Raw genomic sequence first — 102818 nt, forward strand, 5'->3', positions numbered from 1 at the left:
CTGGAGTGAGGAGGGAAGTGCACATGGGGAGCATCCTGGGAGTGAGGCTTCACTAGTCTAATAGAAGGGCTGATGGCCAAAAACTAGGCTAAGAACTGCTGAGCTAGTGGCTTCACCTTCCCTAGGGCCTTGTAATCTTCCATCAGTTCCTTTGCATCCCATAGGCTGAGGAGGGAAGAAACAGCGTGAATGATCTTTTGGAATGTGGTAGAGGGCAGCCTAGAAGTGACTTACATCAATCACTTCTCTCCACAGTCCATTGATATGGACCCCGTCAAACTGCAGCAAAGACTGGGAAATACAGTCTCTCTGGGTGCCCGGGAGGAAAAGGAAATGGGTTTGGTGAACACATAGCATTATTTCTGCCACACTGTCAAACACATTATTTATTAGATTGTATCAATACTATTGTTAGTATTATTAGTATTGGATTATACCAATAGTAGTATTAGTATTGGATTGGATTAGTATTGGACTGGGTTAGTATTTATTAGATTGTACCAAATACTAAATGAAACAATGATACTAAATGCTACAAATGCTGTAAATTTGTAAAAATATGAATACTATTAAAAATGACACAAATATTGTATTATATGAACACTACAAATAGAAATGATATAATAGAAATACTAAGTGATACAATGAACCAAATGATACAAATATTAAACGGTATGGTGATAACCAATATTAAATGACTGAGTGATATACAACACTAAATGATACAGTGATGCAAATACTAAATGATACACTGACACTAAACAATACAATGATACAGATACTCAGCATCTGTTCATGTACAAAGCATCTCCTTGGTCTTCAGCCTGAGAGGAAGAACTGCCTGCACTGAGAGAACTGCAGAGATGGCTGGCTGCAGGGTGGCTGCAGGGATCGACTCTCTGCTCCACCCACAAAAAGATGGTTACGGGAGCAACATCACTGGCAAGAAGAGATGAAGAGATAGGATGGAGCCTGTGTTAGAGAAGGTAGTAACTGGTTCTCCCATCATCAGCTAAGAAGAGAAAGGCAACACAGAACTTTTTGAGCTTTTTTTCCTTTTTTAGAGACAGGGTCTCAGTATATTGCCCAGCCTGGAAAACAGTGGCACAATCACAGCTCACTGCAGCCTCAACCTCCTGGGCTCAACGGATCCTCCTGCCTCAGCCTCCCAAGTACCTAGGACTACAGGTGTGCACTACCACGCCTAGCTCATTTTTTTATTCTTCATAGAGATGGGGTCTTACTATGTTGCCCAGGCTGGTCTTAAACTACTGGCTTCAAGCCATCCTCCTGCCTCGGCCTCCCAAAGTGTTGGGATTACAGGCATGAGCCACCACACCTGGCCCGCTTTTTGAACTTTACTGAAGCTTATATACAATTCTGCCAGAGTTGTTTTCCAAAATCATCCAACTCTAAAACATTCTTTTACCTAAAAAAATCAATTGGTTTCCATACCACTCATTAAATAAATTAACATAATTGGTTAACTTAATTGGTAACATAACCCCTCCTCAATTCTGGGGATAAGACTATGCCTCATTTTGAGGAAGGTGAAAGGCTTGACGGTGAAATTAAAATGCAAAGAACAGAGTGCAAGGCTCATGGTTAGGTTGTTATTCCCAGATCCTAATACAAACCAGCAATGGTGCTATTCTGAGCCCTTATCCACAGGAGGTTAGATGCCAAAAAGGACTCTGAGGTCAGCCAAGGTGAGCTTGGTGACAGATTCTCCAGACCCTGATAGAACTTGTTTGGCCAAATCTTTCTTTTTTTCTTGGAGCTGTAAGATCTTTTCTTCTACTGTTCCCTCACAAACAAATCTAAAAAACAAAAACAAAAAGTAAGCAAACTATCAAAAACCCAAAGCAGCACATCTAATAATACATTCAAACTTTTATTATGCTTTCGTTTTTAATGAGATTTCTTCCTTTAAGGCTTCTTAGGTCCAGTTAAGAACCCTGTTTGAGGAATCCAAACAACCTTGACTAGATGTATGTCCCTTTGAAAGGATGTGACCCACATTGACATTTTAATACTTCTGAAGCTAAGGTAATTGAAAAAAATTCAAAATAAGCAAAAGATATCCCAATCCAAGAAAGTATAGAGATCCAGCTTCTACCCAAAAAGTTCTACCTTGGTAAGTCCATAAGGCCTCAAAGATTATCAAATTTCTGCTAGTTTAAGTAGAGTATCTATTTCTTAGTGAATTCACACTAAAAACAGGGTTTTCAAACCAAGTAAATGGCACTGTTGTCATTCACTCACTCATTCAAAAGTATTGATTAAGCACTCACTACACTATGCTAGGTGTGGGGATGGAGAGATGAATATGGTCTTGCTCTGAAGCAGAACAAAAGCGAGACAAATATGAAAATAACAATAATAATATGACCCGGTAAGTGCTATAATGGAAGTATGTGCCGTGTGCAAAAGGAGGAAAAGGAAATGTGTCCAGAGTAGTCAGGGAGGGCTCTATTAAACAGTTAACTCTTAATATGAGACTTGTATGTTAGGCAAGGGTTTGCCAGAGACAGCAGTGAGGAGAGCACCCCCAGGAATGGGAACACGTGCAAAACCACGGCTGAGTTTCAGAGCATGGTGTATTGGAGGAAGTTCACATTGACCACGTTGTCCGCAATGGCAAAAGCTCAAGAGGCTGGCAGGGCCAGATCACGGGTGGTGGTGCATGTCATGCTAAGACATTTTGATTTGATCCTGCAGGAGGTGAGAGCTACTGAAGAATATGAGAAGTGGATGACATAATCAGACCGATTAGCTAGGAAGAGCCCTTCGGTGGTGATGGAGAGAACAGGATTCAGCAGAGTGGGAAGGGGGGACTTGGCAGTGGGCGTGGGAAGGAAGAAATGGTTATCAGAAGCATTTAGAAAATATAACTAAAGGACTTGGTACGTGGAAAAGTGAGAAAGGTAGGAGTCTAGTTCTGGCTAGATAATTAGATAAAGAGTGATACTATTCACAAAGACAATGACTACAGAAGAATAGCAGATTTGAGGTAATAGGAAGAGAAAATCAATTTCAATTTGTAACATTTGAGTACCTGAAACATGTAATTATACTTGCTACATAGTGGGTGCTCAAAAGTATGTTTTATGGGCTGAATGCCCAAATGAACAATGAATAAAAGAAGGAATAACAGATGAGTATGTGGACACTCGGATTCAGATATTTAGCAGGGACTGCGATAGTCAGGTCTGAAGTTGAGGAGACCTTGGAACTAAAGATACAGATTTTGGACTCAATGGAGTGCACAGAATTTGTAAAGGAAGGAATGTACAGAATGAGCGAGAAGAGAGCATAGGAAAACTATCATAATCACTATATTTAGCAAAGTCTGGAAGTCATTGGTGCCCCTTAACAAGAGCAATTTCAGTGCAGCAACAGGAGTAAAAGCCAGTTTGTAAAGGCTGAGGAATGAATGGGAAGTAATCAAGTAAAGATAGGCAGTGATTCCTAATTCTTCAGGAAACCTGGTCATGAAAAGGAAGGCGAAAAACAGGGCCATCGTGAGAGGGGATTGGCAGCATTAAGGCAGGTTTTGTTGTTTTTAAAGACAAGGGGGTCCAAAACAGAGGACATTTTGCAAAATAACTGGCTCATGCTCATCAAAATGTCAATGTCATAAAACACAAAGACTGGGTACTGTTCCAGATCAAAGGAGACAAACTTAATGAAAACTGCGTGCTACCAGGATCTGGGATTCTTTTTTACTGTGAAGGACGTCACTGGGACAAGTGAGATTGAAAAGACCTGTAGATCAGATAATAGTGTTTTATTAATTTTAATAACCTGATTTTGATAATTTTATTGGGGTTATGTAAGAGAATTCCCTTAATTTTAAGAAATGTACACTTAAGTACTTAGGGACAAAGGAGCATCAGGTCTACAACTTGTTCTCACGTGGTCCAGAAAAATGTTTCTACCCACATGCACACACAATATATGGCAACTTTTTGGTACTATTCTTGTACCTTTTCTGTGTGTCTGAAATTATGTCAAAATAAAAGTTAAAAAGAAAAATAAAAGAGAGGAGCGTCCTTTCATGGACTGCCCTCACCATATACACAAATTTGCTCTTCTTTTGCAGTGACCAACTTCAAGCTTACCCCAAATTGCTCGTTTTTTTCCTGACTGTGGTTTGCCTGAGGGTATGCCTCAGGGGCATCATCAGTAAAGTCATCACCAAATACTTTAAATTCTACGAAAACACTACCTAAGAAAGAAAGACTTTCACAAAGTACAAGTTGAGAAGGGTCCTGGGTCCTGGGGACCATTACTTACCTGTGTATGACAACATCTTTCTGCTGCCCTACTCGGTAAATTCGGTCACAAGCTTGATCTTCAAGTGATGGATTCCTGTTAGAAGACAGCTAAAGCTCAAAGGAACTGACACACTAGATCAGAAGTGGCAAACTATGGACCATGGGCCGAATCCAGCCCACAGCTTGTTTTTGTAACTAAAAATTATTGTTACAGTTTTAAAGGGATTTAAGAAAAGAAAGCAAAGCAAAACAAAACACACACATCATGTGACAGAGAACTATGTGGCCTGAAAAGCCTCAAAGAAAAAAAATCTGTCGACCCCTGTCCTAGGCTATACTGGCCTAAGACAAGCTGGTGCCAGATACCTTCTTGCCTAGTTTCTAGTGAGAAACTAGGGTCAGAGTGTTAATAATAGCTCTTAGCACTATCATCAGTTGACAACTCTAAGTAACAGAGGTGAAACCAAAACTCAGGTCTGGTCTCTAGGTAACTAGATGTCCTTGGGCAGGTTATTTAACCTCAGTCCTCTAGGCTTCAGATTGCTACTTGGAAATTGAAGGGCCAGCTAATGATCTTGACTAGCTACCTTTTTCAACTTTAATATTCTGTGATTCGATTAAGCAGACTTAATTTGTTTGCTTCTTTACTGATTCCCATTGTAACTCCAAATTAGTTTCTCATCTTACCTCTTTAAAATCTTGGATAACATTTCTCTATCTCAGAAAAAAAAAAAAAAGCATGATTCCTAGTATGCTTTCCTCACTCATGTGTATAGAGGAGTCCCAAGTAAGAACTAAACCCATTCTCCTGGAAGATGATAACAGGTTGACCTATTTGTACCAATCTGGGCTGTCTGGAGAATTGGACCAACGACAATCCCCAGCAACAGTGCCTGGTGCAGCAATCCTTGATTGGCATAACTGGAAAACCAGAAACTGGTACTGATTATGATATTTTCTGTTAGCAATACACTAACTCATTCATTTTGTAGCCACGAAAGGTGTGGTTGTACTCCTGGTATTAACACTACCTACAATGAATCCAAGGGTGAGGTATTAAGTGTATTTCTAACATAATTAGAAAATCCCTATTCCTTTTCTTTTTGGAGTAATGCTTCTGCCTCTTTTCAAAGGTTGAAATTTCCGTGGACCCCAACAAGTATGTCTGGAATACAGTATTCTGGAGAAGAGGTAAAACTGAGCAAGGTTAACTCTTAGCCATGAGGAAAAGCTATGCTCCCCGTTTCCATGGAAACAGATGTTAGATTAACAATAACGTGAATGAACTATTTTCAGTAGTCATTTGAAGGCTTGCTAGCTCAGGAATTCAGGGGAGTTAGCTAGCCCTATATCCTGCTTAGATCTGTATCTATAGACATATACAAAGCAAGGCATCTCCGCAATATGAACACAGCAGTCAACATAAGAAGTCAGTTCTTGCTGCCCCTGTAGCCCACTGGCCTCCTTGCTGTGCTGTGACAACCCAGGACAAATCCAGAATCATTACCAGTGCATGTCCAAAAGAAAGAGGTGATTTCCTCCAGTCAGGTTTAGACCAACACCTCCGGCCAAGAGAGAGATGAGCATTACCTTCAAAAGGAAACACGACATTAACTTTAAACAGACTTGGTCTCGTAACACATCTCGGTCTCAGGTTTAAGTCCACGATCAATATAGATAAGCACTGTGTTCCTATCAAATTTCCTTCTGCTGTTATAAACTGTTTTTTTTTTTAACATTATAATGCTATCTCCCATGTCTCACTTTTGAGAAAATTCTCACATCACATTTTGTGTGTGTGTGAGTCAACCTCAAAAAATTAACTGAGTGCTTGCCAAAATATATAAATACTGTAATTTACAACCCTGGGGATGGTCAGCTCAATAAACTTTCAATTATCCAGATTATGTTTATTTCATCAGTCCCTACCCCTCCATTGCTACAATAATTCTCCTGCCTATCATTCTACTAATGCTTTCCAAATCCTTATTATCTATAATTAGATGCCTGTGTTCTTTCATTTCCTTCCATATTTCTTCATACCAAAACCCCACCTATCCTTCAAAGCTTGCCTCCTCTACAAAGATTCCCCTTAACCTAACCAGATCTTCTCTTAATCTCCTTTTAGTCCTCATATTTTATTCTTTTTAGAATATTTGCGCTCTTTAAAAGTATCCCAATACATGTCTAATAAATTCTAAACACTTGGAGGAATCAAGGCTATAAATATTTTTAAGTTGCCGTATCAGAATTCTCTTTGTATGGCTAGGCACGGTGGCTCACGCCTGTAATCCCAGCACTTTGGGAGGCCAAGGCAGGTGGATCACCTGAGGTCAGGAGTTCAAGACCAGCCTGGCCAACATGGTGAAACCTCGTCTCTACTAAAAATACAAAAATTAGCCAGGCTTGGTGGCAGGAGCCTGTAATCCCAGCTACTTGAGAGACTGAGGCAGGAGAATCTCTTGAACCCGGGAGGCGGCGGTTGCGGTGAGCCGAGATAGCACTATTGCAGTCCATCCTGGGCAACAAGAGCAAAACTCCATCTCAAAAAAACAAAAACAAAAACCAAACCAACAAAAAGAATTCTCTTTGTATAACTCGGAACAGTTAATTATGCAGCTCTGATGTGACCAGCTTGTACCTGAGGGCCTCTGGAGTGGTTAAATGCCTCTACCAAGTCCATTCTCTGCTTGGGGTTGACAGAGCCATCGATGGTGGCATAAGTCAGTCCATGCTTCTTCAGGTGCAATGCTACAACTTTCAGCATGTTGGTCCACTGAGAGACAATGACACTGGAAAGAAGAATAAAATAAAAAATACCCTAACATAGATTAAACAGACTCATCTGCAGGACTTTAATGCCCCCATCATTCTTAAGATTAGCTATCAAATGTTGACAAGGAAAGGCCTTCTGCTACCTAAGGGAGAAGGTACACATTTAGGTCATGTCTGAAGATTATAATGCTTCCAGTTATTTCTAGATCCTTTCTACAATTTATTTAGTGCCAAATGAAGTCAGAAAAAAGTGGTAGCTAGAGTAAAGTGATGACTCCAGCCTTCTTTTATTTGGGGGCCTAGTGCTCATCCAGAAATCTGTGGTCCTGCACAAAAGGGACACTGGCCACCCTTCCTGTGGCAGCCAGAACAACAGGCTCCTCCCTGCCCCCACGCTGTCTTAGAGTTCTAAATTTTTATATTGAATTATTTAATATATACAAATGCAGGTGTATAGCACATATGTCAGGTATAACAAATGAGTCCTTGTATCCAAGTACTCAGCTTAAGAAGAACATTATCAGCACTGCTGGAGCCTCCTCACTCCCTTGCTTTTCTTTATATGCTTCTCGACTTTTAAACACTTTTTCAGATGCTTAGCTTATCCTGATCCCCTAGGGATGTCCTTTTCAATTTGTACCACAAATATTTTAATTAGAAATCACAGGGAATGTGTGCTATAACCTCAGTGCTTTCTGCTGAGCATGACTCACAGTCCTTGATTTATAACTCTTGGCAATATCAAATTTTCTCACATAATTATGACCAATACTTGGATAATGAGAAAATGCAGTTACCTCTTTTGGGATGCTGAATTTCTTTGAATTGCCTCCAATTCTGCCAGCAGAGATGAAATCTGGGAAAAGATTACATCAACATTGTATGTTTAAGCAATTCACTTTTCTCCATCTCCTCTCACCTGCCATGCGAAGCAGTCTCCTAGATGGCGTCTGTGCTCTGGCCTCACCTGTCTCTGTTCCACCCTCCTCTCTGCAGCCAGAAAGCTCTTTCTAAAATGTGAGTTTGTCACTTCACTCCTCTGGCTAAAGCCCTTCCATAGCTTCCCACTGAGGATAAAGGCCAAGCTCCTTAAGGCAGCTTGCCAGATCCTTGCTGTTCCAGCCTCTGCTTCTCTGGGTTCGTTTCTCACTATGCCCTCCTCAAACGACACAGCATCACCCCAAAATTCTTCCCATAAATCACACTTTGGCTATCTTGTCCATTTTCTGTTCCCTCTGCCTAGAACACCCTTTTGTGTCAGCTTAATGTCACTTCTTCTTGGAGGTCCTCCCAACCCCCAAAGTACGAGTTAGGTGCCTACTGCTCACATACTATCATAGCACCTTTTGTTTCTATTATCATGGTCCTTGTCATACTATATATTAATTGCTTATTATCTCTTGCTTCCAGGACTTGAGACACTCCAAGGAGGCAAATATTAGGAAAGTAGCTTCTCTGTTTCGGCCATGTGTGAGGGACCGTGAGTACACACATGGCCAATACAGAGAAGGTACTCTCCTAATGTTTGCTGAAGAAGAAAGTGAAAGAACTTTACCCACTTTATGGCCTGCTCCAAATGTTGTTGAAAAGGACCTGTCCAGATGGAGGAACAATTGTTAAAGCTTCCGACCAGGATCCCTGGGTATTCCCCAAGAACCCTTAGGGTGCACTTGAGTCCACAGGGAAGCTGTCAGTAAGAACACGTGGGGCATGACTTTGGAGTGCAGCTGGGCTCATTCTTCCCAGCTGCTCATGTGAAAAACCTTTCAAGAGCCTCTAAGGGTCCCAGAGTTCACCCCCAGAATGCTGGAGAAGGAAGAAAACTGGGCTGTAAGTCAATTGGGAGACAAATATACAGAAGTTCTTCCTCTGTCCTCATATGGCTGAACCACTTTGGGACTCAGATTCCTCATCAGTGAAAAGAAGGACTTAGGCCAGATAAATTCTGAGGTACCCTGAGCTCCCACATTCTAGGATGTCGTTACAGTGGTCACCACATGGGGCTGCTTTCCAGTCTTAACAAACATTCTGGTGCCTAGGCAGGAAGTGAGTCACAGAACTGTACCATTCAAATTAGCAGACAGAAAAGCAGGTACATCTGTTATTTAGTTAACAATAGAACAGAGACACTGATGTGCCTGGTGTCTTGGCAACTTGAGATTGTGGAAGGCGCTGTAACTCCCACATGAAAAAGCTGGCCATGGTGCTTTGAGAAAACTGCAGCAGGAGGGCTGGATTTATGGCCCATGAGCCGGGGTCAAATTCCAGTAAGAAGCCTCCTTCCCTACTTGAAACAACCTTACGTGGTTTGAACTATTTATGGACATATGTTAACAAAACTTGTGAATAAATATTACCTGCATTTAATTAAACAAGGAACACAAATGATTAGGAATTTAAGTTTTAGCCCAATAGCTCACTCTGAAGGCGCTAGCATGTGTGTTCTGGCCACATGGGATGCTCTTCTTATGTTTCTCTCAGCTATCAGTGGTAAAGACCCAGGTAAATGTTTTAAAATTTTAATTAAAAGGCAGCATTCCTTTTAAAAAATAATGCCATTCCCCTGGAAGTGACCTCCTTTCTAGTTATTAATATACTTTTTCAAAAAAAGCCTTTGAAGAGAGGTTGAGCCCAAGAATAGCAGCTTGAGATGCTAAGAGAGAAACAAGCCCCACTTTCAAGACAGGCAGGATGATGAAGCAGATTCCGAGCCAGCAGACAGGCAGGACTCAGGTTACGGCATATCTCAGCCTTCCTCCAGCAGAATGTTTCTGCCTTAAAAAGCTCTGACGAAAACAGAGCAGAATGACTAATGAAAACAGAAGGCTATGTAGGAAACACTACTCACATGTGGAAGCCTTTCAAAGTCAGAGCAACTGGCGCTCACATGTATGACACAGTCTCTAGAGTCAAGCCCTTGTTTTCCTTTTAAGCTTTCTCTAAACAAATTGCTCACTTGCATAGGCCCCGTCCCTAGCACAAACCTGGCAAGCTCCCCAGTGACCCATGACAGAAAACCCGCTTCAGTGCAATGCTGGGGCTGTCCCTGATTACTCTCTGAAAAGCCCCCTATGTAGTAAGGCTTTAGTGTTATCTGTGAAATAAATGAAGCTTTAAGACTGGAGGGAGAATCTGATCAGCTAGAATTTAATGGCTCTAGCTCTGCTGGCAAATAGCTGTTCCCACTTGGACAAATGAGGTGCTGTCACACAGGAAAATGTGTGAGGAATCGAAGTCTCTCTACTACTACAGAGGAGACAAAAAAGTACCTTGGTGCTCTCTCGTGTGTCTTCAAAAAGCTCCATCTTGAAGAAGGTGCCGTTAAGGGAAACAGTGGAAGATGGCTCTGAGTCACGGAGTTCTGACAAGGTCAAAGCACTGAGCTGTTCTTCCAGGGAAAGGATGAGACCTTCACCCTTCAGTTCCATTGGATCCAGGGCCTGAACAGATAAAAAAGGACAAGAGCAGCTGGGAGTCATGGCAGCAAACCTTGTTACTTATTGATGATGTTTTGATTGTTTAACACTTCACAGAGCAAAATGTCTTGTAATTTGTCATCAGTAACTCCTCAAGACACCTTGATTAAAGTGTGATCTTGCAAGATTTTTCACCAGATTAAAGATAAACCAAATGATGGAACTTTTTAAAGACTTGCCAGGCAGATGACATAATCATTCTATTTTTCTAAGCTAGAATATAATTGAGATGTTGATAATCAGAATATATTATTACAGCTCCTGAAATGAATAAAATACTCCTCTGAATTTTGGATGTGCCTCTATCCAATGTAGAGGCAACTTTTCAGTCTGTATAACTATCTGAGTTTTTGTACCTGGAACCCAAAACCCCAATACTGCCTGAAAGCAGAAAACCCCAAGACTTAAATTAGCTTTACGACATTCTGAAGTACCAGAGCATTCAGAAATGGCTTCTTTTTAAACAAAATATCATTTCTTTTCTTAAACAGTTAATCTAAAACAAAATAAACAATAGAAATACACTATTCTTGATGCCATAGGAATGATCAAGATTAATATGAAATAAAGCAAAATAAATAAGCCCCCTTTTCTCCAACCCACCGAAAAACAAAAATTGAAAAACCAAAACAGCATTTCCTTTGATCAAGCAGACTGGATCCCAGTCAGAGGAGAGTGAAATTGACTTCTCGGGTGGCCCCTCTGGAGCACTATATGACAGCAGGCAGAGGGCTTTTCTTACCGACTTCAGTAAAGAAAGATGACAGCAACACTGGCGGAGTCTCAGCAACTGGGACAATATGTGGACGGTACTGGATCTCGGCGAGTCTGCTGCCTCCGAGTGTCTAGGCTCCTCAGACCCAAACTCCAGTGCCACTTCCAAGAGGGAAGACAAGCCAAGGATGGTACAGGATTTAAAAGAGAAATATGGAGACAGCCAGGAACTACATGGGGCTACTTTAACCATGTTTGATCTCAGACTCAATAATATAGTTATAACTCACTTCTGTGCCAATTAGGCCAAATGAAATATCGGTTTTTCCTTATAGAACTACCTGCATTTTAATAAAGCAGATTCAGGAAACAATTAAAAAGAAGTTAAATAAACACCAGATCTCGTGTTCACAGATCAGTAGATTTTACTCTGGTTGGAGGGTCTTAGTTAGGTCAAATCTCTGATACCAAGGATTCATAACCTCACATGTCTGTGTTTTACTGAATCCAAATCCCCATTTTCATCAGTCATATGTATTTATGAGAGTCCTACAGCTTACCTCTACTGAATGGATTATTAGGGCTTCTTCCAGACTGGTTGCCTCTACTTTCATGTCTTTTTAGATAGGATTGCAGAGCTGACCTGCCTCAGATTAAAAAGAAAAAAAAATGCATGTATAATGGTCACTGAGACCTGCTTAACTGTGCCTGGAGTGGGATCTTGACAAATTATAGAAGTGGACTTCTTAAATGATACCAAGCTCATAAGAAGCAATGGCCAAAGGTAATGCAAGAGAAATAGTTATTTTAAAAAAAAATCTTTTTAAAAATAAGCTAATAAATATAAGGTGTAAAAGAAGAAAAAATATATTTACAGTAGAAATGTAAATGAGAGGTACCAAATAGGAGACAGTAAATCTGGAATTCAGGGAAAGATAAGAGTTCAAGAGACAGTGCAAAGAACAGATGACAAAAGGATTACAAAGTCATCCTTTTAAAGTTCCAGTGAGATGCTGGATGACAGGTCAAATGTCAAAGAGATATCATTATTCAGTACAGCCCCATGAGAACCAGACAGATTCAGTATATGGTGACCAAATCCTATGACTTCTATGCAAGGAAGCCAATGAAGAGTAGGTTCAAAATTTTGCCTTCCATGTGTGTATGAGACAGAGGTAAGCTGGGGAGGGGAGGAGAAAAACGGAGTAAAAAAAGGGAATACAGACATCCAACTAATCAATAATGCCATAAAGTTTGTGGAAATTTGACCTTCACCTCACTCCCAAGAAAAGACAGGAATAAAACAATGTGTGTGAGAAGGTGCTTCTTTAATACACACACCTTGATCTTGCAAAAGACACATTGTAAACAGTCTCTTCATCTTCAGAAAGCTTTAAATGATGCAACTGAAATTTACGCTGGGGCAGTATCACCTGGAAGAATAAAAAAAAAAGCTGGCATGAAGCTATACAAATTAACTGCCTATTACAGAACAAATTCCCCACACTGACACTGCAGATCTAGTCAACCCCTGGAATGCAGCTTCCACCCTTTCTTAAACACAGGACTGCTTCGACATATAGTACAACTGGATTGCTATGACACTAGGCATGGAACTGCAACCCTGGGGCCTCCTCACAGGAGGATGGGAGACTCAGAGGCTCCTGAAGCAAGGCAGATGGCTGTTCAACCCAAGACAAGGACACAGTCATGTTCCTTCCCTGGCCTACCCCAAGGACAGGTACAAACTTGATTACCAAAGGTCTGCCAGTAGAGTCCAGCTGGTCTTTTGTTCTCCTCAGCAAAAGGCTCTTGGTTAAAATACTTAACCGTTCTCCTCCTTTCTTTGAGCCATTGTCAACCTGACTCCTCCACAGATTGAACTCATCAAATGGAGAGCAACGGAGAAACCTTTTTTGTTGAGGAAGAAGGGCACAGAGTAGGGAAGGAAAAGTCAGGGAGAATGGAATAAAGGTTCAAAGTATGATATAAGATGAAAAACAAATCAGATTTTCTGTTACACCTGTCATCCAATCACTTTTAAAAGTGAATTTCATAGCAAACCTTTACTGGACAGATCAAAAGGACGTAAGTCAATAACAAAACCACATTATAAAAATCTGAGTTTTCCTATTAACAATGCCTACGCTGTCACAACAAGACATATAACCAACAGCTAGAATTTGTTCCTAAAGCTATAGGAGCTAAGAAAGAAATTTCACATCCTCTTATGGCTGACTCGAATAAAAATAAGTATTTTATTTTTAATTTTTTTCTATAGAGACTGAGATCTCGCTCTGTCACCCAGGCTGGAGTGCAGTGGCATAATGATAGCTCACTGCAGCCTTGAACTCCTGGGCTCAAGCGATCCTCCTGCCTCAGCCTCTTGAGCAGCTGGGACCACAGGTGCACACCCCTGTGCCTGGCTAATTTTTAAATTTTTTGTAGAGGTGGGGTCTCACTTTACTCCCCTGGCTAATCTTGAACTCCTGGCTTCAAGCAATCCTCCCACATCAGCCTTCCAAAGTGTGGAGATTACAGGTATGACCCACTGCACTTAGCCAAATAGAAATATTTTAAAATCAGCATTCTTTTTTGTTTGCTTCAAATAAATTGTAGTGCTAGCCCTAGACAATATGTTTTAAAGCAGAAGTAGCCGAAAACATTCACTGGACTTAAGAATAATTTAATTCAAGCTGTCTATATTTTTGCATATATATAAGGGCTGAATGTAATCAAAGTCCTATATCAACCAATCAACAGCTATTTTCTCATAAATATTTATTTTGTCCTTTAAAGGTTGATAGGCTTGCCATCTCCTAAACAAGATAATTTGGCATATACTAAGGCCTTATTATGAGACATGAAATAATGATGAAGGGATACAGACAGGGTTCATATTTACACAGTTACAAGAAGTTACTCACTTCAGCAGTGAATACATATCCAATAAGTTGTTTTGAATGGGGGTTCCAGTGACAGCCCAACGGGCACAGGCTTGTAGCTTACACACAGCTATGGACGTCTGCACACGGGGATTCTTAACATTGTGAGCTTCATCCAATATGATTCGAGCCCAGGCTATTCGAAGCAAAGGTGTTGAGGTGCCCTGGAAGAATCACAAGTGAAATCCAGCCACAGTATGGGAAAATGTACATGTCCTCAAGGACACAAGGGGAAATAGCAGGCAAGTATGGAGGACCCACCTTTACCTTTAAATATGCTTAGCTAAGGTACACTGAAATAAGAATTAAACCCAAGAGTAAAACGTCTCAACTGGTTCAAATAAATAAGTTATTTGAGAGTCTCAGTCTTTGAACATAAGATGTCTAAGGTAAAATGTTTTCAAATTTGAGTTGTCTTTTTTTTTTTTGAGACAGAGTCTCGCTCTGTGGCCCAGGCTGGAGTGCAGTGGTGTGATCTCGGCTCACTGCAAGCTCCGCCTCCCGGGTTCACGCCATTCTCCTGCTTCAGCCTCCCGAGCAGCCGGGACCACAGGCGTCCGCCACCACGCCTGGCTAATTTTTTGTATTTTTAGTAGAGACGGGGTTTCACCGTGTTAGCCAGGATGGTCTCCATCTCTTGACCTCGTGATCCGCCCGCCTTGGCCTCCCAAAGTGCTGGGATTACAGGCGTGAGCCACCGTGCCCGGCCAAGTTTTCTTTTACTCTTTAAATCCACACAAGCAATGGCTGTAGATCATGACTACACCAGGCACTGAACCTGCAAATTCACTCACTCAATAAAACATTTACTAAATTTTACTAAATTTACTAACAATTTTTCAAAAGTCTACTTTTAGATGTGAGATGTTAAACCAGATATAAAAAAGAGTTCCTACCCTGAAGAGCTCAAAATCTAGCAGGGGAGAAAAACAAATGTAAAGATAATTACAATACGATATAGATATAGTAAGTCCCACTGGCTAATTCAATACCTGAAGTGGGAATCTGGCTGCTCTTGACGAAACAGCACCTGACCCATAGCGGATACTCAATGTCTGCTGAAGAAACGAAGTGCTACAACTTATGTAAGCACAAGGTGCTGGCAGAGGCATTCAACCACACCGGGGGAAGGTGGGAAGGGAGTGGTCCAGAAAAGATTCTTGAAGCAGGTTTAAAAAAATTAACCTGGGAGAAGGAGTGGAGGCAAAGCGTTTCATTCGGAAGGAGAACAGACACAACACTGTGACAGAGCATGGCGGGAACTACAGATCCATTGGTATGACTGAGCACGAGGTGCCCCAGGGAGGGGCAGGGTGTCATCAAGAGATGAGCGACATATAGGTAGGGCAAGATCATAAAGAGCCTAATATGGCCGGGCATGGTGGCTCATGCCTATAATCCCAGCACTTTGGGAGGCCGAGGCGGGTGGATCACTTGAGGTCAGAAGTTCGAGACCAGCCTGGCCAACATGGCGAAACCCCATCTCTACTAAAAATACAAAAAATTAGCCGAGCATAGTGGCGGGCACCTGTTATCCCAGCTACTTGGGAAGCTGTGGCAGGAGAATCGCTTGAACCTGGGATGCAGAGGTTGCAGTGAGCCAAGATTGCACCATGCACTCCATCCTGGGCGACAGAGTGAGACTCTGCCTCAAATAAATAAATAAATAAAGCCTAATACCTCATGAAAAGAAATTTAGGGTTTATCCCAAAAGCAATGGAAAACCAGGGAGGAATCTGAAAAGTTCATCATCTGTAAGTCAGAGTTGGTTATAAGCTGGAGAAATGTTCTAGAGATCTCTCCAAATACAGAAACCTGTGAATATCCTGTTGGGCGAAAAGGATAACATATGGAAAAATGAGTTCTTGGGATGATACTGTATTTTCAGAGTATAATTACATGATAAAGCCTCTACATCCCATAACTGAGGCTGCCCTGGACCCCCTAGAAGGCCATCAAGTATTCACAATTGTCACTTAGCCTCTGGCCTTATTATTTGCAACCCTTTTTTTCCGGGAAATAAAGGGAGGCAGGGAATGATGGCTTAAAATCAAAATACTAGTAGTAAAATAGTAGTCTGCACAATAAATATTAAAAATATCATGAGTATATACCCCAAATACTCTAAAATAAAAATAGCAACAAGTAAGGCTTTTATATATTCAGGTGATTATTACCCCCACAAATACAATGTAGTCATCTTTCGTTCTAAAAGGCAGCTGAATCCTGTGGCATAGTTTGATCTTTATCACTGAGGTGGTTGTCTGGAATAAGGGTGATGGGATAGAGGAAAGAACAATTCCTTTCCACATGTGGATCATTTACAGCATTCCTGACCTCCAGGGAGGTCCTCTTGCTATCGTGGAGGCTGAGAAAGACTCCCATTAAACCATCTGTGGCTCCAACTCCACTTCCCTGGCTGCCCCCCAGCCTCACCTCCACACTGAGGTTTGCACCTGGGATCTCTGCCTCTTGCTTGTTTGTGGGAATCTCCTTGGCCACGAGGCTATAGGTAGTGATCACAATGTCGTATGTAGAGAGGCTGCATAGACATAACAAAGAAATCAATAAATGGTCCCACTATAGAGGGACAATGAGAGAGGTAGAGTTGATCTTTCAATAAAAATGCCTACAAATGGAAGGACAAACAGCAGAACTCATTAACTTGTGTTCTTACACACATGCACACACACACACACACACACACACACACTTTTGGAGGTAAATTTTACCCACTTGGTTTCCCTATCTCTTACCTCTGATCATTTACTGTCTGCTCACTATAGCTACCACAGCCTCCCTCTTACCATCCAGTGAGTCAGAAAGAAAATTCTCTGGCTGGGATAATATAATACTTGATATGATCTGGCCAGAACAGAAAGTAGGACAGAGTTGGGAATTAACATTTAATAATGATTTGAGATGGATGACACCAAAGTCCCAGGGAAGAAAGATACCCTCAAAACACTCTTCAGCTTGTATCAGTGGTGCTTTCTTCCCACCACTCTACAATGGATTTGTGAAAATTCACTGATCTAGTTTGACATTAGGATATAAAAATACATGCTGTAAGCGTTCAGTGTATCTTGCTTATACTCGTTACATATAAAGATTCTTAATGAGAAACACAAATCTTTCTCCAGTAAAGCTTAATATTGTGAGAACTTCAATAAAAACTTTATTTTTTGCGACAAAGTAGGGTCTCACTCTATCCTGTCTCAAAAGTAAATAAAATAATAAAATAAAATATTTATTGAAATAAAGTAAAATTCTGCTAATCATAGATCAAGCCAAGTTTATATTAAAAGGGAAAAATTATCACTTATAATTAGCATACTCAGCATCAGAAATGATATAATAGGTGAGTAACCTACCCTGGTCACCCAGACTGGAGTGTAGGGGTGTGACCTTGGCTCACTGCAACCTCCACCTTCCAGATTCAAGCGATTCTCCCACCTCAGCCTCCCAAGTAAATGGGACTACAAGTGCACACCACCACACCCAGCTAATTTTTGTATTTTTGGTAGAGATGGGTTTCACCATGTTGCCTAGGCTGGTCTCGAACTCCTGAGCTTAAGTGGTCTGCCTGCCTCGGCCTCCCAAAGTGCTAGGATTACAGGCATGAGCCACCATGCCCGGCCCCAAGAGAACCTCAATAAATACTTTTGATAAAAATGATATGCCTAATTCAGAGAGGCAGCAGTGTCTATAAGTTACCCTAGCATCATATAAAGAAGTATAATCAAGAATGATTCTAATCGGTCAACTAGTACATTCTAAACACCAAACAAGTTATGCTCAAAGTACAAATCAAGTGAGATTCAATTTATTTCTAAACAAAAATTTAGAACGAAGGCAGACAACTCACAGTAATCTATGGCAGGGAAGGCCTGCAGGCCTGCCACTGCCGCCCTGATGCCTTTTGCCTGCAGAAGCAACTCTCAGTCATGAGAACTGGCCTGTCATAAGACAGAGGGGCACCAATCTAACAACTTACTCCTGAAAGACTGCTGCCCTGTTCTTTAGGAGATAAAATATCCAAATTAGAGGCTAGGTAGAGAAATTACTTAGAAGCAGAAATAACTTTGTTCTCATCCTTGACTACAGCAGCCAGTATTCAACCTAGACCTTCACTTCACAATTAAGAACAGAAAACAATTCCTTTAAAACCAAAAGACAGAGACTAGGACTAAGATTGCCATGTGGGGAAGCATTTTCTTTCCTCCTTCCTGAGCATCCCTCTTCAAGAATTTATAGTTAGCTCTAATCATCCTAAATTATTGAGTCTAAAGCATCTTAGATGGTTCATATATAAAAAAGTCATAAAAATATAATCAACCTATAGCAACTAATCATTAGCATTCTATCAAGATGCTCTATAGAACTGGGCTGGTTCCATTCACACTATGTACACCTGGAATCAGAACTCCAGCAGCCATGAGGGCCTTGCGACACATCTCCTTGACTAGGGGAATGCTGCTGCCACCTGATTGGCAGCTCAGGCATCTCAGGCCTCCTCACAGGGCAGCTTTCGTTGAGGACAATGACAAGGACACAGCAAAAGATCACCAGTAGACCTCAGGATACAAGGCAAAGGCTGTATGGTGACGAGACTGAAGATCTGTCTTTGGCCTTCACAAATACGCGTCCTGATTAAGTGAAATCTCAGGGACGGGAGCAAAGGCCCATGGGCCCTTGAGCAGAGGTGCTGAATGCCCCCAACAACTGCGTATTCCTGCACTTACACTCTGGCACGTGAATCCCGGTTTGGCCCATGGTAGAGATAGACTCTTAGTTTGTTGCTGTTCACCCGTTTTTCCACCTCATTTTTCCAATGATGGATCAGGGAGGCAGGACAGATGATTAGTGTTCCATGGGAAGTAAAGTCAGAAGAGTCTTGAGAAGGGAAAAAAATCAGTGCCTAGTTACATTCACCAAATGGCTTTTAACTTTTTTTTTTTTTTTTTAATATATGGAGACACGGTCTTGCTGTGTTACCCAGGCTGTCTCGAACTCCTAGGCTCAAGTGATCCTCCTGCCTTAGCCTCCCACAGTGGGATTACAGGCGTGAGTCATCGTGTTTGACTGGCGTTTAACTTAAAGGCATTACCTCTTCCTCTTGACTGACTTTACTCCTTCAATTAATATGTTTAACCATTGCTTTTATTTCTATACAGAGCCTATAGTGAAATAGGAAATGGAAGAAGTGATCTTTTAAACTGAAACACTTGATTACTTATTTTCTCCGCTAAAAGTACAAGCAGAAAGAGGCTAAATAAGGGGGGGAAAGTGGGTGGCACCTGACCTCAGTGTGAAAAAGCAATGTGCTTTCACAGAGTGGCTGGAGGTGAAAGCTGGATCGTTTCCTAACTCCTCTTGAGTTGATTCATTATAGAGGCGTATGGAGTATTGTTATATTTTCTGAAAAGCATAACTTAATGTACTTCTACCTTAAAATTAAGTACAGAAACCTTTTTTAAAAAATAAGCAAACATTGGTTTGGAACCAATTAGTGATGGTTTGTTTATACCACGGCCCCTCATCTCTGCGTGTGTGTGCCTGTGCTACTCACACATGCTGCTACTACACACAAAGGGATACAGGACCCAGCTGCAACAGTGCTCATTAGAGGCCCTGAGAGCAGATGCCACACATTTTTTTTTTTTTTTTTTTTTGAGACGGAGTCTCACTCTGTCGCCCAGGCTGGAGTGCAGTGGCACGATCTCGGCTCACTGCAAACTCTGCCTCCCAGGTTCACACCATTCTCCTGCCTCACCCTCCTGAGTAGCTGGGACTACAGGTGCCTGCCACCATGCTCGGCTAATTTTTTGTATTTTTAGTAAAGACGGGGTTTCACCGTGTTAGTCAGGATGGTCTCGATCTCCCGACCTCGTTATCTGCCCACCTCAGCCTCCCAAAGTGCTGGGATTACAGGCGTGAGCCACCATGCCCGGCGCACAGATTTTTAATCTAGCTAAGCAACTGAGAACTGTACTTGAATACATGGCAACTTACATGTAGTGTTGTCTATACATAACATATTCAATCTTTAAAGTACTTATAAAGTTATTACTTTTTATTTAATTTTTTTTTAAGAGACAGTGTCTTGCTTTCTTGCCCAGGTTTGGCCTCAAGCTCCCAGGCTCAAGCGATTCTCCTGCCTCTCCTCCCTCAATTGGGACTACAGGTGCATACCACTGTGCCTGGCTAAAGTTACTACATTTTAAAAACATATGTTAGGATAGAAAGTGTCTATAATCTAGGAACTTCTAGAATTTCAGAAACATGGAAAATAGCTTCCACTATCGTGACTAAAATGTGAATTTGTGACAGATCTTCCTTTAAAAAAATTAATTTGAATCTACCCTGTAGTTATTTCCCCAATATTTACAAAAATAATAATTATTAGCCAGGCATGGTGGCTCACACCTATAATCCCAGCACTTTGGAAGGCAGAGGCAGGATGATTGCTTGAGCCCAGTTGTTTGAGACCAGCCAGGCAACATGGTGAGATCCTGTCTCTATAAAAAAATTTAAAAATTAGCTGGGTGTGGTGGTGCAAACTTGTGGTCCTAGCTACTTGGGAGGCTGAGGTGGGAGGATCGCTTGAGCCCAGGAGGTTGAGGCTGCAGTAAGCTGTGTTCATGCACTGCACTCCAGCCTGAGCAAGAGCGAGACCCTGTCTCAAAAAATAAGAATTATTATTATGCTTAAATTAAGTGTCTAGAGCCTCAGCTTTCTCCATAAAATTCTGCCTAGTTTATAGGCAAATTTATAGGGAAAAAAGATCACTTATAATTAGCATACTCAGCATCAGAAATGATATGATAGGTGAGTAATCTAATACTGGTTTTCCAGTAGAGTAATTAAATATGACCAAAGGTGTCCTTTTTTAGCTGAAAACGTTCCCCTCTTGGGTGGCTCAAATGACATAGGGAATGGCAGGCTATTAAGGCACTTCTGTCTACCATCTTTGGAGAGCCACGTCAAAGCTGTGCTTTTCTCCTTTTCTTTCTTTTTCTCTTGATTCTTCTGGGTCAGGATGAGCGCAATCATTGTCAAGGTTTTTCCTAAGCCCATATCATCCGCTAGAAAATAAAAGCAAAATTAAAAGAGTTAGTTGCTTAGGGCAAAGAATCAACCCTACTTCAAGAGGAGAAACCACTGGCAGACATTTACCCGTTGTTCTCTCTGCTGTCAGTGCCACTCCGTCACTACTCTGTGCCTACCTTAATGGCTCCTTTATCTTCCTTATTCAGCGGAACCCTAGCACTTGCTCTTTACTTTAAGATCTAGGTCCAAGACATTTACTATGACTCCTGTAAAATTTAAAACTTACAATTTGAATCTTATTCTAGTCCCTATGTTATGTTGTTACCTGCAGAATGTGCTGACTGATACCTATTACAGCTTGATGATCCGTTACCTCCAAAAGTAAAAAATGTCCAGTAGATATATCCTACTACTTACTTTACCAGTACCAGGACACTCCTGGAGTTAAAATAGCCTTCCATTCCCTTAACTTATTCATCAAAAGAGGACATAAATGAACATTTCTTGGGTACAGTCATTGTACCAATCACTGAGCTTATCTAATTTATTATTCATACTCTACAGAGTACGGTTATCCTCATTTTAACAGACTGTAACACTGAGGCTACTATAACCCATTCAAAATAATCATTCTGCCATAACAGAAGTAGAATGTCAGAGCATGGGCTCTGATTTAAATTGTGGCTCTGCTACTGTCCTAAAAAATAATTAACACAGCAGGCCCAGAGGCCTGCCTGCTATCCTTTGAAAGGCCTGCTTACAAGGTTGCCTCTGGAAACTCGGATGTAAGGTAAGAGTTGATCACTCTGCCTAAATTGTTTTGTACAAACAATATGGTTTATGTTGAACACCTGCTTTCCTTCTAGGAGTAGGAAAACTTGGTATATACCAGGCTGAAGCCACCTGTGTAACTAACCAGCCGAAGCCACCTATGTAACCAGCCCCCAATAAAAACCTTGGGCATTAAATCTCTAATGGGCTTCCTAGGGAACATTTAACGCCTGTTGTCACAACTCCCTGCTGGAGAATTAAGCATATCCCATGTGACTCCACTGGGAGGACACTGGAAGCTTGTACCTGGTTTACCCTGGATTCTGCCCCTGTGACTTTTCCTTTTGTTGATTTTGACCTAGATCCTTTCACTGTAATAAATCACAACTGTGAGTATGACCATATGCTGTGTCTTACTAGCAAATCATCGAACCTGGGGGTGGTTTTGAGGACCACTGACACAGTCACTTACTAGCCATAGTGGACATCTATCATGGTTTCTGGAAATTGAACACCTTAGAAAATTTTAGCCTGACAAGTCCCCAAAGCAGAGTGGAAAACTTGCTTCCAGGTTTCTGTTGCAGCTAAGGCACTGGCTATATGACCTGGCTCTATAGATCAGATGTACTCATAAACATCTTTAATTCAGGTATAAGCAGCTTTAGAAAGAGACTCCCTATGAAATCCTTTCTGCAGGAAAGAGTGGCTACAGAAACAACTGACTTTGGGGTGGCACTGGTTGCCTCTAGCACTTGGTGAAGCAAAGGAGCTGTGATGCTTTTTATAGACTACTTTTAGGCCGGGCGTAGTGGCTCATGTCTGTAATCCCAGCACTTTGGGAGGCCAAGGCAGGTGGAGCACCTGAGGTCAGGAGTTAGAGACCAGCCTGTCCAACATGGCGAAACTCCATCTCTACTAAAAATACAAAAAATTAGCCAGGCATGGTGGCACGTGCCTGTAATCCCAGCTACTGGGGAGGCTGAGGCAGAAGAATCACTTGAACTTGGGAAGCAGAGGTTGCAGTGAGCCAAGATCGCACCACAGCACTACAGCCTGGGTGACAAGAGTGAAACTCCGTCTAAAAAAAAAAAAAGAGGGAGGCAATAGACTACTGTTTGTGTGTTGGCTCTAGCCGTGGCTCCTGAAATTGGCCTCAAGCCTGGCACTCCGTATCTCCTAGAGATTGTGGGGGCCACCAAAAAATAAACTCCTCTGTTTAATCAGCCAGAGTCAGCTTCTACTGCTGGCAACCAACATCTTTGATCCTACAACTGTGTACTCTTGAGCAAGTTGCTTAACACTTCCATGCTTCACTTTTATCATCTGTAAAACGAGGAATAATAGTACCTGCCTCATAGAGTTCTTGAGAGGAATAAATGAAACAACACTATGGGTTTAGCACAATGCCTAAGCATTCAATAAAGGCTGACTCTTATAATACCACACTTACCCAGAATTCCTCCTTGTGGCTTCTGACTTTCCCGCCATAGTAACCAAGCCAATGCCTGCTTCTGATGTAGCAGCAAAGGGACCTGACAAAGGTAATAACCAAATGCCAAGCATAAATTCCTAATGAGAGGCTACACTGAGCCTGGCTACACGAACTCTTTATTGTTTCCTTTATTCTGAATCCCTTTTTTACTTTATAGTATATTACAAGGCACACCTTATTTCTGCCTTAAAGCCTTTGCTAATTGTTTTATGTATATTGTGTATGTATTTTCACCCCAACTAGTTCATTACAAGCAGCAATTCTTTCACATTCTTGTGGCACCTACCAACTCAACAAATGGATCCTTTACTGCTATAGAAATACGTAACTTTATGACTTTTTGAAAAAGGAGTTTTGTTGTTATTGTTTGCACCGTTAAGCATAAAAGGAGAGGATTCTGCAAGGGAAGGCATTCAAGCATCTATCTGTAGGAAAGGTATCTCAGAAAGTCTCTCTGCCAGCAGTTTCATGGGGGCTGCTGGAGCACTGTCATAGGGGACTGCACCAGGAGTCTTCCCTGGCTCACCTTCAGCCCAGCGGGATCTTCTGCCACAGCCGTCTCACCAGGACATGACTCAAGTGAGCGATGCAGTTGATCGATGGCTTCACTTGTGATTTTCCACACTGCGTGAACGTGATCTTGGTTTGTATGGCCTGCATACAAATAGGTGTTACCTAAAAGATGTCACAAGTATGTTTTCTTTATCCCTTTAGAGTGAACTTAGCTACAAACGGCCCTGTATCTATTTCTTACCCTCCTTGTTAACTACTCTCCTCAACTTTCCACTTCTCTAGCAGTTCTCAGTTGGGAGACAACTGGCTTTTGCTTTTCTAGTCACTGCCAGCCAACCCAAGCTCCTATCTCCTGATCAGTCTCCTGTCAACTGATCCTATTACACATTTCAGGCTCTACTTGGAATCTTCATTCTGCAGTTACCTCTGAATTCAAAGTTGCCTAGAAAGTTCAGGAAGGAAACACTTAGCTAATAGGGTGTTATTGCTCTCTGTGGATCTATTAGTCATCAGTCTTGACTCATGTCTCTCCTTGGTCTTACACACACACACACACACGAAAGAATAAGAGCATATCTGCAGGTCTGCCTACCTCATAATGATGCGAGCTAGAGTTTTCATCCACAAATGCTGACTGGATGATTCCTATGTGCCAGCCACTGAGCTGACTAATCAGCATACAGTGGTGAACAAGGTAGACACAGTCTGTGCCCTCACAGAAAGCTAAGTAACACTAATGCAAAGCTCCACTGAGCTGCACAATCTTTATTATATGGGCAACTTAATAAGAATGGCTTCTCCCCTCATGTGGGCATAAAGACATCTACAGTAGTCCCTCCTCATCCACAGGACATATGTTGCAAGGCCCCCAGTGGATGCTTGAAACTGTGGATGGTACTGAACCCTATACACACTATGTTTTTTTTTCCCATACATACATACCTATTTTAAACTTTAATTAATAAATTAGGGACAGAAAGAGTTTAACAATAACAATAAAATAGAAGAATTATAATAATATACTGTAATAAAAGTTATGTGAATGTGGTTTCTGTCTCTTTCTCTCTCAAAATATCTTACTGTACTGTACTCACCTCTTTTTGGACCACAGGTGACCAAGGGTAACTGTAAGTGTGGATAAGAGGGGACCACTGTACCAGGTGGCACGTAACTCACAGGGGTGGCTATTCACAGCAGGGTCAGGCCCTTGGGTCTTACCTCGATAGCACTGACTGGATCCTCCAGCAGTCACCTGGCAGGCAGACTTTAGTTCTAGAGAACCCACAGGTTGGGTACCATGACCAGGAAGGGGTTGGGGAGGCACCAAGTGGGGAGGGCCAGTGGTAGTTTTGGTGAAGTGACTCTGCTGTGGTACTTGACTGTTACTCTTCTCATTAGTTCCTGCTCAGAAAACAAGGGAAGAGCAGATTAAAGTTCAGCAAACTAAGTAAAGGGATCGTATGTGTGGAGGTGAGGTCAAGAGAGAGGGATCATCACCATTCCAATGAAGGATTCCTAGAGAATATAGCATTTTAACAGTTACTTAAACAATGGGGAAGAAAGTAGAGTCCACAGGAAATAGGAGAAAGTTTTTTGTGAACCATAGGTGTAATGTGAAAGAAGCCTCAGAAGCAGATAATAAAATGGAAAAGTGAATGAATCAACACATTCTTTATTAAAAGGGCTTCCCAAACGTCTCTTGTAAAGTCCATGAAAACCCGGATTTCTGAGGCATAAGCCACTTTACCTTGCTCTGGGGAAAGGGCAAGACCACTGAGTGCTTCCTCCAGCTCCTGGATTTGTTTGATCAACTTCTGACCCTTGTCTGGAAGAGCCTGGATGTTCACTGATGCCAGTGTGCTCTGAAAAACAGATTCCATCAAATGGATCTCTCCTCTCACACTGTTAGATGAATAGTTTCAGATTAAAATAGGCTGAAATGCCCAAACTCTGAAATTATCGTCTTTTAAATATGTGTGTAAAAACCAGAACCTTTTTAAAATTTTAACCCAGCTGGCTTACCAATCTTGAAAATATAAATAAGGGAAAAGGCAGAAACTAAACACGCACCTATAAAACCTTCACATGAACATATTTAACCCTTCTGTAGCAATGAGATCTCCTATCTGCCCATAGCAAGCAATGCTCTGACCCCAAAAACAAAACACGAGTCAATAGTTACCTTCTTTTGTTTCAGTTGTGTTGTAAGGTAGACACGCTGGGCTGCAGGGTCTGAGGGTTCTACCTTCTTGGAAACACCTGAGGCAGGAGATACCTTTCTTTGCACACTTTGATCAGGGAATTGGTTTTCCTTTGTCTGTGAGTCCAGAGTCGAGTCAAAGAGTAGGGGGCTCCCAGGCTTAGAGGAAACAAAAACAACATCATCTTCCTCCTCGTCGTCACTGCTTGTGGCAGATTCACGGCCCTCACCCAGGGAAAGCCCTGGTGCTGCTGGTGCAGCCTGAGCCGCTGGTCCTCCAGGAGCAGGCACACGGTGGGTCTCCGGCCGCTCTTGGAAATGCCCCCGTGGCAGGCTTTTCTGGGTGGCCTGTGTGCTAGGGCCATCCTTTGCCTTTGTTTCTTTAGCCTCCCAGTTCGTGTACTCCTTGTTGAGGGGTCCCCCTTTCTGGGGCTTGCTTACTGAGTTGTGACTGTGAACATTTTGAGGCAAAAGCTGAGTATCCTTTTCTCTCAGAGGTTCTGATCCTCTTTGGACATTTTGACTCTTACCACTTGATGTCTTCTGAGAAGATGCAGATGGTCTTGTAAGCTCATTACCTTGGCACTGTTGAGATTTAATTTCAGAAAAGTCTCTTTTGTGTGTGCCTCCAGTCTCTGCCTCACACTGAATCTCTGCTCTCTCCTCTTGCTTCTTCTCTTGAACTACAGATTGTTTTTTCTTTGGTACCAGGCCAGATGAGAGATCCTTCTCCATTGACTCAGGCTTCTGTTCCTTCTTTTGATCGAAAAGCTGATCTCCCTTTTCTCTTTGCTTCTTATCAGCCGTCTTTTCCTCACCTTCACCTTTGATGAGCTGTTTCCAGAGAACTGGTTCTTGATTCTTGTCAAGTACTTTGAATGGATTTCTCAGCCGGTTGGAAAAATGATGAAATGTCTCAGATGCATGCTGAGACTTATTGGGTACAGAATGTTCTTTGGAATCAGGATCCTAAAGACAAAATAATTAATCTTCATATAAAATATTAATGCAAACTTCACATCTAGAGTACCTTTCCTTTTCATCTCAACTTTTATTTTATATACAGGGGGTACACATGCAGCTTTGTTATATGAGTCTATTGCACTCAGGCAGTGAGCACAATGCCCAATAGATAGTTTCTTAACCCATGCCCTCCTCCAGTAGTTCACAGTATCTATTGTTCCCATGTTTATGGGTGCTCAATGTTTAGCTCCAGCTTGTAAGTGAGAACATATGGTATTTGGTTTTCTGTTCCTGCGTTAATTCACTTAGGATTATTCTGCAGAAGAAATGGAAACACAGTAAAAGCAGTCCAATATTTCCTGAGCATTCTTGGTACCATTTCCACGTCTAGAAAAGACGACGTGCCAAGCCCACGAAGGACTCATTTCTTCACGGTACTTTCAATGCTTGGTTCCTTCTCTGTCCATGATCACACTTTTCCAGGCCTCAAGGAAAAGTAGTGACAAACCAAAGTGCTTTTACAATCACAATGGCCACAGTGTATACTTTTCAGAAAAAACTATTCTCTTAAGATGAACTTTTCCCCAAACCTAAACATTGTCTTAAAACGCTTGCTTTGATTTTGGCTTTAGGAAGATCTTACTGTGGTAATCTAGAATCGTAAGTTCAAGCCACACCTCTGCCAAAACAAGTCTTATCACCTCCCTACTTCTAGTTCCTCACGTACTGAATATCTGTAGGGCTTCTCCTATTAGGAGGAGACGCTCCTCCTAGTTCTAACATTCTAGGAGCTTATACTTAGCTTATACCAGTATCAAGTAGAAATTCCTCTATAAAAAGATACAAGAGTTAGTCAAGGAAATCTATTTTTTTCCTTAAGTAAAAGAATACTAACTGCATTTAAGACCTCAAAAAATATTTACTAAGTGAAACAGGATGCAAATAATTAATCTTGATTACAACCAAATGATCCTTTGAATTAAAGTCCCAATAGGGCCTACCTTGCTTAAAGAAAACTATCTTTCAGAGACAGTCTGATGAAGACCAGCTCGTTTATGTGAGCTTCAAGGTATTCTCAGGTGATACTGCATATTAAAAGTCTTAACACAGCAGGTTTGAAAACAGATGAATAATTCCTACCTGCCATGGAATACTTCCACACCAGCGTTTCCCCTCTGCCTTACTTCTAATGCATCGGAAGAACAATCTAATGAAGTATAAAACACAAATAATCAAGGCTATGAAAATCCATTAGAACAAGACATAAGCTTATTTTTAATCCAAGAAAACACCTTGCAACTATTTGAACCTGGCTTTGGGAGGTCACTTGAAACCAATTACCTTTATATACACATTTAAAAATTATTTACTGCACAGAATATTTATAAGGGCTAGGAAGTCAAAGAATAAATATGGCATGGTAGCCAGAGAACGCACACAGGTTTATTCTTTTTAGTCTGTAACGAATGACTGAAATAGAAACATTGATCAGCAATGGCTACTAAAATCAGAGAAATGAGAGACAGCCAGACACTGTGTATCCCTGAAGGGGGGCCACAACACTAGCTATAAAGCAATGTTGCCCAAAAAAAACCCCAAAACAACCAAGCCAAAACAAACAAAAAACTAACCTCTAGATCCAACTACCAATTTATAGGAAATAGAAACAACAGAAGAACGCGTAAAACTAGACCGTGAAGAATATAATCTGCAAAATCTTGGTAGTGGGAAACGCTATAGGACAAACAACTTGATCCCTTCAACAAATAAGTTACAAGTGAGAAAAAAAGATGAATGGAAAACTTCAGAGACTTAAAAGACATATTAATCAATTCCAATTTGTGAACCTTATTTGGATCCTGATTTAAACAAATTAAAACTACTAAAAAAAAAAAAAAACTATGACATTTATGAATCCACTGAAAATATTTACACCAACTGGTATGTTAAAAAAGTCCAGCTAGATGCAGTGGCACACACCTGTAGTCCCCTCTACTCAGGAGCCTGAGACAAGAGGATCATTTGAGGCCAGAGGTTGCAATGTGCTAAGATTGTGCCTGTGAATAGCCACTGCACTCAAACCTGGGCAACACAGCAAGATTCCCTTCTCTAAAACATAAAAATATTTTTTAAAAAATAGTTCATATCTTGGCCAGGTGCAGTGGCTCACGCCTGTAATCCCAGCACTTTGAGAGGGCGAGGTGGACAGATCACGAGATCGAGAGATCAAGACCATCCTGGGCAACATGGTGAAATCCCATCTCTACTAAAAATACAAAAATTAGCCCGGCATGGTGGCACATGCCTGTAGTCCCAGCTACTCAGGAGGCTAAGGCAGGAGAATTGCTTGAACCCGGGAGGGGTAGGTTGCAGTGAGCCGAGATTGCGCCACTGCACTCCAGCCTGGGTGACAGAGAGAGACTCTGTCTCAAAAAAAAAAAAAGTCCATATCTTTTAAAGCTACATATACTAAAATATTGGCAGATGAAATAATGTTATCTGGGATTTCTTTCAAAATAGGGCAGGAGTTATAGGGTGAAATGGATAGGATACATACAGAACAAGAGTAGCCATGAGCTGGCAATTGTTGAAGCTCATGCTACAGCACCCTATCTTACTTCTGTATATATTTACACTCTTCCACCAAAAAAAGAAGGCTGAATACAGACTTAACATCCCAGTGCAACAAAGTTCCTGCACACACAAACATAGCCCATACTCCAGCTATCCAGAGATGTCTATGCTGTTCCACTGCCAAACTAAGCCAGGCACTCTGCAGTCTACTAGACTTTGCATGGGTACTACTCTCCATCCAAAGGATATCCTCATCATCCCGATCTGTCTACCATCTCCCCCATCTCCAGCTACGGAAGTCCTACTGGTCCCTCAAGGCCCAGCTTAAGTCGTACCTGCTTGGCAAGGTTTCCCCACATTCCCTTCCCTGTTTAATCCATGAACCTCCTCTGTGCCATTACTTTTAATGGCAAAAAACACAATTACATTTACACCAACCTAATAAAGCTGACTGTCCAGGTATATTTTCAGCTACTAGAGGGCAAAAACCATATATGATCTCTTTATTCCCAACTATTACTTGCCTGTTGTACATAATTAAGTATTGCTGCATAAAATAGAACTGATTTATGTAATTACCTAAAATAACTCCTCAAAAACTTTTAATTGATTAAATAAAAGCTTTAAAAATATATATATTGTTTGTTGAAATAGGTAAAGTATTCAATCAATAAGTATTAAAAACACAGTGAGAAGCCCCCTCATACCCTATCTGCCCAGTTCACTTCTCTCCCAACATGTAACTGCTCATTAGCTTTTTGTTTACCTTTTCAGAGATTTTTAAATGCATATTCAAATCAGTATACATTCTTTCTTCCTCCTCTACACAAATGGGTAGCATAACATACATACTGCTAAATACCTTGCCTTTCTTTTTTTACCTAATACCTTGAAAATTTTTCTATAATAACATATATGTAAGGAAGATCCTTGTTTTTATTATTTTTTTTTCCAGTTGTGGTTTTCCACTGTATGGGATGTTGCATTATTTTTAACCAGAACCCTCTTGGTGGGTGGTTCAGCTGTTTTTTATCCTTTACTATTAAAAGCAGTGGCACAAGGAGTGAAACTGTGCATATGTCATTTCACGTACGTTTCAATACATCTGTGGTGCAGCTCCTTATTTCTCATGTTATGTATTTGTGCTGTTCTTCTTCACCAGGTTAGCCTCTGATTTTCTTTATTAGTTATCTATATGCTGCTTTCTAACTCATTAAATGCAATTTTTACCAACATTAATTCCTTCCTTCTGCTTCCCTTCAGTTTAATTTATTGTTCTTTTTCTAACTTCCTAAATTAGTCCCATGATGTACAACATGAATCACAACAGTCTGCATCCTAATTCAGGGGTCCTGAGCAGGTTCCGGTCCCTTGATGCCACTACTTCACCAGGACACATAAACAAAGATGAACAAGCCCAAATGGATAAATAGTCCATAAAAGTTAAGCTAAAAAGAAAATAGGTCCAGCCCCTACCTCTTGTACAAACACAATTTTCCCATCCAAGTTCACAATTTTTAAAACTTTACTGGTTTCTTTAATTTTTCTCATTGCAGTAGGATATTATATTAAACATATGTAATATAATTTCTGAAATGCTTTGAATGCATAAAATTCAAAGTACCAGCTGCCATCAGTGGGTGCTACTACTTACAGAAATAAATCAAGAACAAACCCCTGCTGTTGTTTAAAGCATATCAAGCACTGGCCGGGCACGGTGGCTCATGCTTGTAATCCCAGCACTTCGGGAGGCCGAGGCGGGCGGATCACGAGGTCAGGAGATCGAGACCACGGTGAAACCCCGTCTCTACTAAAAATACAAAAAAATTAGCCGGGTGTGGGGGCGGGCGCCTGTAGTCCCAGCTACTCGGAGAGGCTGAGGCAGGAGAATGGCGTGAACCCGGGAGGCGGAGCTTGCAGTGAGCCGAGATCGCGCCACTGCACTCCAGCCTGGGCGACACAGCGAGACTCCGTCTCAAAAAAAAAAAAAGCATATCAAGCACTTGAAATCTTTACTGAAAGAATATTTCATAAGTACAGTCCCATGCTGCATGATGATGTTTCAGTCAACAGTGGATGGCACGTACAACTGTGGTCCCATGAGATAATACTGTATTTTTACTGTACATTTTCTTTGTTTAGATATACAAATACTTAGCACTGTGTTATAAATGCCTGCAGTATTCAGTATAGTAATACACTGTACAGGTCTGTAACCTAGGTATGTATTAGGCTATACCAAGTAGGTTTGTATAAGTTCACACAGTGACGTTCGCACAAAAATGAAATCTCCTAATGACGCATTTCTCAGAATATGTCCCCATTGTTAAGTGACTCATGACTGTAGTGTCTACGTTAAAACTCATGCCATGTATACTTTCAGAAGAAGGGCAAGATTTGGAGAAAGAAGGAAGGAAATACACTGAGCATCTGCTATGTGCTAGGCACAGTGCTAAAAATGCTTTCCCTTACATTTTTAATTAAAATCAATCTGGATGAGCTTTTCTGAAAAGCTCATCTGAAAAGTTTGTTTGTTATGTTTTATTGTAAATCAACAAAGAATGCAGTGGAAATATATTTTCACAGAGAAAGCAAATATCAATTCCACTATAAAGAAAAGCATTAATTTCTGCAGTATGTTTATTAATTGTTTTCCAGGACAGAGGTTATAGGCAATAACGATGCAGGAACCAGCTAGAGGAAGCCAGACCTCTTCAATCCTGACTTCTTCACCAAAACACAGATCTTCCCATCTTCCTAAAGGTAACTGTCCAACTCAATATCACATTGCCAAGTGCATTCACTTTAGCAAGGCTACAGTTCTCTCAGGCTCCAGAACTATCCTCCCTTGGTTCGAATCCCAGCCCTACCACCAAATTAGTTCTGAAACATCAGACGCCTTAATTGACTGCCCCCTGTGGCAGTTTCCTTTTCTGTAAAACGGCAAAATGATATAGTCCATACCTCATACGGTCATGATGAAGACAAAATACAATCAGAGCAAAGCCTGATACATACCAAGGTCTTAATAGACAACAGCAATGCCAAGCTCACACTGGCTGATCACTCTGCTTATTCCTACATCCACACTTCCGCTGAAGCTGTTCTGCCTCAACACTTCCTTGTCCTTTCCTCCATCAAAATTGTCAAGGTCATTCAAGGACAACTTCAAGTCTCAACTCCTCCACTTCCTCTGTAACCTTCCTAGCCCTGAACTGTATGTCTTAGAGTCACAGAACCATCTCGCCTCTGAACGTCTTCAATTTAGCACTCTAATGTGCAGAGGAGACTGCACCCCAATCTCAGTATGTCTAACTCTTATTCCAGTTGTGTCAAAGGCTCCTTAGGGATTATGAGTTCACATCTTTACATGGTCCAGCTCTGGAAAAACATAAAGCCAAATTTCTACCTCATTCTTTTACATGAACTTTCAAGATGGAAAAAAAAAATGTAAAAGTAAAAAACAAAATTGTAAATGTTCTAGGAGAAAAACAGATATGAATATTCTTGTAGTCCTAAAGTGAAGAAGGCTTTTCTAAGCCTGGGATAAAACTTTGAAGCTGAGAAATAAAGAATTCAGTAATTTTTAAAAGTTTACACTTCCATATGATGAAAATACTATAAGCAAAATTATAAGACAAAAAGCAAACTGGGAAAACGTAACTGCCACACATATTACAAAGGGTTACTATCCTTTATACACAGGGATTGCTCCCATTGCACAGTGCAGTGCATGGTACTGTACACCGCCTCAAAAGTATGGCTTTATTCAGTGGTCCTTCACAGCTGGTGGGGCCTGAGGTTCTGGCTGGGTCTGGCGCATGCCTGGTTGCCTCTCTATCATCAGCCTGCTCACTATACTAGGGCTAGATAATCCGCAGGTCAATTTCACCCAATAGCCAACAACACGAGGAGTCTTCTAGACGTGAAGTTTCAAGGGTTTTTAAAGGTAAAATATTTTGAACATCTCACCACAACCAATTAATTTTTTTTGGAGGTGAATATTTTTCCTTTTTTTATTATACTTTAAGTTCTAGGGTACATGTGCACAACGTGCAGGTTTGTTACATATGTATACACGTGCCATGTTGGTGTGTTGCACCCATTAACTCGTCATTTACATTAGGTATACCTCCTAATGCTATCCCTCCTCCCTCCCCCAACCCCACGACAGGCCCCAGTGTGTGATGTTCCACGCCCTGTGTCCAAGTGTTCTCATGGTTCAATTCCCACCTATGAGTGACAACATGTGGTGTTTGGTTTTCTGTCCTTGCGATAATTGGCTCAGAATGATACCACAACCAATTATTTAAAGAACTAAAACTTATTATACCCACATCTAAGCAAAGAAATATTTCCATTTATTTTGACCCTGTATCCTTGAGAATGAAAGTTCTGTGAGAAACAGAGAGAAAGGAAAATATGAACTCAAGAGCTCAGTGACAATGCCCAAAATTTGTATACCAGGGTATACCACATCGTTCATGTCAAGGCAAGATTTCTTCCCCCTGGTTCTACTGAGATTATCAGTTTCCTTTACTGCCTGTACACAGACGGCCATGGCCAAACAGCCAGTCAAATGCTGGTCAGTGGTGCCATCTGGTGTTTCAGTTAGAGATCTGCACACAAATGCAGCTACACTGCAAGGATACACCTCCCTTCTATTACTCTGTTGCATCTGTCTCCTGACTACATTAAGCCAAACATAATAGTATTAATTAGAGGATGTAAAATACTTAAGTTATTAAAAAGAAAACCCAGACTATGTGAGGGAAAGGCTGTACTCCCATAGGTCACTCTCCAGGGGTTCTGGCTGAACACCCTTAATGTTCACTAAGGAAGCCATCATCCATATATAGACTTACCTATTTCTGTTTAAATTCCCAGTCCATGCTACCTATCAGAGTACCTGGTTTTCTGTTGTTATTGTTTTTTAATTTGTTGTGTGTTAAGAACTGCCTTTTACTTTTATTTGTCCTAAGATAACTTTTTTTTTTTTTTTGAGACTGAGTCTTGCTCTGTCATCCAGGTTGGAGTGTAATGATGTGATCTTGGCTCACAGCAACCTCTGCTTCCCCAACTCAAAGTGATTCTCCTGCCTCCTGAGTAGCTGGGATTACAGGCACACACCACTATGCCCAGCTATTTTTTGTATTTTTAGTAGAGACAGTTTCACCATGTTGACAAGGCTGGTCTTGAACTCCTGACCTCAAGTGATCCGCCCGCCTTGGCCTCCCAAAATGCTGGGATTACAGGTGTGAACCACCACGCCTGGCCCTAAGACAACCTTTTTAAAGCTCCAGTAAGTACCTCCTAGTAATAGTGCTCTGAATTTAGGCTAAGAGAAATACATGTAACATACTTTTTTGCTCTATTTTAAAATAATAAACCCCTCTCAGTCTTATCCATCTAGTACAAAGAATGTAACAACAAGTTCTCAAAATTCTGACGTCAGTCAGGCCTTTCTCCAGAGCTGCACACTCATTTTTCTAGCTGGTTTCACATGAAAATAAGACACAATTTGGCCAGGTGAGGTGGCTCACGCCTGTAATCCCAGTACTCTGGGAGGCTGAGGCAGGTGGACCACTTGAGGCTAGGAGTTCGAGACCAGCCTGGCCAACATGGCAAAAGCCCGTCTCTACTAAAAATACAAAAATTAGCTGGGCGTCGTGACACACACCTGTAACCCCAGCTACTCGGGAGGCTGAGACATGAGAATCACCTGAATCTGGGAGGCAGAGGTCGCAGTGAGCTGAGATTGTGCCACTGTACTCCAGCCTGGTTGACAGAGCAAGACTCTGTCTTTAAAAAAAAAAAAAAAAAAAAAAAGACATGATTAGTCCAAAGCTGTGTGTGTTTGCCACACATCCCAATACTTGACATTACCTTTCTTCCTTGTCCTGCTTAATGTAAACACATTACCCAGAAGCCCCACCTTAGCAACCATTTCCCTACTGAGCACTGACAATGTGCCAAACACCAGACCAAGGCCATCACACATGTTCTCTCTCCGAGTCCTCCAACCCAGGGAAGTTAGGGCCACTGTGAGCAATATTCCAGATGAAAAAATGGAGGAAGGAACACGCTTATATGCCCTACCAGGAAATACATCTCATCAGTGCTCTTTCAGCAAGTTTTCTTCATTCTAATTGCACCCAATTCCACTGCTGCTACCGCAATGCAGGCCCATCACCTCTCACTTAAGTTGGTGTGTCTGGAATCAGTTGGACCTGGGTTTAAATCCCAGCAATGCCACTTCATAACCACGGGTCCTCAGATTCCCTTTCTGACCTGTCTCAATGGTAGTTTCTTCATCTGTCTGGTAAACAGGGATATTGAAATCTATCACAAAAAATTATATGAAGGTAAAAGATAATGAACAGGCTGGGTGCAGTGGCTCACACCCATAATCCCAGTACTTTGGGAGGCTGAGGTAGGAAGATTGCTTGAGCCCAGGAGATTGAGACCAGGCTGGGTAATATAGTGAGAACTTGTCTCTACCAAAAAAAAAGGTATGTAGTGGGCTTTCAATAGTAGCTATTATTTCAGTGGTCTCTTTGCCCTATTTTCACTTTCTAATCTGTCCTCCATAGTTCTTCTTTTAATGTAAATTGGATCAAAAATCCTTCAGTGGCTTCCTAACAACTACCACAGTGTGTCTGTATGGTAAAGGTCCTCCAGTAGTATGTAAATGGTTTTAAGTATCAGTAGAATATAATAACTTCATGCAATAAAGGCTTACCAGCCCTACCGTACCAGCAGAAAACAATCCAAAAACAAAATAAAAAAAATTCCATTTACAACAGCACTAAAAAACATAAACACTGAGAAATAAATTTAACAAAGGATGCACAGGAACTCTGTAATGAAAAGTATTAAACAATGCTCAGAGACTTTTTTTTTTTTTTTTTTTGAGGCGGACTCTCGCTCTGTCGCCCAGGCTGGAGCGCGGTGGCGCGATCCCGGCTCACTATAAGCTCTGCCTCAGGGTTCACGCCATTCTCCTGCCTCAGCCTCACGAGTAGCTGGGACTACAGGCGCCTTCCACCACGCCCAGCTAATTTTTAGTATTTTTAGTAGAGATGGGGTTTCACCGTGTTAGCCATGATGGCCTCGATCTCCTGACCTCGTGATCTGCCCGCCTTGGCCTCCCAAAGTGCTGGGATTACTGCGCCCAGTTGACATTTTTAAAGTCATAAATAAATGCACTACATTCATGGATTGGAAGCCTCAATATTGACAACAATTCTCTCCAAATTGATCTATATAGATTCAATGCAATCCCAACAGGGTTTTCTGTGGAAATTTTTAAAAGTTGATTCTACATTTTATATGGAAATGCAAAGATCCTAGAGCAGCCAACACAATCTTGAAAAAGAATAAAGTCAGAAGACTCACACTATTTTATCTGATTAATTATGTAAAGATAGGCAAATGGATCAATGGAACAGATCAGCAACCCCAGAAATAGACTTACATATATTGGATCAATTGATTTTTTACAAAAACGCCAAGCATTTCAATGGGAAAAGGAAAATCTTCAAAACGTGATGCTAAAACAATTGGTAACATATGCAAAAATAAATGAACCTCTACCCTACCTTATATACTATACAAAAGTAATTTAAGATATAAATAATAGGCCTATATGAAAAAGCTACTAAAACAAAAACAAAAACAAAAAACAGGCCAGGTGCAGTAGCTCATGCCTATAATCCTAGCACCTTGGGAGGCCAAGATGGGTGGATTGCCTGACCTCAGGAGTTCGAGACCAGCCTAGGCAACATGGTAAAACTCCATTTCTACTAAAATGCAAAAAATTATTGGTGCGCACCTGTAGTCCCAGCTACTTGGGACAACTTGGGGGTCTGAGGCATGAGAATTGCTTGAACCCAGGAGACGGTGGTTGCAGTGAGCCAAGATGGTACCACGGCACTCCAGCCTGGGAGACAGGGTGAAACTCTCTCTCTCAAAAACAAACAAACAAACAAAAATAAAACTATACAGCTTCTAGACAATTCTTGGAAATATGTGTGATATTGGGGTAGGCAAATATTTCTTGGAGATCAGATAAAAAGCACAAACCATACAAAAATGATAAGCCTCCCAAGTAGCTGAGACTTCAGGAGTGTGCCACCACGCCCGGCTAATTTTTTTTTTTGTTTTTTCGCTTTTTTTTATTTAGTAGAGATGGGGTTTCACCATGTTGGCCGGCCAGACTGGTGTCAAGCTCCTAATCTCAAGTGATCTGCCCACTTCGGCCTCCCAAAGTGCTGGGATTATAGGCGTGAGCCACCATGCCTGGCCTAACTTGCATAGAGAATTTATGAAGAACTCTTCCAACTCAGTTTTAAAAAAGACAAAAATTTTAAAACAGGCAAAGATCTCCAAAGTTATACTTTATGATTCCACTTATGTAACAATTGTGCAATGACAAAATTTTAGAAATGAAGAGCAAATTCCTGATTGCCGGGGTGAAGAGAGCAGAAGGGAGGGAAGGGGGTATGGTTATAGAAAGGTTAACACAGAGATCCTGTGATGGAACTCTTCAGTACCTTGACTGTAGTGGTAGATACATGACTCGACAGGATAAAATTGTATAGAATATACACACACACATAAATTAGTTCAAGTAAAACTACCTTTACCAATAAAACTGGTGGGTTGTACCAATATTAATATCCTGTTTGTGATATATTTCTAAGCCTCGCAAATGTCACCATTGGGGGAAACTGGATAAAGTCTACAGGGGATAACTCTGTATTATTCCTTACAACTGTATGTGAATCTAAAACTACTTGATAAAAATTTCAATGCAAAAAAAAAAGGACAAAATATTTAAACAGATAATGTCGAGATTTTCTGATGACAAATAGGCACACCAAAGTGGTGCATTTATAAATGAAATTCAACTCCACAATAAAAATGAATGAATTACTGATACATATTATATACATTTCACACATTGTTAAGTAAAAGAAGTCAGACACAGAAGAGTACATGCAGTAGGATTTCATTTATATAACGTTCAAGAACAATCAAAACACATCTAAAGAGATAAAAATCAGAACAGTGATTGCTGACGGGGGTGGAGATGGGAGGGATGAAATTAACTTGAAGGGGACTGATGGCACTTATTGGGTTAATATTTTGACTCGGATCTTGGTTTTATGAGCAGGTACATGCATTCTCAAAACTCAACTGGTTGAAATCTTAAGACTTGTGTATCTTACCATATATATAACTAAATTAAGAAAAATAGAAGTATAAACAGTACTCAGGTATACAAAAATTGTAGGTGGTACTCAAATGCCTTTAATTGGGTGAGGGAATCTAGAATATATAAATTATGAAGTGCATAGAATATTACACAAAGACTATCTATCACATCCTGACCCCTACCTTCCTGGCCAGCCTTATCGCCTAAAGTCTCTGTTTAAAGATATGTTAAACTATTAACAAATCAAATTTTCCCCGAAAACGCCATGTTAATTCATGCCTCAGTACTCTAATGCAACATATTAATCTATTAAATATGACCTCTCTCTAACACTTAGGGAATTCCTACTTTATCTTTGAATACTCATGACAAATATCTCCCATCTCTATAGACTTCCCTGCCCTTCCCAAATTCCCATATAAAGGAAAGGAAACTAACATTTACTGAGGACTAAATATATGTGAGCCATTTTAACCCATTACCTTGTTCTATTACCAGAATTAGAAGGTTGACAAGTTAAGTGCAAGTTAGTGGCCAATGGTCAGCTGTCATTATAGGCTACCTGACAGTTGGAGAGGGATGACTGTGGAACCATTTACGTGAAAATTACTAGAAATCAGACTTCTCAGATCAACTAGTTGCTTGGCAGTTAGGTAGTGACAGCCCAAAAGACACTTAATACATATACAAATTTTGTTTTTTAAAATGACTTTTAAAGAACAATCCTAATACATACCTGGATACAACTCTTTCAGGGAGAAAAAAAAGCAAATATACTTAGATGTTCCTTTTGGACCCTTACCTGTATTCTTTCTTGTCCTGTGGCAGAAGCAAACCCTGAAGCTCTACCACAAAGTCCTCATGCAATAAGCAATGAGAAACAGGAATACTAGAGAAAAGAAAAAAGTTGAAAACATTTTTAGGTCAGAAACAGAGATCAATATCCTAAAGTCAAATCAAAACTATGGGTTTTTACACCAAGAATCTATGTATAACCTCTACTGGGTTTGTAATTCCCACACATTATCACAGCTATGGGCATTCCTTTGGGGAAGGAGTCCCTAGCTTTCATCTTTACCCACTTTCTCAAATAAAGCATAACTGTTTCTTGATGACTCAAAAGTTTGAAACCACACTGCACTGTGTAACCTCTACACTGGGATTCCCCTACGAATGACATAATTAGGGCTGGCTGTGAGGCCCTGTATGAATTTTCCCCAGGCTCTTCCTTCATCCTTTCCCTCTAATAAGCTGAGAGCTGTCACTTAGTGTTATTCACACACCTACCTCTAACGATACGCCCTATATGATTCTTGTTTTGTGTAAGTTTTTTAATCACTCCCTTCCAACTTATTATGAAAAAATTTAAATATATATAACATTTGAGAGTAAACAGGTTTGAGTAAAGGTTTAAAGTAGTCTCCTAAACCTGTGGCACTTTTTTTGGCCTGTATTTTGGTTATCAGATATATTCCAAATAAATCAAGTTTATCAAATAATTGTCTTCAAACACCACTGTACTAGTTTGTATAGCAAAGCATTTGTGTAGATGGGATCCTAAATAAGAGTGTTTCTCTTAATGTAAAACCAAATCTTATGCCACCATTAATGCTGAATTCCTGCAAAGGTAAAAATGCTTCTATCTCACAAAACTTGACCTGGGTATTATATCCGAGAGGCTCAGTGTAAATCATCTAACTCATGAAACAGAAACACGGGAAGTTAGTATACATGTTGAAAGGACACTTTTCTAATACTGATATCCATTATGTACTTTACATCTGACACGGAGAAAAATGACTTTTCTCTACCAAGTTCCGCTGAATAGAGAGCAGGAGGTGTTTAATGATGTGATGATAGTTTTAAAATTCACATAGAAAATGTAGACACTTGGCATTGTGAAAACATTAACACTTGACAAACTATTAACTTTCCTCACTTTAGAGAAGATGCTTAACATTTCTGACTCTCTCCTCCCACTTCAGCCTCACAAGTAGCTGGGACTACAGGTGTGTGATACCATGCCCAGACAATTTTTTTTAATTTTTCGTAGAGACGGGGTTTCACCATGTTGCCCAGGCTGGTTTCGAACTCCTGGGCTCAAGCGATTCCCTCGCCTTGGCCTCCCAAAGTGCTGGGATTACAGGCGTCACACACCGCGCCAGGCCCTCCGTTGTTTCTTCCAGCGCTAATTTCTTTGAATTATCAATTTCACCATTTAGATGCAGAGAATCCTATTTAAAAATAAGAAGGCTAACAACTAATCACTAGAGTGTTTTAAGCTCAAACATTTAAAAAAACAGTCGGGCCTAAAACTAGTGCAAAACAGGGACAAATTATTTTCCACTATGTCTGCTGTGTGTCCTTACTCCTTTAAAGGGGAAGGAACTGTCTGGGCAGAAGAAGGGCGTGGTTAAGGCCTGTCAAGTGAATAGAAACCCAGAGGTGGAAAACACCGGATCCTCAATTTTACAGGTAGGGGAACCATCGGCCCAGAGAGGGAGAGTAACCAGCCTCGGGTCACACAAGCCAGAATTAGCCGGGCGTCTTCCGAACACGCCACGCTGCCCTGGGATCACCAATTGCTTAAAGGGTCCCGACACCGCAAACTAGGGCCCCACCACTCCTCGGCCCTGTGGCGCCCGACAGCTGGGAGCCGGCAGCTCCTCTCGGGAGGCCCCGGGCAGCCACAGGGAGTGGGGCCCAGCTCAAGACCTACTCGGTGGCCCGCACGAAGCTGCACGTGTCTGCCCGGCACACGTAGAAGCTCTTTCCTTTATTCGGGCCATCGCGGACGCCGGTCTTAAGAAAGCATAAAGTCCCTGAAGAGAGAAGAAAGAGAACAACGATTAGGCCACGCTAAATCAACAGGCCCCGGGACACTGAGACCCTAGCCCCTTACCGTGCTCTGAACACCTAACTACTTCCATTTCGCTGGGTCCCCCAAGTTCCACAAAGCCCCGCCCCCAATTCTGCTTCCGCCTTTTACTCCGCCCTCTTTGTTCAGGAACCAACCATCTCTCAGCTCTTGCAGTCTTAATCCCTCCCATAATTCTCCGCCCTTGGCCTTTACCCATCCTAGCCGCTATCAGCCAGTCATATAGGAACTTCGCTCACCTCTAACCAATCACAGCCGCCCTCAGGAATGGCGCGCGCCAAAATCAAATACGAAGCCAGGGAGCGTGGAGGACCCGGCTTTTGCCGGCTGGGGCGTGGCTGAGGCTGGGGAGAAGCTTAGAAGGTGGCGGGGCTTCCGGAGGAAAAGAAGCTTCAATTTGCAGGTCTTGGAAGAGGGAAGGGCAACTCTTGTTTACGTTTAAAACCGAGAGGCGGCCCTAGGGGTAGCGTCAGTTAGGCGCTGAAAGGCCCTGGCTTCGCGGGCGTCTCTGAGCGAGGCTGGCGCTCGTGCGCGCTGGGCTCCGCGCTCAGTCGCTGGGGTGGGAGGCCAGGGGAAGCCGCCGCTGCAGGCCGAGCCGCGAGATTTGCGGTGCAGGAGCCGGAGCGGCGGGTATGGTGAGAGGTCCTTGGAAGCTGCTGCGGGGAACTGAAACGGCTCTTATAGGCAGGCACAAAGACTTCTCTAGGACCCCCTACAATGCTTTAAGTTTGCCTCGTGCTTTAGATTTCACAAAGTGCTTACACATACACGGCTCTCCTCACTCAACCTGGTGAGATGGGTAGCATTTTATGGAAGATCCCGAGACTCAAGTTTGAGAGACTCACCCAAGGTCAAAGAGTTGGCGAGTGGGCTGTCCGTGGACAGGTGCGCAGGTCTTAGCGCCATTTGGCCCGCGCTGCTGCTTCCTGTGTATACTGGATGTTCTCTAGGCTCTCCCAGCGTGGAAGCCCCGAGTTACCAGCCGCAACGTGGAAACCACAGAAGGGGAAATAGATGACTTTTGGTGAAGGCGAACTTTGCTTTATCATTTTGTATTGTCAAACTTTTTTTTACTAATATGCTTTTGTAATTTTAAAAATCGAAGATGAGGTTAAATAGAAGAAAGGGGAGAGTTCCCTTCTATTTAACTTCATCCTCGATTTTTAAAATTTGAAGTTGTAATCAAAACTATTAGTAAACAAAAAGAGAGGAATAGATACTAGATTTATTGCAATGGAAATAGTTTCATATTGCAGCTATTGAGGACCATATGTCCCAGACATATGGTGTGGCACCTGCACTGTTCTTATGGGGGCCGTAGAACAGAAAATCTGTAATGTCTAGGAAATCTGGGCGATGTGATAAATGTACATGTTATGGGGATCCGGAGGAAGGGAGACAAACCTGAGGTATCATTTATTAATTAAACAGTACTTACTAAATAGCTTTTTTGTGCCCGATGTGGACTAGATGCTTGAGAAATGTAAAATTCATTCATTTACACAAAGTTTGAAACAACTATTCTAACCACAAGGAACTTACTCAGTATTTTGAGGAGACTGAACTAGTACATGTTGAACACTTAAATAACAATATAAAATAGTATTTAAATGTCAAAATGAATGGAGTTAGCAATAACTCTCTAGGACTAGAGAAAAATGGAATTTCCAAAGTGGAGTTCATTTATACATAACTACCCTTCTGAAACTTAGATGAACTTAGAGATAAGACAGGAACAACAAATAGGTAGAGGCATTTTCATTATTCCAAGATTGTTATTCTTGCAATTGATGTATTTGTACGTGTTTAATAGATGCTGTATTGGAGGTAGTACACCATGAATACAGGATTTGCAGAAAGAGGGGCATGGTAATTAATTATTTCTTGAATAATTTTTAAAACAAGGCAAAATCGGGGCCTCTTAAATATCCCGTTAAGGAAGAAGCTCCTCCTCTGCGAGTACCCAAGTCAGTATCTCCAGCCCAACCTCACAAAAGTGTGCACAGCCAAATCACAGACAGGAGGAATATTTCTTCCATAAATTTAAAATATACTAGATCAAAATGTTAAGTCCCCGGACAACTTATTCCACCTCATCATATTTATAAGATTGAAAAAAATAAATTTGAGATTGGATGAAAGATGGTCATAACTGGAAACATTTTTAAAATTAATTTTTATGCCCGTTGAGTATGGTGGTGGGCACCTGGGGTCCTAGCTACTCAGGAGGCTGAGGTGGGAGGATGGCTTGAGCCCACAAGTTCGAGGCTGCAGTGAGCTGTGATTGTGCCACTGCACTCCAGCCTTGGTGACAGAGTGAGACTTTGTCTCTTAAAAAAAAAAAAAGTTATGCCTATTGAAATAAACGATAATGAATTATACAACATACACTTTTCAAAATATATACATGTATTGGTGTATGTGTGTTATTTTTTATTCTTAATTTATATTTTAAATTTATATTCTTAATTAGCCTACAGACCCCTGGAGAGACCTTGGGAGAATATGCTTTATGGATCTCTGTTTTGAGTAAAGTTTAGAGTTTGTTTTTCCTTAAAGCTTGATTTATTCAAAATAATGTCTAGGCTGGGTCCTACATTTAGATGGTTTAAAATGCACAGGTTAATTATCCAATAAATTTTTTCAGTATGGAGCTGGTCAAATGCAAAGTATATGTTGGAATTGTTCTAAAACTGGATTGTGGTAATGGGTGCACAATTGATTAAATTTACTAGACTCATTGAATTTTACACTTTAAATAGGTGAATTCTATGACATCTAAATTATACCTTAATAAGGCTGTTTTAAAAACTAAGCAATGCCAAAACATCTATCTGCTGCATGGAAAGTAATAACTAAAATTAGTCATCTAGATATGTTGACATCCTAAGGAAATATCCTAATGGGTGAAGAAATAAAGTGGTAGTAGAAACCCTTCAGTTACAGAAGCAGACTGGTTCTCTGACCTGTGAAATATTGAATAAAATCCAGGGTAGGCCAGGCAAGGTGGCTCACGCCTGTAATCCCAGCAGTTTGGGAGGCTGAGCCGGGTGGATCACTTGAATCCAGGAGTTTGGGACCAGCCTGGGCAACATGGTGAAACTCCATCTATACAAAAAATACAAAAATTATCCGGGCTTGGTAGAGCATGCCTGTGGTCCCAGCTACTTAGGAGGCTGAGTTGGGAGGATCACCTGAGCCCAGGGAGGTCAAGGCTTCTGTGAGCCATGATTGAACCACTGTGCTCCCGTGTGGACGACAGAGTGAGCCCGTCTCAAAAATAAAATATAATTCCAGGGTAGTACGGACACTCATTTTATTTTTATTTATTTTTCTTTTCTTTTTTGAGATAGTGTCTTGCTCTGTCACCCAGACTGGAGTACAGTGGTGTAATCATAGCTCACTGTAGCCTCAACCTCTTGAGCTCAAGCAATCCTCCCACCTCAGCCTCTGGAGTAGCTGGGATCACAGGTATGTGCCATCACACCTAACTAATTTTTTGATTTTTTTTTTTTTTTTTTTTTTTTTTTGTAGAGAGGAGGTCTTGCTATGTTTCCCAGGCTGGTCTCGAACTATTAGGCCCAAGCAGTCTTCCTGCCTCAGCCTCCCAAAGTGCTGAGATTACAAGTGTGAGCCACCACACCCAGGAAAAAGTCCAACCCCACAAAAATGGGGCTTAATTCCTGGGAAAGTGAAAGCATTATACTTTCTCTGGTCAGCATTGTGCTGGCTGGCATACATTAAACATGTCAGACCTCCATAAGATGCCAGTGGTGAGAGGATGAGCTAGAACATTCACCTTTTGACATCTCGGTCACTACCTTATTGTTTTAAAATAATCAGCAATTCCAAGTTTCAAGTGATTTGTAAAATTCCAGCTGCTATGCTTTATTGATTATTTTTTAAGTTAAATTGTTCAAATTTATTTTTCAAATGAGCGGATCATTCTAAGAATCATATTTACTTTTCTGAACTTCTGGTATTTTTGCTGTTGTTTTGGGATAGGATGGGAAGGAGTAACTAATTTTAATTGGCAGATAAAAGATTGTTCCCTATTAGGCACATGCTGAGAGGGAAAGTCATATTCTAACTTTTCCTGAGGTGTGTTCTGAGATAGTACTTTTATATGCATTGTCACATTTAATTGTCACAATTAGCCTAGGGATGGGATTTTTTAATCCCCATTTTTAAGATGAAGATACTAAAGTTTAGAGCAGTTAAGGAGCTGGCCCCAAGGCCAACTTACCTTACAGAGCTGCTCCTAAAACTTGGGAACCGGATAGTACCCATGGATTAATTTTGACCTGGCTCAAAGTCACAAAGCTGACACCAACCGATCAGGGACTGAAAGCCATTTTTCAAAACTTTCAATCCAGTTCTTGCCATGATAGTATTTCTTCTTTTTTTTTTTGAGACAGAGTCTCACTCTGTCGCCCGGGCTGGAGTGCAGTGGCATGATCTTGGCTCACTGCAACCTCCACTCCCAGGTTCAAGCAATTCTCCTGCCTCAGCCTCCCAAGTAGCTGGGATTACAGGCGCCCACCACCATGCCCAGCTAATTTTGTGTATTTTTAGTAGAGAAGGGGTTTCACCATGTTGGCCAGGCTGGTCTCGAACTCCTGACCTCAGGTGATCCACCTGCCTCGGCCTCCTAAAGTGCTGGGATTACAGGTGTGAGCCACTGCGCCCGGCCTATAGTATTTTTATAAAGCATAAATTATTCAGCGATGCATTCAGATATTTAACCCACACATCGGTGTTTAGGTATTTGCTGTGGTGTACAGACATGGCTCAACAAATCCAAGACAAAAACCAAAAACCCAAGTCCTGCCTTTTTATAAATGACCACTAGGTAGCAGCATAGTAACATAAAAACCAAACAGGCCCACCCTCTTCTGTTTCATTCTTTTTGTTGGAAGATATGTAATGGTAATTCAATTTCATTTCATTTCATTTTGTGCCTTTCAAACATATGACTGTTTTCAACTTGTCCTTTGACATAGGCTCAATCAGGATGATACTGTAGTGAGAACAAATATGGTTATAATTTGCAAAGCCAAGAGACTTTACAAATTATTTTGTTGTACCAATATTTTTTCAGTACTAGATTCCAAATTTCACTGTTCTTAAAATATTATTCCAAAAGTGGTTCAAAGCAGGCTCTTTATCTTCTTCTTCTTTTTTTTTTTTTTTAGATGGAGTCTTGGTCTGTTACCGAGGCTGGAGTGGAGTGCAATGGTGGGATCTTGGCTCACTGCAACCCCTGCCTCCTGGGTTCAAGTGATTCTCCTGCCTCAGCCTCCTGAGTAGCTGGGATTATAGGCTTGTGCCACCACGCTCAGCTAATTTTTGTATTTTTAGTAGAGGCGGGGTTTCACCATGTTGGACAGGCTGGTCTTGAACTCCTGACCTCAGGTGATCCACTTGCCTCGGCCCCCCAAAGTGCTGGGATTACAGGCTTGAGCCACCGTGCCCTGCCACAATTCTTTTTTTTTTTTTTTGATGTGGAGTCTCGCTCTGTTGCCAGGCTGGAGTGCAGTGGCATGATCTTGGCTCACTACAGCCTCTGCCTCCTGGGTTCAAGTGATTCTCCTGCCGCAGCCTCCTGAGTAGCTGGGATTACAGGTGCCCGCCACCATGCCTGGCTAATTTTTGTATTTTTAGTAGAGATGGGGTTTCACCATGTTGGCCAGGCTGGTCTTGAACTCCTGAACTCAGGTGATCCACCTGCCTCGGCCTCCCAAAGTGCTGGGATTACAGACATGAGCCACCACACCCGGCCCACAATTCATTTTTAAGTAAATTTATAAAGTTGTGCCATCACCACCAGAATCCAGTTTTAAAACATTTCTATCACTCAAAAACTTTCCTATAAAGCTGTGTGTAGTCAGTCCCAACTGCCACCCACAGGTAGTCCCAAGGCAACATCTGATATGCTTTCTGTCTTTATAAGTTTGCCTTTTCTGGACATTTCATATAATGGAGTAATGTAATATGTAGTCTCTTGCCTCTGTCTTCTTTCACTTACATAATGCTTGTGAGGTTTATTCATGTTGCACATGTATCAGTATTTCACTCCTTTTTATTGCCGAGTAGTATTCCACTGTGTTCATTCACCAGTTGGTGGACATTTGGATCGTTTTCCCTTTGGAGTTGTTAGGAATAATATTGCTATGAACATTAATGTTAAAGTCTGTTTTTTGTTTTTGTTTTTGTTTTTTGAGATGGAGTCGTGTTCTGTTGCCCAGGCTGGAGTGCAGCGGCGCGATCTCGGCTCACTGCAACCTCTGCCTCCTGGGTTCAAATGATTCTCCTGCCTCAGCCTCCTGAGTAGCTGGGATTATAGGCTTGAACCACCACGTCCAGCTAATTTTTATATTTTTAGTAGAGACGGGATTTCACCATGTTGGCCAAGCTGGTCTCAAACTCCTGACCTCAGGTAATCTATCTGCCTCAGCCTCCCTAAGTGCTGGGATTACAGGCTTGAGCCACCACACCCAGCCACAATTCTTTTTTTTTGAGACAGAGTCTCGATCTGTTGCCAGGCTAGAGTGCAGTGGCTTGATCTTGGCTCACTGCAACCTCTGCCTCCTGGGTTCAAGTGATTCTCCTGCCTCAGCCTCCTGAGTAGCTGGGATTATAGGCTTGAACCATCACGTCCAGCTAATTTTTATATTTTTAGTAGAGACGGGGTTTCACCATGTTGGCCAAGCTGGTCTCAAACTCCTGACCTCAGGTAATCTATCTGCCTCAGCCTCCCTAAGTGCTGGGATTACAGGCACGAGCTACCGCACCCAGCCTAATGTTAAAGTCTTTATATGAACATTTGTTCTCATTTCTCTTGGGCAGATAACCTATGAGTGGAATTGCTAGGTCATATGGTTAGTTTGTTTAACTTTTTAAGAAATTGCCAAACCACTTTCCAAAGTGGCTATACCATTTTATATTTCCACCAGCAATGTATGTGGGCTCCCAGTTCTTCACGTCCTCAACAATGCTTGTTATTGTGTGCCTTTTTTAGTGGGTGTGAAGTGGTATCTGATTTTTGTTTTAATTTGGATTTTTCTATTGATGTGGCACTCTTTTTCATGTGCTTTGTAGCCATTATCTTCCTCTTTTTAAATGGTCTTGAAAATCTTTTTCCTTTAATGTTTGTATGGAACTTAAACCTAAGTTAAAATGACATTAATTGTTATTAATACAGAGATAAAAGACGTAGTAATTGTTTGTATAATGTTAAGTAACAAACATTATACAATGTATTATGTACTATGACTATAGTCATGTCATTTTTTTTTTTTTTTTTTTTTTTTTTTTGAGACAGGGTCTCACTCAGTCCCTCAGGCTGGAAGTGGTGCGATCTCAGCTCACTGCAGCCTTGATCTCCCAGGCTCCAATGATCTTCCCACTCCAGCCTCCCGAGTAACTGGGACTACCAGAGCACACCACCACAGCTGGCTAATTTTTGTATTTTTTGTAGAGACAGGGTTTCACCATGTTGCCCAGGCTGGTCTCAAACTCCTGAGCTCAAGCAGTCTGCCGCGCTGGCCTCCCAAAGGGCTGGGATCATGTGTACACCATCACACCTGGCATCAAAAATATTAACTTTCAAGACTATATACTGTATGACTCCATTATATACCTCTGGGAGGTTGGGTTGGGAGATTGGTGCAGTTTTTATTTTCTACAACTAGCATGTATTGCTCTGTTACGGTTTTTAAAATCCAATAAAGATATTGAAAGCAGACACATAGAAAACAATAACAAAGAGGATGTACCAAAATAACAATGCTTATTTAAGATGGTAGGATTATTGGTGTTTTTTTCTTTTTCTCCCATCTTTTTTTATGGCATATAATGTTATTATACTATCAGCAGTAGAGTGGTCATAGGCCCCACGTCTCTGTACCTTCATCAGAACACCTCTTAAACTTGCCTAGTTCTCATCCTAGCTATTCAATCCTAACCTTCCTCTAATTAATCCTTTCTTTTATTTTATTCATGTCCTCCTACCCATTTTGTTGGTATCTAATTCAAGTTTTATACCAAGCTTTTTTTTCCCTCTTCCCCCTAACCCTATACCAGTTATTCTGCTTAATTCTAACCTTCTCCTCAACCTTTACTGCTCATTTGTTCCCTAAAACCTTTGCCGCTTTATGCATTCAAGATAACCTAGAGCCTCAAGACCTCCAGTGGCTATGTACTTGTTTTCTGGTGGCCATCCTGAGTTGTATTTCTTTCTTTCTTTTTTTTCCCTTGTTTTTTGAGAAAGAGTCTCACTCTGTCGCCCAGGCTGGAGTGCACTGATGTGATCTCAGTTCACTACAATCTTCGCCTCCCGGGCTCGAGCAATTCTCCTGCCTCCGCCTCCTGAGTAGCTGAGATTACAGGCGCATGCCACTATGCCCGGCTAATTTTTGTATTTTTAGTAGAGACAGGGCTTCAACATGTTAGCTAGGTTGGTCTCGAACTCCTGGCCTCAAGTGATTGCCCACCTTGGCCTCCCAGCGTGTTGGGACTACAGGCGTGAGTCACTGCACCGGGCCTCTTGTTTGTTTTGTTTTCTGTTTTCTTTTTGTTTCTGAGTTGCATTTTTTCTGGAAAGCAACAAATGGCACTAAGGTGGATTCCAGGTTCTCAAGTTGAGCGTAAACAATACTATGCAATGCTCTGAAGACTTTTACCATGAAGTTTTGAGCCTCCTTGGATGCTGGGATCTTAGTAGCTGAGAAAACTCTGGCAGAGTTCTTCCTGGTTCTCCCTCCTTTTCCTTTCTGAGTTAACCTGGGAGCCAGAGCAGAGCAGCCTCTGGTTTTTGCTGCTATTTTTTAGTACTAAAATGGCCTTAAATAACTCATCAACCTTTTAAAACATGAATCAGGTTCTGTTACTTTGCCTATAACTCTTGAGTGACTTTCTGCTAAACTTAGAGAAAAAGGTTAAGTCATCCTTTGGGTTCCTATGGGCGCATGGTCTGGCCCTACCTGCTTTCACTCTCACAGACAGCCATCCCACTCCTCACCCATTATATTGCAGCTGCCCTAACCTGTTTTCCGTTCCTCAGCGTGCCAAGCTTTGTATTACCCTAAGGCCTGCATTTATATTGTGCTTTCCGCCTGGAATGCTTTCCTCAGTTCTTTAAAAACTTAGCCCATCATCCTGTAGGTCTCAGCAAGCACCATCTCAGTGAGACTTGCCCTGACTACTTTATCTACAAAGGTTCTTCCTTGTTCTCTCTCAGTATCTGGTTTGCTTTCCACATAACATTTATTTCGGAGTTGTCTGTTGACTTGTTTATTGTCTGTCTTCCCCATAGACTGTATGTGTAATTGCCAAGAAAGCAGGGACTTATTTCTGTTTGGCTCACTAATCTCTGTATACACAGCATGTAAACATTCCATAAGTATCTGTTAAATGGAGTGGATGAAATAATAGGGTAGAAGGAACCCTAAAGCCACCTAATGCGTCCTCCCAAATCCCTTCCACAACATCCCTAATGGATTCAGCATAGAAACTTCTGGTTATAGCAAGTTCTGTTTGGGTGTGTCGAAATGTCAGTTAATTCAAATGCATATTGAGCAGAAATCTTTCTGTCTGAAACTTCCACTTTCTTGTCATGTGGAATTAAACAAAATACACCTGATCCATTTTTACATCACTTTAAAATATATGAATATGACTGTTTCATCCTCTCTGCACTTCACATGCTTTCTCTTTGCCCAGAGAAACTTGTCCAACTGCATCAATTACTTTTCTCCCTCTGACACCCCCTCACCAGTATTTTGTTTTTTCTTTTTTGAGACAGAGTCTCACTCTTTTGCCCAGGCTGGAGTGCAGTGGCACAATCTCAGCTCACTGCAACCTCTGCCTCCTGGGTTCAAGCAATTCTCCTGCCTCAGCCTCCCGAGTAGCTGGAATTACAGGCACATGCCACCACACCTGGCTAATTTTTGTATTTTTAGTACAGATGGGGTTTCGCCAGTATTTTTTGATGAATGTATGCTTAATTTGATGCATCCCAAAGAGAATTCAATATGAAAAATACCATGGGATAATTATCTCCTTTATTTTGGATATGACCATTTTATATATGCAATGTAAAACTCCAAATTTTTTTCTCTGTTTTTTAAATAAGTATGTTATGCTAATAATGTATATCAAGTGTGCAATCAACCTAAACCACTGTTTTCATTTTTCATGCATGAGCTCATCTCCCCTACCTGGTGCATCTAATTGCCTAAACTTAACTATGGATTCTGTATTTCATGTTAATTTTGATTCATTATTCTAGGTTATCCAGATCTCTTTGAATCTTGTTCCTGTCGACTGGAACAAGTTGTGCCTGTCGACTGGAACAAGTTAGTGCCATCTCCTAATTCTGTGTCAACTGAACACTTGACAGGCCTGCTCTCTTTCCCTTCATCCAAGTTGCCAATAAAAATGCTCAACAAGGCAGAGTGCTTTAGCAAGACCTGGAGAGATCTCCTACAGGTAAACATGTTGCCATGGTCTTTACACCTTGGGTATGATCATTCACTCAAGCATGGAGTCACATAGTGTCCATGTTGTTCCTCTTGTTCAAAGGCCTTGCTGCAGTTCATGCACGCAGAATCTATAGCTGTCCCATGACTTACCAGCCTAGCAGAAAGCAGCACATCAGAAAAGCAAGTGAGTTTAACTTGGCATGGCATTTTCTTTTTCTTTTTTTTTTTTTTTTTTTGGGGGACAGAATCTCGCTCTGTCACCCAGGCTGGAGTGCAATGGCACAATCTCGGCTCACGGCAACTTCCGCCTCCCGGGTTCAAGTGATTCTCCCGCCTCAGCCTCCCGAGTAGCTGGGATTACAAGCGTGTGCCACCACGCCCGGTCAATTTTTGTATTTTTAGTAGAGATGGGGTTTCGCTATGTTGGCCAGGCTGGTCTTGAACTCCTGACCTCAGGTGATTTGCCTGCCTCGGCCTCCCAAAGTGCTGGGATTACAGGTGTGAGCCACTGCACCTAGCATGGCATGGCATTTTCTTGGTGAGCAGCACAGGAAGCAGCCCAGAGGCCTCGGGGGGGCGGCTCTTCAGAACAGAGGCCCTCACCTCACACTAGGCTAGTGATTCATTCAGTCACACCAGCATCTCCTGCGTCAATTTGCCTCACAACACTGTCACATCTCACTTCTTATAGAATCTGTCGCCTCCTTTCCCTCTTGGTGCGGTTCCAAGGTTTACATGCATTTGGATGAAGGCTAGGAAGGTTCTAAGTTGTAAGTGAGGGATTTGCTGTGTCTCTCAAGGAGAAGAGGAAGTTGCCTCTTTTGATGAAGATCCAAGGCATCCTCCACTGTCACGTGGTGCAGATGCAGACATCCCCTTCAAAAGATCTAGCTCTTCCCAGCTCTTCTGTTCCTCTTTAGTGCTTTCTCACCCCCCCCTTTCAGACTGAACTTCCACCTAACTCTAAGCGGAAGCCCACACACCTGTTGCCACACACAGTAAGACAGGACTTATCCTGTCTGCTGTACCACAGAGACAGGCCTTGCCTCAGTGTGATGGGGCTTGCTGCCTCCCCTGGTGTCTGAAGGGTTTCTTCCTGCGAGCACTCAGCCTTCTTCTTTCTCTGGGTCCGCAGTTTCTTCGGGAGCTGCGAGCACTGCTGGCACAGTGGATCAGAGAGACCCACGTGAGCCTCAGAGCAGAGCTGGGTGGGGCAGAGGCTGGTCAGTTCTTTTTTCTCTGTGGTTTGTTGGCTTTTATTTCTGCCTTCTCGCTCTTATGTGCCAATTGTCACTGTTTCTTCTCTCTTGTTTCTCTTTTTCTCCTGCTTTCCCCACTATCCTCCCTGCTCAACCGTCCACATTTCTCCTTCAGTTCAGGGCAGACAGAAACAGCATTAATGATCAGCTGCGGAGGAGGAGGTGTCTAGGGTTTCTGTATTCCCACCCAGAGCTCCGCATGCATGTTTAAGCAATCCCTTTCCATCCTTACACTCTTTCATGATGACACTATTTCTGACACTTCAGTGATCGCCTATTTCTGATGGAAGAGCTGGAGCATTGCTAAGTGGCAGGTGGGGAAATTCTACTCAGTTCACTTGACTGGTTTTGCTCCTAAGTTGTAATCCTACCAAAGTGTACACATGCACAATAAAAAATACCAAACCTGTAGCACTCAGATAACTTGCTCCATCTGAACTATGTTAACAGACATGAAGAGTGCACACCTTGGATAGGTACAGGACAAACCACAGTCCAGTTCATTAATTATGCTGTCAATTTGGCTATAGTCTGAATGATGTTTCCCACAATTCACATATTGAAGTCCCAGCCCCCAGTGTGATGGTATTTGGAGATGGAGCCTTTGGGAGATAATTAGAGTTAGATGAGGTCATGAGGATGGGCCCTTCACGATGGTATTAGTGCCCTTCTAAGAAGACACCAGAGAGCTTGCCCTCTTTGCCATGCCGTGTGACTACACAGTGAGAAGGTGGCTTGTCTACAAGCCAGAAAGAGAGTCCTCACCAAAATCCACATCATCTGACACTTTGACTGGGACTTCCAGCCTACAGAACTGTGAGAAAATGAGTATCTGTTATTTCAGCCACCCCATCGGTGGTATTTTGTTATGGCAACCCAAGCGGACTAATACAGATTCCCCAACTAATTATTTGCTATCTGCCATAATAGTTGTTTTCCAAATGTGCCATTTGCACTCAAATCTACATGTAAATTGAAACAGGTAATTAATATAGGTACAATGTACCTCAGAATAGGAGTCTCTGGTGATGCCATTTCTCATTAATTCCCGTATATTATATATCTTTACTTGGAACTCTTGGGTTAAACTACCCTGGCTTTGCATTTAACTGTAAAGCACTCAGATAATTCTATCCACATGCTCCTCTGTTCACACTGCCTTGATATCCTGACTTCTGAAACTTTATACTTACCTATCCCTTAAATTATCCTTTTGAGCTGAGAACCCAAGCAATGATCCTATTTCATGGCAAAACCCATGCTTGCATTCTATTTCCACATCCTGTTCTACTAGTGTGCTAAGAATTAAGAAGTAAAATGCAAGTATCTTGTTTCCTCTTCAGGAATGGCTAGCTTGTTAAGAATGATGATGACACCTAACATTTATGAGTTCTGACTCCCTCACATGTATATCTCATTTAATCCTCACAATCAACTCTGTGAAGTAATGGGTATTATCCCCATTTTATGGATGAGGAAATTGAGGCAAAGCAATATTAACCACCAAAGATCACACAGCTAGTGGGTGACATCGTCAGAGCTTGAACCCAGGCAGTCTGAATCCAGAGCACACATTCCTGAGTATTAATTTTTTGGATGTATTCATTTGGCACGCCATCTAAAAGAAGCAAAAAAATCTAAGTAGAGGAATGTAAGAGATAGTAGTTAGTGGCTTCAATTTCATCTCATTGATAGATGAGGGCTCATATATTTACTGTTTCTTTTGTATGGAAAGACTACTGTTAAATATGGAGTTGCCATTGAGCCTTCTGTTGCCAGGTGGAAAATCTACTGGTTTACTGCATTTGAATGATCCACATTTAATCCTAACTGAATGCCTTTCCTCAATCAATAAAAGAATTTCAAGGGAAATATTTGGACACCTATGTGTGTTAGGAGCTGATGTTGGGCTGAGCCAGTAACCTTTATTTGATATTGAAGCTAAGCCCAGCCACTTTAGACTTCTGTAACACCACTCAATGTTTTGCTTCAATGTTTTTTGTTTGTTTTGTTTTGTTTTCCACATAGCAGCCCCATCTGTCAATTTTAGGGCTAGAAGGTATTTGGCCCATGCTTAGAGAATACAGGCCCTTCTGACATCAGCACCCGTTTATTGGGTTGGTCACATCTTGGGCATTAAGAACAGAAGAACCCTCAATTTCCTGCTGCCAGCAGAGTGGTACAAATAGCCGCTGTCAGACAGACGATTAAACAATACAAAGATTCCCTAAAGACAGACTTAAGAACTTGTAGCATCTGCCTTCAGTCAGGGGAGACCATAACAAAACATGCTCTTATATGTCTATTTGAACAGCATCAGAAGGCAGCACAGAGTGGCCATTCGATCAACATGTGTTGGGCTGAATGGAAATCTGTCAGAACCAGGGCAAAGAGTGCAAAGGGGTCCCTGCTCCTGAAGTCCAAATTTATCTCCCCCTTTCAGAACATGCTAGCACTTAGAGACTCTGTGACACCACAAGCACGTATTATTGTTTTCTGTCCCAGTGGTCCTCTCATGACCTTGTGTGTACAGATCTTTGCCCATAGTGAAACGATAGAATCTTTATGACTTGAGGAGGCTACTGTGATAGAAAGACCATTGCTTTTGGAATCAAAGCATCTGGGCTTAATGATTATGATCTTTAATGCCACTTAATGATCATGATATTTAACTGCTTTTTCCTGATTTATGGTTATGATGGCTGACTTTATGTGTCAATTTGACTGGGCTAGGGAATGCCCAGATAGCTGGTAAAATATTATTTTTGGATATATCAGTGAGGATACCTCACTGATGTGGAGAGGACATCCTCCAGTTTGTTGAGGGCCTAAATAGAACAAAAAGATAGATAAAGGGCAAATTCTCTCTTTGCTCTTGATCTGGGACATCCATCTTCTTTCTGCTGCCTTTGGAGCTCCTTGCTCTTGGACCTTCAGGCTCCAGGACTTACATCCCCTCCCCACTCAGTTCTCAGACTTTCTGCCTCAGACTGGGAGTTACATCATCAGCTCGCCTGGTTCTCAGGCCTTCAGACAGACTGAATTACACCACCAGCTGTCTTGGTTCTCCAGCATGCAGATGGCATATCGTGGGGCTTCTTGGCCTCCATAATTGTGTGAGACAATTCCCAGAATAAATCTCCTCTTATATATCTATACATAGCCTAACAATATTCTATTGTTTCTGTTTCTCTGGAGAACCCTGATGAATACAATGGTTTAATCTTGGCTTCTTGACAATATTATTGTAAGGATTCAATCCTTATAACACGTGATGGCTGCTCAATAGAGTAAACCTTAACTCCTTTCTCCTTTCTTTGTTGAAGGAAGAAACAATATCAGTCATTTCTGCCTGCCTACCTCCTAACATATGTTTTGCCACATACTAAGTACCAGAAAAATGCTTGTTGAATACATAAATCTTACAATTTCCCATCTATATTAAAATTCCTCAGTCTATATTGGTCATCTGTCTGGTTCTCAACTACTTTTTGAAAGAAAAATGCTTTTAAGAAAACCCTCAGGTTTACATTATTTACATAAAGTTATGTATTATTATTAACAAGTTATATGTTATTTAGTTATTTGCATACAAAAAATGCTCAAATATTAAAAAGACAGCTCAATGAATTTTTACATATACACCCATGAAACCACAACGTAGGTCAAAAAAACAGAACATTTCAATTACCGCAGAAGGTTCCTTCATGCTACTTCTCAGTTAATACTTGCTCTGCCAGTGAAATCCTTATTCTGACTTCTGTCACCATAGATTAGTTTTGCTGGTTCTTGAATTTTGTACCTTTTTATGTCTGTCTTCTTTTACTCAACAAATGCTGTGAGATTCATTCATGCTGTCATGTATGTCAGTAGTTTGTTCATTTTTATTACTGTGTAGTATTCTGTGATATGTAGAAACTATAATTTATTCATTCACCTATTGATAAACAAGGGGATTGTTCCTAGTTTTTAGCAATGATGAATAAAGCTATGAATGTTCTTGTTTATGTCATTTGGTGGACATAAGCATTTATTTCTCTTGGGAAAATGCTAGTAGTGGAATTGTAGGTCATAAAGTAGGTATATGTTTAGCTTTATTAGAAACTACCAAACAATTTTACAAAATGGTTGAATACATTTGCCCTCCCACCTGCAATGCATTAGATTTCTAATTGCTCCATATTCTTACCAGTGTTGCTATTGTCAGTCTTTTATATTTTCTATCCTGGTATATGAATAAAGTTATCTCACTGTTTTAATTTGCATTTTTCTCATGAGTAATGACATTGAACATCTTTCATATGCTGTGGCCATGGAGCCTGTACCACTCATATCTCCTTTCAAGGGAGCCTGCTGCAAAGAGCATAGCTAATTGACAACCTCCAGCATCCAGATCTTCAAATATTTATGCTAAGGCCACATTTCCCCTGGGCTGCACCCTGCCAAGGACTAAGCATGGCAGAGCTACTAGAGCTGGGCAATGTTTGCCTCATGGAGTACTTCTTCAATAAGCAACCTTTGCTCAGAGACTCCTTATCAGCTTGACCCAGATTATCTCAGAACTGCTGTGCAATCTGAAGCTCTTCTTATATAATCCTCCTTCCTTCCCTGTTTCCTTTCACAGAAGTCAGACCTGCAGGACATTCAAGGGCTTTTCCCCTCTTCTACTCCATCCCCTTTTTTCTTCACTGGCATTGCCTCCAGTAGATCCCTTTCATGTCTAAACTTGACATGTGCTTCTCAAAGCACCTGAACTAACGATATGCTTATTGGCGATTCTGAGATCCATGTTCAAGTCTTTTTCTTTTTCAAACCATATTTAAATCTTTTGGCCATTTTTTTTAATTGAGTTATGTGCTTCTCATCTTTTAAAATTGATTTATAAAAGTTTGGTATATATTCTGGATATAAGCATTTGTCAGATATGTTTTATGAATATCATTCTCCCAGTCTGTGAAGTAATTACTATTTTTGGAGACAGAGTCTCTCTCTGTCACCCATACTGGAATGCAGTAGCATGATGACAGCTCACTGCAGCCTTTACCTTCTGGGCTCAAGCAATCCTCCCATGTCAGTCTCCCAAGTAGCTGGACTGCTGGAACACACTACCAAGCCTGGCTTTTAAATTTTTTTAAATTTTTTTTGGTAGAAATGATGTCTCACTATGTTACCCAGGCTTGTCTTGAACCGCTGGGCTCAAGTGATCCTCCCACCTTAGCCTCCCACAGTGCTGGGATTACAAGCAGGAGCCACAATGTCCAGCCATCACTTTCTTAATATTGTCTTTTAATGAACAAAAAGTTAATTTTAATGATGTCCAATTTTTCTATTTTTTTCTCTTATCCTATAACATGAGGTAGATGTCAAGGTTTGTTTCCCCCCATATGAGTATCCAGTTCCTCTAGCACCATGTATTAGAAAGACCATCCTTTCCCCACTATAGTAGCACCTATAATGGAAATGTGTCTGTGTATATGTATTTCTAAACTCTATTCTGCTTCTTAAGTTTCCTTGTTTACTTGTGCACCTATTCCACATGGTCTTAATTATTATAGTTTGTAGAATGTTCTGGACTCTGAGAATATAATTCCTACAAGTTTTGATTCTTAAATATTGTTTTGTCAATTCTAGATAATTTGCATTTCCATTTAACACTAAATGAGCTTGTCAATTTCTAAAAAACACTTGAGATTTGCATTATGATTCCATTAAACCACAGTTTCTCAACCTGACACTATTGAAATTTGGGGCCAGACAATTCTTTGTTGTTGGGGAGAGCCGCTGTGCTGTTTATTGTAGGATGTTCAGTACTAGACCTGGTCTTCACTCACTGGATGCCAGTAGCACTTCCCAAGTTGTAAAGACATGCCAAAATGTCTCCATAAATTGCCAGATGTCCTCTGGGAGCAAAATTGCCACTCCCTCCCCATGGATAACAACTGCATCAAATCTATAGATCAACTTGGAGAAAACTGACAACTTAATGATATTGAACCTTCCAATCCATGAAAATGGAATTTCTCTTTATTTACTTAGGTCTTCTTTATCTCAGCAAAGTATTGTAATTTTCAATGTAGAGTTTTTGCACATGTTTTGTTAAGTTTATTCCAATGCATTTGATATTTTCTATTAAATGTAATTTTCAAATTAATTTTTCAATTTTTGATTTTTAATATACAAAAATTAGTGCATTTTTGCTCATTTTTGATCAACATGTTCACCCATGTATTCAGCAACCTTGTTTAGAGACACTTTTGGATTTTCTACAGATATAATCAAGTCACCTGCAAATAAAGAGTTTAACTTCTGTTCTATTCCTTTTACCTTATACTTATTTGTCTTGTTTTTCTGCATTGGCTAGGACCTCCAGTATAATATTCAACAGACATAGTGATAGTTGATGTTATCATCTTATTGCTAACTATGGGGGAAATAATTTAATATTCCACCATTAAGTATGATATACTTTATCAATTTTAGAAAATTCCCCTCTATTACTAGTTTACTGAGAAATATTATTAAGAATAAGTGTTAAGGCTGGGCATGGTGGCTCATGCCTATAATCCCAACACTTTGGGAGGCCAAGACAGGTGGACCACTTGAGGCTAGGAGTTTGAGACCAGCCTGGCCAACATGGCAAAATCCCATCTCTACTAAAAATATGAATGTTAGCCAGGCGTGGTGACACACACCTGTAATCCCAGCTACTCAGGCACAAGAATCCTCTCTGGAACCCAGGAGGCAAAGGTTGCAGTGAGCCAAGATCATGCTACTGCACTACAGCCTGGGTGACGGGTGACAGAGCAAGAGTCTGTTTCAAAAAAAAAAAAAAAACCAGAAGTGTTGAATGTTATTAAATTCTTTTTTTCTCGATCTGTTGAGATGATCAAGTGTTAATATAGTGATTTACATAGATTGAATTTTAAATATTAAACCAACCTTGCATTCCCTGTAAGAAATCATGCTCAGTAGTAAATTGTTATTAAATCATGATTGGTTGTGATTTAATGTATTACTGCAGACTATTGTGGATGGGCAAAGATTTCTTGAACAATACATAAAAACATAACATTCACCTAATTTATGTTATGGATACCAATACAGTGGGGAAAGAATGCTTTTTTTAAAAATATGGTACTGGAGCAATGGGATAATCATATGGAGCAAATTAAACTGTGATCTTTTTTTTTTTTTTCAATGATAATAACTCAATCCTCTATTTGACAAAGAAGAAGGAGAAGGAAGAGGAAGAAAAAGTGGGATAAAGGATCAGAAAGGGAGGAAAATAGAAAAAATTAGAGTATGACTCCAGGGTAGACCTGTTTTGTTGTTGCTGGGTTGGTTGGTTGGTTTGTCTGTTGTATTTTTCATATGTTTCGCCATGTTGGCCAGGCTGGTCTCAAACTCCTGGCCTCAAGTGATCAACCCGCCTCGGCCTCCCAGAGTTCTGGGACTACAGGCATGAGCCACCACGTCCAGCCCCCACATTGCGTCTGGCCTCCATGATAGACCTCCCAGACAGGGCGGCCGGGCAGAGGCGCTCCTCACTTCCCAGACGGGGCGGCCGGGCAGAGGCGCTCCTCACTTCCCAGACGGGGCGGCCGGGCAGAGACGCTCCTCACTTCCCAGATGGGGTGGCCGGGCACAGGCGCTCCTCACATCCCAGACTGGGCGGCCAGGCAGAGGCGCTCCTCACTTCCCAGATCGGGCATCCGGGCAGAGGCCCTCCTCACCCCCCATACGGGGCGGCCGGGCAGAGGCGCTCCTCACATCCCAGACAGGGCGGCCAGGCAGAGGCGCTCACTTCCTAGATGGGGCGTCTGGGCAGAGGCCCTCCTCACCTCCCATACGGGGCGGACGGGCAGAGGCGCTCCTCACATCCCAGATGATGGGCGGCCAGGCAGAGACGTTCCCCACCTCCCAGACGGGGCGGCGGGCGGGCAGAGGCTGCAATCCCAGCATCCTGGGAGGCCAAGGCAGGCGGCTGGGAGGTAGAGGCTGCAGCGAGCCAAGACCACGCCACCGCACTCCAGCCCGGGCAACACCGAGCACCGAGTGAGCGAGACTCCGTCTGCAGTCCCAGCACCTCGGGAGGTCGAGGCGGGCAGACCACTGGAGGTCAGGAGTTGGAGACCAGCCTGGCCAACATGGCGAAACCCCGCCTTCAGCCAAAGGACAAAAAGCCAGGCAGCGGTGGTGGCGCGCGCCCGCAATCCCAGGCAGCCCGCAGGTGGAGGCAGGAGAATCACGGGAGCCGGAGGCAGGGAGTCTGCAGCCAGCCGACTACACTCCAGCCTGGGCAACGGAGGGAGGAAAAGAGGAAGGAAGGACGGAAGAAAGGAAGGAAGGGAGGGAGGGAAAACCGTGATCTTTATCTTACCTTTATAATGTGGTAAAATATATAACATAAAATTTACCATTTTAACCATTTTTATGTGTTCATCTCAGTGGTATTAAGTTCAATCACATTGCTGTGCAGCCATCACCACAATCCAGCTCCAGAAGTTTTTTCATCTTCCCAAATTAAAGCTCTGTAACTCATTAAACAATCATTCCCTATCACCCCTCCCTCAGGCCCAGCAACAACTATTCCAGTTTCTGTCTCTATAAATTGGACTGGTTTAGGTACCTCATATAAGTAGAACCATATAGCATTTGTCGTTTTGTGACTGGCTCATTCACTTAGCATAATATCTTCAAGGTTCATCCATGTCAGTAACGTGTCAGAATTTATTTTCTTATTAAAGATGACTAATGTTGTATTATTTTTCATATACCATATTTTCTTTATCCATCCATTTATCCAATGATGCACACTGGCTTTCTTTCACCCACCTTTGTCTTTTGTGAATAATGCTGCTATGAACAGGGGTATACAAATATCTCTTCATGCCCCTACTTTCAATTATTCTGGGTATATACCCAGAAGTAAAATTTCTGGCTCATATGGCAATTCGATTTTTAATTTTTGAGGAAGTGCCATTCTGTTTTCCACAGCAGCTGCACCATTTTACATTCCCATCAGCAGTGCACGAGAATTCTACCTCACATTTTATACAAAAATTACTTCATATAAAAATCAATTTGACATGTATTTTAGACCTATATTTAAAATGGTAAGACAATGAAGCTTTTAGAAGAAACCATAGGCCGATAACTCACAATTTTAAGATATAGGCATAACCTTCAGATGCTATTTTGGTGGCAGAGTTTTAGCATTTATTGATGGCTTTAGGATGTGATGCAGGGATTATAATGAACATAATTCCACCCCTAAAACTGTTTTGATTACCTTGCACGATGTCTTATATCTTATGTTGAACTTAAGTGCCTTTCAATAGATATTCATGCTCCAATTGCTCTAATCTTCATCCCTCCCTAAGGATTTTCGCCAGACTGATACTTTCTCTTCATTTACGTACCTTAGATGCTGAAACATCTAAGTTTATGATCCCTGGTCTATAGTATTATTGTACCCAAATAACTATTACTGATATATGTTTTGATTAGAAACTCACTGCATATATATACATATGCGTGTCATCAAAGAACATTTATTGCTATTGTCATAGTATATATTTGTTTTATTGGCCTGAGCCTCTCAATAATGACTGTTATCATGAGGAAAATGTTGAAAACCCCTCACACTGAAGAAGTACCTATGTAAATAATAAAAGGCAAAAGGTAGCAGGCTTTAAACTTGCACCAGTGGCATAGGGTAGCTTCCATATTACTTTGTCTTTCCAATGTATTTGTGTGTCAAGTGTGCACATCAGGCCACCAAGAAACACCTCCCAGCAGAGTGTGGTTTTGGGAGACAGGACCCAAGATAAGATTATGGGAGCTCAAAATCTTATAATTACCAAAGGGCATGAGATGGGCTAGGGAGCTTTCTGAGATCTTGGTTTGCATCACAACTCTCTATATGAACATGATCCAGCCCAGAAAATGCAAACGAAAGACCAAACAGTATTGATTTTCCCTGGTATCTTATGTGGACACCCTTAGTAATAAACACACATTGAAGTCAATTGAGTGGGATGAACAGGATCACAAAAAAGGAGAAATTTTCCAAATGAAAGACACAAAATCAGGGGCATGTTTGGTAGAGACCTGGGGAGTCATTACCTGGCAAGTAATTTGGTGTGGCTGGAGCACAAGGTACCCAGAAAGGGACTAGGGTGAGATAAGTCCACCAAGAATCCTATTATCGAAAAGCCAATTTAAAATGGAAGCACACACCCTCTCGGTGCCCTTGCCAATGTGACCTTATAGGAGTAATAAATTTGGATTTTCCTGTGCTGGTTATTTATAACATAGAAACTTCTTAATCACTGTCCTCATCCAATATAGTCTCTCGTCTCGGTAAATGGTTTAATGTGATAATTATGCTTCAACTCAAAACGTCTCTATTTGGCAGTCAGAGCTGGTTCAGAAGGAGCCTTGGATTAAGAGACAATATGGTAGAAACTCCAAATTTCTAATAAGTAAATTAAATGTAAAGGAGAATAAATTTTAAAAAATGGAAAGCCAGTTAATATAACAAATGGATGGAACTGTCTTATCTCTACACTTATCAGTAGAAAACCAGGCTAACATTTATTAGACACAAGAAGAGTCTGATAATGTGTCATTGTGTTTAACAAACATATACAAGCTACCTCTATGAGCTTGATAAGATACTTGAAACTTTCTGGTAATTTTTTTCTGTACTCAAAATGCTCACAATATTGGTGTTATAGCCATTACACAAATTAAGAGAGTGAAGATGGTTTTCCAGCTGGCTTCCCTGCCTCACCTTCGTACCACTGCCATCCTCACTCCAACCCCACCTATCATCTATGCTGTTGCTTTTCTATTCTCCTTCCCTACTACATTACATTCACTGGCTCACTATTGTCCACCACATGAAGTCCAAGATATTATGCATGTTCAAGATCTGTTCTTCTGTCCTTCCCCAACCCCAGAACTTTGCTCTACTTTTCCAGATTTATCTCCCATTGCTTCCCTTCATAGATCTGACACTTAACCCAAAGCTATTGTATGCACTGCACTTTTCATGGGGCTTCCTCTGTCCAGACCTCTGCTTAACCCTTCTCCTGTCAAAATATTTTCTTATTTTTAAAGCCTAGTTCAACTTACATCTTCTTTATGAAGTTGTCTCTGATTTCTAAATGCCTGTAGCACTTTATTAGGAGTAAAAATTAATAGCCAGTGTGGCAGAAGTCCCACCTGAGCCTACAGGGAATGCAGATTTCTCAGGCTCTGTCTGCCAAGTGGCACAGCTCCCCAACAGCACAGTTGCATAACCTTCCTGCTGGAGGAAAAGAGGACCTGTGATGAGGAGGTTAGTGCAGAGGCTGCTGGGAACGGGCAATGGGAAATGGAGAGAATAGCATGAAGTCTCTCCCAGACTGGCTGCAGACTTGCTGGTGTCTGGACTCTATGGAGAAAGGACATACTGGGCAAATGCTAATGGAACAGTTTTCACAAGAGAATCTTTAGAGACACAGGGGTGCAAACAATCTTGAATTTGTATCCTTACAGAAGAGTGTAATGTAAAGACAGAAAGAGAATGAGTCCCTTTTCATTGCTTATCACTGAACACCACTCAGCTTGGCATCTCATGTGCTCCGGCACGCCAGCTGCAGTGGGAGCCTGCAGAGCCCAGCAGAGCTGCAGGGAACCACATGGGAATGGACTTGCTTGTGAGCTCATGTGAATTCACAGAATCTGGGCCAGATGTGGTGGTGTGTACCTGTAGTCCAAGCTACTTGGGAGGCTCTTGCAGAAGGATTACTTGAGCTCAGGAGCTCAATGCCAGCTCGAGCAATCTAGTGAGACCTCATCTCTTTAAAAAAAAAATTCCCAGAGTTTTGGGAAATCCCCCAGAAATATATAAAGGACACTGTAGATGGCCAAGACCCTGTGTAAATATTCTGGGGGGGAAAGCCTGTAGAATTTGGATTACTATTGATTACATTTTATTTATGTACATGGACAGGTTAAGTCCTAGAAAAACTTGGGTTAATGCTGACATTCATTTATGACTTGATATGGTTTTAAAACTTATCTTCATTGATGTATCTGATTTGATCACCATAACAACCACTCAGAGTGGCTATTATTATATCCAGATTTTCCCCCATAGCAATGGATTTGAGCATATTTTTTGTGTTTATTGTGGAAAGAGTCCAGGACTTGTCAGCAGACCTAAATTTGAGCTTTTACTCTTCTGCATATGGCTGGGTGATCCTGGATAAATCCCAACCTCTCTGAGCTTTAATTCCTTACCTGTAGGACAGGAATAACAATTCCTTTTGTATAGAGATGCTGTAAAATTCTGAGATAATGAAAAAATCCTGTACGATTGTAAGAAATCATTACGGCACATGACTTTATACCATTACATTCATCTTCTGCCATAAATCGTTTTTTTCTATACATCTCAATGCAATAAAAATAATTAACAGAGCAACCATGCCTTAATCATCCCTGTGTCAGCTTATCTTGCACAGAGTAGGTACTCAGTATGATGGTGTGAAATGTTGCAGGGTGATAAGCTTCCCATCTATGCATGAGGCTGGTACAGCGGAGTCAAACTTCAGAATGGCTGGGACTAGATGCCAATCCTGAAAACCTAAGATTATTTATTAGATTAATCAGATATATATATAAGAGATTCAGATATCAGAGATCGCGCCACTGCACTCCAGCCTGGGTGACAGAGCAAGACTCCGTCTCAAAAAAAAAAAAAAAAAACAAACAAAAAGAGATTCAGATATAAGAGGTCAAATCAGTTTCCCAGGGACATAATACATGGCTAAGAGAGACAGAACATTAAAGGACAGCAGGGCTGGCAAATGTTTTCTGTAAAGGGCCAGAATAATAAACATTTTAGGCAATGTAGGTCCTATGGTCTCTGTGGCAACTACACAACTTTGCCATTTTTATCGTGAAAGCAGCCACAGACAGTATGTAAGCGAATGGGAGTGACCATATTCCAATATATTATATTTTAAAGAACAAACAGATGGTGGGCTGCATTTGGCCCATAGACCCTGGTTGATCAACTCCTAAGACAGAGGCTTGTCCTTTTGCCAAGGAGGATTTATAACACAAAAAGCCAAAAGTAAAACCAGGTGGTGGCATGAAATGGAAAAGCTGAAATCAATGAGTAAAAGTAAAGCTCTCCACTAAGTTTCAAAAACCAAAAGTAAACAAGTGTGTAATTGGAGAGAGAAGAGGTTTCACATAAAATGTCTGCTGAACTGGATCAGGACAAATTTTATTCTGTAAGTTTAAAAGGAAGAAAATACTGTGGGGGTGTTTTAGTTTTGGAGGGTTTTAGTTGCCTGTGGGACAAAGAGTGCCATGTAGCTCCTTAGACTATCAAAGGTGCTCTAAGTTCCATTAATGAAAGCAGAGCATCCAGGACAAACAAGGTGAGCATCCCAGGGGGATGGGGCTGTGTCTGAGTCACCACAGGTCCCCTTGCTCCTAGCACAGGGCCTGACATTCAGCAGGTACCCACTGGGAACTCATACTTCCCATGCTGTGCTCCGGCCAGAACAGTTTCATATTTGAGGGTCTCTGTTCCCTGAAAAAAACCAGGGTTTGTTTGCCTGGCGAGTAACAAATAACTCTCCGCAAGAACATGAGTTTTGATCAAAAGGAGTTTTTTTTTTTTTTTTTTTTTACTTGTCACAAGCAAGGAGAGCGCCGGGAATATTCTCCAAAGCAGTGTCTCTGAAGGAAAGTGACAGGAGGGTTTTATGGGGTGATGGAGAGGGGAGAGAGTGCATCGGTGCATATAGGGGAGGGGTCCCAGTGGCGCAGCTGCAGTGAGTCATCCTGCCAGCACATAGGTCACATGTTACGATCATGAAGCTATAGCTCCCTCTGGGGTAGTGACTTCAGGATGGTAATGAGGGAAGTTCACTCGGGTTCATCTGGAAGTTGCCGGGGTCTGTCAGGAGCTGGTTCCAGCTGACTAGGTCACCACATTCCACACGGGGCTTAGGAAGAAACAGGCAGCAAGGCAGGAAGCTGTAAAACAAGCCGATTGCTCAAGTTGGTTAAATGTCTACTTTCCCAGGAGACCCTCCCTGTCTGCTTACATCTCCTCTGTGCTATCTCTGTGCTGGATTCAAAGGGGAAGAGGTGTTTGAGCTAGAAGCTGAAGGAGGTGTCCATGTGAGGAGAGAGGAGGGATGGGGTGAAGAGTGCTCCCGCAGAGGGCTGCGACAGAGTCCATCCAAGATTCTCTGCCCAGGCTTGCTTCTGCTCTCTTTCCCTTTGAATTAAAATACAGGTTTCTAAAAACTAGGGGCAGGGGGTCATCACACTTTCTAAGAGTCCTCTGCTGGGCGTGGTGGCTCACGCCTGTAATCCCAGCACTTTGGGAGGCTGAGGCGGGCGGATCATGAGGTCAGGAGATCGAGACCATCCTGGCTAACATGGTGAAACCCCGTCTCTACTAAAAATAAAAAAAAAAATTAGCTGGGCATGGTGGCGGGCGCCTGTAGTCTCAGCAACTCGGGAGGCTGAGGCAGGAGAATGGCATGAACCCGGGAGGCAGAGGTTGCAGTGAGCCGAGATGGCGCCACTCCACTCCAGCCTGGGCAACAGAGCGAGAATTCATCTCAAAAAAAAAAAAAAAAAAAAATCTTCATTTCAGCTTTGTTGTTTGTAAAAATATGCCCCCTTACCTGGGTGACAAGAAACAAATGTGCTGACATGTTTAAGGAAAGATTTGGAGTATTTTAAATCAGGCTATGAAGTGATATGAGTTTAAGGAACTGGTAGGTCCATAGTAGGAGTGCTCATAGCCACCAATAATCCCCTTAGGAAGGAACTAATTATGTTTGGAGAGGACGTGTGTACCTGATCAAATAATTAAAACTAAATTGCTCTCCTTGGAAATGCAAATTAACGAGTGTTAAAGCAACTCGGTTGGTCACATAGATAATAAATAGATGTGTTTTCTCAAGTCTGTTAGGTGGCACTGATTGATTTCCAATTCTGGCCACAATAGGGCCTAAGTGGCTTTTGAAACAAAGATGAGGGGACTGCAGGCCCAGTGGGGACAGCTGTTGAAAGCTTTAAGCCATTACACCCCACCCCCACCAGCTTTTTGGGACTGAGAATAGGAGACCTTGAGGAACCAGACTTGACCTACTGCTGCCCCTAAACCCCAGCCCTGCAGGCATATGAGGGAACGGTGGCACTGTCAACCCCGCTCCTCCAGACAATACCTTCCCTACCACCCAGTGCTGTCAGGTCAAAGAAAATAAGGCACTGGCTGAGCACCAGGAGCCAGATGGACCTTTTGGTGGGGGTATGGAGGTGTAGGGGGAAGCAGGGGTACGAGGCCTTGGGCTGACTGGAGTACTGTTACATGAGTTTTTAAAAAGTTTTTGCTCAGCAATTACTTAATAAAAAGTCTTATCAAACAATAAACAAAAAGCCCCAAATTCAGGTTACAAATGTTTTATCATTTTGTCAAAGAACCTATATTAGTTAAGCACCTATTACACAGAGCTTGCTCTTAAGTGGGCCTTTGTAGGTGGGCTGGGAGAAGAAAATTGAATTTCTGCCTTGAAGGAAGTTACATTCTTGTTGGGGGGACAGATTTTAGGTAAACAAAGAGCATGTTCCCAATTCCTTTTTCCTTGCTGGCATCAGGCCCTTTCCTACACCTCTCATCTGGAGGAAAATGATTACCTAGAGCAGGTGTGACAAGTGACATAAGAGGGAGAGAGAAGCCCCACCAGGGCATTGCTGTAGGATCTCATTTAGCCCTCCAGAGGCTGTGTGAGGGAGCCTCCTATCTCCTTGCAGCCCAGGGACCTGAACCTTCAAGAGATGTAGGATAATGATGCTATCTGGTTCCAAGGGGGGATGCAAGAGGTGGATGAGGTAAGACACAAAGGAACACCTAACAGTGCGTAGAACCAATAAGCACTCAGTGAATGCTCCCTCTGATTCCTAGGTAACTTGCCCAAGGCCGCAGACATAGTTGAGGACAGAACCAGGATTCATTCACACCCTGGTTAGCCCAATTAAAAAGCCCCCACCTTTCCTTCCTGGCTGCAGGTGCCTCTTGGGATTCAGTTGCCTTCATCTTCCTCCTCGTCTTCCCTCCTATTTGCGGTCACACCTCCAGCCTCTTTCAAGTCCACCCAGAGAGCCTTTTCTTTCTGTGTGCTGGAATGCAGTGTTGACAATTTCCTGGCCTTCCAGTATAAGCAGAGGAGGGAGGTGAGCAGAAGCAGGAGCAGGACGAAGGGGCAGATGAACAGGAAATAGAGTAAAGGGGCCGAGGAGCAGATCCTGGAAGGAAGTGTGGGCTCTGCAATGAAGGGAGAAACAGAGAGTAATTCATCTCCAACTTATTTGTACTAGTCAATTACAAACACTCCTGGGATTTATTGTTATAGGCAAGTATATGTAAAAATAATGGGGCCAAATAGCAGTGGGCCCCTGAAATCATGAGGAGCACAGGACAGAGCACTGGGGGAAGAGAGCTCCTGGAACAGGCTCTTCTAACACAACACGCCCTTGCCCTGCAATTTCCGACCACTGGAGGTTCCAATGACCTACTTAAAACTAACAGCCAAAATGAAAAACAAAACAAAAAAGAAAACCTCTCCTTTAATCTTCTTTCCTCAGAAAAGATATCTATAATTCAACCCTCATTCTCAACAGTGTTGCCAGTCCTGAATTTTTAACTGAGTTATTCCCACTGCTGCTCCTCCAACACACAGGCACACACTCTTTCTCACACACACATACACACTCTGCCCTGCACTCTGCACTGTCCTTATAAAACAATCGCACCCACAATGAGGAGCCCCTTCCCCCGCTGACCCAAGCCTGGCCCTCCCCGTGGGTCTCCTCCTTCCCCAGCCCCCTCCCTCCCACTCCTTTCCTGTGTTGCTCTGGCTGTGGCCACCACCTGACGTGCTCCATACATCTGAGCCTCTAGGTCCTTCTGGCCTAGCTCCATCACACTTCCTACTCTCTCAGCTCTTCCTACCTTGCTGCAGGCACAGTTCTTCTCTTCCATCCCGTTCTCGCTCAGCCCTTTGTTTAGGCCTCTTTAATTCCCTTTTACTCGTCTCCTTTGTTCATTATAGTTACTTGAGTATGTCTGATAGTGCCATTTGTTTCTATATCCCCTACAGTGCCTAGCACATGTGCTTCGTAACTTTTGCTGATCTGAATTAAATTGGATTGACTGCAACCACATGGGCAAAAGATACTATATAAAGGCATGCTGAAGCATATGATCATCCCGCAGCTGCAGTCCGCCGGGAAGCACTATCAGCAGATACACACGCGGAGCACGCACAAGCAGCCCCAAAGTGGCTCCTGGCCACACAGCCAGGAAAGCAAAGGCCCAGAGGACTGCAAACACCACAGGTTTCAGGAAACAGTCTATTGAAGCAGAAAGACACATGCTTAAAGAGACCAATTACTAAATGTAGTCTTCCAATTACATTTATTTATGACATGATATCTGAAATCAGGGCTGTTCTGAAATAAATATTCAATGCTAATAGTAGCTGTGCTTTTACTGGAAAATTGTAATGACATAAGCAATTTCTTCTTCAAAGGTTAAGCTACAGGATTCATGGGATTATGGATGCTTAGAGATGAAAAGAGGTTTAGAGTCATTTTGACCAACCTCCTGCTGCAAGAATTCCATTTTTGGCATTGCTGATGAATCTTACATGTTAAAGAACATCTCTTTGATGGAAGTCAAGAAAGAATCTAGACATTCGCTCACCTCCTGCACTGTGAGCTCCTTGAGGGTAGGGCCTGTGTCTTGTGTGTCTTTTTATCTTCCTCAACTCTTTGTTCACAGGGTCTCAATGGAGCCTGATGAATGAATCAATTGCATGAGTACATTCCACACATGGGAACCCAGGGATGGCTGCCATCATGCTACACAAAGTACAGATCATCACTGAACATTAGGCTGGCAGCTCTGAATGGGGCTGGCAAAGAGCAGCAGAGGTTCATGGCCTGGATTTTCTCTGATCTCATTTGTATCCTTCATCCTAAATTTAGTTTTGTTTTTTGAAATGGTGAGCAATGATAAAGTTAGGTTTTGAATTCTTTACCATCCCTCTGCTCCATATCCTATCTGACCCCTCTTCCAATGATCCCGCTTGACTACAGTTATTCTCCCCTGGTCTTATCTGAGTACATTTGAAGGCCCGTGGCTAGAAGGAAGCATAGACTGCAATGATGCAAGTGAATGGAGCCATGGAGTCCAGGTATTATAAACACTGGTTGTGGGCATTTGTGCAGAGTAGTGAATGAGCACCTACTGTGTTTCAAAGAGAGCTGAGTTCAAATCCTCAATCTTCAATGTGCTGTTATTGACATTGGATAAGTTACTTATCCTCTCTTAATCATTAGTTTCCTCATCAACCAAATAGGGATAACAATGTCTAGAGCTGTGATGAGATAATGTATAATAAAGCATCTAATGAAGTGCCTAAAGCATTTGTGGAGTCAGCAAGCAATAAGTATTAGCTAGAATGCTGCTGAGAAAGCTAAGAAATCACAGGAAACCTTCTCCCAAGAGAAGAGACAGAGAACAGGGCTGGAGCCTATGATTACATAGGAGGCTCTGGCTTCCTTTTCTACTCATGGGAGGCAGAGAATTGTGAGATGAGAGTCCACAGTACCAGGTATTACAGTTGCTAGAACGGTGGGGTAATGATGGCAAGATGGGGCCACTACACAGGAGGTGGAAATAAATCTGCTACTCTGCTTTTCAGCATGAAGGAACAGCCAGAGGGCTTGGCTATCTTGGTGGGGAAGTGGCTGCTCAGCTTAATGCAATCTGCCATCAAAAGATGGCAAGGTGTGCCCCTTACCATGCTGAAGTGGCCAACAGCTAGCAACTGTTAGTGCCTGTGCTGCTAAATCACCTCTCCTGGGAGGGCAGTGTTTGCTCTGGATCCCACAGTCACCATTTCCCACCATCTGCCTCTCACCCACATCTGGATTAGAATTAGTGACATTCAAACCATTAAAGTTTGGCATTTTGAATCAATCTGAGTAAGTGCCCAACACTCAAAGTACAAGGCCTTCAAAACAAAGCCAAAAATGTAATGAGAGCACTTCATCATGAGGCTTAGTTTAGAATGCGCTTCCACCCACAGCCAAGCACAGCAAAAGGAGCACTCCTTTTTGATATTTCCTCAGAGACACTGACTTCAGAAAAAAAGAGGTGTGAGATAAAGAGGGGGCTGCCAACTCTTCCCCACTACCCAACCCTAAACATGCAGCCATGTGGGAGTTGGCTCTTGCCAAGAAATAAAAGTAGGGTAAGGTAACCTGATAACAAGTGCATCCCAGAATAAGTGAATCACTGACAGCATCCTGTTTCAACCCAACTGAAGACTTGCCTGCTCATTCTTTCATTAAGCATTTGTTGAATGCCATGTGCCAGGCCTTGCTGGAGGCACTGGGAAGCACAGGTAAGTAGCTTGGCATCTCCAAAAACTTCAGTGTGGTAGAGACACACAGCTCCTTCAAGAATCCACTTCCTTACCTTCCCTTCTCCCCCTTTCCCTTTCTCTCTTTTTCTTTCTTTCTTTTTCTTTCTCTTTCTTTTTCTTTCTTTTCTCTTTCTTTCTTTCTCTTCCTTCTTTCTTTCTGTCTTCTTTCTTCTTTCTGTCTTCTTTCTTCTTTCTTTCTTTTTCTCTCTGTCTCTTTCTCTCTCTTTCTATCTCTCTCTCTCTTTTGTTTTGTTTTTGTTTTTGTTTTTGTTTTTTGACAGTGTCTTGCTCTGTCATCCAGACTGGAGCAAAGTGGCATGATCATGGCTTACTGCAGCCTTGACCTCCAAACTCAAGCAATCCTCCCATCTCAGCCTTTTGAGTAGCAGGTACTACAGGTGTGCATCAACCATGTGTCTAATTTTTAAATTTTTTGTAGAGACAGGGGTCTCAAACTCCTGGGCTCAAGTAATCCTCCCGCCTCAGCCTCCCAAAGTGCTGGGATTACAGATGGGAGCCATCACATCTGGCCCAAGGATCTACTCTCTAAATAGACCTTTACCCAAATAAAAGCTGGGAAATAGTAACGAGTACCACACTACTATAAATAATCCAGTTCCCAGGAAGGCTTATAGCCTGGCCTATCAATTAATCACAGACAATTCTCTAGAATAAGACATTTATGTCTAGGGTCTAAGGGTAAGGTAAAAAGACTGAGGAAGCTGTTGTCCCTGCCGTGGCTTAGTCACTGGTAAGGAAATAAGATAGAGAAGAAAAAGCAAGGTCCATTCTCCGAGAAAATGTCTCTTAACTTTCCTGCCTTCACTTGAGCCACATGCTCTACAGTCCTATTGTGTGGCCCTAAAACCAGCCCAAGCTGGGATAGCCAGATAGAGAGCATGGAAAACCATCTGATAAGTGACCATAGGTAGCATATTATGTTTGAACTGGATGTTGATAACACATAGACCTGGTACTCAACAGGAGTGCAATTACACAGTGATTCAGTAAACATTTAAGCATCCCCTATGTGCCAGGCACTGTGCTGGTGCTACTAATGAGACACTCATCATCTTTGCCTATAGTATAGTCTAGCAGTGTGACAGATGTTAAACAGGTAACTGCAGGTGTGGGGGCTAAAAGATTAAGGGAAGTCTCTGAGGCAGTGGCATTAAGTTGCTGGGTGAAGGATGAGAGTGTTGACCAGGGAAAGATGGCATGGAGGAGCATTCCAGGAAGGAGATGGTGCATGCATGGTGAGATGTTGGACTGACAGTCATATCTACTCTTCTATTAATCTTCCTTCCTTCCTTTTCTTTCTTCCTCTTTCTTTCTTTCTTTTTCTTTCTCTTTCTTTCTTTCTTCTTTCTCTTTCTTTCTTTCTTCTTTCTCTTTCTTTCTTCTTTCTCTTTCTTTCTTTCTTTTCTTTCTTTCTTTTTCTTTTTTTCAGATGTTGGACTGTCAGTCGTATCTACTCACTCTTTCTTTCTTTCTTTCTTTCTTTCTTTCTTTCATCTTTCTGATGTTGGACTGTCAGTTGTATCCACTCTTCTATTAACCTACCTTCCTTCCTTTCTCTCTCTCTTTCTTTTCTTTCTGCTGGCTTTCTCCCCTCTAAAACATAAATGTGCTCAAATCTGCATCATCTTCAAACCAAAACAGCAAAAAAGCAAAACTAAAACACTTTCACTTTTTTTTGACAACTTTTGCCATTTTATTGTCTTCTCTCTTCCCCTTGACATCAAAGCTCTTGAAAGAGCAATCTGCATTGATGTGCCCACTCTCCCCTCAACTTGCTGCAGTCTGACTTCCCTGATAACGTTTCTGTAATTGTCCCATAATGTCAAATCCAATGGATACTTTCCCACTGTTATCTTAATCAACCTCTTTGCAAGAGCTGAGTCTGTCGACTCTCCTCACCCTCTTGATGCCCTCTCTGCCTTTAGTGTCTGTGGTACCAGCAAATCCTGATTCCCTTCCCAGCTCTCCATCACTTCTCTCAGTCTCCTTCACAGGCTCTCCACTCCCTGAGAAATGGCAGTTTATCCCAGAGCGCCACCCTTGGGCATCATTATTGGCTACCAATGGATGACTTCTATTCTACAACTCTGGTGCAGATCCCATTTGGCAGTCTTGATGTCTATTGGACAGATCTTTATCAATAACTCACAGGTACTCTGAACTCAGTTCCAGCCCAACTTATTCAAAACTGAACTAATCTTCCCCTCCAAACCCCTCTCATATATTACCTTGCTTGGTAAATGACCCCACTATCCATCTAAGCTAGAATCCAAATGTTAATCCTTAATTCTCTTTTTCTGCTCCTTTGCCCTCTATATACAATGAATCAGCCTCTAAATCCTGAAGATTACACCTCCTAATACCTAATGCCTGTTCTTTTCTTAGTCGTCGTGGGTACTGCCTTAGCTCAGGCCTTCATCTTTCCCCAGCTGGGCTTCCACAATTTCATATACTACCTGCACTGTACTGTGGGCCTCCCCTCCAATTCATTTATTTTATTTTATTTATTTATTTATTTTGAGACAGAGTTTTGCTCTTGTTGCCCAGGCTGGAGTGCAATGGCATGATCTCAGCTCACCGCAACCTTCCCCTCCTGGGTTCAAGCGATTCTCCTGCCTCAGCCTCCCGAGTAGCTGGGATTACAGGCATGCGCCACCATGCCTGGCTGATTTTTTGTATTTTTAGTACAGACAGGGTTTCTCCATGTTGGTCAGGCTGGTCTCAAACTCCCAACGTCAGGTGATCCGCCCGCCTCGGCCTCCCAAAGTGCTAGGATTACAGGTGTGAGCCACTGCGCCCGGCCTCCAATTCATTTTAATGTGGGAACTTTCTAAAAGGAAAATCTGATCATGTGACTCCCCTGCTTAAACTTTTTCAATGACACTCCATCACTGTCATGATAAAGTTCTTCCTTCTTAGCTTCATACTGTAGACACATTTGGGATCTATCTGTCCCTTTCCCACCTCACTGGTCTCATTTCTTGCCACTGTACCAGAGACTGCAGTTCCTGCCATTCTCAATGACCAGGAGTTCCCCGAATATAACATGAAATTTTACATCTTATTATCATCTTGCATACTCTTTCATGTTCCTAAAATATGTTTCTTCCTTTTCATGAGCCCCAGACTCTGGGGAACCTTCCCAGATCATCTCCCTACCTAGCCCTGCACCCCAGCCCTGCCTCTGTTGTTCCCGTAGTCTACTGGAAATACTTCTTTGATGACACCTATTATGTTGGACTTGATTTCTCCCACTGGATTCCAAGCTCGGTGGGAACAGACTCTGTCATGTACGCTTTTGTGCCCTCAGAACCTCATATAGTTATTTATTAAACAAGTGTCATTATTTTGTCACATAGATGTACACATGTAGGTATTTGTATACCTGTGTGTATATGTATGTGCAGCGTGTTTGGAGGCATAAGGGGAAAAGGAGATTACATTTGCTGAACACTGACAATGTGCCAGGCCCTGTACTGGATACTTGATACATATTTATATTGTGATCTTCATTTTATAGAAAGCTGAGGCTCACAGCAAGTAATCAGAGTATGATTTCATAGCTGGTATTGGTGGTAGAGCTGTGATTTGAGCCTAGGCTGGTCTGATTCCAGGCCCTGGGATTTTTTATCACCCCACACTGCCTCCCTGACTACCAGGAAGGAACAGCCAGGTGGAGGAGCCCAGATGGTACATTACAGGGATTTCCTTGGAAATCCTCAACATTAATTACCCTCAAAACCCTCAGTTTGTCATGGCAAAGGTTTTCTGAAGAATACAAAGGCCACTCAATTTTTAATGTTTTCTTTCCAGGTTTATCTTTTAAAAACCATATACCTGTTTTACAAGGATCTCACAAAGATTAACAATATGTATGCTATGAAGGATCCCATCTGCCTCAGAGAAGATACACTTTTCATCACAGACTGTATGAAAAGTTCTTATCTATTTATTCTACTGCAAAAACTGCCGATTCTACAGAACCTATTAATTCCACTGGGAAGACATGTACGGAATGTGCTCATGAGTATGGGACTTCCTGTAATTGTTGGAAAGAAGAAAAAGGCTGATGTAAAAAACATTTTGGCCTGGCACTCAGGAGAAAACTTCTGCTGAGGAATGAACAGGGAAAAACAATGATGGACCACCTCAAGGAACAAATTGGATAGCTTCGACTTTCCCTCTGGAAGCCCTGCTGGGCTGGGATGCACCTATCCCTACTTCTTAGATGTTCCCATATGTTCTCAACAGCATTCTGTCCCTCCTGAGGAGTGTCACTAAAGCTAGCTGGTCTCTTAGGATTGTTACCTTTATTGATGATTTTCCCATTATGCTTCCTGGTGTCTGGCACCAAGACCACACCCCTACTTCTCCAATGGCCCTTTCCCTCAGTAAGCTTAGCTTATTGCTCACCTCCCACCTTCTCCCTGAACCCCAGCAGAAAGACATGGACCTGTCAGATGCTCCTGATATTTAAGTGTCTATGCCAAAATCTCATGTGGACCTTGTTTGTTCAAATGAGTTACTACTGAGAGAGATGGCAAAGTCATCTTCTTTAGGGAACCTGAAAATTGTCTTCAGTCTGAAGAAAGAGCAAAAGATAGGTGAGAAGGACAGCATAAGAGGAGAGCCATGTATTCTCCTGACCATGAGCTCATGGTAGATAAACCCCTAGTTACCTGAAGGCAGCACTGTGAGCGCCATCCGCTGTGACTCATCAGATGCTTGATTAATCCACTTGCTTGGGTGTCCATGGAGCTGCCACTCTGCCACCCTACACCAGTACATTCCTGCATCCTCCATCTCCACCTGATGAAGCTTCAGGACAAAGTCTGTAGGGGATGAACGGTAACAGTGCAGGTGCCTCCTGAGCCCCTCTTCCCCATACTCCAGCAAGCCATCATGTTGCAAGTGCACCAGCATTTTACTTCCAGAGTTTTCTCTGTTCCAGTACCACATCACAGAATACAGAGTGGCCGGGCTGCCTACACTCTCCAGGCGGCAGTGGATGGCCACTTCTCTGTGCTCGGTCACATTTTCGGTCCAGTACACTTTGGAGACACGTACCTTACTTCCTAGAAAATAAAATGGCAGTAGATTAGAGAATGCAGACTTTCAGATTGTATACCACCTCTGAAAAATCTAGTTCTCACTGGGAAGATCTTATATTCTTTAGACATCAGTGCATTCATTTTATTTTTTTTTTATTATTTTTATTTTTTGAGACAGAGTCTTGCTCTGTCACCCAGGCTGGAGTGCAGTGGCATGCTCTCAGCTCACTGCAACCACTGCCTCCTGGGTTCAAGCAATTCTCCTGCCTCAGCCTCCCAAGTGGCTGGGATTACAGGCGTGTGCCACCATGCCCAGCTGATTTTTGTATTTTCAGTAGAGACAGGGTTTCACCATCTTGGCCAGGTTGCTCTTGAGCTCCTGGCTTCAAGTGATCTGCCCACCTCAGCCTCCCAAAGTGTTGGGATTACAGGCATGAGCCACCACGTCCAGCCACATTCATTTTAATTCTTGTCCTTGGTCGCTGTTTTTCTCTCACATTTGCCAGGACATTCTCTGCTAGGAATCAAACCAGCCTCTTTCTTTCTTTAGCCCAACTGCTTGCTTGCTGGACCCTGCCACTGAAAACTACACAGCTTCTGCAGGGCCCTCTGCCTGCTGCTTTTACTTATCCTTGATTCACTCCTCCTCTACTTCCCAAAGTGGTCGTTCACAACTTTTAGCAGCTCCCTCAAGCCATGTATTCCACCAGTACCCCTCATTCTTAGCAAATTACTCTCCTTCCATACGCCCAGATATTATCTTGGGTGTAAACGCAGAGAGAGAGGAGGCCATCCAAGAGACTGAACATTTTGATGCAAGTGTTAGAAAGCCATCCATGGGAGCTATTTAGATGATTGGATTAGACTAAGTTTTAAAGAGATTTTGACATTTACTTTTTTTCCCCTTGCTAACCAGCAGGTGAGGATTTAGAATGACAGCCAAAGTAGTTACAAACAAAATAAATTATAGTGTGCCTTACATTTTCAATTCCACTACAAACACATTTATTTATTTATTTATTTATTTATTTATTTATTTATTTACTTTTATTCTATTTATTTATTTTTTTTGAGACAGAGTCTTGCTCTGCCACCCAGGCTGGAGTGCAGTGGCATGATCTTGGCTCACCGCAACCTCTGCCTCCCGGGTTCAAGCGATTATCCTGCCTCAGCCTCCTGAGCAGTTGGGATTACAGGCATGGGCCACCATGCCTGACTAATTTTTGTATTTTGAGTAGAGACGGGGTTTCACCGTGTTGGCCAGGCTGGTCTCGAACTCCTGACCTCAGGTGATCCACCTGCCTTGGCCTCCCAAAGTGCTGGGATTATAGGCATGAGCCTATGTGCCTGACTCAAACACATTTATTAATCTGTCTTTAAGAGAATAATTCTGTCTGATCTCGGACTCTTTCTTAGTTACCATTTTTACTCTCTCCTTTCCTTCATGGAGCAGCATGTGGAATATTAGCACGTGGAATACTGTTGCTGTTTCCTTGCCTCAAATTACTTCCTACTTTATTGTGATCTGGCTTCCAATCACATCACTCTACTTGGCCAGGGCCCAATTTCTCAGTTCAAGGGACCCTCTAGTCCTTTTCTGTCCTCTGTGTGGTTTTTGTTACTGGACTCCATTTTCTCCTTGAAATTGACTTCTTTTCTTCCAACCTCAGAGAAAATATCCCGCTTACAACTCTGGCCAGTCATTTTCAGCATCTTTCTGGGGCCTCTTGGTTAACTTGTTCCCTAACTGACGTGCACAACTGGAAGTCCACAGCCACGCCAAGCCCACAGGTATGTTCTGCTTGACAATTGCAGTATTTTAAAAGAACTGGGCTGGGCGCAGTGGCTCATGCCTGTAATCCCAGCACTTTGGGAGGCCAAGGCAGGTGGATCACCTGAGGTCAGGAGTTTGAGACCAGCCTGGCCAACATGGTGAAACCCCGTCTCTACTAAAATTACAAAAATTAGCCAGGCATGGTGGCGCACGCCTGTAGTCCCAGCTACTGTGGAGGCTGAGGCAGGAGAATTGCTTGAACCTGGGAGGTAGAGGTTGCAGTGAGCCAAGATCATACCACTGACTCTAGCCTGAGCGACAGAGCGAGACTCTGTCTAAAAAAAAAAAAAAAAAAAAAGAAGTGAATTAGTTGTGGACATTCTCAAACTGGGAGATGTCACCAAAAAAGATTTTAGGCATCTCTAGATATGCAAAAAGATCTGACAACACAACACGGAGCCCACATTTCTACATGGGAAGCACTTGAGCTAAGCAGCGGCTGCCTCCTGAAGAGGGCCATGTACATGCGGTCAAGAGTTTGGCATGGATGACTGGGAGACAGAATGCCAATCACACAGATGGGAAATGCAGAAGTACAAATGAGCATGGTGAGATGGCAGAGATGCTAAGTGCAATTTAGGGCATGCTGAGTATGGGGGCATCCAAGTAGAAATGTACAACAGGCAGTTGGGTATGAAGCTTGGAGCTCAGGAGATCAGGGCTAAGCACAAAATCTCAGAGTCATCATCTAGAAGGTGGTAGTCGAAACCAGGGCAGTGTTTAAGAAATTCTGAGGAAAGCAGAGAATAAGAAGCAAAACAGGCCCAGGATCTATCCCTGAGGAACACACACATTTAGCAGGAGAAGAAGGGGCTTGAAGAACATACAGAAGGGAAGCCAGAGGGCAGGAAGAGACCCCAAACCAAGCTGCTGTTTTGCCCATGTTGTCCCACCAGACTGGGAGCTCCTTAAGGGCCAGGGCTGTACCTTCTTTATCTTTGTATTCCATTGCCTAATACATAGTAATGCTCAATTATCATCTAATTTTTTTTAATGTTACCTTGAAAATAGTATTTTAAGCACCAAATTAGATAAACTTCTCTGCATTGTGCTGTTGGATCTTGGCCAGTTCCCGAAACTTGGCTGTGACATTCATTTAATTTTAATCAACACTAGAGGTGACCTAACCTATGCTGAGAGACCTAATCAACCCTGCCCACATTTAGACAGCGGCACTCTTAGACCATTGCGGAACTTCCACTACATTTTTAAAGATCTCCTGAGGAAGAGGAGACTCCCTCAGTAAGCCATTCCAACAGTTAACTACTCTTATTTGCCTTATGTTTAGGCAGCTAAATGTTGAGAAGCAATTTCTCCACACATCCCCATAGAGTTGTACAGTTTCTGTTCACAGTGGGAGAAATATGCTTCGTATTACTCTTTCTCTGCCAAATTACAGTAGAGCCCCACTGGAATGACACAGCTTGTTATTATAGAGATCTGGAGATACGATACCCTGGGTAGCTGCACAGACCAGGCTGCCAGGCTGAGAAGCAAACCAATCAAAGGGATCTTGCTCTTACCTCAGCTCCCCAAAACTTCAGACTGAATCGCCTTAAGTGACCTCCCCTCCTTTGGTGGACTACCCGGTCCTGCAGTCATGTGTAGGTAGATGCTGTTCCTATGACTTTAGGTCATATTTTTACTTCCACATAATCACTCCATAGAACAGCTGCCCAAGAGAAAACAGCCGTCCAACAGACAGACATTGTGAGGATACACTCGCAAGGTTTACCTGTGGGCTTGAGTTTCAATTCTGTTAGTCCTGACTTCTTTTCTCCAAGCTTGTACCAAGTGCCATTTGTAGACAGGAGCCATTCCTCCACAACACAGCGATATTTGCCTTGATCGCTGTCTTCCACATTCAGAATGTGCAGCTGAAATAAGTCTTGGGAAACCTTCTCAGTATGAAATTTTTGTTTTCTCTGTGGGGTGTGAAACTCATCCCCAGTTTTTATAACATTGGTTTGGTCCATCTCCAGGATCTTTAACCAGGAGGCATTAGTGGAAATAGGAGAAAAATACCAAATAATGGCTAACTGAAGGTTTCCATTGGACCGGGACAAGATGCTACATTCTATATCAGTGTTGGAGTTGATGGAGAGCTCTTGGACTTGACTCCTTGAATTCACTTTTAGCTTGCTCTCTAAATTTAAAAAATGGAAACAGTTACTTTGCTACAAAATAGAAAGTTAAGGTAGTAGAGACATTAGAGGTCAAGTATGACACTGCATCCTCCCACCATCATATGGGTGAACTCCTTCTACAGTAGCCCCACTCACTGCACATCCAGCTTTTGAACAACATCACTAGCTGACAAGGCAGCCCATTTCATCTTTGGACAGCTCTGCCCCTCCAGAATGCTTTCTGATATCAAGTTGAACTTCATCTCTTCATAACTTCCATCCACTAGTCCTAGTGCTACCTGTGCTTGGTAGGGGTGGTGTGGCAGAGGGAGTGTCACACAGACAAGCCCAGTATCTCTCTTCCACAGGACACTGCTTCAGTATTTAAGCACAAGCATCTCTTCTGTCATATTTCACGTATCAGATTGGAAGAAAGTGGCCCTATTAATGCTGTGTTTGTGTGTTTACTATGCAGAGTACTTCTGGATTCACAATTTCCAAACTCTAGTTGTATCTGCCTTCAAACGCGAGTAAACAAAAGGAAGTTGTACATGAGTGATTAAAACTGTGTGTGTCTTTGCAGCCACTTAACTGTGGGAACATTGTATAGATATGGAGCCAACTAATCTTTGACCCCAGCAGCTTTTCTGCTTTGTCAGAAAGGTGAGTGACAATCCTTGTTCCCAAATCTTCTTCTAACGTCTTGCTCACATCACCCACTCTACTTTTGTAACTGCTTATTGATGCTGCCCGTAGGTCCCTTTACTCTTCCTTCAACAAACATTTATGAAGTACACACTATATTATGTGCCAGACTGTTCCAGGCCCTGTGGATATCTTCCCTCAGTGGCTCACACTCTAGAGGGAGACAACTGCAGGGACAGAGGCTTAGAGATGGTGCCAAGTGCCATTTGTAGACAAAGAGCCATTCTACCACAGCACAGTGATATTTGCCCTGATCACTGTCTTCCACATTTAGAATGTGCAGCTGAAATAACTCTTGAGAAACCTTTCTCAAGTGTGAAATTTTTGGTTGTTTTGTTTTGTTTGAGATGGAGTCTTGCTCTGTCGCCCAGGTTGGAGTGCAGTGGCATGATCTTGGCTCACTGCAACCTCCACTTCCTGTGCTCAAGTGATTTTCGTACCTCAGCCTCCTGAGTAGCTGGGACTACAGGTGCACGCCACCACGCCTGGCTAATTTGTGCATTTTCAGTAGAGATGGGGTTTCACTACGTTGGCCAGGCTGGTCTCAAACTCCTGACCTCAGGTGATCTGCCCGCCTTGGCCTCCCAAAGTGTGGGATTACAGGCGTGAGCCACCACGCCTGGCCTCAGTGTAAAATTTTTGTTCCTCATGTCCCTCATGTAAGACAGAGGTATGTAGAAGTGCCTATCTGAGCACAGCAGGGTCTCCTAGCCCAAATACGGGAGTGAGGGGAGACTTCCTGGAGGAGATAATTCTGAGCTGAGTCTTAAGGGTTTATAGGAATTATTCTGATGGAGAAGAGGTTAAGGATTTCCACACAAAAGATGCAACTTGACCAAAGACTTTGAAAGTGAGAGGGAACATGGACTATTGAGGAGCTGCCAGTAATTCAGTGTGGCTGAAGCTCAAATTCACGGTGGAAAGTTGAAGGAGATGATGCTGGAAAGACACAAATGTACCAGATGATAAAGGACCTTGCATGTCACACTATGGGAGTTTAGATACAAGGTGAACATAAGAGTTGTGATGACTCAGGTTTTCAACTTGGATCACTGGTGGGGAGCGGGGACATAAAGGGCAATGTAGAAGAAAGAGCTTTGGATGATAATGGTGGGTTTATGTTTTGACATAATGAGTGCAGGCATGTCTTGGAGACAGCTGGATATATGAGTCTGGAGATCAGAAGAGAAATTGGTCAAGATAATGAATTTGGGAGTTGCGAACACACAGCTTGTATCCACGGGTAGGGACGAGTCCACTGCAGGAGAGCGTATAGAATGAAAAGAGAACAAAGCTAAGACTAAAATCCAGAGAAACTGTTTTCTTTAAAGAATAAATCAGTAGAGGAGAAAATCTTGTGTCATGGTGCCAAGGAAAAAAGAAGTTTCGAGAAGACAGATTGGGGCAGCAATTGCAAATACCACAGAGAGGACAAATTAATTAAGCATGAATTCATGAACAAGGGGATCATTACTACTACCAAAAATGTTGCACAGCAGCAGAGAGAATAATGACAGCGACCACGTTTGAGCATCATCTTGGTGTGTCAGGTACTCGGCATGTTATATATGTCACCATATTTAAATTGCACACTAACAATTTACAGATCAGGTAACTAAGGCTTGAGCAGATTAAGTGGCTCATCCAAAGCTGTTCTGCTATCCAGTGATTGTCAGATCTACATGACTTCAGTGTCTCTCCATCACTCTGTCTTAAGAGAATGCAAATTATGAGACAGAAGATACATGACACAGCAGAACTTTGCCTAGGTGGTATCTCACTTTTAACTCCTGTGCTCTGTTATCAGTTGATGAGATGGATTATATTTGATTGTAATAATAAATTCTCTGACTCTTATACATTAACACCTTACAAATAAGTAGGTGGATGTATTCCAGTGGAATTTACCTTATCACTACCACTAGCAGAGACATTGCAAATGTTTACTAACTGGTAAGGCCTGGACAGTGACTAATCCAAAACATTTCTTCTCCCCTGGAGCCAGGTCCTAGAGGCCCCTGGCTGTGCCACGTGGTACCCTTTAGTTGCTGGGTGGTGGGAACTTAGGGGAACATGGGGAATGGGTAGAGAGCAGCAATTAGCCGGCATGGAAGATATTTCAATGTTTTAACAACAAGTATGGCCAACCCGTGCATACTAATTCAATGTTAACCTGGGTATCATTCATCATGTGGTGCTTACTTAGATAGAACAAATATGGGAGAAAGTATTTTATGTTTTATTGTTATAACTTACCCAAAATGGGAGGATTGCTATTCATTTGTTTGTTTTTAAAGCAGGGATTAATTTCAAGTCACACTTACCTGGTAAAGTGACGGCTATCCTCAATGGGTGAGAGATGGCAGAAGCCCTTGGGGGGTGGTTGTTGTATAGGGAATTTCTGTCATAAACTTCTGCTTCACACTGATACACTCCTGTCTCTTCCTCAGTGGCATCATGGACTAGGAGTTGTGAACGAAATAAAGACTGTGACACTTTTGTCTTCTTTTGGAACTGGGATAGGAAATTCCCCCATTCAATAGTGCCATTGTGGGTGATTCGAATAAGCTGGTGGAAGATGTGAGAGCTAGCTGGCTGGAACTGCCACGTCACAGTGAGTGGCACCTTGAGGTCAGAGTAACCGGCCCTCACGACACACGACAGGTCAAAGGTGCTGGTTAACATCACTTGCGGCTGACGGCTCATCAGACTAACTTGTAAACTTGACTCTAGACAGAAAAATGAAACAGAATTTCTAACATATTTACTAGATTAAAATACAGCACTTTCAAGTTTTTCTAGTTGCTACCTCTTTGAGTAGGACCATGCATTTGTACATTTGGAGTTGCATTTTTTATAGAGTAGAAGTTGATTCCCAGCACAGTCTGTCCTGAACTCTGACCTCAATTTTGCAAAGTTGATCCTCTTCTAAGACTGTTCCCAGCAGCCACAACAAATAGGCAGTGTTTCTCCAATCTGCTACTTAGACAGCTGCTGCTGAGTGGGTGGAGCACTCCCCACTCTAGTTGTCTGGCCTCCTTCCCTTACCCCCATGCGTGGGTTCAGTATCAGAACCCTTTTGCACATGCTCCAACGGGCTCTGCAATCCCAGGGCCGCAGCTGTCAAAAGCCAGAAGGTATGAGGCTCAGCTATACTCGTCTATAAGCTGATTCATAGGATTTTGTTTTTAACCTTGAACAACAATTTACAAGTTGCAATCTAAACATGATCTTTACGAAGATGAAGAAACTTTAAAGATTAATTGACAGAGAGGGTAGCCAGAGACTATGCTCTGTATCCTAGGGTACACATACCATCACTGGGGGATTCAGGATAACACACAATCCAATTCCACTGCAGAATGAATTGAGTGATATACAGGTGCAGAAAAGGACTTCCTTTGACACTTACCCAGAGACTTTACAGTAACTGAAATCTTCTGAGTCCAGCTCAGATCTCTGGCCTGGTTCTGAGACTTCTCAGATACTCTGCACTCATATGTGCCACTGTCTGTGATGGCAGTGAAGGTGATCTCCAGCTGGAAGGTGGCCCAGTCCACTTTCTCCAGCCGTGTGTTGCCATGGTAACTGGGTCCCCCATACGAGGCACCCAGCTGCACAATGCCGTCCTGCCCCATGCCAGCCACAAACTCGGGCTGTGTCTGGTCCCGTGGGATGTGCCACCAGCTCACAGACAGGGGACTTTCAGCTCCACCAGCCTTACAGAGAAGGGTGAGTGTCTCTCCTTCCCACACAACTTGCTGCTTTTTCTTGGTATACACGACCACACTTCTTGCTGTGAGTTACAGATTATAGACGAACAAAATTGTTTTAGGTAAATAAATGTTCTAAAATACAGTGAAATTTCATTAATTAGGACTTGACTAGTTTGTGACAAGTCAAATTGTGACAAGTCAAATTTCCTCTTGCACCACCCTCAGGCAAAAGATTTGCCAAACACTTAAATAGTGGAAACAAGATAGCAGAAAGAATATCGGAGGATGTATTTACCCTTAAACAATTTATTTATTTCTAAAGACTGGGTCTTGCTCTGTTGTGCAGGCTGGAACACAGCACCGTGATCTTAACTCACTGCAACCTCAAACTCCTTGGCTCAAGCGATCCTTCTGCCTCGTGCCTCAGTAGCTGGGACTACAGGCACGTGCCAACATGCTGGCTAATTTTTAAATTTTTTGTAGAGATAGGGTCTCTCTTTGTTACCTAGGCTGGTGTTGAACTTCTGGCCTCAAGCGATCCTCCTGTCTCAGCCTCCCAAAGGGCCGGGATTACAGGCATGAGCCACTGCACCCAGCTTACTTAAACTATCACTTGCACATATTTTTTTATTAGTTTGTTAAATCAACTCTTCCTTAAGAATATCTAGTTGGCCAAACATCTGGTAATGTTTTAGTATATTAATTAGGGTAGATATAAGAGCCTGAAACTAATAAAGCTGCGTTTATTTAAATTTTTAGTTTTTTAGAATTCGGACCTTCAGAGTTCAAGACGATCTTCCTCTTTCTTATCTTTCCCTAATCAATCTAATTGGTTTAGTAAGTGTTTTGAATGAGGAAGAAACATTGTTAATTATATCTCTGTTCACGATATTACCATAAAAAACAATTACTTGGGGGGAAAATACGTGTATATATACATATACATTTTTTATATATATATAAAAATAAATATATATATAAAAACGTGTGTCTGTTTACAACACACGTTGTTGTAAACAGAGAGGCTTCTTATATCCAAACTACAGTGTAAAACCATAAATGTAAATCTGGCTCCCAGATGGGAAATTCAAGTCATCATTCAACAAACACATTTATTCAACAAACATGAATTCTGCAAGGTCTTTCCTGGTTGCTTTGTGAGCAATGTAGAGATATAGCAGGAGATTGTACATTCTAGGCAGCCCAACACTAATTTAAGGCCATGGCTCCTGGAGTCAGAATTGCCCTGGGCAACATATTTGACCTCAGTTTTCTTTTCTGTAAAAATGAAGATAATAATAGTGCTCACCTTGCTGCATTGTTGAGGAGACTGAATAAATGGCACATGCAAAGAGCTTAGCCTGGATGGCTAGGGAAAGTACTTCGTAAAGGTTAGCTGCTAGCATTAGTGTTTAATGATAGGCTCTGGCAAAAGCAGAGGTAATTCAAGGCAAAAGAGGAAAATAAAATAGAACTGGCATTAGAAATCTAAATAGGATCTAAATGAATTTGCAAATTGTTCTTCCCTGCGGAGGAAGGAGTTCAGTCTTTGACTGTTTTATGCATACATATACATAAGTAATACAGAGAGAATGAAGGTTAATGTCCATAAATATGTTTTAAAAAAGAGCAAATCTGCTTTCAAATTTAATTTTTTTCAAGTTAAAAGCAGACTAATAACTGAAGTTTAGAAATTGGAGGGGAAATTATTACTCATAATGTCACCACTTTAACATAACCACGAAGATTAGTTTAAACTAACATGATTTTTTTTTTTAAATGATGTTTCCTTAGTTCATTGTAGCCATTACTGCCTTTTGGTAAGAAGTAATAAACTTATGAAATGTGTGTAAGTTACACATTCACAATAGTAATGGGTGATTAAAATATTCATAAATGATAAAATGTTGCTAATACCTCAAGTAATGTTTGACTTGCAAAACAGAATGCTGAACAGGATCCTTAATAAATTTGCTAATAACTTTTTCTGTGTCTACATAGTAAGCCCAGTGTAGACTCCAGCCTATACAAAGAAGTATTTTTAATTTTAGAAGATGACCCTATTGATAGGATTATCAGCTGTGTACCCTGAAGTTCCCCTTCGGGTGAAATTCCCACATACCAGGTTTACAAAAACCTGCAGATATGTTCCAGAGAAGGCTGAGATGCATAAAGCAGAAACTTATCTCTGCATAAATATGTAAACCTACCTATATTGTTTTTTCCTTAATTCTAGAAAGTCAGACCAAATGTTTAGTGTGAAAACGAACACCAACACACTTCCTGGCCTGCCACTCAAGGCATCTTCATTCCTACTAAATGGCATATTGGAGAACATGAAAAGAAAATTTATCTACCTTTGGAGATGTCTCCAATAAGCCAATGCAACAAGGACATCTTTATTTTTAGCTCAGTTTTTAAAAATTTAAAACATTAAAAGAAAATTTTTTGGGGCAATTAATCTTTCTGGACTTTGAATTTAAACCCAGCCTAGTGAATCCTTATATTAGTTGTAGATTTGTCTGTTTTTCTCCACACAAAAGGCACTGATTATTCAAACATGTTTAAGGTCACCCAACCTTCATAAAGTAAAGGTGAGCTGGGTGGCTTCCTCAGTTCCGTGCATGCAGACATTCAGAACCATTTGGACCGGCGTCTCACCACATCACAGCAAAATGCAGAGGATGGAGTCTGCCCACTATCAATTACCTCTTCATTTCTTACTGTGAGTCAGAATTATGACTAAGTACTAGTTCCCACGTCAGGTCAACATAGTAGGAGACTAACAGAAGGCAATTAAAAAATGCCAGCAGAGTCTCGAGGTAGGATGACATGGGTGTTCATTCCCCAGGAAGGAGGACAAAGTGTAGCTTTTTACTCTTAACCTGTTCATATCACACACACACACACACACACACACGCACACACACACACACACACAAAGGCAGAGGGCTTCATTAATACAGATGTTCTCTGCTTTAAGAAATATCTAATATATAAAAATTAGAACAAAAAATAAATAGACTCTAAGACAGCAAGAAGGAACTTAAAGACCATCTAGTTGTGTACCATCATTTTACAGGTGAGGGAGCTGAGACTTAGAGACGTAAAGTGGTGTGTTCAGGGTCACAGCCTACTTAATGACTCAAGAATAGGACTCGGGTCTTCAGCTAGTTTGGGTGCCTTCCTTTACTCCACTCCACCTCCAATGTGATCTGATTGAAACCTGCTCTTCATGAAGATCCCCATTGTATCCACGAAGGGGTCTTCTACTGACAAGGGGGCATGTGAAAGCAGCCCAATGCATACCTGGTCTTGACTTTACATACCTGCTGGCTTCCTCAGGTGCACGTGGCTGTCTGGTGACTGCTTTCTCTGAAGCACCTGCCAGGAACCTGTGTGTGTTTTCATGACCTCTGCTACCACACATCTGTAGTCGCCTTCATCCTCTGGGCCCAGAGAGAAGATCTTGAGAGAGAAAGCCTTGGGGCCGAACTTTGAAACCTGGAGCTCTCCTTGACTTGCTCTCTCTTTGTAGTCATTCTTCAGGCCCAGGACTCCATCAGCATCAATGTGAGCAATTTCAGTCCCATTGAAGAACCAAATGCCTTGAAGCTGTGGGTCACGGCCACTGCCTACAACCAGGCAAACCAGTTCTAAGGGTTTCCCTTCAGCAAACAAGCTGTCAGCTGTAATGTTGACTTGAAAATCTTTCACTGGGAAACAAAAGCAAGGCAGATATTTAGAGAGCCCACAGCCTCTGTCCTTTCAGTACCAGAAAGAGATGACACCCTCTGTAAGGATGCCATAGGGATCACATTTTATGTGGGAGTTCAATTCTATAGTGGTAGGTAAACCCAAAAAAAAAAATCCTTAGAGTAAAAAACGCTCAAGACTCTTCCTTAAATCACCCAGAAAGGACAGTACGCATGGTTTTCTGAATGCACTCTTAGTAAGCAAGATGTATGCACAAATGTATGACACATATAGTAATGTATGCTTTTTAAATTAAAAAATAAAATATTGTACACTGAATTAAATATATACATTAAATATTTTACACTGAATTGCTGTAAATTGTGATTTCTTACTCCTTTTTTGGCTAAGAATATCCAGCAGAATTTTCTGAAGTTGAAAAGCACATGTGATATTGCCCCATAGGACTCATGAGTGTAACTTGGATACTTGAGGCCAACAGGACAATTTTTAGTGGAACACAATAACACTCTTTTTAATAAAGAAAAAACTTTAATGATCCACTATTGGATCACTGCTTTTGGCAATGGGCATACAGTATATGGTTTAGCAACCCCTTCCTGTTGGACAAAAGCTTATAGAGAGAGACCAGGAATCACAGACAAGGCCTATTTGCTTTGACAAAAATGCCAAAAGATTATGAAAAGTAACAGCAGGCCGGGTGCGGTGGCTCATGCGTGAAATCCCAGCCCTTTGGGAGGCCAAGGCAGGAGGATTGCTTGAGCCCAGGAGTTCCAGGCCAGCCTGGGGAACACAGCAAGACCCTGTCCTCAAAAAAATTTAAAAATTAAAAAAATAATAAAAAAGCAAAGTGACTGCATTCCAAGTTGGGAAAGGGGGCAGGTGGAAGGAAATCCCAGCACTGACAAAGACAAGGCTTCATGTTGGAAACTGGAGCTACTTTAAGGCCCAGCTGTCTGTGCTGAGTGGGCTTTGGAGAGAGACAGGCCTCCCTTTGAATGCCAACCCCACTCTCACCAGCTGGGTGGGCTTAGGCAGTGCATCTAGCACGTCTGAAGTTCAGAGTCCTCATTTTTAAAATGGAGACTCAACTACTTGCCTCATAGGGTGGTTGTTACGACTAAATTAGATAATGTAGATAATGTGTGAACACAGAGACTGGCAAAAATGGTAACAAAACTACTTCCATGACTGGCTCGTGGAATCGATCTAGCCACTCAGTAGACCTTATCCCATAAAGAATCTGTGGGCAGAGCCAAAACTGAATGTCCTCCCTCTTAGTTATACTTCTCAGATGACAAAAATACAAAATTAAATCAAACTTTCTAGCCAATTTTTTTAGAGCCAACAAAAGATTAGAACAAAAATTAAAACATACCTCATAAATACCCACTACCTAATACTAGTGTATAAATGAATTCCATAGGAAGATAGTTACCTGCTGGCTGGATCCTCAGAGTGGTTTGATCGGTCTGCTTTTTGGTGATGAACATCCAGTTTTCATCTGGATCCTGAATCCATTCCGTTGCCTCACAGAATAGCTGACCCTGATCTGAGGACTGGAGCCTCTCTATGGACAGCCTGAACGCAGTTGGCCCCAGTTTGTTGAGCTGTACGTCACTGGCTGCAAACCGCTCTGTATAGAAGGGTCCAGGGACCAATATAAAATCTTTGGAGAGAGAAATAATCTCGGTGGCTTGGCTTCCTCCTCCATCCTGTGTTAGGTACCAGGTGACAGAGAGGTGAGTATGTTGGGCTGTGGCTTTGGATGCCTCACAAGTGAGGGCTAATGGCTCACCTTCCTCCTTACCGAGAGTCTGAGAACTCATGGTGGCAGAGAGGGTATCTGGAATAACTGGAAAAAAAGGAATGATAATAATGTGACTGGCCCAGTGCTTGTCCAGTGGGCCTCCTTAGGTGGCGCCCTGAGCTACCCTATGTAAAGCACACAGACTTTGAGTTGGTTTTCCACTTGCCATTTGCTTTTCTATCCATATGCTTTCTCTATTGCCAATGGGAACATTGGCATCTATGTACAGTCTACGGAACTGGGCAAAGTAAATGTCTCATCAATGTGTTGACCCTCACTTTCCTTTATTAGCATAGGCTGTAACCAATTTAGCTACTCAGACACAAAGCATGTATTTAAAGGGAGAAAGCACTGAGACCGAGAAACCTTAGATTCTGATCCTAAATCCATCCCTGCTACATGGACTTGGGCATGTCATTTCACCTCCCTGGGCCTTAACCTCCTCCTCTATAAGGCTGTGTAATAATCTAATAATGTAATAATGTCAGTTAAAATGTATCATTTAGAGCCCAAATGCAATCTTTACTAAAGTTTTGGTAACTATCTTACTACCCTACCATTCTTGTTTTCCTAAAATGAAATCACACAGCCTAAGCTTATATGAAAGCAACAATTAGATTTAATCAATGAATGTGACCAAGCATCTACTCAGTGCTAGCCACTGAGTAGAAGCTGAGGATGAGGTGGGAAAGAGGCATACAAACAGCCAATTACCATATAACTGGATGCATGCTGATAGTAGTGGTATGAACAGAAAATCTAAAGGAAACAAAAGTGGGAATTCTGCCCAAGCAGTCAAGATGAGTTCCACAGAAGAGGTAATATCTAAACTGGGTCCTGAAGTATATGTAGGAGTTTGTTAAGCTGACAAGGGGGTGATAGATATTCCAGACAAAGGGACAAAGTGACAATTGCAAGGACTATGACCCTTTCCCAATATGTAAATATGCTAGAGAATGGTAGTTTGAGAATAATCATTTCTAAGTTAATGACTTATCACCTATGGTACCAGCTTTCTTGTCAAATTACTGTTCTGCCTCCAAGTAGAGACAAAATAGGGAGAACTCTCAGCTTTGTTGAATGCTGTTGCTATTAGCAACCTATGGATAGCTGTGGACAAGGCCTTGGGAAAACCACACACCATCTAAATCTTTATGGCAAAGATAATTGAGAAAAAGAAACAGATAATTTCAGAGAATATGAGATACCCACTTGTGACATATCTCCAAAATATCCACAGGGGTACATGGGCTCTTTTCCCAAAGAAAATGGAACAATATAAAGCCATGTCACATTGCAAGATATTGTCATGGTTGGGACTCGGGCTTCTCGGGGGCTGGCTAGCAGAAGTGGACAAGCGACTTACCAACTAGATTAGTCTTTGCACTGTAACTCCCATAGTATTTCTCATCAGTGTTCGGTGTGTGACACTCGTACTCGCCAGCATCCTTCATCTGGAGCTTTGAGATGTGCAACAAGACTGAGTTGCCCTGGACCCTCTCCACGTAGATGTCTCCGCTTCGCACCCGCTGCGTATATACTGCGTAAGAGAAGGCAGCATCCTTGGTGCTAATGATCTGAACTTCCTGGGTCGGGTTTGTCAGCAGGTAAACAGACCACTGAAAATGCTGCTCAGAAGGTCCCTGGTGGCCAGTTACATTGCAGCCAATGCTGACTGGGTAACCTTCAGCTCTAAACAGTGGTCCTTTCTGAACTGTTACTTCTCTCTGGCCAATGCTGAGCTTAGCTTGTAAGTAGGAGAAAGAAAGGGGAATAAAAAGAGATTAGTGTTCCAGTTCCCAGTGTACCACATAATGTATTTCCCTGTATTACAATACTGGTAAATGAGATCACAGATTATTAGCTATAATCAACTCAAATGTTCAACATCTTCTCCAGGCTGAGCAGCAGTGGAATCGCTTGATGAGTTAATTGTTCTTTTATAACTTTAACTTCCATAGTAATCTTCAGTCTCTTAAAAAAAATTTAGCTTCATCAATGTAACATGACCACTTCTATAAAACATCTGCTTATCGAAGTGTACTTATTTTAAAGCAAATAAATGTATGGTAATTTTACATTATTTTATGAGGAAATTTGGCATATACTTCCTCAAGCCTCAGATTCCAGGGTGCCTGCCATCGGGCAGTTCCCAGAGAAGTAGTTGCTGGAGACGCAAAGTCTAGGGCTCTGCCCTTAGTGCCACGATTTTTCTAGCTGGTTGGTTGGAACTATTTGTAGCTCCTAGCCAGGTCTGTTGCAAGACTAGCCAAAATTAGAATCTGAAGAGGCAGCAGCACTTCCTTTCTATTCTGTGGAGGTTTTTCTGGTTTTGTTTTGTCATTTCTTAAAGAGCCACTATAGCTTTACTGAAAAGCCTCCTAATAGATGGCTAGAAAATCCAGCAGGTTCTGGGATTAGAATTTATTTTAGCTTTTTTCTTACCAAAAGTTTTCCATTGGGACCACTAGGGAATGTTTTCTATTAGAACAAATCTCAAGTATTAGGTCTAAAGGAAAAAACATGATTAAATGGTAATATTTCATTTGACACATTTTTTAAATCAAGCATTTTTCAGAAATCAAAAAGCATATCTTTACTTACTATGATTGATATTAAAGGCTGGTTCATTTTGTGTTGCAGAAAGAACAAAGACATGCCACAAGAGTAGCCAGTTCTTTCACTAGGGGCCCAGGGTACAGTAAAAGACAGGGTTGGAAGACATCAGAAGGGCCAGACAGGGAGAGATTGCTGGCCTTATGGAGTCAACCGAACAGAGTTCATATGAAGATGAGTAAGAAGCAGAGCCTCTGCTGCATTTTGTGACTCCACAGGGACAAAGAGTAAGGAGACCAGAGTGGGGAAAAAAAAGTGAGGGAAAGGAAAAAGGACATTACAGAGAACACGATAAGGCTGAGTATAGGAATCCGGGATGAAATGAAAATAATTCTAAGAGACAGGAGGGAACTACAAAAAAGGGCAAAAGCTCAGAAAAGGTAAGTGGTCACCTGATGCAGTCAGGTGCATATATTTCACATATGTATGCTCAATCTAAAACTGGGAAACCAACGAACGCCCAACCAACTAGTCAGCCAATCACACACATTTCCAGTAATAATTTTTTTTTTTTTTTGACACGGTCTTGCTCTGTCACCCAGGCTGGAGTGTTGTGGTGCAATCTTGGCTCACAGCAACCTCTGCCTCCCAGGTTCAAGTGATTCTCCTGCCTCAGCCTCCTGGGTAGCTAGGATTACAGGCATGGGCCACCATGCCCGGATAAGTTTTGTATTTTTAGTAGAGACGGGGTTTCACCATGTTGGCCAGGCTGGTCTCGAACTCCTGACCTCAAGTGATCTGCTTGCCTCAGCCTCCCAAAGTGCTGGGATTACAGGTGTGAGCCACTGCGCCCAGCCTCTATAATAATTTAGAATACACTAATTTATTCATAAGTCCAAATTAATGTGACATATTTATATCATGCTCTTTTTGTGATAAGAATCTAGGAATAGAAGTTAGACCACCTTAGAAAAATGTAAATTATTACTTACCAACAAGTTATACTACAGTGGCAGTTTAAAACACTTTTCAGCAATGCCCTCTTAGAGAAATGTGTGCAACAAGTTATGTGTGAAAGAATATGCACAGCTACACTGCTCATTGAAGCTTCAAACAAGAGACAACCCATATGTCCATCAACAGTAGACTGGATAAACTGTAGTACAGTCATAAAGTGGAATGTTATATAGAAACAAAAATCAACAATTACAACTATTTGCAATAACATGAATGACTATGTTCAAAGAAAGATACAAAAACACTTCGGAATCCTTGTGACTATATACAGGATGATCCTACTGTTTATAAAGTTTAAAAACAGGTAAAACCACACCGTATTATTTAGTGACGCATACATAAGGGCTAAAATCATTAGCAAAATGCTAGGAAATGACCAGGCAAGGTGGCTCATGCCTGTAATTCCAGCACTTTGGGAGGCCAAGGTGGGCAGATCACTTCAGGCCAGGAGTTTAAGACCAGCCTGGCCAACATGGTGAAACCCTGTCTCTACTAAAAATACAGAATTAGCCAGGCATGGTGGCGGCTGCCTGTAATCCTAGCTATTCCAGAGGCTGAGGCAAGAGAATCGCTTGAACTCGGGAGGCAGAGGTTGCAGTGAGCCGAGATTGTGTCACTGTACTCCAGCCCAGGCAACTCCATCTCAAAAAAAAAAAGCAAACTAGGAAGTGGTTATCATGAAAGTCAGGAAAGTGATTGCATGGTGTTTGTGATCTGATGGGGCACACTGCGGGCTGGGTGGGTGCTTCTAGGGTCTTGGCAATATTCTATTTCTTGACCTGGGTAGCTATTATATAGATTTTTACTTTGTACTTATTTGTTAAACTGAAAATTTATGTTTTATTAAGATTTTCTTATGTTGTATTTCACAATAAAAATATTTTCTTAATGTGGCTTTTGAGATACCACTAACCTACATATATCAAGGCATGTTTCTACAAACGATGTTATTTTTGGTGGCTAGGCAACACTTCTCCAACATTTCCCATCACTTTTCAGCAAGATGGGTACCACATTTGAAAATTTTTATTGTGAAAACACACACTTCTTTTTCTACTGCTTTATTTGCCAATTCAATACATATTTATTCAACCACTTATAGTATTTCTCATGCCTGAGGGACTAAGATATGAAGATGAATTTAGGCTAGATTCTGACTTCTGGATTTCATAATCCAATCAAGTGGATAGTAGTCATCTCTCTACGGAAAACATAATAAAAGTGCTTCAAAAATTTTGAAGAGGGACTACATTTTGAGGGGAGGGAAATAGATTTATGGAGATGGCATAAGAGATGGCATTAGAAATGGATTTTGGAGAATTGGGAAGATTATGAGAAGGTAAGTGGGGAGACAGAGCATTTTAGGTGAAGGAGATTTCATGGCAAGACTCTGTGAGTAGGAATCAAAAGACTTACTCAAAAACAAGGAGTAATCAACTGGATGGGGGAGGGCTGCATGAAGATTAATAGAAAGATGTAAAACTGGATAGCAAATTTTGGGTCCAGAGCAGGAAGGACTTGACTATCACATTTAAAAGTTTGGACTTGATTTATTAGGCAATGGGGAATCCACTGAAAGTGTTTAACAGGTCTTAGGAAAATGAACCTCACAGTTTGTGTGTAGGATGACGGAAGTTAGAAATAGACATCAGGTAATTGTAGGAGCTCAGGACAGAGGTGACAAAAGCAACAGGGATAAAAATAAAGGTACCGTAACTGAGCTACTGTGGAGACAAAATCTGCAGAGTTTGCAGTGTTTTGGATGCTTGGGAGTAGCAGGGTTAAATGGCGAGATGAGAGGTAGGAAGAAATCAAAGATCATAGGTTTGATAAGGCTGCCTGGGAGAATATTGATATTCTGACTAGAAATACAGGTATCAGGAAGAGTTACTGTTGTGTGTGTATAAGGATGAGTGAAAATATAATGCATTTAATTTTAGAAATACTAAATTTGAAGACCGTGGAATAGACAGAAGGGATATCCAGCAAACATTTTGAAATAATATTTAAATATATATATTTGTATTTACATATAAATATTTTCAAAGAGTTAAGGTCTATTTAACCCTTTGAAAATATTTATAATCGAATCCTTTCAAAAACCCTGTGATATTCCCATATTTAGTTATGTAAAAACTCCTAGGATTTGAGCCAGACTTGAACATATTAATAGATCTGCAAATGCCAAATCCATGGCTGTCTCTATTGTTTCTTGTTGGCTCCTGTAAATGTCTGTTTGTAACTAGGGAGAGTTCTGAGCTGTTAGATGTAGATTAGGTCAGTTACATACAAGTTTTGGGAAGTGTTGGGGAACAGAAGGAAGAGGGCTAAGGAGAGATTACTAGGGAATCTCTCTCTTCAGGGGATGGGATGAGGAACAAAACTTACAGAGGGAAGAGTTAGATGGAGGGCAACTAGGACACAGCAGCTTGGAAACCAAGAGAAGAAGAACATTCTAAGAGGAAAGGGCTTGTCAGCACTGCCAAAGGCTGCCAAGAGGTTGGGGACTCTGAAGGCAGAGGAGACTCCTGTTAGCTCAATGAGGAGGATGTACATAAAGATCTTTGTAAAAGGGATTTCAATAGAGTGGAAGCAGCAGTTTTCAGGGTAAGAAGTGACTGCAGGAAGTGTAACCTACTTCCAGGAGTTTCATGGAGAAGGAAAAATGAAGATTAGGATGGCAGCTAGAAAGAGTAGCTAGGTGAGGAGCAGTAGGAAGGGGTGGGATGGAGTGAAGCCAGCAAGGAGGATGAATGAAGTAATGTCCTAGTAGAGGGATGACTGGGAGGGTGCTGTGTTATAGTCTCAATGTCTGTGTCTTCCTAAAACTCATATGCAGAAACCTAATTCCCAAGGTGATGGTATTAGGAGATGGGGCATTTAGGAAGCGATTAGGTCATGAGGGCTCTGCTCTCATGAATGGGATTAGTGCCCTTATAAAAGAGTCCAGGAAGCTCGCTAGCCCCTTCTGCCACGTGAGGACACAGTTAGAAGGCGCTATGAGGAACAGGCCCTTACTGACACCAAACTGCCAGTGCCTTGATCTTAGACTTCCCAGCCTCCAGAACTAAATTTCTGTTGTTTATAAGCCCCCCAGTTTATGGTACTTTTGCTATAACACCCCAAACAGTCTAAGACATACTACTTTCTCAGTAAAGTGAAAGAAATAGTGTGGAGATTTCAAAGGTATTTTTCAGGTGGAAGCCATGACTGGCAGAGATCAACTCAAATGGCTATGCACTGAGGCCATAATCTTAAGCATCTTACTATAAATGTATTCTCTCTGGGTTTTTTCAAGCACATATCATCCACCCTTCGAAAAACACCTGTGAGGACTGCCCTCTTGCTTTCTCTTTTAATGGGCAGAGGGTTAGCTACTTTTGAATAGTAGCTCATATTCTTGTTGGCTGATGAGTACAAAGCTTGGCACTGACATACTAACATTGGAATCATGCTTTCAAAACACTAAAAATTCCTCGATGGTATTGACTTTCTTTAAAAATATCACTGGAATTGTCAAATTTACCATTGCAGTATTATATGAATGAAAACGATTAGGTTGAACCGTATTATAAAATGGTCCATACTTGACCATTTTTTATACCAAAAAAACAGCAGTTTCAAATAATGCTACCTTATACAAAACCTACCTCGGGAATAGCCAACATAACAAGCAGCTTCTTTCTCTTTTCACATTCAAAAACTCTATATGCTTGGAGGCTGAGATAGCTTCCATCCATACTAAGTGGAATCTTTTTTATTTTTCATGAATGCAATCTCAGTAAGACAGACAATAGCCCTTCCCCCAAACCTTGCCATATTAATGGCCATTATTTGTAGGGCAGCCAGTTTGGGTGGGGGAAATAGATGAAGCAGACAAAGCTAACTGCTAAGTCCGAGAACTCATTTACCCATGACATTAATCTCATATGGCACCGTTTTCTATCAGGATTGTTCAGTCCTTATATTTATTGAAAAAAAATTGGGACAAAGTATACATTTGCTAACCAATGTAATTGATCAATTGATCATTATTGAAATAATTTATTTCATTTCCCCTCTATATTTGCAATGACAAACAGCAGACTTCTAAAGCTTTTTCCAGTAACTTCCTGATTTATGTATTCTTCACATAAAAACTGTGCTTCTACACAAAATTAGTGCTTCAGATGAGTCAGAATTTAGAAGAAGTAAATGTATAACCAAGTTTAGGTAATTGTTTAAATGGGTTAAGGAAAAGCTTCCAGCTTCCCCTTTTTGAGCCTTGATTACTACTTTCCTTCCCCCAGGCCTTCTAGCGTGCTTACCAAAAAAAGAGAATTTGCAATTCTATGAATTATGGCACAATGTAAACCCAGTTTCCTCCTATATACGTAGCAAACATAGAGTTCAAATACACAAAGCACATACACTTGAGAATCACACTCAGACAGCTTAACCAAGCAACAGAAACACACCAGCCCCCAAAGGATCCCACCAGTGCACCCAACCATCAACACCCACCAAGCCAGTCTGGCAGGCATCCATCACCCAGCAAGTGGTTCTAGTAACTTCTCCTGCAGGCCCTAGGTCTGACTCTTACCTCGCACTATCATATCTACCTAGAGGCATGAGCACAATTCAACTCAATCAGTGTTTATTAAGCAACCTCTTTGTGCTGAATGCTGTATTCTTTTCTTTTAATTCTTTAGCCATAGTCCTGGTCACACCAAATACAGCTTGGTTTAGTTCCCCAATCATCCCAGCCATTCGGGTCCCTGCACTAGCTCCATCCAGTATCTCTAAAGCAAGAGTTTTGTTTGTTTGTTTGTTTGTTTGTTTTAGATGGAATCTCACTCTGTCACCCAGGCTGGAGTGCAGTGAATCAATCTCGGCTCACTGCAACCTCCACCTCCCAGGTTCAAGTGATTCTTCCACCTCAGCCTCCCAAGTAGCTAGAGCCACAGGTATGTGCCACCATGCCTAGCTATAAAGCAAGAGTTCTTAACTGGGTCCACATGTAGGATTAAAGGGTCCATAAACTAGGGTGAAAAATAATCTTACATCTTTATTTTCATTTTTGCCTCTAATGGAAATTTAGTATTTTCTTCAGTTATGTATGTAGACAACCACAGATACCTTCATATCACATTACAACTACTTAAGATATATTGAAATGTTATTTATACTCATCATTACTTTGAATTTTGGTGGTTAATAGACCTACCTGTAGATTTTGTTATGTAATGCATAAATAAGCAAATAAATTACTGCATTATAATTTATTTAAAATATTTTGATACCTGTATTTCAATATGACTGATTTCCTCTATAATTCTATGCATTTTAAACATTATTCTGAGATGGGGTCTATTCTCTTTACCAGACGTTAATGAAAACTGTAGCATAAAAAGTACCTGCTATCTGGTTTGAAACTATTCCATTACCTGCTCAACTCATTTGATTCTTCCTTCTACCTCCAAATTTTCTTCTTCTTCCATCCTATTCGAACATAGATAAATGCTCCTAGATCAGGCAAGCCCCTCTGCATGGTCCTCAGCAGAGCCAAGTGAATCTTCATTTCTCAGTCTCTCAGTAGTCAATTTCCACTTCCACTCACAGGTTAAATCTAGAACCTTCTTTTAGCATAGTCTAAAACTACTAAGTACTTTCATAACCTTTCTCTCCATCCAGTCATATCTGCAAGGCATATTTATCCCATCAAGCCTTAATATCAGGCAAACCTTAAGGTCCCCTCTCAGTTTGGGACACAAAGCTTTTTTACTGTCTCTTGGGATGATTGGCCCAGGAAGATGAGTAAAGCCAGGGCCAAGCAAAACTGACAGATCTGGCAACACACACAAATGTAAAAAACAATAGAATCATGTGCATGGGACTCAACCAAGCATTGCGCCTCCCTAGAACTGAAGGATGTCTAGGTAAGCCAAGAACTGTCATTAGGAAGTCAAAAATTATTGCTAACATCAGAAATATATGGCATAGTTATTCCTGTAGAGACCAAATTGTCCTGTTCCATCACCCAGCACCCTGAGTTGACTACCTCCTGTGACAAGAGAAACATAAAGGATTATGAAACTTACTCAGAAAGAGAAAGGATGCCACATATGAGATGCCTGCCATTTGGGCCAGCACAGTCCTTTCCCGTCCCAATAGTGTCACTAACATTCAGAGGCTGAGTGACAAATGCTGTGCTCTCACTGCAAAGAGGAAGCAAAAGTGTGGTTTTCAGCCCACTGAGAAACAGAGATGTCTTGTGAAAAGCAAAACTGGTTACATTATGTAGCTCTTTACTAATCACTCAAATTTGGGAGTAAAAAAGTTATCTTTGTGGTTAAGTAAACAGATAATAGATAAAACTAAGAAAAGATGGGCCTCAACCTGGCTCACAGTATGTGTCATTTGGTAATGATGAGAGAATTTAGGTAAACTGAATAAATAAAAAAGCCACCAGCAATGTTGTCTTCTTGGCCCTTCCTTCTCCTCCTCTCTTGGGAGAGGAAATGACTGAGAAATGGGAGAAGGTCCCTGGAAAACATGAACATAGGGCGACATGAGGTGGTGCTGAAGGTTACAGGCTCTAGAGTCAGGCTGCCTGGGTTTGCATGCAGATTCTAGTTTTAGTAACTGTGCAATCTTAGAAAACTTAATTAACATTTCCTAACCCTCATTGCTAAAACGAGGATACTAATAGTAGGTACCCTATAAGATTACTGTGAATGCCAAATGAGCTAATTTTTTTAAATTTATTTATTTATTTTTTTTGTATTTTACATTTTTTTATTATTATTATACTTTAAGTTCTAGGGTACATGTGCACAACGTGCAGGTTTGTTACGTATGTATACATGTGCCATGTGGATGTGCTGCACCCATTAACTCGTCATTTACATTAGGTGTATCTCCTAATGCTTTCCCTCCCACGTCCCCCCACCCTACGACAGTCCCCGGTGTGTGATGTTCCCCTTCCTGTGTCCAAGTGTCCTCATTGTTCAATTACCACCTATGAGTGAGAACATGCGGTGTTTGGTTTTTTGTTCTTGAGATAGTTTGCTGAGAATGATAGTTTCGAGCTAATTTATTTAAAGCACTTAGAACAATATCTGGTACATAGTAAGTGCTAAGTGAATATTAGCTACCATCATCAC

The 102818-nt window shown here is 41.8% G+C and overlaps 2 protein-coding genes and 1 long non-coding RNA gene across 5 annotated transcripts; 1 reads left to right on the top strand and 2 right to left on the bottom strand.

The window, feature by feature from the left end:
* Nucleotides 1–1593: 1593 nt before the first annotated feature.
* TTF2 (transcription termination factor 2) lies at nucleotides 1594–41906 on the bottom strand. Its single transcript, XM_003268046.4, has 23 exons — nucleotides 41879–41906; nucleotides 41696–41798; nucleotides 39779–39865; nucleotides 28323–28389; nucleotides 26202–27188; nucleotides 25767–25881; nucleotides 25238–25420; nucleotides 24033–24160; nucleotides 23465–23546; nucleotides 21159–21278; nucleotides 18936–19086; nucleotides 16627–16732; nucleotides 14173–14354; nucleotides 13003–13156; nucleotides 12587–12678; nucleotides 11806–11888; nucleotides 11274–11407; nucleotides 10325–10495; nucleotides 7853–7911; nucleotides 6922–7072; nucleotides 5788–5870; nucleotides 4300–4374; nucleotides 1594–1820 (listed from the first exon to the last, which is right to left on the bottom strand). Exons 1-23 carry the CDS (start codon nucleotides 41904–41906, stop codon nucleotides 1676–1678), a joined length of 3486 nt encoding a protein of 1161 aa, XP_003268094.1. The 3' UTR covers nucleotides 1594–1675.
* An 854-nt stretch (nucleotides 41907–42760) lies between these two features.
* Nucleotides 42761–78243, top strand: LOC115837516. The gene is made up of 4 exons (XR_004032532.1): nucleotides 42761–42878; nucleotides 52146–52345; nucleotides 71470–71692; nucleotides 76955–78243. It is a non-coding gene; the product is annotated as an uncharacterized LOC115837516 (long non-coding RNA).
* Nucleotides 67087–101861, bottom strand: CD101 (CD101 molecule). 3 transcript variants are annotated; one of them, XM_004089974.2, is made up of 10 exons: nucleotides 101754–101861; nucleotides 93467–93847; nucleotides 91729–91959; nucleotides 89903–90289; nucleotides 86270–86653; nucleotides 85182–85586; nucleotides 81762–82172; nucleotides 77821–78216; nucleotides 69677–69951; nucleotides 67087–67615 (listed from the first exon to the last, which is right to left on the bottom strand). In XM_004089974.2, exons 1-9 carry the CDS (start codon nucleotides 101836–101838, stop codon nucleotides 69710–69712), a joined length of 2922 nt encoding a protein of 973 aa, XP_004090022.2. In that variant the 5' UTR covers nucleotides 101839–101861; the 3' UTR covers nucleotides 67087–67615; nucleotides 69677–69709. The 3 variants fall into 3 exon arrangements, with proteins under 3 accessions (XP_004090022.2, XP_004090021.2, XP_003268090.2); XM_004089973.3 differs by having other exon boundaries at nucleotides 91729–92145; XM_003268042.4 differs by having other exon boundaries at nucleotides 67087–67646; nucleotides 91729–92145.
* Between the last annotated feature and the right edge of the window lie 957 nt (nucleotides 101862–102818).

The sequence above is a fragment of the Nomascus leucogenys genome, chromosome 12 (assembly GCF_006542625.1).
Source record: "Nomascus leucogenys isolate Asia chromosome 12, Asia_NLE_v1, whole genome shotgun sequence".
Lineage (NCBI taxonomy): Eukaryota > Metazoa > Chordata > Mammalia > Primates > Hylobatidae > Nomascus > Nomascus leucogenys.

Bases quoted from the DNA above. Each gene is read 5' to 3' on its own strand.
- TTF2 (XM_003268046.4), bottom strand. From the start codon at position 41,906: ATGGAAGTAGTTAGGTGTTCAGAGCACG. The intron at 16,733-18,935 runs GTAAGTGCAGGA...ATGTCTATGCAG, and splicing joins CGGGATTCACGTGCCAGAGT to CCTCTCTACATACGACATTG. The intron at 10,496-11,273 runs GTAAGAAAAGCC...TTATCTGTTCAG, and splicing joins ATCTTTCTTTACTGAAGTCG to GCCCTGGATCCAATGGAACT.
- CD101 (XM_004089973.3), bottom strand. From the start codon at position 101,838: ATGTTAGTGACACTATTGGGACGGGAAAGGACTGTGCTGGCCCAAATG. The intron at 85,587-86,269 runs GTAAGTGTCAAA...TTTTCTGTCTAG, and splicing joins AGTTACTGTAAAGTCTCTGG to AGTCAAGTTTACAAGTTAGT. The intron at 82,173-85,181 runs GTAAGTGTGACT...TTTTAAATTTAG, and splicing joins GATAGCCGTCACTTTACCAG to AGAGCAAGCTAAAAGTGAAT.